Genomic DNA, 119,830 nt, shown 5'->3' with positions numbered 1-119,830 from the left:
TTATTTTCAATTGATCTAAGTTAAGATTATTTTTAATTAATTAAAATTATTTTTTGAACATTATAAATAAAAAATATTTATTAATTAATTTTAGTTAGAATTTTATTTATGACTAATTTTCCTTTAATGTTAATTTTATTTTTTTATTAATATTAATAAAAGGTACACTATAAAAAAAACTACCAAATGATTGAGGTTTTATATTCATTTATAAAATTGCAGAAATTTTAAAGATGTTCCGTAGTTAGATTTGTCGTGACGATTTTTTAATATCTCTGATGCTTGAATTATGTTGTGACAATTATATCGGAAGTCTTAAATCTTTATTATCTGTGTAGGTTATCAAAAGAGTTTTGGTAAAAAAATTTAAACCTACAAAGAAATGTAGACACTTTTCTAACAAAGGTTATAGATCTGAGATTATTATTATAATTAGTTAATTAAATTTAATTTTATAAAGATTGTTATCTCTCTAATTTTTTTTTCCTCTGGCTTGTTTTTAATATTATGACAAATGACATTGATGATTACAATCCTATTTGATTAGATTTTTAAATAGAGTAAGTTAATTCTTTTTTTTCTTTCTTTTTGATATTTTAGAAAATGTGTTTCATGTGAAGTGTTTGAGTTTGTGGCGTTAAAGGGTTTAAGATGAATCTATGTTTGATCAAGATTGTTAGGAGATATGTTTTGATAATTTATCAAAGTTTTTCTATTTACAAGTAGAGCTATTTATGTGAGATCGAGTCAATGAAAAATTTGATATTTGAACCTATGTGAATCACTTTTTGAGTTCAGGAGTGTCTATTTGGGTAAGAGAACCTAGTGCTATTTTATACATGTTTATGTTGGATTGGATTGATCTGTACATTGATTTCTATTGAAATAGTATGACTAAATTGTTTATGATTTTGACTGATCTAAAATTTAATGAGTTGTGGTAAACTATTATTGATTGTAATTTGTGTGGTTCCTGTAAATTATGATTAATAAGCTATTTTATATGCCTTTTATTGAGAAAATTGGTCCATTTAAGGTAATTTCAACTTATAGTTGTGATTTTATGAACTAAGAAATGTTAAGAAACTTAAAGGGACTAAATTTGACTAATTCATAATGTATTTTTATTTTTAATTTTATGCAAACTTGTTGGGTGATGCAAACCCTTGCTAATCAATAGTGAAATATTAAAATCACAGAGAGTTCCAAATTCTTTCACTCGACAGACGAGTCAGAGCTTGTTGGGCGAATTTGATTAAACCAGCTCTTAAGGTCTAAGTTGTTGAGCAAGATAAATGATTACTGGGCGGAAACCATTTTAGGAAAGGGTAGAGTGACATGGGAGGTTTGGTTGTTGAGGAAGCTTGCTCTCGTTATGCAAATTTCAATGAGTTTAGTCCTATGGCCCGAGTCGTTGAGTGAGCCACCTTCTTATTGAGCGAGTTTGCCTTCATAGGTAACACGTTGATCAAAAAGGGAACTCATTAAGCAATCATATGATAGCTAGACAAAAAGGTCATGATTGTAAATGAAAATTTTATTGGTGATTATGTTTTTGATTGAATGGAATATGATTTTAAATGTTTGAATGTAGTGAATACATGGAAGGATGATGATTTTTGAATGTAGTGAATACATGGAAGGATGATGATTTTTGTGGTGATGGTGAATGTTATGTTGCATAGAGATTGAGTTTTTGTCCCAAAGCTCAAAAAACACCATTTCTACTACTCCTTTCACTTATAATCACCCTTTTGCACCGATTGAAATCTCAAATGTTTGATTCTTCAAAGAGGCAAAGGATTAGGGGCTCATCTTCTTCAGGTGCAGGACGTCGCCGCCGTCAACCATCACCTTCACCATCACCGTCACCGATTCAACCACGACCAAATTTTCTATTTTCTACCCCTGCATAATCAGAGAGGTATTTCTCACTTTTCTGTGACCGTGAGGTTATTGAGCCTAAACACCTAGATGAAGAATATTTTAATGATGACAATTTGGGATTTTACCACATGTTGATAAATCTGAGTTTGGGTGATTTTGTCTATGATTACTCACACTTCTACCCTGATTTAGTATATGTTTTTTATAGCAACCTCAAAATATCTGACTATGAAACCATTAAGACTAAGGTGAAAAATGTTAAAATGATAACCAAACCTATCATATTAGCTTCCATAGCCAACCAGCCATCTGTTGGCTTGAATTTTGAGGGTAATTTACTTGAGAAATGAGCAGATCAATATAGTATTTACGAAGCCAGATAAATGGTCTCTTTGCCCAACAAACCACTTATTGATAGAATTCTAGCCAACTCTATGACAATTGAGGCTATAATATTACATTATGTTATATGTCGTGTTTTGATTCCTCGTGTTTCTAACGTTGCACAGGCTACCGAACAAGATCTACTTTTAATGTGGATTATAATGACAACAAAGCAGATAACTGGGGCCATCTCATCCGATATTAGATGAAGAAGGCTTTGAGGTCAGGAGCTCCTTTACCCTATGCACTTTTGGTCACCCAGATCATGCAACATTTTCAAATTCCATTAAATGATGAAATACCTGCCCTAAAGAATAGGAAGATCACAATAGCGGGAGAAGTGATAATGTCCTTTGGATTTCAAAAAAACCAAGACAATCAATGGGTTTACAAAAGTGCTCCTGCTCCTCTTGAACGCCATCGTGTTGGACGTCCTCAGCAATAACCACCTCTCATTCAACAAGACACTTCTTCACTTCATGACATGATGAGGGGGATCAATGGTCTGCGAACATTTGTTGGGGACAACTTCAACACTATGAATGTTAGTATGAATGCTAGATTTGAACAATTAGAGCTAAATATGGGTGACCGCTTTGATACAATTGATGCTCGAGTTGAACATCTCGAGCAAGACATGTAGTATCTGCGACGTCATTTTGGTCCACATGGCGAATCTTCTTCATAGATAGATTTCCATTTAATTGTATTGTCTTGTAATTTTATTTTTAGATTTTTCTTTTGTAATGCATTTCTAATTTAATAAAATAGTTGATATTTTATTTATGACTTTGTTTTATGCTTTTCATTCCTATTTACATTCAAAGAATGACTCATGATAAAAATAATAATACATGTAAATGTAATCAATAACCATGTGTTTACAATAATTAAAATATGTACACAACAATAACATACACATATGTTAAAAGAGCATGCCAATGTAATTAAGAAACATAACTTACATTGATGGTGAAGAACCAAAAAACTCTTTGTTTTAACACCAAAACCCTCTGGTAATCGATTACAACCCTACTCTAATCGATTACCAGAAAGTTTTTGCCCATTTACACTGCTTTTAATCGATTACAACTCTTCTATAATCGATTACTAGAGAGATTTTGTCTATATAAAGTGAAGTTGTGCCCCCTACACAACTTCAACATGCAGTAATTGATTACAAGGCCTGGTAATCGATTACCAGTCATTAAAATCGTTTTCGGGTGCACGACTTCACCTTTGACCACTGTGTCAGAGTGAAGTCGTGCAGTCGGGGGGGGGGGGACAACTTCTTCATTTGAAGTCATCTAGGCCCCCCACAACTTGTCTAGATGCGTAATTTCTAAATTTTTTGGTCCAATACGTAAAATGTCTTTCATTTTTGCCTATATACGTAAAAAACCCACATTTTCGCCATTAGAGTTTATGGTTGTGGTGACCATGTTCGTGGTGAGGAATTGAGTCGAAAACCACCCAAAATCATCCATACCCATTACAAAACGCAACGATTATCTCGCGAAAAAAAAACCCACACCACTCCAAAAACCACCCCACCAGTCCAACCGTCTCGCTCATGAAAACTACCCAAATCCACCCCATCCAAAAACAAAGGCACAAGAGAAAGAAGAACAAGAAAATGAGATGCAGACCAACTAAAGCAGATGATGCGTCTATGAAACATACCACAATGGCAAAAATGAAAATGCTCCATAAAATGAATGACAAAATGAAAGTACTGGGACAAAATGAAAGGAAAGAGAGCAAAAATCGATCGATCAAGGAGAAAATAAACAAAATAAAAACATTACCTTCTTTTAATTTCATGTGGTGGAACCCACTTATTTGAAATAACATTAAACACGTTATATTATTTCACTTTATTTGGTTATGCATGTCACTTTTTGATTGAACCATGTTGGTAAGGCATTTAAACCCCTTAAAATTAAGGGACACCAAAGTCGTGAGCCTTAATAATATTCATTTTGAAACAATACAATCTTAAATATGAAATAAATCTTTGCTAATGTTTATAAGAAAATTTTTGCCCAAAAACACCATATTTCTTTATAAATTTGACTAGTTGTAATAACACATAAATTTTCTAAACAACCAATTAGTAAGTATTTAACATCATAAAATAACTATTATATTAATTTTTATAAGTGAACTGATTCGCATTACAATTCTAATATGTATTTTAAAATATATTCAAAATATGCTCATAAGTACTTCATTGTATAAAGCTTAGTACAACTTTTTAAAAGCCCAAACCAAACATCTAAGAGACTCATATACTAGTCCTTCAATTCCCTGCTCAAGCTCTAGTATTACTATCACCATGAACTTCTATCTCTGGTCTCATATGTAACGTGTGATCATTGCAAAACAAAAGAAATATGGGATACATAAAAGTGCATGGTAAGTGATGAGTGCATATTTGTGCTCTCATTTAGCCTTTAATTTTGGTTTCTTAATTAATTTTTGTGGTTTAAAATAAACTTTTAACTAGGATTTGTTATAATTGGGTTTATTGAGAATGAGATACAAAAACATGTTAAAACTATATTTTTAGTTCATAAATGTTCTTTTTATATTTTGAGGTGTGTTGGCAACTACAACTAAGTTGAACTCCTAAAGCTGTGGAAATAATTTGATTAAGTGTTTCATGAAATCTTAGATAAATCCAATAATAACAATAATCAAAACTATAAGAAGTTAAGCCAAGTTCCATGAAGAAGACAGGAAAAACATGAAAAAATGGAAGAAATTTGGCTAAACTAGGAAGAATGAATGAGCAACAAAACTTGGACCTTGCGGTTTTTTCTATTTTTTCTACAATAAGACTTTGATAATTGATAAATGTTTATGATAAATTTTGTTTTGGGAAAATATATCTTTTATACATTTTATTTTATATTTTTAAATAATTACCTTATTTAACCATATTAGTAAATATCAAAAGAAAATATTTGTCAAATCTTTTTGAATCTCGCAAAATCTTCTTAAATCTTTTTAGATTTGGATAATAATCAAATATATCTCGAAGATGTTGAATTATTTAGAACATAACTTACCTTTGTTAAGGGAAATTACACATATAACTTACCTTTGTTCTTCCTCGCACTCATGAACGAAGTCCTTGGTTCAAGCAAAAGAGGAAGCACGAAGTGGTGGTGTTGTAACTAGGACAATGTCATACGTGAGTATATTTTCACCTTCGTATATGACGTCGAAAAACTCTAAATTATGATGTCTTATAACTCTTGGATGTATGAAACTAGGACAATGTCATACGTGAGTACATTTTCACCTTTGTACGAAACACTTTTATGAAATTTACCCAATATAACATTATAAATTGAGAATTCACATGTAATGAACATATGATATTGAAAAAGTATAAATTTATATTTTTAAATTAAACATTTATTTATAAAAATATTATAATCATTAGCTTTGCTAAATATGAAAAACTTATTTCACACTTATAATCATGAAATCACATAAATCACATTCAATCAATAAATTTTCTCTCATATGACTCTTAATCACTACTTTCATACCAATTTTGATAACTTAACAACATCAAACATGAATAAACATATACCAATTTCATAATGTAATATATGCAAATCGGTAGTTTCATCCCACTTTGGGAACTTCATACTAGAGACCCAAAAAATCTCTTCCTTTCACAAATTCTTAACTTTCTTTAGAAAAAGTAAAATATCACTCGTATATATATCATCATACATTAAACTTCTACTTCTCTTATGAAATTCTCATTTTGTAACGACATTCAAACACAACACTATGCTTCCAAAAATTAAACATTATATTTAAAAAATGAAATTAGCTTCCCATACTTTATATAATTTGTCTAAATCTGCTATGTTTCTAAACGACGTCACACTTAAAAAATCACTCTATTTACAAACTGAGACTTAATCAAGAAGGCAAAATTTTAAATCATAAATAAGGAGGGATTCACTAACAACAAAAAAAGACACTGACATGAACAAAAGATGAGTTTGTATGCAGGAGAAAACTCATCACTCTTAGTGTTAAAAGATTGGAAACTGAATCGAAATTTAGAAGAAAAAGCAACGTTTTTAGAGAAAATTAGATTTACATAAAAGAAAAAGATTTTCTTAAAAAAAAGAAAAGTTTTAAATTATTTAATTTTAAATAGTTGAATGAGTAAAGTAAAACTCCCTCTCCCCAAAACCTTTTTTTTTTAATTTTTGTTTATATTAAAACATTCTAAATTTTCTGTAATTTGTTCATTTCCGCTGCTGTGCATCCTCTTCCACCAGGCTACACTCTGCAGCCACCAACACAATACAGAAGCAGAGATAACAGCAGTTTCTCCATATTCCTCTCCTTTTCAACTCTCCCGATCCAAATGTCTTCAACTTCAATCGAGTAAAACCGAAACGATGGCGGAAACCGCAATTTTCTTCGCCGCCACCGGAGAGCCTCCTCTGCTACGATTCTTCAACAGTACCTTTCTCTACGTCAAACGGAACCTCATCGCTCACATTTTCCGCTCCCTAAACGACGCCGTCTCACACCACAGGCATCTATTTCCTCTCTCTCACTCCATTTATTTGCATCGCGTCTCTTTCTTTCTTTCAAACTTCTGACCTCAACAGCGTTGTTCCGTGGTTGGTTGCAGGATTTGCTGTGTCATGGACGCGGCGATCGAGAAAAAGTGTGATGTGTACGCGAGAGATTCTTCGTCGAACGACAGGAGTTTCGGCGCGGACGAGAATGGACGGCACGCCGTTTTCAATGTGCTGGATACTATGCTTAAGGATAGTTTAGAGCGGCTGAAGATGATGAGGTTAGTTTCGATTATTATCGAATTCGAAGAATGAAGTTTAAAGTAATTTGTAGGTTGAATTGAATCACAGTATCATGCAATGCATGTATGTAATGTTATGCGGTTGTGTTTTAGATCTTACCATCAATGAAAGATTATTTATGTGATTGGATGAACAACTAGCTGAATAAGTGTCTTGGAGTAAACGGTTCAGTCTTGAGAGAAGAGAAAAACGAAAAAGAAAATAATTAAATGAAAATCATTTTAAGAGTTCACACGACCTTTCTCGAAGGACCTATATTCTGTGATTTTAAAGAACTTCTAATCTTAACATCGATGTATGGTTGTTTGACCCAGATTTGTTCTCTTCATGTTAAAATGGCTTTCTTGTTAGCTACATCCCCATATATGTATATCTCTATGTTAGGAAAAAGATACAAGGGATTCCAATGTGATTGACTTTTTTGGTTATCACGTATAATGTTGCAGGGAAAATATATGTTTGGTAAAGATAGGTCTAACTATGGGATATGCTTGTGAATTCAAGTATGCTGAACATACAGCTACTATTAGGAGTTTGTGCTTGGACAGGAAGTTGGGAGCAGCTCTTTGGCTTCGGAGGAAAATGGTTATGAAAGGTGTTGTTCCTGATGTGTTTACCCACAACCATATTGTTAACGGGCTGTGCAAAATTGGTTTTCTGGAGAAAGCAGATTGGATTGTTGGAGAGATGTTAGAAATTGGTCCTGGTCCCAATTGTGCGACTTATAACACTTTGATTAAGGGCTATTGCACTGTAAATGACCTGGACAGGGCTTTGTCTCTGTTCTCCATCATGTCCAATGCTAGGGTTCTGCCAAACAGGGTTACTTGTAGTATACTGGTGCGTGCTCTGTGTGAGAAAGGTCTTCTAAAGGGAGCTAAAAGGATGCTCGAAGAAATATTGAAGGATGATGACGAGAAATATATAACTAATTTAGTAACCTCTACTATATTTATGGATAACTACTTTAAGAAAGGAGCAATTTTTCAGGCTCTTAGTCTTTGGAATCAGATGGTTCAAAATTGTACTAAAGTTGATGTTGTAGCTTATAATGTTCTTATCCATGGCTTTTGCAAGAGTTTACAAATGAACCTTGCATATGGATATACATGCGAGATGTATAAGAAAGGTTTACTTCCTGATGTTTTTACGTATAATATTCTTATTGGTGCTCTTTGCAAGGAAGGTAAAACTAGTGAGGCTTGCTATACCCTTGGAGTCATGTCTAGTATGGGAATTATGCCCGATCAAATTACATACCAGCTTGTGATTCGAGGCCTTTGTTTTGATGGAGAGATTGCTAGAGCAAAAAGCTTGCTTTGGTCTATGTTGAACAATTTAATAGTGCCGAAGCCTTTAATATGGAACCTACTAATTGACTTCTACGGACGATATGATGATCTTAGCAATGCACTTTTTACAAGAAATCAGATGCTAGCTTTTGGTGTTCACCCAAATGTATTTACTTACAATGCTTTAATTCTTGCACAAGTGAAGAGTGACAATTTCAATGGTGCTTGCACTCTGAAGGAAGAAATGCTCTCAAAGGATATTTTTCCTGATGTTGTTACCTATAATTTATTGATAGGTGCCGCCTGTAATTTAGGACGTCCTGATTTTGTTCTTCAATTACATGATGAGATGGTGCAGAGAGGGTATGAACCAGATTTAATAACTTACACTGAAATTGTTAGGGTGTTCTGTATTAGAGGTAAGATGAAAGAGGCAGAGGAGCTATATGCCAAAATACTAAAATCTGGTTTATTGAATGATCATGTTCCAGTGCAGATTCTATTTAACAAGTACTGCAAAATGAAGGAACCAGTTAGAGCATTTAATTTCTATCAAGACTGGTTAGAAAGTAAAAGGGGAAGTCATCCGTATTAAATTTGACATTCTGCCTGTCTTTGGACATCATGAAGTTTCAAGTTCGGGAAAAAGTGCCACTTGTGCTCAAAAGTCAAACAGCTGAAATTCAGATTTCAACTGAAATGTTGATGATGGCTCTTATCAGTTATGCTTCAGGTGAGTGTTGGCATTTTATTCCACACAATGTACTTCCAGTGAAATAATTGTCAGTGGCTGCATTCCAAACTCTTGCTAAATGTTGTACCTGAATGCTAAAGTAGATTTTGGGTTGATTAGTGGACCCATTTTATGTGCTGCTGCTGATTTGTGAATTATTATATATAATTATATACTATATTTTTTTTAAATGAAAGTGGGCAGTGACATTTAACATAATGCATGTGCTGTTTGGAACTTTTGCTTGCTAAATTTTAATCAAATGCTTAACTTGCATTGAAATTTAGTTGCTATAAACCATCCACTTAGGATTAGTGACCTTCCAAATCACCTGCAAACTCACCATTTCCGTGGTCATATTGTATATTTTCCATCTCACGAGGAGCTCAGCTCCATTGTATTGTGTTAGTTGTAGTATCTGCTTAAATCCTGTACAAGACTTCTTTCTTTGAGTATTAGGAGTATTTCCGTATACATTTTGGTCCAGTTTCCCTTTCTGTATCTGGTTTCTATTATCCCTAATTAGAGATGAGATGTATTTGATAGGGGGTTGCCTAGACATAGGGGGTTTGGTGGTTGTCAATGTCAACAGGTACTCAAGCAATGGGCATTTTGTCCCTCCAGAACCCATTTACTCTGCAGAAATAGCTGAGTTACTTGCTAAAGAAATTGTTAGACTTGCTGGGGTTTCCAAGTTCCATTTTAAGTGGTCAGGGTCCGGGATCCCACATTTGTTATCAAATTGTTGTAAAATACTATCCGCTTGCAGTGACAACTCTGACAAGGAGCTCTGCTTATCAACTTCTGATGGATGAATAAATGAAGGTCTTGACAAGGATTTGGAGTGCTTGAGTTGAGGTGTTCTGCAGTTGACTGGTTGAAACAGTGGTAAATCCTTCACTTCGGGCAGAGTATTGGTACGACATTGTTTACCAGAACACAATGTGCAACTAGAAGCACACTATTCATGTTGGTGACTGAGGTATTTGTAAGAGATGGTTTGGTTGAGGACACGTTTGCACAAGGAGAGTGGGGTTATTTGATGCTAAGGCTCTATAGCCAGCAATTTGTTGCAAGAAAATGATCCATTCCAAGTTGGCAGCTCATTGCTTACGGCCTTTTCAAATTGACGCCAGAATCAGTGGTGTAGCATTGTATGAAACTTCTTGACACAGCTTGTATTTCTTTCTGTTCAATCTTTCAGGTGTCTCTATTGAGCTGTACATTAAATATGCATGGCTGGGCATGTTGTAACATGCAAGACTCTGAATATTTATGCATAATCTTTGCACAGCTGTTTGTGCTTCAACATGAGCTTGTGCACAACTTTGGTCATGCAAATTGGAATGGTCTAATGTGTGGGTTCAGGCTCAAAAGCCTCAGCCTGCAGAAAACTGACCACTGAAGGGCAGAGCTTCTTGAATCCTTAATTGCAACTCTGTCCACTGTTGCAACTGCTATCATGTTGTGGTTGACATGTGTCTTGGATCCTCTTGTCATCTGTGACAAGTCTTCAGCCAACAATGTGTATTTTGAGTTTGATCCTAATCATCGTTTTGTCAAATGCCATGCATCTAATGAAGTTCTTCATGGACAAGTTGGACTCGATGGCCTGAATTAGTTTCCAAGCCTGCTTCATGCCTCTCATACACAACAACAACCTTCTAGTTTTCCTGTTCCAAGTCTAAACACTATTGCTTGCTTCTAATAATACTTTCAATTGTAATGCTCATATTGGCATTTACGATTAGGACATCCCAATTTCAATGTACTTTGTCTTATCTTTCAGTCTTTTAATGTATCTTTCAATAATAAAAGTAGTTTACCTTTTATTTTCAGCTTGTTGTATGGGAAAATCACATAGACTTCGTTCTCGTCATTCTGTCACTTCTTATAATTCTCATTTTGAATTAATTCTTAGTGATTTGTGGGGTCCTTCACCTGTGTCATCTACTAATAACTATTCTTACTATATTTTCTTTGTGGATGCTTATTTGATATTTACTTGGGTAATTCTTTTAAAATGCAAAGTGGATGCATTGTTCGTTATCCAACAATTGCAATCCATGTTATCCAACAATTGCAATCCATGGTTGAATTGCAATTTGACACAAATAAAGGCAGTGCAAACTGATTGCAGTGGTGAATTTTGCCCTTCTCATGATTATCCCACTTCTTATAATCTCAGAACTATATTCCTCATACATGTCATTAGAATGGCACAATTGAAAGGAAACGTCATCACAATGTTGAAATGGGCCTTACACTTCTCAATCAAGCTTCTCTTACTATGACCTATTGGGACCTTCCCTTTCTTACAATAATGTATCTCATCTACAAAATACTTTCTGCTTCTGTAAATTTTGGTGTACCATATACACTTCTTTTCAGGATAGCACTTGGCTATGGTTTTCTCAGACTTTTTGGATGTGCTCGCTTTCCCTTTTTTAAACCATACAGTTCATATAAACTTTATTTTCGTTATCAAAATGTATCTGTTAAGTTCCTCCTCAAACAATAGACTTAAGATTAAAAGGAGAGAACATGATAACAACCCACATCCACCCAAATATATCTAAAGATTTTACTTTCAATGAAAACAAGTTTCCTTATACTGAAAAATTTCTCTCTACCCAATTAACTACAATATCAGTCTTCCCTCTTGCTTCTTCTAATATACCCATAGTCTCACCATCCCAAATAGCTATACCTAACATCACACCTGTTTAGGTCTCATAAGCTCCATCCTCATCTCCTATACCTACCATTACACCTGTATAAATCTCATATGTTCCATCCTCATAACCTTCCTTGTACCGTCCGGTCCTTCCGATCCATAAACCGAGCGTCACTCCCAGAGGCCGACTGAACACTGAACGACTTCCCAAAGCGACTCTCCCAAGGTCGACCGAGCGGTTCCATAAGGCCAACTCTTCCAAGGTTGATCGGGTGGCTCCCCCAAGACCGGTCCCCCACGACAGACTCCTTTAAGGTCGTCCTAGAATCGACCATTCATAAACCGAACGATTGCCCCGATGCCGCCCACCCATGTCACCATCATGACCGAGCGTTCAAGCTAACGCTGTCCTTCGACCGACCATACATAGACCGAGCGGTCCTCCAAGGTCGCCCATCCAGGTCGACCATGAAAACTGAGCGTCCAATGTGACCGATCAACAGAACCGAGTGGCCGCCCACCCAGGTTGACATCCCTGGCCGACAACCCCTTCTGACCGACCGTCCCGATTGACCCTCACTAGGTCGACTACACGGTTAAACACTAATGACTCATTAAAGCCCTTAATGAAGATTAAGGTATGATTGAGCCGTTATCAGGCCCACCAAAGGTAAAAGCCCATTACAATCAGTATAAATAAAGGTTCCAGGTATGATTTCTAGACAGATTGCTTACGATGCAATATATACATGCATTATAGACCACTTGGTCATGTTACTGACTTAAGCGTCGGAGTGCCTTTGACAGGTACCCGACCGCCCGGCTTGGACAACGAGGAGAGAGAACGAATACTACAACCAGGACTTGAAGACGAGAGAGTCCGTTTGGCCCTTCCCAGCGCGTCCAGCCCTTAGCCAAGAGGTAACCGTCCGGTTTTCACCAGCTTCTAGTGCCCCCTAGAGACAGAGCCGCTCGGTCTGCTTTAGTTCATGGGATTCAGCAACGTCCGCCCGGTCTTCGGCAAACTCTTGTGTGTTTTAAAAGGGTCAGACCAGATCCGACCGGAGGAGAGAAAACGAATACTACAACCAGGACTTGAAGACGAGAGAGCCCGTTCGGCCCTTCCCAGCGCGTCGAGCCCTCAGCCAAGAGGTAACCGTCCGGTTTTCACCAGCTTCTAGTGCCCCCTAGAGACAGAGCCGCTCAGTCTGCTTCAGTTGTGGGATTCAGCAACGTCCGCCCGGTCTTAAGCAAACTCTTGTGTGTTTTAACAAGGTCAGACCAGATCCGACCGAAACATTCCTCAACCGCCTTTTCTCCCTCAATGATGTCCACATCACTCTACATCTAATACAAAACCTAGTCAATCATCGAACCTTTAAACATTCATCTTATGCAAACTAGATCCAAAGTTGGTACTTTACAAACTTGTGTTCATCCTATCCTTCTTCTTGCCTACTTAGAATCTACCACAACGAAACAAGCTTGTCAAGATTCGTAATCATTTTATGTTATGAAGGACAAAATCTTTGCTCTACATAATAGCAGTTGGTCTCTTGTTTCACTTCCACCTCACAAGAACACTTAGGATGTAAATTGGTGTTTCAGATTAAGGAAATCCTGATGTTACTATTTGTGTTGGAAGTCCCACATCGACTAGAGATAAGACCAATTCATAGTATATAAGTAAGTGCAAACCTCACCTTAAAAGTCGGTTTTGTGGGGTTGAGTTAGGCTTAAAGTCTACTCTTTAACATGGTATCAGAGCCAGCCTATCCTGGCAAGATTTATGTGGACATATTATTCCACCCGCTATTGGGCCACAATATAGCCATTGTCCTGCCCCAACTGTATAACAACAAAGTCCGTTTTTCCCTTTCTATTTGCCCTTTGTTCAGCACCACCTGTCCTCTCCAAATTATTTTTTTCTTCCTCTTTTCAACCGCTTTAACACCTTATCACCTATTTTTAGTTTTGAACTTGGTGGTATTTTTATTTGATTGTGTTGTTATTTGAATTTCTAGAGTTGCAATTTTCATTAATTATATGACTATGTTCCATTATTTTTGAATTACAATTATATTTCTACATTTTTAGTTATTTATGTGCATATACTGTATTTTATTTTTGTTTGCCTTGTTTCCGTCATAACCCATTGCGGCTTCTAATATATTTTCATGAAGGATTCTTGGGGTTGCTGATATTTTTTCTTATTTGATATTTTGATATTCCTGATAATTATTGTGAAAAAAATTATGAAAGAGGGAATTACCAGATCCAAATAACGTGACAAAGGACAATTTCACATCTTGCACCAAGATTCCAACAAAAGTGAAAGAAGACCTTTAGAAGTTATTTAGTGATAAAGAAGTCACCTGTATAAATCCTATAAATAATGCGGCTGATGGTGATAATGAGAGCGAAGATGAAGTTGAAATTTCTATATCTAGTAATGTTAAGGGGAGAAAGAGTGGTGGTAAAAAAGGGCGATTGATATGTTTAGTAGAAATCCAACTGTTGCAATACAAAAAAGAAACTAAGACAAGCTAATATGAATGAGGCACGTGACCTTCTTTCTGGTCCCAAACATGCTTGTCATTTAACCTTGTTAGATTGAAGAGCTTTCAGGCTATGATAAATGTAATTGTTAGATCTTTTTGCTCCATTCATTTGAAGTGGATTCTATACTGATGACTTTGCCAAAGAAAATAGAACAGCCATAACTCCTGGTGAAAAACTCAAACACTTTCATAGAAGTTATTGTGAGTGTTCTGAATTGCTTTACGTTATAGTGTTTAATTTTGAAGTTGTTTTTTATTTTATAGCTCAATGGTGGAAAAATTATGGTCAAGCAGTTTCAAACTTGCAAAAGCTAGCAATCAAGATTTTAATCTTGACATTTAGCTTATTGGGATGTGAGTGCAATTGGAATGTATTTGAGCAAGTAATAGTTATTCTTCATCACTCATTTCTTTATTAATAATTTTCTTTTTAGAAAGTAGGGATAAAATTGGTTCACATTTTACTTATTCAAAACACAGATTCATTCAAAAAGGAGAAATAGGAGTGACAGTAAACAATTGTATGATTGGTTTACATCAAGAATAAATAAAATAACTTGCTCAAAAATACAACATTTGAGATGAAATTGATCATATTGTATGACATTGTTGAGTGGTTAGTGGGACAAGTGGATGATGCTAATGATAATGAAGATCCTACTCTTAATTGGGCAATTGTTTATAAAGTTTCATGTGTTGGAGAGCCAATAATTTATACACGGAGAAAACAAGCAATAAAAGAAAGCAACTATCAAGTGGTGGTATTACTATTGGATCTTCCCACGCTTCCATGAAATATCCAGGTGCAACATCAGCTCCAACACGAATTTAATCTTGCTGGCTCTGATTCTGAGTTTAAAGAATTTGAAGAATTACAAACTTTCTCAAGACTTGATGTGAAGGGGGAAGAGGAGGGATATGCCCCATTTGATAACATTAAAGATAGTTTAGATTGGGAATGAAGAAAAGCCAGATGATTAGAATTTAGAAGTTTAGAACATTTGTTTTATGGTTTGTTGTTATCTTCAGTCTTGAACTTGAACTTGGGGTTTTTCTATTTGATTTTATTGTTATTTGAATTTCTGAATTTGCCAATATTATTAATTAGATAGTTTTCTTTCATTATTTTTCATTATTTTCATGAAGAATTATATTTCTGCATTTTTTTTTATATATTTTCATTAATTTATACATTGTTCATTATTTTATTATTTTCATTAATTAGATATAATTTGGCAATACAATTATATTTCTGCATTTTTTTTATTATTCGTATGTATGTATTGTATTTCTTTTTCTACTATGCTTCCACCATAACCTGTTCTGACTTCAGAAATATTTTCATGAAGAATTTTTGGAGTTGTCCATATTTTCTGTTATCTTGATAATAACACTGGTCGCTAGGGAGGACGAGTAAAGGGTATTGTGTTTCTGTAGGTACTTTTGAGGAGACTGAGGTTATCTCTCTTTGCAATGACCTAGTCCTTCGATGATATCCATTGCTGTTGATAAATTCTTTTCTAGTTCAATTTTGTCACTTATCTGTTTCTCTACTGCATAACTCAATAGATCTCTTGACATCGTTTTTAGTAATACTTGGTGGCTTTCTATCCGTTGTGCTTCTTTGCATCGGTGGTGGTGTTCTAACAACGTAGCTGTCTTGGCACTAATTATCTGTATAAACATGTGATAGGTTTTCAGACCTATAATGAGATGTTTTAGAAACTGCAGATCTTTATTCCAACAACATACCAAGTTTCCTCCAATGTGGAGAAACCCAACATATACAATTTCTGGTTATTCGAGAGAACCAGACTCTCCACTCTTCCTATTTTTTTCAGAATGTACAAAAAACAATGAAAAACTGCTAAAAACAACTGCCTACACAAACTTTATAAAAGTCTGAGACAATAAAATCTACCCACAGACAATTATAACTGTCTGTCCCTTTTATTTCTCCTAATATAAACATTTCCCTTGAACCTATCAACATTTAAACCAAATATAACTGAATCAAAAACTAATGGAATTTGTACATTCAATTTTCTAAGTGATTGATGACTTGTTTCTTTTTACTTTCTCAACTCAAGAAGCAGAAAGTTGTGAATTTTCCTGTTCTCCAAGCTTCATACCTGCCATAGAATTCTTGATTATTCATTCATATTTGTATTTATGCTAACCGTCATTTTATCTAAATTATATTCAGAAGGAGCAATTGGAAGAAGTGCTGCTTCTCCTGCAGTCGGAGGTTATCATAACAAATGTCTACAATTGTACCATTGAGAGGCTACCGGCACTAAATGGGCCGAGTGTGCCACACAGAAAACCTGGGGAATAATAGGTACTGTTACATTTGTTCGTAATGCTGAAGGATTCAAACGGCAACTGTAGGTTGGTGTGCTTGTAAATGTTAACAACGAGTGTGGTTTAGCCAACATATTTGGTAGTGATTTTTTTATTGGCGAATAAATGAATAATTTGAATGTACTAAAATGTAGCTTTATTTTACAATGTATTTGATAATTTACAATAGTTTAGTTGCAGCCACTAGGAAATTTTTCACGGAGGGAAATATGGCAGCCAGGGGTTATTTTCTGGTAATTATTGTTAAATGTTTACTTACTCTGAAAATATCGGAATGTTGAGACAAGATGTCTATGTTTTTTCTCCGTTTGATTGATGTTGGCAAGTGTTAAATTGAGAAATTGTACTTGGAGAACAGGCATTACAAGCTGATTGAGAAATTGTGCGTTTCAGCCTCCTAAAAGAGGTAAGCTATGGACTATGATTATTGACTTGTTGGTGTTGTTGATCTTAAGTTAGATTTAGAGCTTCATTTCACCATCTGCTTAGTAAATAATTTTGTTAGATGTATGGTGTTTTTTTATTTATTTATTTATTTATTTATCAAGATTAAGATCTAATTCTGAATGAGGAATAATGCTCTCAGAATTTATGGTATTATATGTAAGTTTTCGGGTATTGATAACTTTTTTTCACTCCATTAATTCTTCTGAAGTAAAAGTTTCCATTCTAAATTTTTGGGTATTGATAAGTTTTTCTGTGAATTCGAGATTGGAGGATTATGGCTGATATTTTGGTATTTTCGTGATAAGGGTTGAGTTATTACTATGACAAGCTTGAATGATTAAAGCGGCTTACGAAATAGTTCAAAGCTTTTGTAGAGGCAGCTAGGTCCAACTTTAAATATCTTTTTATTATTATTATTATCATTTCATAATATGAAATGAAAGGGAGTAGATTCAATAAGAAAAGCATTATATATTAAGAATGGTAACGGGTTTAATAAACAAAAGTTTTCATGAGAGTCGTATTAGCATGAACTTATTTGAAATTAATTTATTATTTTAGCAAATTTGTTTGAAGGATATTGATGCTCTAAACATATTTTTTATGTTCATAAAATTTGAATTGTATTACATTAAATAATATTTAAAATTTAAGGTAAATGATATATATGTATGTAACAAATAAGAAGGGGAACTAGGTTAACTCTAAGGGGGCCATGGTACCCAATTTTTTACTTTTGTTTTTCACTATCTTGTTTTTCTAAGTATTTAGAAAAAAAAAAATTCAATTATAAATCATCACAAACAAAATCCAACAAAATCAATCAGGTAACAGTCTTTATTTTGTCATTGTATTCCAATTAAATTTTATAAAATTACTCTACATCCAACCTTAACGCATAAAATCATTGCTAGTTCCGAATATTTTTAAAGTGATAATTGTATGATAAACATTTACAACGACGAAAGACAAAAGAAAAAAAGAAGTAAACAGCAGAGTTTTTTTTTTCCTTTTTAAATAATAGATAGACTGAGATTGAAATAAGGTTAAGAAAACAAAAAATGAAAACATTAAACTATCGTAACATCTTAAGAAAAACTTTAACAAACCAAACGTGTGTGTGTATATATATATATATATATATATATATATATATATATATATATATATATATAATATGTATTAAAAAATATTCTAAAATACACCTAAGACGTGACTTGCTAACTTATATTAACTTACTTTTTACAAGGTCCAAGTTAGCAAATTATAACTATAAATTTCATAAAATATACTCTAAATGAAACTTGTTAACTTTTTTTTCTTCAAAAATAAGAGGGTGCATGTTAATAAAATTTTACTTATATTAACTATCAAAATTCAGAGAAAACACACACTGATACCTTAAGTAGTTATGTGATTTATTACTAACTAATCTTTATATTTTGACTTTATATTACTAATTTGTAAATTTATTCCTCACATTAAAAAAAATTCTCACACAGGCCTTTTCATTCAAAACAAAGCGTTATTCCTTCTAAAAATAAAATAATTAACCTACAATCTAGATTACAGAAATCCTAATTAAAATGGAAGCACACTAGTTTGAAGATAAGATCGAATGTTTATTCTTTTTCTTTTTATCTGAAAACTTAATATGCCAAAAAACAGTAGCTATTAAAATTGAACCACGCTTTCTTTTTGTGATGATAAGATGGAATTTTCTTTAACATGAAAAGTGATGCATAGGAAGTAGGAAACAACCGTACTAAAACCATGTTTCATAGGTTTCTATGCATGCAGAAATTTTGAAAAGAAAGAGTATATAGGTCGTGGTCCATCTTCCTTTTACACACTCACTCAAACCTTTTCGATTTGTTTTCAGTTATACACTTTCTCTTCCTTTCATCGTGCACCTTCTTTTTTCTTTTTCAAACCATGTTTTACTAAAAACACATATAAATATGCTCACAAAAAATTGCAACTGTGACCAATTCAGATGTATAGTTAAAAGTCTAACATTACTTGGAGATGAATTTATTACATGAATAATATATATGAAAAATACTTTCATACTCATTGTTTTAATATTTGAATTGAAGGTATTCTCAAATCTTATATAGTTGATGGTTAAACTCCAAATACTTTAATAAAATTTTTTGTATATATGGTTTCTTTTCAAAGCAATTTTTTTTATATGATAGAAATTAAATAAATTTATTTAAAACACAAAAGAAATTGAACTACTCTATTCAAATAATTATTTTTATTATTGAAGTGATTAAATTTCCTTACACTATAAAAGTTCCTTATCAAAACCCTATGCAAAATTCATCTATATAATAGTCAATCTTAATTGTTCATAAGCACAGGTTATGAATAAAAGAAAAACGTGCAGCTGAGGTACAATTATCAGTGTTACTCTCACTGATATATCACATCTCCAAATCCTCCCAAAAACTTTCGAGAATCACATGAACTGTAGCTGTTGCCTCCACCACCTGATAAAGAACACACTTTTCTCTATCTGTCACTGTAATCTGTTACAAAAACACTAATGCTTTTTTGCAAACCATGTGAATTCCTCCAAATTCTCCTCTTTAGTTTCCATATACAATGTCTCTCAATTAAAAAAAAAAAATTACACCACCATCACCAAATCATATATATGTAACATGTTTCTAAGACAGTTATCATAAACTCACTATCTGACATACATAATACACCACGAGGGTCTGTGTTTGGACGTTTATTTCGTCACTGCATATCAGTGCTTATACTATTCACTTTTTTTTCGGTACATTCAACCGTTTCACATCGTTTAAAAATTATTGGTAAAGATTTATTTTTAGTACCACTTTAAGGGTTTGTTCACTTGAATGGATTTGGGAGAGAGTGATTGAGGGGATTTGAAGGTAAATTTTGTTGTTGTTTATTTGAGTAATTCTTACAAACTTTACTTCCAAATTCACTCTCACTTACCTCCAAATCCACTCAAATAAACAACAAAAGAATTTACCTTCAAATCCTCTCAAATCCCCTCAATCACTCTCCCCAAATTTATTCAAGTGAATAAGGTCTAAAAATTCTCTTACTAATGAAGGTATCTTATGTGTATATAAATTCATGTTCATTTTTTGTTTTATTTGATGTAGGACTTCGTTTGTACTCAACACTAAGTTTAAATATGCATTTTTACTCCAATCCTTTAAGATATTTTTAACTAACAAAATCGTAACAGAAATTTCCTATTCTAAAATAAACAATAGCTTGTATGGTATATTATTTCAAATTCTTGAAATTGAAATGAATATATAAAAAATATTAAAGGAAAGAAAAGGGTAGAAAAGGGTGAAAAAAAATGTGTCTCTGTTCAACTAAATAGTGTAGGCTGGAGTCATTGAATCTAGGGCACACATTTCCCACAAAGGCCTAGAAAGTCCCTTTCTTATTGGTCATGCTTTCACTCAGAGATTCCATTTTTGTCAAAGAGCACAAAAACACACACTCTTTCTCTCTCAATCACTAACCTTTGTATAATCATGTGTATGTGTGTGCATCAAAAAAACTGTTGCAGAAGTGAACTTGGACATCCCATTATGTGGAAAAATGGACCCTATACAGATTTGGCCTGCCCTTCAGCTGCTGACTTATTGCCACTCTTCAGTAGTGTTGTGCAACTGCTGCTGTCGGGAGATCAACTCTCTCCCTTCCACAACTAAAGCCTAACCCTAAACTCATTTCATTATTTTGGTGGTCATGGAACTCTGCATGTGTGTAGCTTTCACCACCAAGCAAATATATTTCTTATGGATTTTTCTTTCCAAAATATTCTTCACAATCCATAACACCAACTCTTACACAAACTCATTTCGGTTTTCTTACGTATATAAGCAAATTTAAAAAGCATTTTATGGATATAGATAATTTTTAAAAATTACGCATTTAAGCAAGTCGTAGAGTCCATACTACTTCAAATGAAAAAGTCGTGCCTCCTGACACATGAGTCAGAGGTGAAATCATACACTCCTAAAACGATTTCAGACCTTGATAATCGATTAGCAGACCTTGTAATCGATTAGAGAAGACTGAACTCATCGATTACAGGTCTCTGGTAATCGATTACTGGTCTTATCGTTTGTTAATTATTAGTAATTATTAGAGTTCCATTTAAATTGTTACCATTTAAATTAGTAATTATTAATATTTTCATGTAATAATAAAAATGTTAATTTGTATATAATTAGTAATTACTACAATTTCTATTTAAATGTAATAATAAAAATGTTAATTTGTATATAATTAGTAATTATTACAATTTTCATTTAAATGTAATAATAGAAATGTTAATTTATATATAATTAATAATTATTACAGTTTTCATTTAAATTTATATAAACGATTATTAACAAACATAACCCACAAAACTAAAAATACTCTTTGTTTTAACACTAAAACTCTTTGGTAATCAATTACGTTGTAATCGATTACCAGTTAATTTTTGTCTATTATAAGTGAAATCGTGCCTTCTCTGCACGAGTTTAGCCTTCTATAATCGATTACAAAGTTGAATAATCGATTACCAGAGTCTAAAATTGTTTTAAGTGCACGACTTCACCTCTGACTCATATGTCAAGTGAAGTCGTGCAGGAGAGACACAACTTCTTCATTTGAAGTCGTTTGGACTCTCTACAACTTACTTGCCTAAATATATAATTTTTAAAATTTTTGTCTCCATAAAAGGTTTTTCAAATTTGTCTACATACGTAAAAAAAAAAAAAACAAGTCATTTCATATAGATATCAAACAAAAAACTTACTTCCTGAAAAGATTAATTATGATTTTAGTTTTAATTTTTTATAAAAAGTTGAATTTTGATATTATTTTATTTTGAATCATTTTTATTGTTATACTTTATTAATAAATAAACATAGTTATTGTGATTAAACCCTCTTAAAAGATTTGTTGACATGATAAACAACGTTGGTACGTGTGTTTACGTGTTGACATGGATATTCACGTTACAACACTGTTTATCACATTAATAAATTTCATTCATCATTTAATAAAAAAATTTATATCAATTTACTTTTTAAATTTGGAAATCAAATTATATTAAAGAAATGAAAATAAAATTTAATTTTATGTGACAAACTGAAAATATATTTAACTGTTATAGTTACAATAATGAGTATTCTAATTTATAAACAACCAATTTTACAAAGATATTTCTTTTCAAAGATATACAACAAACTAAAATGACTAATGCTGCATTTTATATATCTAGATTATTTTGTAAATTTTGTCGACATTTTCATCACTATATTTTCACTAATTTTTTTTATAATTTCAGATGTGCATGAAAAAAGTTTAAAAAATAAAAATGATGTCACTTTGTCATGTTTATTTTTTTTCTGTCAAACATTTTAACATAATTAAATATGTTAAAAAGTTTAGAATACAGCAATAAAAAGGAAAGATGAGTAATAAAATTAATGTAATGAGTCAAGCGATAAAATCTGCATTTATTTATTTTTAAAAAACAAGATCAAATATTTAAACGCACGTCATACATGACACACCTGTAATATGATTAGGTCTAAAATTAAGGATGACAAGCCAATAAGAAACTATATGAATTATTTTGAAATTCTCTTGACAAAAAATTGAGAAATGGGATGAAATTATATTAGTTCGTGTAAATTAAAATCTAAATTAGATTATTTTATTTTTCTGTCCATATTAATTTTCTTTAATATTTTATTACCGTTTATATAGAATTGTAAAAATAATATGATTAAATAATTTGATTTAATTATTTCATTAATATAAATATTAATCTAGATTTTATTTCACGATTTCATTAATATATATATATATATATATATAAGAAGTGGTATTGGATATGGTTAGTATATATGCAGATTGTGACAGTCGGCCAAACCTTTGAAGATGAGATTATGTAGCTACCACCAAAGTTAGGTACACTCAGTCATTTCATTTTTGTGGTGCTTTTTTTCTTTCAATATATATTAATTTAATTTGACAGAAAAAATTGTAAAGAAAAAAAATAGCTTAATTAAGAAGATTATTATGGATAAAATATAGATATATATAGAAGTCGGCCAAACCTTAAAAGTAAAATGGAGAAAGTTACATTCATGAATTGGGCAAAGAAAATTAAAATAATAATTCTTTTTCGTTAAAAATCAATGAAAGCACTAAGTTTCTTTCACAGCAACAAATGGGAGAAAAGCTTTCATGCATTGACTGTGGTTGTCCCATTTTGAAAAAAGTAAAGATTTTCATAATTACTTGAAGACCATTGTGTCATCATGAAAGGACACAATTCAAAAGTTCGATTTCAAATAATTATTACCAGTAAAAGATCAAAGTAATAATTATTAATATTATTATTCTCACATATGATAATTACTCACACATCACATGTGATTTTAAGAACATTGATATAAATAGTCATTATATATTTAATGAATTGGTGAAATTTGTAAACTTTATTGTAGGTATAGTAGATAATGCCTAGTGTTTGCACAAATAGGACACTATTATTTTCATGATCCATGATTATGATTCTAGTGGTGGACCATTAATATCATAACATTTTTCTCTATATGTTTAATCTTCATCACTATAAGGTAAAAACGGATATGAAAAATATAAATATCTTATATACGAATATACTTTTAGTCTTTTCCTTCTCTCATTTTAAAATATAGATATTTGATTTTTATATACTTTAAAAATTATGTAATTTTTCTTTTATTTTGTATAGTGAGATCCGTTAGCGGACAGTTAACTATAAATTAAACATTTAAATAAACTATTATCAGTACCAAATTAATGTATTACTATTAAAATTGGACAGATATGAAATTTGATCACTAATGTCTTGTTCACTTGAGTGGATTTGAGGAAGAGTAATTGAGGGGATTTGAAAACAAATTTTTTTGGAAGTAAATTTTTTTAACTTAGTCACATCAATCAAATCTTACAGTAATTCTCACAAATTTTACTTTCAAATTCATTCTCACTTATCTCCAAATTGACTCAAATAAACAACAAAAAAATTTATTTTCAAATCCTCTCAAATCCCCTCAAATCTCCTCAAATCCACTCAAGTGAAGAAGGCCTAAGTCAACTGTCAGGATAATTAGTTGAACATTGAATTATCAAATCTTAAATTGATTTTGACATCAAAGTATCTTTTACATGTGTCTTTCGAATGATTTGAAAATTATTATAAAAAGACTTAGAGTAGAAGTCAACTATGAAACTCATCGGATTACTTTCTAAATGTTGGAATATTGACATCCACTCTACATTTCGAAATATTTTTCATATAATTTATTAATGATAAATTAGAACCCTAAATTTAACATATTTAATACTAGAAAAATAATTTAATTGATTAGAATATAAATATATATATATATATATATATATATATATATATATATATATATAACAAAATTGAAGTTTTTTTTAAAAAGAACAAAATGTCACCAAACACATCAAAGTTGTATATTGAATAAAACAGAAGGACTAAAATAATTTGAAACTCAAATATTACTCTCGTATGTGAAACTTTTAATTAGATACTCTCAGAATTACTTTCCGTATATTTTCTCAATTTATAATGTATTCGTAGGGATTACTTATCTGGTATTAACTAATTATGAAAATAGTTACAAAGAAAATGTTGAATTAAAAAGGCTTTGCTTCTTAATTTTTTTTTTCAAAATGTATATGTATAATTACGATAAAAAAAATTATAATTTGAGAGAAACTTGTTTTCACTAATTAGCCATTTCTGATTTCCAACCTTTAGAAAGAGGAAATATTTGAAAAAACACTTACCCATTGCTTTTAATAAGGTTTTTGTTTCTTTATTTAAAATATGGACAATTCACTTGTTTTCTTTCCTTTTTTTATTCTATATATATATTTTGAATAATTTGAATTTGATCTTCAAGTATTACTATAATTTAATAAATAACAATTAAAATTTCCAATTTTCATGAAAATAAATAAATTGATACCTAAATAAGACTAATTTGTCCAAAGTCCCATCAAATTTGTTTTAGGTTGATAGGATGATGATGAAGACGTTGATCCAACAAAGAGGAGAAATTGTGTTAAATACATACAAACCCATTTTAACTACGTGCACTAATAAAACTACAATTTCTTATAGAAAATCTTTCCAACTTAGTGGGGTCAAGATTACTACATCATATTTTATTTTTTTTAACTTTAATGTATTTTACAACTTGGAAAGTGAGTTTTAAAGTTAAATTAAAATAGAAGTTTTTTTTTTCCGATTAAATATATATAGTTTATATTTCTCTAAAAAATATTTTTCTTCTTATTTTCTTAGTTGAATGTGTTGAGCTAATAATTTGTTTTAAAGATCAGAAAAATAATAATTAAACATTACTTCATAAGAATTTATAAATATATTATTTGAGTATAATTATTAGTGCTAACTTTTTAACATTTAGTATTTAACGTTAGTTTAGAAAAAAATCAAAGTAAAAGATGGTCGATGATATTTTTTTAAATAAAATAAACAAATAAACATTGGATAAATAAAATAAACAATTAAACATTAAAATACCCGTGTGAAAGTCATTTTTTTAATCATTAGACGTCGTTTTTCCAACTTGTTTGATGACTAATGTGATATGAACACAAAATTAACCTCAATGAACACATAATTATTCTTAACAAATTAATTTTTATAAAAACTATACAAAAGGTTAGTAAAATAAAAATAATAAAAAAAGATAAAAATAAATAAAAGATTAAATAACAAAAAACAGAAATAAATAAATTTATAAAAAGATTTAAAAAGATAAAACCAATGATAAAGAAAATAGGTTAATTTCATTGTTTTTTTCAAAATAGAATTCATCCTTGGTTATCTAAAGATTATTGTTCAAGTAATTATTATCTTAAATTTTTAAATTAATCAATATAAATTCTCTCAATTAAATAATTTTCAATTAAGTGTTACTATGTCTAATCATGTTTATTATTTACCTCTTATATTAAGTAAAAAACTAATTAACCAAAGTAAATTATTGATTAATTCTTGTTAAAGTTTTAACCTTTAATCAAATTGCATCATTAATTATTGGCAAAAAGACATTCAATCACATTAAAGTTTATAACTTTAATCAAAGTAAATTCTCAATTAAAATTAAAAACCTTGAACTCGTATGATTGATATGTTATGTAGATTTAACACCATGCTAATAATTACTTTTACTTCATTAAGAAACAAAAGACATAAGTAAAAATAAATCACAAAAAAATCAAAAGAATAAACAAATTTATTCATTTAATCTCATAATCCAATTAAGAAATTATAGTAGAATCAATCCTAGAGGTTTAATGGATGTGAAGATGACATAAAAAAAATAGAAGAAGAGATGGTGGAGAACATGAGAGAAGAGAGAGGACCAAGTTAGGCCCCCAAAGGGTTCCTTAACTCTTCTAATGTGTTTCTCTAAGTCACTTTATGTAAAAATTGGACTGAGTTTTGTTTTGTTTTTTTTGTTGTAATATTATTTCTGATAATATAATCTTCTATCATTATCTTCTAAATAATCCAATATCTTCAATATATATTTGATTGTTGTGGAGATATAAATATTTAAAAAGATCTTTGCTAGATTAAAATAAATTTGACAAATATCATCTTTTGATATTTACTAATATGGTTAAATAAGGTAATTATTTAAAAATATCAAATAAAATATCTAAAAATATATTTTCCCCAAATTATCTTTTATCATAAACATATATCAATTATCAAAGTCCTTTTTGTAGAAAAAAATAGAAAAAATCTCAACGTCTAATTTTTGTTGCCTATTCCTTCTTCTTGGCTTAGCCAAATTTCTTCACTTTTTCATGTTTTTCTTGCCTTCTTCATGGAATGTTTGACTTGACTTCAAGTTGTTTTTCATTATTTTTTATTCTTGAATTTATCTTTAAGGTGTCATAAAACTTTAAAAAATTTATTTTCACACCTCAATGAGTTTAACTTAGTTGAAGCTACATTAATACACCTCAAATATCCATAGAACATTTATGCAACTAAAAAGCTATTTTTAACATGTTTTTCTATCTCATGCTCAATTAATAATTCAATATTAAACACTAAATGAGGGTATGAATATGCACTCATAAATTATAATGATACCAAACACTCAAGTGTGAGAATATTGTAAAAACAAATTAATTTTAAAAAAAACAAAAAGCAAAAGGGACGTCAGGAGGGGTCCAACGTCAAAATTGAAGTTCAGGAAAGAGGATCTCACGTCAAATTGACGTCTTTTAATAAGACGTCAGATCTAAATTGGATATTGAATGTCGAAAATAAAAGACATCAAAAACTTTTTTTTTTGTAGTAGTGTTGTGTTGAATATATACATAAAATTATTTATTTATAATAGAAGAAATATGTGTTAAATCCAAAATACAAATAAAAAAATAATAATAAATTAAATAAAGATAAAAAATAAATATAAAATAAAGATAATACATATAAAAATACTCTTACAAATATATGAAAATTATAAATCTTTGAGTCGTTATATTTTTAAAGTTTAAAATGCAAATTATCAACCTTATTAAAACATATGTTTGAACTTCATGTAATGCTATAACAAATATTGAGGTTTAAATTTTAATAATTACACCGATTAACTTTTTTTTAATAAAATTAATACATTTTTCTCAAATAGTAAATAAATCAACTAAAACACGCAAAAAAAAAGAGTCACACGTCAAATGAAGGTTAAATACACATTTTTTTTACCTTTTAATAATTAGTGTGATTATATCATTCAGTAAGATAACATATTCAGCGATAAGAAAAGGTTCTATAAAATATGATTTTCACACAAAACAAAATATCCCTTTGTAGTAGCTTATTATAACGACCTAAAAGGTATCACAAAACGGTATTATTTAATAATTCTGTCAAAATTTAGGTTAAATTATTATATTTATACCCTGTTATAGCTAATAATTTATTAGGGAAGTATTAAAATAAGGTTTAAAATTTTTTACCCTATTAATTGTTTCAAATCCCACGCGTCAATTTTAAATATAGTCTTATTTTTAAAATTTCAAAAACTAATATTTCCATTATTTTTTATGCAGTTTAATATGTGTGTGTCTATATATATATATATATATATATATATATATATATATATATATAAGTATTTATTTTTGTATAAGATAGTTACATTTTTTTTTACTAGAAAGAAAGATGAGTGAAGCATTTAGGTGTTTGAATTCGTATACAAAGACATAAAATATTTTAAAAAATATATAAAGTATTTCATAATTTTTTTCCCCAATCTAAAATATAATTTAAAAATAATAAATCTATTTTTTTCTAAAAAGGTTTAACCTCCTCTCAAAATTGCAATACAACTCTATAGACATATAGATGGGAAAGAGAATCTTTAAAATAAAATTATTATTCATCAGAAGAATAATAACGTTACTAGGTAAGTATTGCCAACGAAACTATAATTATAAAACATACCAATTATTTTCTTTGGTCATCATATAAATGATTTACACATAAGACATAAAATTTAAGCAAAATTAACCTTTTCATCTATAGTTTAAGTCTTGAATGTATATCAAATATTAAAATAATACTTATTTTAGATAGTTATTTTATTTGATTTGAATAAAATTATTTTCCGTGAAAATTGATGTAGTTTTTCTTGATCTTGGTAAATATATTACCTTATGAAAATTTAGAATAAATTTTTTTATCCAAAAAGCATATGACATGAGCTTAATAAAGGTAGAAAAACATCAAAGAAAATATTAAGATGAGAATAATGGAAAAACACTTCTCTTTCATCTAAGCTAAGAACAATATGCCTAACAGTGATTGGTCTAAGCTAACAACAAATATCGCTATAGACTCTAACCTAGTTCTGATACCATGATAAGAAGTGAACTTTAAGCCTAACTCAACCCTACAAAACCGACTTGTAAGGTGAAGTTTGCACCCACTTATATACTCTAAATTGACCTTATCTCTAATCTATGTGTGACTTCCAACAACTTAATTAATTAATTTGAATAAAAGTTATATAAAAAGCATCAATTCTCATTCTCATCATCTCTTGATGGACAAAAGCAACCACAATGATGGATGAAGAGAGTTGCTAGTTAGAGTTACCTCATTACTAGTTTAATCACCAATTAGTCTAGTTCATGCCTTTTTGCACTTCATCTTATTTTAGAGCAAACTAGATATTTTAAACATTCTTGAATAGTATATTCTAATCATAATTAAAAAAGAATCTTAATCGTTTTATAAAAGATGTAAGACTTCCTAAGTTTTTCTTTAATCTCGTATTTGTCCACAAATTTTCATATTCAACATCATAAAAGGGATAAATCACTTAGTGTTAACAATAATGTAATAAGAAAATAATATAGTAAAACTATATTTACAAGTAAGAGCATAAAACAAAATTTAAATAAAAACACACATTAAATTTAACTTTGATTTGACATCTCAATACATATATTTACAGTACTTTTCTATTGTTTCTTTAATTTCATATTATTCTGTGTGACTTTGATGAATACTCATAACCAATATATTCTTTCTTCACTTAAAGTCTTACATTTAAAGAGATCCAGAAACATAATTTCTTGTTCATGTTTTGAAACAAACATTTTGCAATTCAGTTTTCCAAGAACTTAATATTGAAAAATCTCAAGACAATGTTTTAATCCACTTCACATTATTCATAAGATCTAAGGATTTTGAATTTCCAAGTGATACAAGATTCCCTCGGTAGTTAGAGAGACTAAGGATTAAGGTATATTAGTCATTTGGTTTCCTCATTTAATAGTTCGATTGCTACTCCAACTTAACTTGTCTAAATATTCAAATCTAAAAGAAATGAAAAGACACTAGATGATGTTAGAATTTTCATATCGACTAGAGAAAATGTCAATTTATAATATGTTTCGGTTGTAGGGGCTGAGTCGTCTAACACCTCTATGTTTCACCCTTCTAGTCCCTCGGCCGTCCGGTCTCACTTCCTACTCTTCGTTCCACTCCTTTGCGTGCGGGTGGGGGGAGACCTGCGAAAGATTCTCCGATGCTAAAGTCAGTTTGAGAACAATGGCGTTTTCAATATAACAATAATAAATGCACAAAAATGCTCTCTCCTACCACTCACCTTTGACCTGTATTTATAGTTTTTGTTATGGGCTTGGGATTAGTGAAAAGTTAATCACGGCCCAACTTTGGCCCAATAGCTTTTAACAGCTACTTACCTTAATCTTAATCCTAATTTGGTCAACAGGCAGTAGGGCCGGCCGGCCTCCTGATATTTGGTCTTACAGCCGGCCGGCTCATATGAGTTGTTGTTCATTCGGACGACGAGCGGCAAGGCTGCGTGATTGGATAATCACAGCCATACGGACGTCCGGTCTATACGCTGTCCGACCCCTCCTGATGACGAGTGGCGAAGTCGCGTGATTGGATAATCATGGCCATATGGACGTTCGGTTTGTACGCTGTCCGGTCCCTACTGATACATAATATATAAGTGAGATGCAAATCACACCTTACAAGTTGATTTTTTAAGGTTGAGTTAGGCTTAAAAAACTCACTTCTTAATACTGGAAGAAAATTAAAAAAACATTTGATACACAAATAAAATAGAAGAAGGTGCTGCCATCTCCTTTCTTCAAAGGTTTCGGCTATGAGAACTCAAAAAATTAAATTTTATACTTCAACATAAACTAATTTTTATATACTAAATTTTAATTTATAAACTTTAATTGCATGTCACAATCCTTAAGAATCGGAATCTAATAATTTCTCCATAAGGTGAAACCAATATCCCCATCAACATTATCCATAGCCTCTATAAAGTATAAACCATCATGTCTCTTAAAAAAAAAAGCATAAACCATGATTCATGCTAGCTATAACCAACCACTCGATTCATAGACTCTGTACATTATGAACTCTATAAGGTTGTGTTGTACCCTTGAAGATAAGTAATGAATAAGAAGCCTTTAACCCCACTCATTGTACCTGTCTACATTGCCAAACACCACCCATCACACCCACAAACACTTCTTTCTTTGCCTTTATCTCTGCCATGAAATCCACTGTGCCACCACCACTCAATTCATGCCATTCTTCAAGTCAATGAATTCATTCAATGTGAGTTGTCGAATTAGTAGTAGAGCTTTGTGCTGGGAGGTGTAGTCTAGTACCCATGTTCAGGAAATTTTGGTACAACTTTTAAGGCATACTTAGTAATGTTGATTTGACGTAGTAAAACTGTGACCAATTTTATGTTTGATGGTGGGGTATTAAGAAAATTAATGAAGTAAGAGTGAGACAGAAGAAAAATGGAGGTTGAAATTTTGAGATGAAAATGGAGGGTTAGAGTTTTCAAGAAGGAGTGAAAAGAGGGATATGGATTCTGTAATGGATGAAAAGGTGGAGAAGAGTAGCAAAAATACTAAAATATTAAGATTTCAGACAGAAAATATAAGATAAACGAGATTGGTTTCTTTATAATTACTTTTAGTGACTAACCAAATAATCAAATTTTACTAAACATGGTCCTATTTTATCCAAGGTATTTGGAAGTGGAAAGTCTTCAAATGAATCAATTCGGTTCACACGAGTTGATTTATGATGTTTAGCTAAAGTGAATTAGATTAATTCAATTTACTTTTGATGAATGAAAAATTTGTAACTTGATTTAACCATTACAAATTGGTAAGACAGGTGGATGTCAGTTGCTTTTTTTTTTCTAATTTATTTTATACATTTATTATAGTATAAAAAAGTGGATTGATTTTATTCATAAAAGTACAACAAAAATGTTTATCTACTAAAAAGATAATAATTGAAAATTAAAGCGTCAAGTTCTATAATTAAACAAACAAATAAATTAAACACTCAAATTATTTAACTCTCTCAAATGACTAATGAAAAAACAAAATGCAAAGATGGGAAAATGTCCTATTAAAGGATTTTGAATGGCAAACCAAGGGCAGACAACAAGTAGTTAATGTCTTCTTTTACGAGATTCTCTTATACTTTTAATCTATTATGTTCTTCCTCTTTATTATTATGTTCTTGTCCTAGTTCTATTATTTGTTTATTTCTTTCTTCAATTTTGATTGTAATAAGCAATGTAATTGTTTTAATCTTTCCTTCCCGATTACATTGGTGCTTTCATCATCATTAATGGTTGAGAACACACATCTTAAAGAATCGCAAAATCAAACTACGCATCATAATGAGAAGATTTGTTGTCTCATCTTTGATTGATCAAAGTGATCAAGCTTCACAAGATAACAAACATTTGTTGTGTGAATTGGTGAATCAAAATCACTCTATTAATCGAGAACACTTGGATCAATTATAACGATCCTTGGATACTTTGATTTTTTACTAGTCTTAGCACGTTAATGTTCCAAACTCACATGTTAGCATTCATGGGTCTTCTAGCGTAGCTACATTACAACCGTGTGACATCACTTTGGGTTTTCCCCATTTTGAAGGTCTGGTGCTAGTGTTGGAATGGATATTAAAAGCATAAAAGTTCTTTCCATTTCATCACACAGTAGACTCCAAATGCACCAACATTTTTGCCATGCATTTCGAGAAAGATGTTATTCCTTGGTTCCAAATGATGCACATGATGCATGCCATCAATTCATGGTTTGACCTTACTTCAGCTTTAGAGGTCCAATTCAGTCTATCTCCTTTTGAATGCCCTATGGCTGCTCTGTTCAAATTACAACAAATAGGTTTTGTTTTTTATTATTACTTACAACCTAGCAAAATCCCTTTCTCATCATGATCTAGTTAGTTAAAAAGGAAGATGGATCTTGGAGAATTTGTATTGATTATAAGGTTTTAAATACTATCACCATTAATGAGACTTTTCCAATACCAACCGTAGATGAATTAATTGATGAATTGTTTAGGGCTATTTATTTTTTTAATCTTAATTTAAAGTCTAATTATCATCGTATAAGAGTAAAATATGAAGATGACATAAAACAACATTTAGGACATATCATGGACATTATGAATGGTTGGTGATGCCATTTGGTCTCTCTAATGCTCCAACCTCCTTTCATGTTTCATGAATGATATTCTTAAAGGAATATTATGTAAATTTGTGTTTTTCTTTATGATATACTAGTTTACAACTTACATTGACATGATCATTTGCATCATTTGGATAAATTTTTGAACATTTTAAAATAGAAAAAATTATATGTTAACCATATGAATGTTCTTTTGGAATTAAAGAAATATATTATTTAGGCTATAACATTTCTAGAATAGGGATTGTTATGGAAATATCTAAAGTAAAGCTATCAAAAATTAGCCTTAATTTGTCTCCATTTTAAGCACTTGTGTGAGGTTTTGGGGTTAAGAGGGTACTATAGACAGTTCATAAAAAGTTATACACAAATAGTCACTCCATTAACTGATTTGCTTAAGAAAGGCTCTTTTTAAATGGTCTCTTATTGCCAATAGCTCTTTCGTTGCCCTAAAAGAAGGTATGGTTTTTACACCCGTTTTGGCTCTTTTTGAAGAACTTATTTGTTGAACTTGTTTGTTATTTTTTTTTGTTAAACTTGTTTGTTGTTGTTGTTTGGTTGAACTTGTTTGTTGTTTGTTATTGTTATTTATTGTTGATTCTATATTACCGTTCATAGTTCTGCTTTTCAGGTCTCGTAGAGTTGTAAAAAAGGATTACAATTAATTAAAAAAAATTAAAAAAATTGATTAACGTCGTATATTCAAAAAATTCGACGTTAAATTAACGTCGAATTTTTTAAATTCGAGGTCAATTTAACATTTCCTAATATGATGTCGTTCTCGAATTCGACGTGAAAGGAAAAAAATATTCGACGTTGTGCACTGTTTATGTACTAGTGGGTATTGGTGTTGTCCTTAGTCAAAATAGTCATCTTATTACTTATTTTTTCAAGAAATTATCTTTTAGAATGCAACATCAATCCACTTAAATACATGAGCTTTATGCTATTACCAAAGTTCTAGCTAAGTATAGACATTACTTGTTATGTCATAGATTTGTGATTAAAACTGATCAAAAGAGTTTAAAAGAGTTGCTAGAACAAAAATTACATACTTCTAAACAACAAGAATGGTTGCCAAAAATTTTGGGATATGATTTTACAATTCAATATAAACCTGAGAAAGAAAATATTATTGTTTATTTTTTATCTAGGCTTTTTTCTATGGCTTGGTATGCTCCTAGAGGTTTATGGCTTCAAAAGGTTAAAAACTTATGTTTCGACAGTGTTGAGATCCCTAACCCAAAGCATTCAAAGTTGTCTACTTCATCAACCAAGTTGCACTATTCTTTCTCTTCTCTTTCTCCTAACCGCAGGGGAGGGTGCCTGCAAAAAATACTCCAAGCCTCAAGTTATTAATTTTATGTAATAATCTTGTAATAAAGATTAGTAATTAAAATTAATTTACTACAATTTTAAAAAGTATTTACTTTGTTTTTATTTTGTATAATTTGCATCATTTAAGTTTATTTGGTTAATTTTACAAAAGTTAACTGTAAAATTTTAAATAATACATATATTGTTAAAAAAAATTAAAAAAAACATAACAGATAACTCATAAGTAATTAAATACTATAACAGTTCATTAAAAATTATAAATATGCCTTATCATGCAGTTCATTTATTATTTATTTATACTGCTTTTATTGTTATAAATTACTATTTGGAAATGCATATGTAAAGTTTATAACTTTTTAAATGAAGTTAAAGAGTCTAAAGATAATAAATATTATTAAAAAATAAGTATATTTATTGTTAAGAAGAATAAAAAAGAAAAAGAAAAAGAGATAGGTAAAGGAACACAAAAGACAAAGAAGAAAATATAGATTTTTTTGTCATGTTAACTTTTGCAAAATTAATTAAATGAATTTGATTAATTTAAATTATATAAAGTAGGGACTGAAACTTTTTAAAAAGAAATAAAATTTAGACTTAATCATGAATTTAGAAATTAAATAAATAATTAAACTATTAAATGACGTCTCTGAAATTTCTTAAATTATATTTACATTCCATTTTCTTACTTATTGTTGTGAATTATTTCTAGAAGGGTTATTAAGATGAGTATTTTCAACCCTCGAAAATCGACCATCACTAATGGCTGAAAAGTATCAAAATGTAAGTAAATAGAATTTATTGGGTGCTCAGAAACTTTACTACAGTATGTGAAAAAAAGAGCAAAATACCAGACTGTATTTGACAACTGTGTATTTCAGTATCGATACACACGATGAAGACAAATTGTATACAGATTTTTGTGATAAATTAATCTCTTTCTGTGTATTTTTTATCAAGAAATTTTCTGCATTTAAGAAGATTATGACAAAGACAGGTTAAAAAAAAGTAGGGTTTGGTAACATGATCAGGTAATTATTAGAAAGTTACCTGGGACTGAGTGAATGGTTAAGTTTTATTGCTCGAACCTTCAAATGTTTATTATAAAAAAATTAAAAATACTATTTATGTAATATAATAAAGTTTGCGTAATATTTTTTCATTTTTTTTTCTGTTCACCATTTGTTTAAAGTTACAATGATAGAAAAGAAAAATAAATAAAATAATATTATGCAAAGATGTTAATTACTTTTTTATAAACTAAATATGATTTCTTTTAAAAATATTATAATTAATTTCTAAGAGTTTCTTTTATTAAAATCTAAATAATAACCGTAGAGACTAAAGCTATCGTAACTTTTTTAAGGTAAAAATAAACACTTGCACATGCCAACATTAATTGATGAAGTTAATGGTTTTCGCACTTCAAAGTATTGAAAGATATAACATGCCAATTAAAAAATATACAAACATAAAAAATAATTAAGAAGGTTAATTGCAAGAACTACAAAATAATTAAGAAAAAGATGATAATAAATTATTTTATTACTAAAAGTCATAATATAAATAAAATTTTATATTAAACAAGTTTTATTCATAAGAATCACTGTCTTTCTAAAAAAAATTTCAAACCATTCTTTAATTTTTTTCTTAAATTTTCAACTCCATTTTTTTATATGTTTGATGATCGTAAATTATCACGACAGATATATGACTAATTAGTATAGTGTTTTGAGACAAATATATGATTCATGCATGTGACTCAAAATAACTCAAAATGACTAGAGATAAAATCAATTTAGAGTATATAAATGGGTGCAAACCTTACCTTATAAGCTAGTTTTGTGGAGTTGAGTTAAGTTTAAAGTCCACTTCTTAACACTTAGATATGTAATATGTAGGTAGTTAAAGCATCATTGAGAAATACAATTTTAGGAATAATTTTGAGTCAAAAGTGTTTTCTACACCACGTGAGAAAATATAATATTATTTTTATACAATTTGATTTATATTGTCTAATTGCATGTCTGGCAATTTGTAACGGAATTGTTGATTTGGTGGATATGTGGACTATGGCTAGTGAATTATTATGATTGTATTTGTTCTTTTTGCTTAATGTGTGTGTTTTTTATTTGAATAAGTAATTTGAGTTGGAATGTTTAAATTGATATCTAGAAAGCCTAAACGAGCTTCAACATACAGAAACTTCTATTTGTCCCTGCAAATCACAAAAACACTGATTATGATATACCATTAAGACCACTGATCAACAGAGAGTCTTATAAATGACTTAGATGATACATGCAACCACAAATGATATGCATGCAAAGGTGACGAAATCAAACTAAGAAAAAAGAGCATAAATCAAACTTACTTGTAGAAACTAATCAAATTAACTTAAAAATCTAACTGCAAGGATCACTAAGACGATTTTTGATCTTTAAATAGATGAACGCAAAAGAAAAACTTTTAAAAAAAAGTTAGAAAACTCATACTTTAAATAGATAATATGTTTTAAATAATGAACTCTACTCATAAAATTATTTATATTAAAAATTTTAATATTAAAATAATCGAATATCATTATTTTTTTTACAAACGTAAAATGTGAAAAATATACTTTTTTTTTCAATAAAGTTTTTAATGTTTATTTATTTCGTATGGACTCTAAAAATATTTTTTATTTAACTTTTTCATTATTATTAAACGTCTAAATCGATGTTATCGTTTTGAGTTTAGTAAATTAAATGACATTTCTGAAATTTCTTAAATTATATTCACATTCCATTTATATACTTATTGTTGTGAATTATTTCTAGAAGGGTTATTAAGATGAGTATTGTAAGGTCTCGAAAATTTAAACCACTGCCACCTGTCAAATCACGTCATTAATGCTCTAAAATCCTGTCCAGAATTTGTATTAAGAAACGCACCCAAAACCCTACACTCTGATCATCATTAATTGCACCGTGCCACGTCAAAACGCACTCACACTCACTCTGCATGCATCTGCCAAGTGTCACGTCCGGAACATTTGAAAATAGATAGTGGAGAACAAGTGGCATCAGGAGAATGGACGTTCGTCCTGCATGGGAAGGGAAATCACCCTCTGCATGCGCTGACGCCATCTGTCACGTTAGAAGTTTCTAAAATCTGTAGTGGGAACCAGGTGGCAGTACGGGAGTGCATGTCCGTTTGACGTGGGGGAGAAGAATGGTTTCTCTGAAAACACTTCCCATCATTCCCTGCATTCACCTTCTTCCTCACGAAACTCTTGCTTTTATTCTTCTCCAACTTCTCTCTAAAACTCCTTCATCTTCTCTCTAAGATAACTCATCATCATCTCCTCCGATTCCATTTCAGAAACCGTAGGACCATTCGCGACGTCGTAAGCTTTCACTGGAACCGAACGCTTTAGAGTTCTGTGACCGGTAAGTTCTCAAACTCTAAACACCTTTTTCTGAGTTGCATGCGAACCCTGGTACAGCTGTATGTTAGAGTATAAGCTAAGTTCGTCTACGTTTCTTGTGGTTAGATTTAGTGAAACACTTGAGAAGCACGTTGAGGGTAGGAAACTGTAATTGGGCAAGTTAAAAAGCATTCGCTTAGGGCGTTCACTGCTGAACCAGGTAAGGGAAGCTTTAGTAATTTAATTGATACTTGTATGATGTGTGTGAAAGCATGAAGTGTACTGGATGTATGAAATGCACGATGTTTAACTGTGATTGAATGAACCCTGTTGTACTAGTTGTGTATGAGTGATATTGTATGAACTGTATGTTGAGAATGAAACGTATGAATTGGAAAATGGAAAATTTCTGTAAGGTATGTATGATAATATGAATTCTGTAATGTATGAGATCTATGGTGGAGATAAATTATAAGATATGAATCGTATGAAAAATGTGAAGTTATTGTAGATGAAAAATCTGGAAGATATAATAGTCCTTACTTTGATAACGCACGCTCGTCATCGAACGGTCGTCTACCGTTCGGTTTTCCCTGAAAATGATTTAGAATAAGAGTTTTTTTTCATTTGGAAAGGATTCTGCTTAAGAACGAGCGTCCTCTTGTGAAAGTCTAGGTTTGAGCGTTCGGGTCATCCTAGTGGTATCCAACGATTGTAAATAATTGAGGTCAGATTAGTAACGCTCGGTCTTATAATCCGGCGTTCGTTCTAGATAGTGCTTAGTCATCTACTGAGCGTTCGTCCTAAGTGGCGCTCGGTCTTAGACCGAACGCTCGTCCAAAAAGGGTAAATGATCAGTAGCGCTCGGTCCTATACCGAACGCTCGTTCTTTCCGTAAATTGCAACGAGCGATAATAGCGTTCGTCCTGAATTTTAAATAGCGTTCGTCCATAAAGTAATTAGCGTTCGTCCAAACAGTAAATTTATATCCGCTACCGCGCTCGGTCATTGACTGGCGGGTAGTAACTTTTATAAATTCGTATCCGTTTTAATATCTAAAAGTCTTATGATGTCTTTATTCATTTAGATTTAATCTAATGTCCTTGAAATTTAAGTTATTCTAAGTATCAGTTGAATCGTTCTAGAATCAGTCATTTAACTGATTCAAGTGGTCATGACGTCCGTCATTGGAAGGACGTTCGTTTTCCTTCTGTCAGAAACGAGTCTCTCTCTCTGTACCATATTAACGTTCGTCCTCATTATGAAGGGGGCTGAACGCTCGTCTTTTTATGAAAGTGGAACTAAGAATGAAAATGTGATTTAAAGGGAATTATGAAAGGTGTGAATCATGTATGAGATGAAACTGTGATTTTGGAATTTTAACGAGCGTTCCAAGGAGGAACGTCTCTCTGATTTGAATGTGATAAGTTGTATAGTATGACCATGGTAAAACTGCTGATGGCTGTTCATCCTGATATTCCGTGAGTGCTCGTCCTCACGTAGAGGGGAGTAGGTCATGTGTGGGAATGGCAGGAGGTCCTAGTCCTATTGAGTACTTTGGACTGATAGGGCTAACCTCGGGTGGCAGCTGATGAGTGTTTCCAGTTACCACACCACCCGAGTGCACGAACGCCTGTAGTTACATGGATTCATACAGTCCGGACGGTCGGTCTTATGAGAGTTGGGATGATTTATTTTATGCTTTGATGTATTGTTATATGTCTTGTATGTTAATTGCATATGTTAAATTTTTATATGGGTTGTATGAATTAAATTACTTAAGCTTACCCTGTGTTGTTTTCCTTGTGTTGTCGTTCGTCCATGAACGTTCGTCTTGTCTACGCGATGACCATCCGTGTGGATGTGAGCAGACGGAGAGGCGTTGCTTGAGGAAACACTGGAAGAAGAAAATTTGGAGGACGCCAATCTGGTTGAAGTAGAGGTTAAAGCCGAGCCCTAGAGCGCTCGATAGTTGTAGCTTTTATGTTCTGCTAGATTTTGGACGTTCGGTTAAAGTTTGTAAAACCGTTCGTCTTTAAACTTTGAAATACTGCTGTATGGTATTTTTACCTTTGTACGTAAGAACGTTCGGTTTTGGAGTTTTTGTGTTTAGTATAAAACTGCATGTTTTAACTGTTAATTGTAATTAATTCTAATTTATGATAATTACTATATTTTGGGATGTTACAAGCCCAGGAAAATCGACCATCAATAATGGTTGAAAAGTACCAAAATGTAAAAGATACTGTGAGTAAATAGAATTTATTGGGTGCTCAGAAACTTTACTACAGTATGTGAAAAAAAGAGTAAAATACCAGTCTGTATTTGACAAGTGTGTATTTCAGTATCGATACACACGATGAAGACAAATTGTATACAGTTTTTTGATCAAATCAATCTCTTTCTGTGCATTTTTTTATCAAGAAATTTTCTGCATTTAAGAAGATTATTGGTTTGACAAAGACAGGTTAAAAAAAAGTAGGGTTTGGTAACAGAGGTGCTTAGATTCCTGAGGATAGAACCATGATCAAGTCAATTTTGAGAAAGTTACCTGGGACTGAGTGAATGGTTAAGTTTTATTTGTCGAACCTTCAAATGTTTATTACAAAAAATTAAAAATACTATTTATGTAATATAATAAAGTTTGTATAATAATTTTTCATTTTTTTCTGTACAATATTTGTTTAAAGTTATAGTGATAGAGAAGATAAACAAATAAAATAATATTATGCAAACATGTTAATTTTTTTGTAAACTAAATATGATTTCTTTTAAAAATATTATAAATTAAATTGTAAGAGTTTCTTTTATTAAAATCTAAATAATAACCGTAGACTAAAATTATCTTAACTTTTTTAAGGTAAAAAAAACGCTTGCACATGCAAACATTAATTGATGAAGATAATGGTTTTCGCACTTCAAAGTATTGAAAGATATAACATACCTATTAAAAAATGTATAAACATAAATAATAATTAAGAATGTTAATTGTAAGGACTAAAAAATAATTAAGAGTGACTAATATATTAAAAGAGATAATTAATTATTTTATTACTATCATAATATAAATAAAATTTTCTATTAATTGAGTTTTATTTATAAGAATTATTATCTTTCTAAAAAATATTTCAAATCTTCCTTTCTCATATATTTCACTATCATAATTACTAGTGGATTTACAACGGAAAGATATAATCAATTAGAATTTCAAACAGAGGAAGTTTACTTTGACTCTATTTTTGAGTTAGTATAGTGTTTTGAGTCACACATGGTTCTAGGATCCATGCTTGTGACTCAAAATAACTCAAAGTGGATCTTTGTGCAATAGAGATCGTAATGATATGCTTAAATATGTGATATGATGTCTGTGTAGGTAATTAAAGCATCTTGTGAGAAATATAATTTTAGGAGCAATTTTGAGTCAGGAGTGTTTTCTACATCAAGTGAGAGAAGCTAATATTATTTTTATGCAATTTGATTTATATTGTCTAAATTAAATGTATGATAATCTAGGATTGAATTGTTGATTTGGTGGATGTGTGGGCTATTGTTGAATGATAATCTTTGATTTCATTAGTGAATTGTTATGATTGTATTTGTTATTTTTGCTTGATGTGTGTGTTTTTTATTTGGATAAGTAATCTGTGTTTGAATGTTTAAATTGATCTCTGAGTTGTGAAATTGGGATTGAATATGTTGGATGGTGTCCTTGACTTCTAATGAGTTATTTTAAAAGAATTGACATTGTTTTTTACTTGAATAAAGGATGAGAACACTCCCTAGATCCCTCTATTATGCATATTTGTGTGTACGGGTTATGTAGACTCGTTATGCAAACCAAATTTCCATTGAGCAAGTGTTAAATTCGAGTCTGGCAAAGAGGCAAAAGAGAATTGGTCATTGGGCGAGTTTGCTTGTTAGACGCATTTATCTGTGTTAAGAAATTGACTTGAAGCCTAACTCAACCCCACAAAAACTGCCTTTGTAAGGTGAGGTTTGCACCCTACTTATATACTATAAATTGGTCTTATCTCTAGTCAATGTGGAGCTTTCAACACATCTCCCTCATGCTGAGGTATATACATCTCGAGCGTGAGACTAAACATTAATGGGTGGTTGGGTAGTGGTCCAATAGCAGGTGAAACAATATGTCCACACAAATCTTGCTACGATAGGCTCTAACCTAACTCTGATACCATGTTAAGAAGTTGACTTTAAGCTTAACTCAACCCTACAAAATTGGCTTTGTAAGGTGAGGTTTGCACCCCACTTATATACTATAAATTGACTTCTCTTTAGTCGATGTGAAACTTCCAACAATCTATTTTTTTTTTCGAATGCTTAACTTATTGAATGAGACACATAATCATTGAGCAAGTGCTTTCCCAGGGTAGCTTGCTAGGCGAGGAAGTGAACTTGTTGAGTAAGTCTATTAATTTTGATAACTTATGTGTAAGTTGAATTTGGAGAAATCTTTGTGGAATTATTATACTATGGAATAATGATGATTAAGAGGATGAGAACAAGATAAAGCAATGAAATGATTTGATTATGAAGTTTGTGATTGTTGTATGATTATGGTGTTCCTATGGAGGAATGTTATAATACTTATCATGGTGTTATGCATTGAGTAGATAATCCATTATTTAAATAATCATAACTCTACTAAACTCACAAACTCATATAGAAAATGAAGTTTAGGTGGTCAAAGTCAAAGGAAGTTTTTACCCTTGGTTGGGTTTACAAGGGTAAATGATCATTTTATTTTGTGATGCTATAAGTGAATTAATACTATCAATTATGATTGAGATTTGATAAATTTGGGATGATTGTGATACTTTATTCATGATGTGCCATGAGTGTTCAATTCAATACAGAAATTCAAAATTGATTCTAAAATAGGTTATGTTAGAATTATTAAATATAACTGATTAATAATAATAATAATACATGTGGCATGTAAAATGTGTGAATTGATGTTTCTATTTAATCTTTGTGATATTATAATATATGATGGTATAAATTACTATAAGTTTACCCTATTTTTTTATGTTTGGTTGTAATTGATCTCTTTGTGATGTTGCATATTACAAGTGAGCACATGATAGTGCACGAAAAAGGATTGTGAAGCAGTGACTGCATGATGGTCAGATAGAGTATTATTGATGCATAAGTATATAGTTTTATGTTGTATAGATCCTCTATTTGTTGAAAAACCTTATATATTCTAAAAATTTAAGATTCATGGAGGATTGTAAATATATATTATATTTATGTGATGATCTATTGCTTATATACCTACCTTGTAATATTTCAGTTAGTAGTATAAATCTACTAAGTTAGGATGTTAAATTAATAATATTTCATCACATAATCTATTTCTCCTTCTAAACTTACATCATTAAGACAATTGAGTACAATCTTGTGAATCAATTGTTCAAAATTTTTTGTTGGCAAAAACATTTTAAATAGATTTATCAGATTTTTACATGAATACAACTTTTCAATCTCTATAGCACCCTTTCAATTGAACAATACATTATTATCTTTATATATGGTTATTGATTCCATTTTTCTTGAGGACAAACCATAAATTTGTCACACATGTTGAATTATAGACCTTAATCAAACATAAGGTAAAAATATCTACAAATTGACTAGAAAATAATCTTAGTATAATTTATAAGATAACTATTATAAAAATTAATAAATTTATTTACAGCGTTTTTTAATATATTTTTTAATATTAGTCATGCATGGATTATTCATTATTATATAAGAGAGATGTTCTTAATGTTCTTGAACTTTAATTTTTTTTTTCTGGCATTGCATGCCCTTGGTCCTCGGTTTTAAGAAATTAGGATGAATAAATATCTTGGAATTGAATGGAATGCTCCATCATTTGATTAGCTCATTCATATAATCTATTTTATTCTATTCTCATGTTATCTACATTTGATACACAAACATTTAAGAATAAACTTCTAATTAAATATAAAATGAAAACTAGCTAGCACACAAGAAAAGCTAAACAAGCACGGTAAGATTATTACTATTTATTTTTGCAAAAAAAAAAGTGACAAATTCTCACTTTTTAATTTTAAAGAAGAATATTCATGTTCATTTTTTCTGCTTGTCTTTGGGTAATCCAGGACCCAAATAAAATAGAATTGTCATTCAATGTTTTAAAAGAACAAAGCAAAGAATCATCACTGTTGTATAATGCAGACAAATATGACTATTTCACCGAATCAAATGTACCCTTATTTTTATTTAGATTTTCAAAGATTTTTATTCGTTAATTCAGTATCATATTCTTCAAATTTTACCACAATAAGAAAAACATGTAACTCCAAAAATAAATCACCTTTTAACTTACATCTCTTTTGTTCATCTTTAATTCTTCAATAAATTAACTTAAATTTCGCAATTCATGAAGATAAATTTTGAAGAATTAAGTTGATGTGATCAATCTCCTTAGATATTTAATACATTAATTTACTCACATATATAGTACAATGACTTGGGATCTCATCAAAAGTCATAAGATCTAGATTCTGATTATAAATTAAAAGTACCATAGATCTTCATCAAACAAAAAGTATCCAAACTTTGATTAAATTTCAAATTATTATAAATGTATAAATGATGCCCTAACATTAGTTAAGTAATTATATATATATATATATATATATATATATATATATATATATATATATATATATATATATATATATATATATATATATATATAACATATTGGAAAAATATTTTTCTTCATCGAATTTGATAAGATAATATTATTAAAGTGAGTGATCATATTTGAAATATTTCCATCTTATAATAGTCATGATATATTTATAATTATAAAGTAATTTACGGCAAATTTTACATTGAAATATTTTTACATTTAAAAGAGAAAAGCTATCAAATAAAAAATGAAAAGCATATTAGTGTCATCCCACGTGTTAGAATGATTTATTTATTTATTTAATTTAATGAATGATGATATTTTGATTCCGTTTAATAGCATGTTGTAAGAGAGAATATTAGTAAGTAGTAAAAGTGTAGTAATGTAACTATAATTATAAAACTATAGTCTTATAAGATAACGTGATTTAAAAGCAAGAATCTTAGGTTGTTGTCGTTAAATGTGACATTACATTTTGTTTGTTTGTGATGAAACGAGAAGAGTAAAATTAGAAGGAAGAAAAATGAGTGAACACGGTTCTCCTCTATCATTTCTTTTTCGATGAAATGGATAACAAAATTCTCTAATTTTATTGGTCACATATAAAAACTTAGCTTCCTTTTATATGCCTCTCCTAATAACCCTATATTTTATGAAAAAGTTTAAAGTTATATATATTTATTTATTTATAAAGATCATATGTGTAAAGACAATATAAAGTATAAGTTTAACAATAATTGATATTACCGATGATCGTAATTCATCGGTAATGTATCAAATCCGTCGGTAATTGTTGTTTATCGATGACTTACTGACGGTCAAAATACCGTCGGTAAAAACGTTGTCGGTAACCTTTACCGACAGATATTTCAGCCGTCGGTAATTACCGAAGGCTTTTGTTCTTCGGTAAAGTCGTCGGTAATTACCGAAGGCTTATGGCCTTCGGTAAATCTGTCGGTAATTACCGCGATCTGGTTCATCTTCTTCTTCTTCTTTCCTCCCTCTGTGTCATTTTTTTTTTTCGTTTTCATGAACTCCGCCACCAGAAAAGCATCACGCCAGTAACAAACTAATTTCCAAAGAATCAAACAACCAATTTATTTTCAATAGTTAAAATCATAGGGAATCATGAAGAGTTTCTCTGCAATTCTCAGATTTGTAAGAGAAATGTTCCTAATCGCAAAAATGTGGTGGAGAGCAGCGATGGTGGAGAGCAGCGGTGGTGGAGAGCAGTGGTGGTGGAGAGCGGTGGTGGAAAGCAGCGATGGTGGAGGGCAGCGATGGTGGAGGGCAGCGATGGTGGAGAGCAGCGATGGTGGAGGGCAGCAGCGGTGGAGGGCAGCGGCGGTGGAGGGCAGCGGCGGTGGAGGGCAGCGGCGGTGGAGAGCAGTGACGGTGGAGAGTAGTGGCGGTGGAGAACAACGATAGGAAGAAGTATTACACTGAGATGGAGAGAAATGAGAGAAGAAATGAGTGTTTGCCACATATATTGGCACTGGATGCGAAGCTGGTGCCGAAAAATTTTCGTTTTTTTACCGACAGTCAGAAGCCTTCGGTAAATCTGTCGGTAATGTCGTCAAGCGAAATAATGGACGGAAAAATTCCCGCTCTTTTTACTGACGGCCAAAAGCCTTCGATAAATCCGTCGGTAATGTGCATGTCACTTACCGACGGCCTTACCGAAGACTTTTGACCGTCGATAGAAAAGATTAAAAATACCGACGATAATTTCGTCGAAAATTAAAATATATCGACGTATATTTATCCGTCGGTAAAAATCCGTCGATAATATTAATATTTTTTGTAGTGTAAGGTTATATATAAAAATATCATAAGGGTAAGAAAATATAAAATAAAGAATGAAAATCCTAAAAACAATGACAATATAAAACAAGACATTTTGTGTATAAATAATTTGTTTGTAACTTGTCTATAATTACCAATATCATCAAAACCAAATACTTTCAGAAATCGTTAGCTCCCATCATTTTAGATTTTGTGTTCTTAGAACTTTTTCCCAAAATTAGAGAAGTATTTACTTTCTGCCAAAAAGCATGATTCAGAAAAGAAAACATGTCACTACAAACTTATGTTAACAATAATATCTTTATTCAACTCATGTCACATGCACCCACAAAAAGTAAGACACAACAAGAAATTAAATTCGAAAATTCGAGTAAATAAAAAGTCTGACCTATACTAGTATTATAATAGGTTAGCAATGGTCTAATATTTAATCATATCTTAAAAATATTATTCAAGAAAAAACTAAACTATCACTTCATAAGGTTAGAAAGAATAATAATAATAATAATAATAATAATAATAATAAAAACTTGGAAGAGGAAAGAGAAAGTTTGCATTTCTAAAGAAAAAAAAACATTATTCTTACATACAAGGGTTAACTTTAATTCAACTATATGTTTATTTTGTTTAACTAAAGCAATATGAATAACCAATATATTGCATGTTAAACATACAAGTAAGTTAATTATCTTAACAAGTTAAATCAATTATAGTGTGTATTAAGGTAATACTAATTTCTTATGAGGTGCATGTACTTAAAAATGAATATTATTGAATAAATTTCACTCCAACGAACAGATGTTTTTTAGATTTATTGAATATGTTACAATTATTTTGAGATAATTTAGCATAATGTGTATTTGAATTTTAATGGTAGATTTATAATGATTTTTTTTTAGTATACAACTTTTTCTTGAAGTAGTTTAACATAGTACATATGTATTTGTTACTATTGAACGTATTTTGCATTTACACACTATGATTGTTGGTGGGTGTGTTTTTCCATTATAATTCATGAAATTTTTTTCTGAATCCAGTGGGAGTAATCTTTTAGATTAAAATGATTTTCTTATTTATTTTTTATTTTCTATCTTTTTAATTTATATTTTTGTATAAATAAAACATAGAATGAATGAATATTGATCCTATCCTATGTACCAAACCAAACTCAACTCCGTTCACATATTTGTCTAACAAAAAGTCTGACCAAAACCAAAGTGTAGTCCCTTCAATATAATGACTCCCACGTGGGTGTTGTCATGAACCAGATCGGCACGTGCAGCTTCCTCCCCAAAAGAAACAATTAACTTTTAGGTCAAATAACAACCTTTTTGCGTTAATTATTTTTTTATTTACTTTGATTATCAATTAACAGAAGAACCAATATTTTTAATCATTTTAAAAAATTAAATATATTTTTATCTTTAAAGTAAATAAACAATTAGAATTAGATATGTTTTTAGTGACTAAACTTATATACAAAATTAAAATTAGTTTATGTTTCAATCTTGATATATTTTAATTTTAAATTTTAAAAATAAATAAATATAATTATATTAATTTAATGACATTAATTCTTTTTTATTTTATTGAATGACATTTTAAACTAATATTTGGGATCACGTCAAACAATATAAATAATGCAAATTTAAACCTAAAATATATTTAACATGTTAAAGAAATTTAATACAATTAAATTAAGATAATTATACACATTATTTTTAAAATTTTGAAAAAGAAATATATCAAAAGTTAAGACAGCAACTACTTTTAATTTATGTCTAGGTTTAGAACTAAACATTAAAAAATTGTATTTTATCTTAAACTGAATTATAAAATATTTAATATATAAATTTTATTAAAATAATAGTGTTATTTTTATATCAAACAAAATTTCTTAATAAACTGTAAAAAATTTATTTATTATTTGTTAAAAATAATATTTTAATATTGTAACAACATAATTTATAGCTCACTTTTTAAACAATCCTTTATAATAATTTAAAAATGGGAAATATATTTAATTCCTTTTAAAGTATATAGTGTTGGAAATTTAAATATGATTTTAAATCATTTAAAAATGGAAAATTCATTCAATTCCTTTTAAAGTATATATTAGTGTTAGAAATTTAAATATGATTTTAAGTCTTACGTTACAAAAAATAAAAAAGATAAAATATTATATTAAAATAAAATATTTATAAGCACATTATCTTACGAAATTGAGAGTAATATTAATCCATTATACAGTTAAATTTAAGTATTTATAAATTTACAATAATACAATTATATATTTTATAATATTATAACTCTTACTGTTCTTAAATTTCAATTAATATTTATTTATTAGTGACAATGTTGCGTTGCTAAAAATTAAAAACTTGATTCAACTTTTATCAATAAATGAATATATGAACTGGAAAAGAGTTAAAAATTACCATATTTATCTGAAAAAGAAAGCATGAAAGAGATTAAAATAGTTCCGTAAAGGAAAGATATCTATAAAGTAAAATACAGCTACTTTACAGCATAAAATAAAAATATATTAAGTGTATCTATTTAAATTTTTAACTTAAGATTTTAACATATATAAGTATTTTCTTTTTCAAAATGTTAAAGTATTTACTTTTTTAGGATACCCCTGGTTGATCCGATTTCAAAAATAGCCACAGAAGAGATTCAATTTTTTTACTAATTTAAAAAAGCAAAAAAATGTTCATTTTTGGAAAAATAGATCAGATAACCCAAAGAAAAAAAGATTAAATATGTTATTTCATTATTTATTTCTTAAAGAAAATGCAGAAGTTAAAATAGCGAGGAAAAATTAAAAAAAAAGGTGGTGAAAATATAATACCTTAAAATTGAATTGTGCTGCAAAGAGAAGCAATAAATAAGCAGAGTTTTTGAGTGGTGGTGTTCACTCACACCCACGATTCAGCCTATATAAGCACCAATCTCCTCATGGAGGCTCCCCAAACATCAACCCTTCACACCATTCTCCAAAGCCCTTTCAAAATTTTCTCATCACTTTCTTCTCTTCACCATTCAATCAGCCATGGCTGATGCCAGAACCAGCAGCAGCAGCAAGAGCAATTCCCTCATCCACCATCCCTCAAACCACAAGGGTGGTTGGAATGCTGCCATCTTCATCATATGTGAGTCTCTCATCCCCCATTTTCCCTTTCTCATTCCAGCTCTTCACACTCTCTCTCACACACACACATTAACACAAACACCTTGCACATACTTCACATCAAATCTCGATTTTCCAAAACTCAACCATCTTTGCTCAGTTCCAACTCCATCAAACTCTGAAAACAAGAGAAACGAATCCAAACACACATTAACATATTCACTCACTCACACACACACACACACACACACACACAAACACTCTTTCTCTTTTATCATCATCATCATCACGAGTTTGATCTTGATTTCGTTACTTGACCTATGTTTTGGGTATAGTTGTGGAGTTTGCTGAGAGATTTGCGTACCAAGGATTGGCGAGTAACCTTATCCAGTACCTGACGAATGTTCTGAACGAACCCATCACGCAAGCAGCGAAAGATGTGAACACATGGGTGGGAGCTTCCTCCCTCTTCCCTTTGCTTGGAGGTTTCATAGCTGATTCCTATCTGGGTCGCTTCAACACCATTCTCTTGTCGTCGCTCATCTATCTTGTGGTAAGTAAAAAAAAAATTCACCCCTTTTTCATCATTTGCTTGCTTTAATCTTTTCACTGTTGCAACAAGTTCAATTGCTTTGGGTAAAACATTGTCATGTCTCTCTTCTTCCCTGCTTGATTCTTGCCAAATGGGTGGAATCTAATTTATGTGCTCACGATGCAACAACTTTGTCTTTTTGCAACTTCACTCACTTACGTCTATGGTCCCACATCGTTCAGGAACCATAATAAATATCACCTCAATTTTTTACTATTTCTTTTTTTCGTTCAGCAGAATCTCGTAAACGCGTTATTTTATCCAGTGCTCTCAAATAAATTTCATGTTTTATTTGTGTATATATAATTGTAAATAATTATTTTCTTTTTATTTTTTATTTTTAAATTTACATATTAAAATTATGATTTTTTTTGTTTATTGCTTATATATGTCACTCGAATCTAGAAATGGATTTACAACACTGTCACAATAAAGATATTTTGGTCAAAGATTTGTTGTGTTACTAAAATTTGTCTATGATAGTAGTACTTTTTTTTTAAAAGGAAAAACGTATATTAATTTAAAGATTTATATTTTATACAAGTACATTCAATTCCTTTTATAAAGTCAATTTTATAAGGAATATTTTGGTATAGGAATTTCTGTAGTTAAATATTTTTTTAAAGAACCGTGCTTTGCTTCTAAAATTAATTAAATGAAACAAAATAATATTTATTGATTCCTTAACTATTACTTTAAGGACACTGAATTTTTTTTTTCCTTGTTCTCTGCATTGGATGTTGTTGCATATATTTGTTTCTTAATACAAAAATTAAAATGATAAAGATTCATTTTATTTTAATTAAAAAATGGTATAACACTATCTATAGTGTTGTTTTCTTTTGGTTTGGACTATGTTTTTTCTTATACAATTTTTGAATGTGACCTCAAAAAAATTAATTTGTTTATGCGAATAGAATACCCAAAATGTCTCTAACATTGCTTTAATTATGATTATTTAGTAATTTTAGAAAATAAATTAAACTATTTAATATATGGCCTAAATGTTTTTCTTTTCTTACAAATACGTGGCATCTTAAACATTTTAAGCATAAAAGGATATTTCTATTATAGATTATAAATTTATGACTCAGAATCTTATAGTATCTCTTAATTACATTATCTGATATGATCTACGTATTAAGTAAGATTTTAGTTGTAAAAATAAAAAATAACATATTTCTGCTTTAAAGTAGTGGCTTATCTAATACAATATTAATTAAAGTGATGTGTGATAATGGAATTTACGAAAAAGAAATTAATACTTTATTTATTCACTCTTGTAATGGAAATGATACAAAAATAATCTTTTTAATTGTTATCACTTTTAAGGGTTTTTTTTATCATATAAGATCTTAATTTAAATTTTATGACTTTTATTAATTAATGTTTTATTTGATTGGTGATAGAAATTTATATTTCTAAAAAATATTTTATTTTTTAATTTTAAGATTGAAGATCTTAAATATTAATTTATACTAGTGTATATTAATAAGAAAGTTTCATAAAATTGGAATTTAAACTTCTAGTTTTAGAGTTATAAATTCTTTGTGAAATCTTTTTGTAGCATTCCTAATATGTCATAAAACCACACTGATTTTAATATATTAAAAAAATGTAATATATTTTAAAATATCAAAATTAGCATAAATCAATATATTTTAACTTATAAACATAACAAAGAGACAACCACAACTCAGAGTTCACTAATTAAATATTTTAAGAATATCAAGTTTCGTAGTGCTTTGCATGACCATGCAATTTCTGCAAAGTAATTTAATTAATGCATTAATTAAACCTCAAATAAAATCATTAATTATGTATCGAAAACTTGAAAACATGAGTAACTCAACGTTTCTTTAATTAAAGTTGCAGGGAAAGAAGGAATAATAAATAACATCTGAGAGAAGAAAAGAGTCATTTAATAAATTTATAACCATGGTACAGTAATAATAAATATCACATGACAGCTACTTGTTTCTAAACACAAACATTGCACATTGAACACTGTGATCGAATTTAATATTTCTCTGAAAACCATTCATATAATTTAACAGCCATAAATATATATTTTTAAAATTCTTAGTATTCTAAGTAACAGAGATTCATTCATTTGTTAAATATGAAAACCCAGTTGAACTTAAAAGAAGAACAACACCATTTAGATGAATATAAAAACTAAAAATTGAAACTTAGGAGATACTTGATTCTTGATGTGAGTATGTTTTCTTGGTGAATATAAACACAACTGACTTATGTTAAATTCCAATTGGATTCAAAAATCACAAAGTTCCTTTCCAGTGAATTCTTTTTATTAAAGATTTCATATCAATACATATTTATAATATATAAATAAGTTACAAAAGTGGATTTTATAGAGTTGAATCATATTTAAATTACAATATATATTAAAAGATAATTTGAGTAATTAACAAACTAATAATATAATGGAAATCCATTAACCACATAAATTATTGAAAGGTGGTGAACATTACTTGCAAAACACACTGTTGATGATTAAAGTTTCAGCACTTAATTATTGAGATGTTAATTGCGAGTATTATGTGGGGTATTATTTGTTGTTATGGGAACACACTTTTCCACTTCCATGGAACACTCAAATGCTTGAGCACATCAATTGTGATTCCAATATTCCGTACAAGATTTGCATATTTCCTGTGATTGTCCACATTATACATGTCAGCCATGCATGCACTGTCAATTAGTTTAATGCATAGTTTTAGCCATTGTTGATGGAAGAAGAATATCATATGTTATCCTCACATCATCATCATGTATGTGCTACAGGGCATGATTTTCTTGACCCTTTCAGTGACTGCTCTCAAGCACAAACTTCTATTTTTCCTGGCGCTTTATGTCCTTGCCATCGGGGACGGAGGTCACAAACCCTGTGTTCAAACCTTCGCCGCCGATCAGTTCGACGAGGACACGCCTGAAGAGAGAGACACCAAAAGTTCCTTCTTCAACTGGTGGTATCTAGGAATTGTTGCTGGCTCAACTGCTTCTGTTTTTGTTGTCATATATCTTCAGGTAAATTACTCAAATTCATTTGTTTTTATTGTTTCTGATTGAGTAAAATATATAATATGCTTTTATAAATTTAGAGGGCAAAGTGGATGCTATTTGATCGGGTTATTTTAGAGATTAAAAGGACATTTTAATGATTAATTTGATGTATTAGATTTTTAGCTTGGTTTTTTCATCATTCATGAAAAGAAAAAAAAAAACTAGCATCAATTTGATTATCTAAAATATTGGTAACACCAAATTGTTTTTTTTTTAAGAATAATTCTTGCATTTCTAAATTAAGGGTAATTAGAAATAATGTTATATTATTACTATAATTATCTTAAGCTTTTGCTGATAAAAACATGTTCTATCTTTTATTATCTCGTGGCACTAATTTGATTCCAAAACACGGTAAGTTTCGAAATATTTATAACTGAAAAGAATCATTAGAGAATCAAATTGTTGCTAAAAAGTCTTTAAAAAATCTGTCGAATGACAAAAGTTGGATTTCCTCTATTGCTAATTTGTTGTTTTGTGATTAATTATTTAATTGCATTTGGTAATATAACCACGTTTAGCACATATCTTCTATGTTTCATTATTAGCCAAGTTTTGCATATGACTTTACCTTTTTACTCATTTAATCAATATTTAAGACGTAACACATTAACTTATGTCCATTCCATGGACCATTAGATTTTGACAACACAACTACAGTTAACTTACTTGGGATAAAGTTGTTTTCTTAGTTGTTTTCGAAGTCTAGGATTGAATGTTCCGCATTTGTTTCTTGGGAAAAAACCAAAACCCCTATTGAAGATTAAACTATTCTAAAACATTTGATTATTATTAGTAGTAGTCATTATCCACAAATAAGAAAGTGATTAACTAATCAAAAGATGGCCATGCAATGTACAATATAATATCCTTGTTGACAATGAATAACATTATTTTTCTCTTATAAAAGAATGGTTTGGAAGGTAGGTCATAGGTGGGACTAGTAAAATAAAAGAAGCAATATAAAATTGATTGATTTATTTATTTTATATGTGTGTGAGGCTAAATCAAATGGAATAGTACTATAGTGGATAAACACCCAAAAGAGAATTTATGGATCACACGCATTTCTTTATTAGAATATCAAGTTTCACTAACATGGGAACATATTCCTCACATAAGTCTTTTCCATTTATATGCACCACCCTTGGACAAGTTATAAGTGAAATGCATTGTTCATTGTAAAAAAGGTGGGAAGAGTGCTCCATGACTTTAATATTTTACCAAGAATGTTTGGTTTTATATAGACAAAAATCCTCTCCTTGTGAGTGGATTATGATGGTTTTTTTGGGTTGTATAAAAATACACTGATATTGGTATATTCAATTTTTTTTAATATATTTTAAAATATTAAAATCAGTGTTTATACTTTAAAGATACAACACATGGAAAACACAAAAAAACTTAACAGAGAATCCAAATTCGTGAGTGATGCTTATCTATAATCATAATACATAACCACTTAATCTTCAATTGTAAAATACATATTATGATGTCATGGTATGTTCCTTGATGATGTTTTGATGTATGATTGTGAATGATGATGTTGATGATGTGAATTGGGAATTGATGAAACAGGACAATGTTGGGTGGGGAGTGGGGATGGGAGTGCTGGCAGGGGTGTTGGCTTTGGCATTGGCACTCTTCTTGTTGGGAATCAAAAGGTACAGAAAGGAAGGCCCAGCAGGGAGCCCATTTACCAGGCTGGCCCAAGTCTTTGTGGCCGCTTCACGGAAGTGGCGCGTGCTCTCCACGCACGGTCTCCACAATTTTTGCTATGAGGAGAAGGAGCAAGATGAGCCCCATCATCTCCATGCTCAACCAAAAATCCACACTCTCCTTCATACTCCTCAATATAGGTGGGTGCCACTTCTTCTAACTTGTAGAACTCTCGACATTTTTCTTTCCCATTATTCTATAAAGAAAAAGATGACATTTTTGTTATATGATTAGAAATAACTTTTTTTATACATCCACCTTTAAATCAAAAGGGTTCTTAAATAAGATTTGTGATTTACTAAAGTTCATAGAAAGAATCATTTTTTTTCCTTGAAAACACATGCCCATTTGAAAACAATTAAGTAGCTTCTCCATGTGGACTATGATTAAGTAGAGGTGGAAGGAAAGATGATGAATTTGTGGTGGGAAGAGTGAACTAAGTTTAAAGAAAATGCATTTCATTATGATGATAATTATTGAGAAACTAAGTTGAACTTCTTTTTTGTTAGATGAAGAGAATAAGTTAATGAATCAAAGTAAACAATGTTGCTAAAAAGAATAAGGGGGTTGTCTAGAAATTTCAGCCCCTCTAAATCAAAGAAGCATTTAGGTGTTGATATTTTTTTACAGATCAAATGCTTGAAAATGGAATCCTTTGTCACACGCACATGGTGAATGCTATCATTTTACATGCATACCTCATTTTTCATATCTAAGCCTATTAAGACGGTGTCTCTGTTTCTCTCTTTTTTTTGCATCCTTAACACAAGTACTGCTGTGATGTGAGCACTGCATTTTATAATCACAAATCAAAAAGCATGGAACAATATTAAATTAACCATCACCCATGTTTCAACACAAGACTTTAACATAGACTTGGCCACTACCAAAAAGAAAGAAACATAGACTTTATCATTATTTAATGGATTCTACAAGTATCTTATTAGTTGTACCACTCATAAACGAATTATTCCCATCACTCACTGAAAATCTGATTGGAGTCAACTCTGAAACACGAAAACTCATGGGGGCCACATGGGTTTGGTCTACGGTTGGAGTTGATACCAACAATTGATTGTGGAACTAGGACAATCTTTTTCTTTTTCCCTGTGTTTTTGTTGACACTTTCGATTACCACATGATTGCTGAGACGAAATTGGATGAAACTGAAACAGATTTTTAGACAAGGCAGCGATGATCGATGAAGTTGACTCCAAAAGCAAGACAAGAGATCCTTGGAGATTGTGTTCAGTGACACAGGTTGAGGAAGTGAAGCTTGTTCTTCGTTTGATTCCAATATGGATAAGCTGTTTGATGTTCACAGTTGTGCAAGCTCAAGTGCACACATACTTCATCAAGCAAGGTGCCACAATGGAACGTTCCATAGGGCCACATTTTCAGATCCCTCCAGCATCACTCCAAGGCCTTGTTGGAGTCACAATCCTCTTTGCAGTGCCATTCTACGACCGTGTCTTTGTGCCACTGGCAAGAAAGTTCACAGGGAAAGCCACCGGGATAACAGTGCTGCAGAGAATTGGGGTTGGACTTTTTCTGTCAATTCTCAACATGGTTGTGTCAGCACTTGTGGAGGCCAAAAGGGTTGCTGTTGCAAAGGAGCATGGCCTAGTTGATGACCCCAAAGCAGTTTTACCAATCAGCATATGGTGGCTGCTTCCTCAGTACACGATCACTGGAATCTCTGATGCATTTACAATTGTCGGGCTGCAAGAGTTGTTCTATGACCAAATGCCGGAGGCTTTGAGGAGTTTGGGAGCTGCAGCATACATAAGCACTGTTGGGGTTGGTAGTTTTCTTGGAAACATTGTCATAGTTGTTGTTGAGGCTATCACATCAAGGCATGGTGAGAAGTGGCTTGGTAACAATCTCAATAGGGCACATCTTGATAACTTTTACTGGGTTTTGGCAGCGTTGAGTGCTGTTAACATGTGTCTTTATGTCTGGATTTCCATGGTTTATGTGTACAAAAAAGTTCATGAGGATCATTACACAAGTGATCATCAGGGTTCTGGCCACAAATATAGTAGACCCGGAGTCTGAGAGTTAGAACACAAATGTTTGGCTTTTGCCAAGCACACCAACTCCAAGATCAAAGATAACTCTAGATTACAATTCTAGTTCCAATAAATACTAGTTTATCTTGAATTTCAATGAGAGGATTTAGTTTATGATCATCTTCTATATATTTTTAGATAGAGGGGGTAATTTAGTTAAATCTAGTTATATTTATTTCAAGTTATAAATGTTTAAAGCATTGTATAAAATCATGAGTTAATGTATAATTTAATTCTGAAAATGGCCCTTTGTCACTGTCTAAGTGGACAACTTGGTAGGATTAATTTGTAACAAATAAATTTGTATGGACTTGTGTCTTCAACAACTCTTGAGAAAATATCTTAAAATGAAAACATATTGACATATACCACAGTAATGATTTTGAATGAAGTATGTTGCAGAATTTAATAAAAAAAAATGGTCATGTTATTGTAATATTATTTATTCTCATAAAACTTACTATGAAAAATAATAATCAAACAAATATATAAAGTGATGTAATTTAAATGAAACACATTATAATTAATGAATCTCAGCAACGTCTTATCTTTTCTTAAGAGTCAACTCATAAGGTGAAGAAAAACATATATCTACGTACCAAAACTTAACATCAAACCAAAGTATGCTGCTCATTATTCTTCAAAGGAATACATTCTGACACCACATATTTTATCAATCTCTAAAAGATCAAATAAAAACTATAATAAAATACAAATATATATATATATATATATTCTAATTTCTATTTATAAATTTTTAAGTATTTATCCATTCAAAGTTTATCCTAAACCAAACCAAATGTTTCCACAATCAATATTGACTTTTAATGAGTTTTTATTAGACAAATACAGTAAACACGTTTTTCATGTAATTTTCCTAAAACCTTATTATTCATAGTTCTCGTCACAACTTTTTATTTACCATGTCATATAAATTTTCTCAAATTAACCCATGCATGGCAATGGATAAAGGAAAAGACTAAAAGTTGGAGGACTTTTTTTTTTTCTTTTGATAAGATAAATATTCATTTATTGAAAAAACTAACACTACCAATTGTTTATGCGTATATACGTTATTCTTTTTATATGTTTTTTAACTGTAATATTAAAATAATGTTAAATATATTTTTAGTTCATAAACTTTAAAATGAAATTAGAATTTGTTCTTAAAATAAATAAATACAATTTTTTAATTTAATTACGTTAAATTTTTTTTGATGTATTTAAGATATTCTGAATTAATATTTAAATTATTTATACTAAATATTTGATATATTTTAATTCAAATGTGAGTTGAAACATTATTTAATATATAAAAGAATTTAATACTCTTGAGAAAAAAAGTACTATATATGTTTATTTTTAAAATTTGAAAATTAAAATATATTAAAGTTTAAAAATATAAATTCAAATTTTGTATTGAAGTTTAGAAACTAAAAAGCATCCCTTAAAATAAATATATTATATAATGCATGGTAAAATATAGTTATATGAAATGTTGGAAGTCTGACATCGATTAGAGATGAGGTCAATTGATAGTATATAAGTGAGTGCAAATCTTATCTTACAAGCTGGTTTTATGGAGTTAAGTTAGACTTAAATCCACCTTTTAATATGTAGTATATTTTAAAATAAATTGAGGTTAATTTACCCTATATTTTACCACAATCTAAACTACTAAGTTTTTTTATTCATAATTGTTAAAATAATCAGACTATAAAATATAAAGGAATCAAATCTCACATTGGCAAATTTAAAGCGACCCTAGCAGGAGCATCTTTAAGGGATACCTTTAAGTGACAAAGTAAGCGATAATTGAGCAAAGAGACACACCTTGTTCCCACATCTTTTTATCTATGTGCACCCAAAAGCATAAAAAAAAGTTTATACATATCACGTTACTTATTTTAATTATAAATATTATTTTAAAAAATTAAATTTCGAAAACCATAAAAGCTATTATTTCAATATCCGAAGTTACTAAACGACGAGTACTTAAAAAAATGTCATTATTTAATAACTTTTATAAATTAAAATGAATTGAAGTACAGGTGATAAATATTGTTTTTTAAATATTTTTATAAAATAATCGGTAATTTTTGTACTCAATAATATAATTAGACTATAAAGTTCACAAAAACATAATGAAAATTTTGTTTTTTTGTATTTTTAACAAACAAATGGTTACAATAAAAAATTTAACAAATTATTTACAATTGTCAATATTAAATTTCATCTACTTCAATTTATATAGTCACAAATATCTCAATTTCATATTCAAGTCAAAATCAAATCATCAACATACTCAAATTCTATTCCTTGAGTCTTTGAGCTTATGATCACTCATTATATTTTAATCTCTTGAATTCTCAACAAGTGAAATTATGTTTTAATTTCAAGAGTTTAAGATTGCTAATGAACCAAGTTCTATTTCTAGATACAAGCATCCATAAAAAATCCAATTTCAAGTATAGATTCTAAAGATATTTTACAACCCCTCAAGAATTACAAATTAAGTATGAGAACAATCCACATCAAGTATTAAACATAAAAATCAAATACTAACTTAAACTCCAAAAACATGTATATATCAATAACACAATTTTACACAAGAATTCAATGTTTTAGATCTAATCTCAACAAATAGAAATAGCTCTCCATGGTAGAAAACCTAGGGTTTACAAATTGAAGAGATAGAGAAGAAATTGAAACCATAAAGAAGATGAAGGCCTTTCACAAATAAAAAACAACAACATTCTTATTTTTAAAGCTTGTTCAAAATTTGCAATTTAATTACAAACCTAAAGTTAATATTATTAATATAGGTATTACATATGATTTCCCATTTGAAAGATATCATGTCACTAACTTTGAGTAAAATTATGTTTTTAATTCAAACAATTGATGTATAGACTATGAGCTAATGTTCATGTTGCATGCTAATAAAAATATATTTTGTTTATGCCAAAAATAAAAGAATTTTTTTTTTATTACTAAATGGTTGTTTAGTACAATATGGTTGTTATTTCTAGAAATGGTATTTTTGTTGTTAAAGGATATATTGTAATGATTTTTTTTGTTAAGTTAAGGCTTATGCCTTCATCTTCAAAAGAAATATCTAGTAATTCTTCTTTGATTATTACAATTCTGAAAGTTAAGATATTTGACATGTTGGGTTAGATCACATAAATTTAAATTATATTGGAAGAACGAGGTCTCTAAATTTTATTGCTAAGTCTTCCATTGATTTAAGGCAAAAATATGAAAAAAAAGGATCCAAAATGTATAATTATATAAATGGTTAAATATGGTTTTGGTCCCTTAAATTTGAGTGAAAATCGAAATTAGTTCATCTTCAAAACTTTAGCCCAATTTAGTTTTCAACTTTATAAATGTGTGCATTTAGTCCTTTTAGAAAAATTTTGTTAAGTTTATTTGACGTTTTAAATACAATTCATGATAACATTTGAGTTGTTTACACTATTTGACACATTTTTTTTTCAATGTTAGTTGAGAAATGAGTTTGAAACGTTAAATAAACTTAACAAAATTTGATTAAAATGACTAAATTCATGTAGTTCTAAAGATGGTGGACTAAATTAAGATAAACTAATTCTAATTTTCACTGAAAGTTAAGAGACCAAAAACATATTTAACCTTTATATAAATATATTTTTGAGAAATTGACATGTGAGTGTTGTATTAGATGATCCTTATGTGGTTTTAATATTTGGGTCTGCTGATTTATTTCATGTTGGCAGTGAAGGACATTTTTTTTTAGATTTGGTGATTTAACTAATGTGTATAAGCAAATATGAGTGTGCTTTACAATGCTTTGACATAGAAAGAAATTTTGTAGCAAAGGTTGACAATGACAACTTAAAATGGGTTGACATTTGAGTTGTATTATTTTTTTGGTAATGACATTAGAATTATATTATTTTTATATATAATAAAGTTAGCAATATATATGGTGAATGTTTATATTGTGCTTGTTATGTTCCCAAATATAATTTCTTGTAAAGGAGAAGAGTTGTAGGTACATGTGGAAGTGTATGAGTTAGAACATGTGAAGAATAAGAGTGTAGATTCTGCATAATTGATGTTCTACAAAATTAATGTTCTGTAAAATTCTGCAGTCTCATTGAGTGAGCCTAGGCTTGCTAAGCGAGCAAAGCTCTTGGTTTCTACATTCGTAGAGCGAGCCATAGGGTTGGGCGAGTTAATTTGGGAGGAAATTTGGTTGTTGTAGTGGATAAGCGAGAGTTCTTGTTAGGGGACGAGAATTCTTTGTTTCGTTATTTCTAGAACGAGTGATGGCTTGCTGAGCAAGGGGAGTGCTTTCGCTGGGTTGAGGCATGTGCTAAGCATCTTGTTTAGAGTTTGATTGTAAGCTTTCTTTCTTTTGATTTCTTATAACTATGAACTATTTTATGTTTGTTTAAAAGTAATTATTGAATTAAATGATGTTTTATACATGATGTTAAGTATGTAATTGAGGTGTGGTTGAATAAGAATTTCTAATGTGAAATTCTAAATGGTTGTTTCAAGTTTGGTATGTATGAATGTAAGAAGCTCAGTCTTGGGGGTTATCTTGACGCTCTAGTGGTTACTCATTCTCAATTAGAGATGGGTGATGCATGTGGTGAGAGTAGTAGGAGATCTTAGTCTAGGTGCTCCATTATGGCCTAAGACACGGAACAAACTGACCTTGTGTGTGTGGTAGGATGAAACCCATTGGCAAGGGCTCTGCATTGCAATAAAGGTAACCACAAGTGCATGACATGTCATAGCTTGACATTCATACTTTTATCATATTGTCAGGTCATGGTATGCTCAGGATGTTTGTTCATTTGTGTATGAAATGTGATGTATGATGAATTTTGGTATCCTGTGTTATTTTTTTTTACATTAGCTTACCCTTCATGTGTTTTTTTTTGTATGTTGATTTCTTTTGCAATGATCATCTGGTTGGTGTGAACAGAGGGTGGTAACGTTTCTAAGGAACAAGCTTTGGGAAGTGATCGACCATATGTTTAGTGAAGTAAAGTAGTTACTAATTTTTATTTTGAAATATCTTGAGTAAATAATATTTTTATTTACTTCAATGTTGTATATAATGTTAGATAGTTATTACTGGATAATTGTATGAATATCTATTATATATATTCCTTGAGTTAAAATGTTCTATTATTTAATCTTGGGATAATTCCTTAATAATATTTATACTATTTTAATAAGATGGTGTTATAGCAATATCAAATATAAAGAAAAGAAATATATATATATATATATATATATATATATATATATATATATATATATATCAAATAAAATTTAGATAAATGTCAAATTACTATAAAAAATTATAAAAATGATTACACATGTGTTACAAAAAGTAAGTTATGAAACCAAATATCAAATAAAAGTTAATATAAATTTGTTAAGCTACTTTAAAACGAATACAAATCAAGTTAGAACAATATTCATCTCTAATCATAAATTAATTAGTTAAATACTATTGATATTAATGAATTAATATATTTTTCTTTGTATTACATAATTTTGTCTTGGATAAACTTTTTTATAATTTTTGTAAAAGGAAAATAAAAAAAAATTATATACTTTTTTATAAACTAAAACTAACATGCAAAAAACAAAATTAAAAATAAAAATTTCGTAAATTAAATTTTCTATAAAATAATTTTATCTATGCAGAAATTAATTTGAATTTGTTTTATTTTTCTACATACTAAAGAAGTGTCAAAATATATTTTGAATTAATTAGGAGGAATGAGCTTGCTCACTTTTTTCCAAAACAGTCCCTGAAACTTTAAAGTCATTTTATAACAATTATTTGAGAAAAAAAAAGTAACCTTTATTTAATAACTTGAATAATTGTTTATTATTACTAGTCTCACACTAAAAGCGAAGAAATGACTTATGTTATTCCAATTATTAGGTTAATATTATTTATCTGTATTATTAATATGTAAACAAAAAATTTATCTAAAATTATATGAAAATTAATAGTCTTTAAAAGATTTCTTTCGTATTCTACAATGTTTTCTTCTCTTTTTTAATTTTCTCTTTAATCAAATTAAACTCATCATCTTATTTTTTTCTTTTCTTTTTTCGTTTTTTCCGAAATGAATCATACAATGAATATAGAGAGAAAATGAACTGCGTTGACCTATTTCTCTGCCAAAAGGTCTGTACAAAAGCAAAGTGCAGTCTCTTCATTATAATGACTTCCAGGTGAGTGTTTTTGCCACGTGTCACACCACTCGTCACATGTCACGTCACTCGCCACGTGCAGTTCTCCACAGAGGAAACAAACCCTCCATGCATGCCCATGCACCATACCCATGCACCATACCCATGCACCATACCTATGCACCATCCACATGCACTTTCATCATCTTTGTTTTTAGTTTTCTTAAAGTGAGAGAGACCTTTGAGAATCACATAGACAAAAGTGTCATGTCACCACACTAATTTATGCATGAGAATATTTTTTTAAAAATATCTATAAAATAATTTAAAAAAAAAATCTATTGTAAAGTCCTATGAAACTTTAGTATTATGTTATGGTTATCCTAAGATAACTATAGGAAAAACTAAAAAATTTGTGGAAAACCTCATTATTCAAATTGTTTAGAGAAAACTGAATTGAACTAAAGTAATATTTAACCGAGTTAAGTAATATAAAATTATTAAACTATATTTTAAAAATTGTACTGTAATATAATATTATTTCATTTTTGAAAACTAAAGTAAATTATATAATATTATTTAATTATACATATGCATATATATTTATATTTGGTCTACCTCTGTAATTATTTATAACAAAATCACTTAACTGCATTTAATTTCTTAATATTATTTGAAAACCGTTTTTTTTTTCTTAAAATAGAAACTACAAGGTCAACAACTAATTACAATTACGATATTTAAAGAAATGTTTAAAATTAATCACAATTTGAAAATAAAAATATTATGATTTTTTTTTCTCATAAATAACAAGACAAAGATAGTAATATCTAAGAGATGAAATTATTTTAATTTGGCACAAGAATATTGAAAACTCATATCTTAATTAGGGATTTTTTGGTGAATTATCCAAGTTCACATATATGTATATATTACTTCCTCCAATATCCAACCTAAGCAATCTGATGAAATCTGAAAAGGTGTAAAGTATTTTCATTGTGCTCTTTCTTTTGAGGAAGAACACAAATTGGTGGCAAGCATTTAGTGAATATATTTCAACTTAATGAGGGAAAAATGTCATAGATTCATAGTGACATGTTTATGAGGGACATGCACTAGGATGTCAAATTCAATTATTCACTTCCAATTCATGTAAAATTTATTGGTTTGATAAAAAAAAATTATATGATTAATTTGACTTAAATGAAAACTAATAAACTTTTACAAAAAAAAAAAAAAGTTACTATTGTTGAGAACTTTGGAGGTGATTGAATTCTTTGTTATTACAATCATCTTCATTTGTATAGTTTGAATGGATATGAATCTTTGATACATACATAACACTATTTTACCATATGATACAATATAATAAAACACTTCTATATAAAGTCGTTTATTCTTTTTTAAACTCTATGCTTTTTGGTTAGAATTTGGATTATTAAATTTAGATCATTCATTGGCAACCATCAAGATTTTTGCACTATCTTCTTCAAAACTTTAACAAGAAAAAAATATCATGCATTTTCATTTCTCTATATATTTATGTTATTCTTCTCTATTTTGGTGCCTAGAAAGTCAAAATATCAAATCCATTATTAGCTAATGAAGACCAAACATGGAATAACGTTTACAATGCAATGCAAATTGTCTTCCTCGTTTTGGTAAGGTTTGATTCAATCATGTAATACCATGATTCGTTAAGTTCAATCCTTATCTCTAATGTTCTTCTTACATTCTTTAGTCATATAAAATCAAATTTAACATAAATGTTAAAGAGAGAAATATCTCACCTTATCCTTATATATGTGTGTTCAAAGTTTCTCACACTATTAGTTATTATCTTTAGAATATATATTAAAAAAAAAAAACATGATGTGATCAGAATCTTTTCCTTAGAAAGGATTAAAGAAAAATGGTGTAATAAAAGAAGATATTTAATTTTAAAATACCCGCAAAAATTGTAAATATATGAAATGAAGAGTTCCACGATAAATAGAAATAATTGAAAAGTAAACAATATATAAAAATAAACAAAAGAAAAAGTCTACAATCTTTTTGTTTTGGTTTGGATGAATCTTTTTGTTCGTGGAATTTTCATTCATGCGAACTCAAGAAAGTTGACTACAAATAATATAGTAATTTTTTTTATATATTTATGAAAATAGTTTTTCATTTTATGATATGAAATCTCAATTGGATGTATTATTATATTATTACTTAAAATTTATTAAAAATCACCATATTAAGTTATCTCGTTTCTGTATCATGAATGGTTACTATTATATCCTACATCACAAGCCAGTACATTAATTTACCATTGGGCCCAAACCCAATAACATGTGATGATTCTCAAACCCAAATGATGAAGTGAATCACTAAATTTTTTTAAGCTAAATCACTAAATCATGACTAAGATTGAAGCCTTTTTGTTAAAAAAAAAAGAAAAAGAAAAGAAAAATCATCATTAGAAGCTTAAACTTGAAATTGTATTACAATTAGTATACCACTAACAACTCGAAGGAGTATTAGATATAATCTTTTCTCAAATCATGACTTAGGTTTAATTCAAGGTAAATTGGGTTATATATGTTTTTCTTTTTTTAGATAAAATTATCAAAATAGGTCACTTGACTCGATTCAACTTAGTTAATTATGGATTAATTATTTAATAAGTCAATTTAACTTGTTTTATTTATTAGTAGTTTTGACTTAATCGACTAAGGGTTTGTAGGTTAAACAAGTTAACTCAATGACTTATTTAATTATAATTTTATTTTTCAATAAAAAACATTTTTTTCTAATTGAAATGTAAATAAAGTTCAATTCAAATATAATATAAAATTATGTTAAATTTCAAATAAAAAAAATACAATACAATCTAAAATCATGTTAAACTCAAAATACAAAAATACAAAACAAATTAAGATATAAGATCAAATCATTATTGTGATTTATCCCTTTATCCATTTATAATATTAAAGTCTTGAAGGAATAAATTCACATCATAAGAAATTTTAGATTTAGGATTTTCATTCTTTTAATTTAATTTAAAATTTATGAGTATGTTGATAAACTAACTTGGCTCATCATGGATTCAACCAAAGTAACTCATATTTTTAGTAGGTTAGATTTAATTTTGATGTGTATCGAACTTCATAAATTTTTAAAATTTAATTATGCTCAAACTCGTAATGAGTTGGATTGATCTACAAGTTTTAATCCATTTTAAGATCATTATACATAATCTGTCAGTAGCTGAAATTAAAGATGACAAATTCTTTTTTCTTTTTACATGGTAATATGTGCAGAAAATATTGTGTTAGATTTTATATTAGTTGGTTCTTTATACTAAAGTGAAATTCTAATACGTAAAAAGCGTGTTAAGCTAACAATCAAATTTAATTAATCTTACTCGTATATCATTAAAAACTTGTATATAAAAATCAAATGCAATGCAAACTTGTGAAAATTCTCTTTAATAAAGTTACCAAGATAATTAGAAATGAGAGTTTCGAAATTGAAATAAAATTAGAAATAAAGAATAAATTTAAATTTTGGATCGACTAAATTATTTCTGTTTGTATTTATTAAAATTGAAAAGATGCATAAATATCGTGACTAAAAGTATTTGACTTTATTTCCTTTATCAGAAAAAAATAAAAAATAAAAAAAATTATATATTTGGTTTAAAGAAGGAAGATAAAAAATTAGTGGAATTTTTGCCACACTTATTTTCTTACCATTGAAGACAAGAAAATTGGGCCACAAGCCTCACAAAGTCACATTTACAAATTTAATTTCTATTTACACTTATCTATATTACTTTTACACTCTCTCTTCCTAATAATTCGTTTTAGGAGATTCTAAGAAATAATTAACAATTTCTAAGGGTTTTGCTGTAAATATTTATTCGTAAAATAGTTTTATAATTAACATAGATGTAATAAAATTGTTAAAAGCTCACAAATATTACCTGCAAATAACTTTTCAGAAGAAAATCCACATGCAAGCAGAAAATATTTTCATAGGAAAATCAGCACATGTTTCCTGCAGATTATTTTTAACAGGTGCTTTTCTAATTGTGTCAAAATAACTTTTTCACGGCATTGTTCTTCTCTGTTGAATACATATTTATCCGTAATTTTCTTTTATAAAGTAAGAAAAAATACACACCTTAAAATTAACAAGCTCATAGGAGAAGAAAATATCATTTTCAATAGAAAATTTTAAGACGTTGATTTTTTTTTCTATTAGGTTATATTATATGATCATCGGGTCACCCAAGAACCGGACAGTTGATCATCCAACAAATGACCGATCGATCCAAAACAACCATTAATTGATAATTAATCTGATCAATATAGCTGTAACATCCCAAAAATATAGTAAACACCATATAGTAGAATTAATTACATTTAATGATAAACCAAATCAGTCTTAAATTAAACAAGACACAGGATTCTGACCGAACGGCCTAACACGAAACGAGTTACAAAATAGCGAGATGTACAATAAGCTAACTTGACCGAACGGTTTACAAAATAGAAATACCGAACGGTTAAGTCAGGAAAAAGGGAAAGGGGGTCGTTCTAAGACTACTCGCTAAAATAACTAACTAAACAATTAACCGAACGGACTACTGTTCGGGCTTCACTTCTACATCAACGAGATTCTCTTCCTCTAATAATCCTTCTTCCAGTGTCTCCTCCAGTAACGCATCACCATCTGCTCACATCCACACGGATGATCATTGCAAAGACAAGACGGACGTATAGATGCAGGACAACACAAAGAAAAACACAGGGTAAGCTTATTTAATTTAATTCAAGTAATAACATGCATTTCTCAACATATCAAACATATCAAATATATTCCAATATACAATTCAATCAATTCCTAATATTAGACTGACTGTCCGGACTGTATGAATTCTGTGTAGCTACGACGTTCGTGCACCCGGTGATATAGTAACTGGAATTTTCATCAGCTACCTCCCGAGGTTAGTCCGTTCCGTCCAAATTACATTTATGGACTAAGACCTCCTGCCGTTCCCACACATGACCTACTCCCCTCTACTTGAGGACGAGCACTAACGGAACATCAGGATGAATCGCCAGCTAAGCTTTGTCCACATTCATACTTTACAAATCTCAACTTTCATCCAAGAGTCGTTCCTCCCCGGAATGCTCGTTCAACATCAACAACCGTTTATTCATCTCATATACTGTTCATCATTTATACTCTTTCAATTTAATATCATTTTCGTCATCCATTTCCAGTGCATAAAATAACGAACGTTCAGCCCTCTTCATAACGAGGACGAACGTTAGGAACGAGACCGAGAAATCCCCCGTTCCAGAACAGAATAAAATCGATTACAGTTTCTCAATTTCTCACATAGCACTCAGGCAACCTACGCTTGGCCGAACGCTCAAACATAGAACTATTATAAAAGGGCGTTCGTTCTCAACTAGAATTCTTTCTAAATGAAAGAATTCAATTTCAAAGAAATTTACTAGTAATCACCGAACGGTCAAGGACCGTTCAATGACGAACGTTCATTATCATAGGGAATTTATTTTCAAAGTTTCATTTACATTAAACTCATTTCTCAACATAAAATTTCATATCTTTAAATACTCTTATCATAGTACATTTCATAATTCTCATGCATCAGCTCATAATCACAACCATATACTAAAAATCAAATATCACAAATTCATGCTTCATAACACTCACAGAACGTCCATACAGTACAATACAAACATACAAATTAAATTGAATAAGCTTCCCTTACCTGGATACGTGATGGAAATGGTCTAAGAGTGGGTTTTTGGTTCGTCAAATTCTACAACTTCTACCCTCAACGATCAACACTTCTCCAAACTAAACCGAACAATCACAAAGAACCAAACATCACTTAAACTATACCCCTGCATGCAACCAGAACTTGGTTTGCATGTAATAAAAGAACGAATGACTAAGGGGAGAAAACTTACCGGCTCAAACTGGAAACTTGTTCGGTTCAAGATGAAGCTTGAGTTGCCGGAAGCACTTCTACGGTTTCTGAATGATGATCGGAGAAGAGGAAAGGTTAGTTTTCTTAGAGAGAAGGTAGGAATTCTAGTGAGAAGGAGGAGAAATGGAAAGTTAGAGTTTTGGAATGGAGAAGGTGCATGCGGAAGAGTGACGCGGATTTCAGAAAATTCAGTTTTGTTTAAAAACGAACGTCCGTTCTCCTGCTGACACCTGCATCCGACTAACTGATTTTCGGATCCTCGTTTATTGACACCTGGCGTCCGCTCAGAGGGGTTTATAGTGCGTTTTAATGAGATCCGACAGGGTTTTGGGGTAATAAATGAGATTAGACAGGTGTGTTTTGGGTGTTTAATTACGAGGTCTGACAATAGCTATTAATGAACAATTAATAAGAATAACAATCATTAATATGGAATTAATAGAAATAATGAAAACTATTTATTGATAATTAATGGATAAGACCTAATTGCAAGCCTATTATAAGATTTATAAATATATGTTTGACAAAGAGTCAGATAATTAATTCTTATTACACATCTTTGTTACAAAGTTATTAAGCAAAATCAATAACTTGAACGTCAGAATGTCTTTAACAGGTATCCACCCACACGGCTAGGACTAGGAGGGGAGAGAGCAAGCAGCGTAACTCAGATGATGGAGGATCATTAGAGAGCCCATTCGTTCTTTAGGATATCTTGGAGTGCTTTGAGAAAGGAACCTCAACCCTTAAACTGAAACATTTTGACACCCACCGTGGGACCGAACGACATCCTCTTATAGCCACAAGGAACCAGACGAGCGACACAGTGAAAAAAATCACCTAGTTGTATGTCCTTCCCGCTGCGACCAAGTTGTAGGTCCATCACTGAAAAAGATCATCAAGAACATTGTTTGGCACAACACCCAATCTCATGTTCCAAGCCTTTTCTCTTCAGATGTCGATAATGTCCTTCAACCTCTCTTTCTAGCACTTGACTTTGCCTACCCTAAGGTTGTTGAGCCTGCTTGTGAGTTCACCTTTAAATTGTTCTCTCTCAACCTTATCCGCGGGGAGATCAATCGCCCCGCCAATTAGAATGCCTCGCAATCCGACATGGTCTTCAATATGATTGATGTTATCTGTAAGTCGGGTGGCCTTGGGGAGGAGGCAGTTGAGCTATGGGTGCTGAGAGTATTTCTCTCGATTGTAAGGTCCCCCATTTGATCCAAGCAGACAATCTCATTCAAATTGCAAGAACATGTTATGATGTATACCTCGAGGGAGTCAACGACACTAATCAGATCTGTGCTAAATTGGTTTTTGCCCATATCATGATCATTGTTTTCACCAAAGTCGAGGAAGACTGCATGGATGTATTTCTTAGAAAGGTTTCTGTCAGGGAAATTTTGGAATTCACATAAAAGAATTTGAACGAAGGCAATTCTATACACTTTTGCCAAAATTTTATTAATGAGATAATGGAGGCTAGTGAGGGTCCTCCTATCAAACCAACTTCAATATCACTTCCTGTGGAAGTCCAGAAATTCCATATATTGTTGCCCAAAGCAGCGGATGAATCAGGTATTGACAAGTCGAGGATAATGAAGCTAGAGCTGATGGTAATAAAATAAGGGATGATGGTTTTCTTCTTTTTTAAAAACTTGTGCAAACTATCCATGAAATCCTCATCTCAACAACATTGTCGCTGTGTAATGTGCTCAACCTTGACTTGATGATCTTGCATAACTTTGTACGTAACAGCTTGCTGCATGACCGAGCATTGTGTCTTTGTTCAAACCTTGAAAGCGTGGCTAATTATCTTGGACGTTCAGCCTGATCACAACTTAATATGGCTATAATTTTAATCAGCCAGCTTGATACGATGTTTCATCGCCTCTACCCGGTCAAGAATCAACGACGAGATCCAACAGTCCCGTCTTCAACAACACGGCTTACCCTAAGCAAGGCTATCTCAGGCCTTGAGCGTTTCTCCCATTGGGCACCCACTAGACGATCTCAAGCTTATAGTTGTTCGGTTCCTACTAAACAGCTTATCAGTTGTTTCTACCTTGCATCTTGGCCTTATCCAAGTGTCAACTATTCACCATATGCGTCAACCGATCGACATCATGATCTTGGCCCTCACGGTTTTGGCCATTCATGTTAGACCATTTTTCTTTTTTGCAGGGTATAGCCCGAGCAGACCTTGGTCTCTCTCCCGCTCGATCAGTGGACTGTATATGTTAAGCCTTGTCAGGCTCTAATGGCTTGGCTCTCATTCGAGCCTTAACTAGGCACCTCAATCCTTGTTTACGATATCCCGAGTGATGCCTATCCATACAGTCATGGTCAACGTCCTCAGCTCTTCTACAAGTCACAAGGCATTAAACACTGATATCTCGGTCGTGACACATATTAGTCTACTTGTTATACTTAGTAAATCCTGATTCTATCTATGGATAAATGCTCCCTTTGACATTGGTTGTTGAAAAGGGGTGACTCTCTTTGGCATTGGTTGTTGAAAAGAGAGTTTTGTTCTCTTTGACAAATAGCTGTAGAAAAGAGAATGGTGTTTGAGTGCTGAATCTTCTTTGCCTTGTATGGAAAAGATTCAGCTTTTCTCCTTGTTACAAACTAGTCATTTGATTGTTTAATCAGAATCTAGCCCTGCATGAGTTATTGTTATATGAATGTGTGAACGTCTTTTATTCAAAGTGAGTGGTAGTGCCACGTGAGTTATTGTTATTTTCAAGTCATTAACAAATATCTTACTATGATTTTCTTCCGCTTGTAGAAACAACTATAAGCAAAACAATACAATTGTGAAATGCATTTCTTATACCATAGATTTAATATTCAAACGCCAATGTTACATTATATGAGTTTATGGTAGTATACAAACTCAAGTTAATGAATATTTTACATTCATGATTAACTTGTTGGCTACAATTTTTCTTACCTTTAGATTAGTTTTTTCTATTACAGGTATCTTCATTAACATCACAAGTCAATCAAATGAAGACAATGATAACCTTTATATTTCAAAATTATCAAGGTCAATTATCTTCACAGTTTGCTATATTTCAACCTTTATCCGCAATAATTGTTAAATTTATGTTTTATTTTTTTAAAATATATTATTGACTAACTATTATTTTATATTATCAAGAAAATTTACCAAACAATGAATATAATGAAGAAGAACAAAAATAATAATTGTTATTGAACATGTTTTTATGTAATGTTTACTATTGAGTAATGCTATTATTTGTTGTTCAACAATTAGTTGTATATACTAAAATATGTTTACAATTTGTTTTACATATAATATTCAATTTTAGTTTTAAATTAATGTGTGTTTTATTTATTAATGCATTTTTAAATAATTAAATAATACTAAAAAGAATTAATTTGATTTGTATTCTCGATGATTTTGGAACCCTGTTAGTATCAACGATTTTCCAAATATTTGTAAGTTGTGACAGTTTTCAAACCCTAATTAATTTCGACGGTTTCGAAAAACCTCTACAAATTGCGACAATTTCATTAAATATCTGAATAGCAATAGTTTCCATGAAACTTATGCAAAAATGACAATTTCCATGAAATCTTTACTAATAGCAACGATTTCCATAAAACCTCTAGAAATAATGACAATTTCCCAAAATTCCATCTATTGTAGAAAAAATAATCAGTAATTACTAACCGACACTGCTTTTTCGGTCGATTTTTGCAATCAAAATTTGCATTTTCAATGAATTAAAATCATCAATAATATTAAAAACAATCCCTGATAAAATTTTAGATTTTTCAAATGTATGAATCAATAAGTCCATACAAAAAATAATTAAAATATCATTTTTAATCTAAAATTTTAAAAAATATATTTCTAAATCATTTTACTTATATATTATTTATTTTTATTCGATAACCTCCAAAATAACACAGGAACTGTGACATAATATAATGCAACAGTTGGTTTTGACTTCATACTACTATTTTTTATAAGTCATAATCTTCTTTTAAGTTATGTAGTTTTTTATATGAATATTAATATATTAATATTGGGCCACCAAAAAGAATAAAACTTGGAAACCGATGGTTGAAAAGTCAATGACATTCGAGAAAAAGAACAACAACGTTGATTTTGACCCACGTAACGCAAATAAACATAATTTAAATTTCAAATAATTTAACAATTTATTATTTTAACAACTTCACTATAATTTCCGTTTCTAACTATAGTAACAGTATGGTTTTAGTTCTCAGTCATAGAAAAATGTCGGGATTATTGAAATAGTTAAACTTGGCCAAAAACAGGTTAAAGATCGTTTCATTAAACTGATATTAAGAACATAGTTTTAATATTTAAACATTTAATATAAATAATTGAAAAGAATAAAAGAAATCATATTCAATAAGATTTACAAATTGATATTATTTTATGAACTAGTATTGTTTTTATAAAACTTACCATAACAAAAAATAATAAAATTATAATTATTAAAATAAATATAAATATTTTTTATAATTTTATTGTAGATAGTTTTTATTTATTTTGTATGTAATATTTTCTTATAAATATTTATTTTAGTTTAAAAATAATTAATTTGAAAAAAAGATTGAATTTAAAAAAAACGTTAAATTTTAAAAAAAAACAGTCAATTAAAAAGTAAAATTGGTAAATGATTAGTTAATAAAAGATAATATAGAGGAATCATCTTTATATAATAATATAGATATTTTAATTTAAAAATGATTAAGTTTAAAAAAAGGTTGAATTTAAACAAGTGATTAAATTTAAAAAAGTCCACTTAAATGGTAAAATTAGTAAATAATTACTTAATAAAAGATAAATTTGGAAAAAAAAGGTTTACACCAAAATGAGAAATTATCTTTATATAATAGCATAGATAATACATCAATTTATATTTTTATATCTCTTATATCATATTAATTTTTCATTTTGTATGCAAATTTGTTATTATTAATTGAATATATTGTAATTTAATAATTTTACATAATTATTACGATATATTTAGAAATTATATTTATTTATATTATTTATTGAAATCGGTTTAATTGTGGGTCAACCACTTAAATCGTAAACCAATATCTTGAAATGGCCTTTTAATTTTAAAATTATAGTTTAGAACAAATTTTAAATGATCAATAGAATAAAATAGATCTCATTATAAACTTAGAATACGGAGGATCAAATTAGAATCTTGAGATATCTAAAGTTCCCAATTGAAATTTCAAAAAATAATATGCACATTTGTAATACCTGAAAAAAAATATCAAATAACACCATACATACTATTTCAATCAAAGTTCAAATTGCTATTTCAAATCACTTTTTATCACAATCCTTGATATTATAAGAAATCATAAATAAAATGCCACTAATGTAGCCATAATTACATTACATGAAATCACACTTGCAATTGAATTTGTGGTTGCAAATATTTTATAAAATATTGCTTATAATTGAATGTTAAAATCTTTGGATAAATTCTTATTCAAAATATTCAATTGCATGTACAAAAACCCTTCCAAAAAAAAAATTAACCCTTACTAAAATATTTCTGTTTTTATATAATAAAGATTATTTAAAGTATGAGGAGTGAACTACTTGCATAAATTACAGAAAGAATAAATGTATAATATTATTAAAAGTTTAAAAATATGAATTTAAGCCTTATATTAAGAAGAAATAAAAAAAAAACTTAAATATTTTATAAAATAAATTCATAAATTTATTATCTTAATATTGTAGGTTAAAAGTGACGTTATTATCATATATAAGTTTGGACTAAGATCTTATAATTTTATTGGTGTTGTATGTATTAAATAAATTATTTTTTAAGTGATCGGTAAGAAATATAAACAGAAAACAAAAGACATGTTTGGATGATTGTAAAAAATTCTAAATGATTTTAGTGTTATAGACGAATTTGTCCTTAAAAGTGGTGAAAGGACAAACAAGGCAGTAGAAAATGGTATAGTTTTGAGTAGCCCTAGCAAATAGATGAAGCACATGCATGGATATGGTATTGAGATTTTTGATGACTATGAACAATGTCTTTTAGGTACCATGAAAAGCCAAATGGAATGAGAATAGAAATATTATTAATACTATTAATTTATTTAAGAAACCAACTCACTCCAACAGGTGTTTATCATTGGCAAAAGGGTCCAATTTTTAAATTTGGTAAAATTTCATCACCTCCTTTGCTTCATGCTGAATTCAAAAATTTAAAAATTCAAAAATTCAAAAATTTAAAAATTCAAAAATAGACTCGGAAGATCCTTGAGATTCTGAATGAAATCTGTGGGATATCGCTTTCCAAACAGTCAGATTTTGTATGAGGATTGTGTATCTTCTTGATCATGATAGCTTCCCATTTAAAATGTCACACTCTTGTTCTTCATCACACACCACAGTTTAATCTTCATCTCTGTTCCTCTTTTCTTTTCTTTTCTTCATCTGTTTATATTCTCCTTTGAGTTATCGATTATGGCTATGGCTTTAGAGACTCGGTTCCATGTTTTGGCTGTTGATGACAGTCTCATTGACAGAATGTTGATTGAGAGACTCTTGAAAACCTCTTCCTTCAATGGTACTTTTTCTCTCTTTTAATCTGCATTTTTCTCAATATTATAAGAGAAACATTTCACATCAACATACCTGTTTCTGCAATCATTTATGTTATTTTAATTGTTCAAATCACAGTTACTACAGTTGATTCTGCTACCAAGGCCTTAAAGTTTCTTGGTTTGGTTGAAGATGAATTCAGGACTTTTGAATCTTCTGTTGCATCACAAATTCATCAGGTACAAATAATTCTCTAACCAACTAATTAATTATATATATATATATATATATATATATATATATATATACACATATACATACAACCTAAAATACTTTGTGAATAAGTCTGAATTAATCATTGATTGATTGCTGATGCAGGATGTGGATGTTAACCTGATTATAACAGATTACTGTATGCCAGGAATGACTGGTTATGATCTGCTGAGAAAAATAAAGGTATGATTCTATGGGTATTTTCTGAGAAATTCTTAACAAGTTTGTGTTCTGCCACAGTTTTCTGTTTATTTACATTGCATCAGTGAGATTGGTCAAACCATGCTCTAGGAATTTTAATTTTGGTTTTTCCTTTTAGGAAGCTGTTTAAAAGTATATGATCTCGTATCTTGAAATCAAATTATGTGAATTTTCAAAGAATTTTCCTTTTTTTTTAATGAAGAATCTCTTCTGACATCTGAGTTGGAATACTCGACAAATTTTGAAACAAATCTGAGATCAAATTTGGTCATGGCCATCACAACATTTCTTTGACAGTCTGTGTATTCTTCTGTTTGATCTGAAAAAATAACATTAATTTGATTGATTTGCAGGAATCTAAATCACTTAAAAACATACCAGTTGTGATTATGTCCTCTGAGAATGTGCCATCAAGGATCAACAGGTGAGGGTGTTGGAATTAATTTTACTAGAAAAACTGGAAAGATTGATCACTTTTTATATAAAAATTCTGATACCATTTTCAACATAAAATCTTAGAAGTTTATAGTTTTTGTTTTTTTCTTTAATATATTTTTCAATTTGACTGATATGATTTTGTATCAGATGTTTGGACGAAGGAGCAGAGGAATTCTTTCTGAAACCAGTTCAACAAGCAGATGTGAATAAGCTGAAGCCACATTTGATGAAATCAAGAACAAAAGAAGAGAATGAGCAACCATTGAATAACAAAAGAAAGGACATGGAAGAAATTTATTCTCCAAACAAAACCAGATTGAGATGTAGCAGTTAGAAGAATTGGTTACAGATTGATCAATAAAGCATAGGTAGTGCTTAGAAAATTTTCATTTCTATGTCAAAGTGCTGGTTGGAAATTTGAAAATTAGATTACAATCAATGAGTCAATTATGCAGAAAAAAAAAGGATATAGATAGTAAAAGTCATTGATGTAAATATTCTGAGAAAGAATTTTATTCAATTTTGGTGAAAAAAGTAATAATTTATTTTTTTTAATTTTATTTTGGAATTTTCTGGAGTTTCATTATATTGATTAAAATAATGAGATTATAAATTTATAATACAAGATCTGATGATAACTATTCAAGCTCTTCCCATTTAGTCAAATTATTTAAGTTTAGTTTATCAATGTTTTTAAAATTGTCCAAATTGTTGAACCAAGACATAAGTTTATAGAATAATAATTTATATATAGTGGAAGTATGGCTAAAATCATAATATTAAAGTAATACAGTATCAAAATCATATAATACTATTTTTTTTTTCATGAGAAATGATTGATGTATTTTAAAAATAAAACATTTGTTCTTAAAGTTTTTAATTTTCAAGTTTATATATAAAAGTCTAAACCAAATAAATTATAATTTTCAATAAAATATAATAATATCATTTACAATATAAAGATTATTATTAATACAATTTGCGAGATATCAACACATTTCACTATATAACATACTCACACATTATCAATATTTATATTTATAAAGGGAAAATTAAGCGGTAATAAATCTTTTTCATTTATGATTTTTATCTAAAATTAAGGTTAGATAAATACATATCGACCAAAACAACACGAGATATGAATAAAACTGATCAATTATAATTAAAATCAACTAAATATTTAATTAGTTTAAACATATCAATGATAATAAGATTTAAAGAAAATTAAACTGTAATTAGGTCGTTCTTACCGTGTGAACATAATACTCTGAAAAGAAAAAAATTGCATTACAGCACGTGGTAAATAAATTGTTCTAAGTAAACTTTCGACCTCCATTCAAAATAACAACATTACATTCAGAACTTAAAAAATTAACGAGTTAAATTTAAAATATAAAAACCCAAAACATAAAACTTATAAATTACATTAAAAAATTATATATTTATAAAAAAATAGTGATTGATAAAATAGTAGTTTTGTTTTATTTATATTAAATTGTATTCAATTTAAAAATTAAAAAGTATGTTTAACCCGATTTTCAACCGGTTACTATATTTTAAGCCCTCTAAAATAAAAATAAATTTTTTTTATACTTTCCCAAAACGTTATTGCAAATGTATTAAAAAATTTCCATATCATGGAAAAATATATAACGAGGATTATAGAGTATACAATTATTATTCTATACATTTTTCATAATATTTTTTAAATACATAGTATGAAAAAAAATTAATACATTTTATTTTGTGAATTCTGAAAAAAAAAATAAGGATTTAAAAAAATATTTTTATCATTTAACTAAAATGTACTAGAAGAAATTACGGAAATAAAGAAAACCATTGCTAAAAAGAATTTAACGATTTTTTTTGGGTTCAATAGACCGTATCACAATCAAATGGGTTTGGATGGTATAATTTTAAAATTATATTTTTATGGAATTTTGCGCGTACTTTTTAAAATTAAAATATAGTTTTATTACGATAAAATTATATTATATTATAATTTGAATTGAATTATTTTAATATTAAAAAGATATAATAGACTAGCTATTATAAATAATTGCATGAGATAAGTTATATGTTTGGAAAAAATTTTCTTTTGGTGTGAGTTTATGGGTAAGAAGGTAATTTTCTATATTCTGTATTTTTGAAACCATAGCTAGTTAATATAAAAACTATTTCCTCTTAAATTATTAGGTTTAGTACTTTTATTAGTTTCAGTATTAAAAAAAGTTAGGTTTGATAGAGCCAGTTGAGCAGAGTTACAAGCTAAAAAGTATAAAATGCCACTAAAAACATATTAATTTGTTTTTTAATAATTTTTATTATCCGAATAAAATATTTTTTAGTAATTATAGATTTAGTTTTCACAAATTTTCAATTCTTATAGCTTTTTTCTGAACATAAATTAATTTTTAAAATGTGAAATAAAGATCGTAATAGCTAAAATATTATTATAATATTGAAAATAAGTCCAAAATATTTGAAAACGGCATATTTATTAAAAAGAATATTTGTATTCCTTTACTTTTATTTATACTTTTGAACTGTAATTGTGAATATTTTGACTTTGTATTTCTTTTTCATTAATAAGTTGCACATTATTTGCCCTTTTTTTTAAGTATAAGTGTTCCTAGAATTGCGTCTTTCGTCAGGCGTATTTTATGAAACATAAATATTAAGGGATTGAAATTGAAATATGAAAACAATCTGAACTAAAAGAAAATCACGAATGATATTAAAAAATTAAATTAAATAACACAAATAAAAAAAAGTTGATATTTAAAAAAATACCATAATAATTAAAGTGTATTCTGTAATCCTAATTACATTTTATTTTATTATCCTAACTAATGGCTGAAAAGTGTGATGTTGAAGAGAATTTCTTATTTACCAAAATGTTTGATCAGAATCGAACGAAATTTTGATAGTTATACAACATAAAGTGTCATGGTTCAATTTGTTGAGAAAGAAAAAACAAATTTCTTAAATTTATCCTTCAATTATCATTATTTTATAAATTTTATCACTAATTTTTTAATGTTATATCATTAATTTGTTTCATTTTACCAATTAGTTAGACATAAGACAATGTTATTTTACAAAATTGGTAAGAAAATGACATTGAGTTTTTTAACTGTGTAACCCATTATCACTTTGTTAGAATCAGTAAAAAAAATTAATTACGGCTTAAATCTTATTATGAGTGTTTTCATTTTGTTTATATTCAATATTTTAATAAAAGAATTCATCCACTGTTCCTTAAATATTAATTACTTAAATAAAATTATATTATTTATGTTAATTTTATAAAATATTTTATATTTAAAAAAATAAAAAGAATTAAAAACTAAATAACAAAGATCTTACCAAAAAAATAAAATAAAACTATGATTATCGAAATAGTTTTCATCTATAAAAATAAAAAATCATAAAGTAATCAGAATGTCAGAACATAAATAATCAAATAATCGTTTAAAAATGTTAAAGAGAATGAATATGATGGTTTGATCCAACTAAAGTAGAGTTTAATTGAATGTTAGCATTAGCTTGAAAATGATTTTACTTTAGAGAAGTGCTTTAGGTTCTCTGTAATGTCTTTTTTGGGTGAATCCAAAATATTCCCTGTATCTAAGTCAAAAACTAATCTTTTAAAATCTTAAATCTAAAGTTGATATCTGTCAATAGATTTTTTCATATACACTTTAAGTTTCTGACTACATGCTAAAAGAACAAAATTACTTATCAATACAGATACACCTTTGATCTGAGGTGATTTCTAGCATTTCAAAAATAAATTTAAGAAATAATATTTGTTTGCTTTTGTCAGCAATGTTTCTTTTAAAATGCATATTATGATAGGCATCGATATTCAAAAGAAAGTTTTCAAAATAAATGTTGACAATTATATCATGATATGTTACATCACAATCAAGTAGATAATGCAACACCCTGAGATACATTGAACGAGGGAACAAGTGGCATACTGTTGATGCAAACTCTTTCAAATTGAAATTCTGAAAAGCGCAATGAGTTGATTTTGAACGTGTGTTTCTCTCACCTCTTTGATTTTGGACGATCAAGCACGTTCCACAGCATTGTAAGATCCAAAATTGTATGATACTCAAGCCTGTAACCTTCATAATTCGTTGAAACTCCTGTTGGTAAACCTGCGGAAATGTCTAATCTATAAATATTGTCCACATACGAAAACAATGTCTATGTTCATTGAATTGAAAACAAAGTGCTTGATGTTTGCCACAATTACATTCAAGCAAACATTTCATTAACTTCATTTGTCATAGTCAATGCAGCGTGTGATGTTGCAAGATCACAGACAAAGTGGGAGTGTGCTCTCTGTTGCTATCTGCTATCTACCATTGCCTTCATTAACTCTTAGTTTGCATGTAATTTTCAATTGTTTTTCCCCAACAGTAACATAAAGAAGCCAACTTACAGGAAATGAACATAAACCAAAACAACATCATGAAGTGAAAACATGAAGAGAGGTTGTTAGAAGTCTCACAGAGACTAGAGATAACACCAATTTACAATATATAAGTCGGTGCAAGCCTCAATTTTACAAGCAAGTTTTATAAGGTTGAATTAAACTTAGAGATCACTTCTTAATAGAGGTTCCTAGTAAGTCATTATTTCTGTTCATACTAATTTCCTAGTGTTATGCTATCAACTTTAGTCCAAAAACCTAAGGAGATTTGTTTTAATTTACTTATACAGAAATTGTGTAAGTGGGCCTAACTCCACATCTTAAGCCACACATTTTTTGTATAAACCTTTACTGAATATTCAACGCCTGCGTGCGCCAACCTCTCTACGTTTGTTGCCACATATCTACCAATGTGTTTACACTCTATGCTAGACACTAACCCATCTTGACCAATATGCTAGTGTTTTACCATTTGTCACTTGGATCGGACCATGTTTGTAGCTTATCTTTTTTCTTAAGAGCCAAGTCATATCTTATTGCTCACCAGTCACCACAAGGCTGGTGACCTGCTTGTCCCACTGCTCCTCAACCACCATTTCTCGAATGATTGTCCAATTCCAATCAATTCAACTCCAATACCACTTGTAAGGCCATTAATAGGAGTCCAATGTTCACCGATCCTTCCATTTTAAATGGTCCTGAGGTCCTCACCTTGTCCATTTCTATCAGATTGTTAGACTTCTTCACCCATGTTGCACTTCTGATTTCAACCACATCCAAAGGGAAAGATATTCCTTCTTGAAAGACTCTTGAATTGAAAATCAAAAGTTCCAGCCAAACTTTTCTTATATGATGAGACTTGATACTAGTGAACTATTGCAGGTTTATAGTGTCATAAAATATTCTATTGATATGGGTCCCGTGGCTCTCCAACTAAGAAATAACAGCACACTTATTTGTACGACACTATTAAGCCATTTAAAGATGAAGTAGGATTTCTAACATTTAGGTAAATCCTAGGATTGCCTTTAAAACGTGGATGAATTTCTTCCTTAAATTTATTTAGACGTGATCTAGGATGGCAGCATCATATCTGTGAAGATTTTGGTTTGTTTGTTTGGAGTGTAGCACTCAAGACTTTAAAGAGGAAATATCTAAACTTGGACCTTTCACTAGATATGTAGACAGAGTGCAAGCTATTCTAATTTTTTTTTTTCCTTTTGCTAAATTACACTATCTTTCTTGTACCTTTTCTCCTCCCTCCCCCCACCCCCACTTCAATGGTAAAAACAGAGAAGGAAACTATCAATATTGCAGTTCATAAGATAAGCTAACATTAAAAAGAAATATATACGACATGCATTATCATAGCAAGAAAAAACTTTAGTTCCACGATAATCCAAATCAAAACGAAAATACCTGCTCAAGTTCCAGCTTAATCATGATGGCCTAATCCCATATATATGAAGGTTATGTGCTTCCTCCTAATAAGCTGAAAATGCAGGGAGGAAGAACTTAATGATGTTCTTCTGTGATATAACCTTTTAGAAGAAAACAGAAGTGATTGTTCCCAGTCCATAGAGTTATATCTGTTATGAACATGATGCATAAATGGATTCTAAAACAAATAGTTTATGACGGTTAACATGCAAGGTTGCAAAGAGGTTGGCCTGCATCATATTTTCCCAAATCTCTGTTTTCCAAATTCCAATGAAAAGTGAAACAGAAGCAATGCATTGCCCCTCGCAAACAGGTCTATGAAGAATATTCTAGATGTGAGGGTTCCTTCATATCAGCATTTGCTGTATTTTATTCATTGAATTTCTCGACATCAAACCCCTATCCACCACATGATTCCAGAAGATCAGTGACACTTCATTTTCCCTAGCATCAGAAGTACTAAAGCATCTATACAGTTTGACTGTGATCATCAACCTTCTCCTTGTCATCTCTTCTAACACACCCAAGGAAGCACTTGCATTCCCTGCTTTCCAATAAGCATATGCAAGACTGGTATAGATAACACTGTCACCTGATATTCCCTTTCCTTCCATTTGATTGAATAACTTTTCAGCACATTCAACCCTTTCTAACTTGCATAACCTTCTTATCAATGCCCTGTATACTGAAACATCTAGACAAAGACCTCTACTCAGAAACTCATTTGGTAGTGCTAAAACTGCATCCATATTGTCTTTCTTACAGTAGCAATCTACAATCCAAGTGTATGTACAATAACTGAGTGTAAATCCAGCATCAAGCATGCTGAACATTACCTCCTTTGCAGTTTCCACCTCATTTGTCTTGCAGAATCCATGAATCAGTGCCTTATATGTAAATGGATCGGGTTTTAGTCCAGATTCTAACATCTTGTTCTTAAATTTCAAAGCAGATTTCATATCTCCAATCTTGCAGTATGCATTAATAAGTGTGTTGCAAGTGATATTGTCAGCTTGAACTTTCCTTTCACTCATCTCAGTCAAGAGTTTGTTGGCGTCCTTTATCCTGCCATCTTGACAAAGCTTGCGCAAAACTGAATTATAAGTTACAACTCCAGGGTACAATCCCTTACACTCCATCAGTCCCAGAATTTTCAGAGATTCCTCCAGTTCATTTGTTTTACAGTAACCATCAATCAATGTAGTATATGTCACATGATTGGGAGTTGCATTTTTTATTTCTCTAAACATCCTCATAGCTTCTCTCATCCTGCCTTCTTTGCAAAATCCATAAATGAGAGAGTTATAACTTACAATATCTAGGTTTATCCCCTCTCTTTCCATTCTGCTCTGGATAGATAAAGCCTCATAGTGCAGACCTTTCTTGCAGTATAATGATATCAAAGTATTATATGTGAAGATATCAGGAAGCATACCCTTTAAATCCAACTCATTTAATAACTGTTCTGCCCTTTCCACATCTCTTGCTTTTGAACAGGCATGGAATAAACAATTGTAAATGTACATATTGGGAACAACCCCAACTTGAACCATTCTCCTGTAAATTTTCCACACCATGTGAGTAACCCCGTCCTTTAACAAGGAATTCAAAAGAACAGTGCAAGCATGCAAATGAGGTTTGACTTTATGTAACCTCATCTGCTCAAAAACTTGTATTGCATCATGTGTCATCTTTGACTTAGCATAATGTATGACAAGCCAGCTCAACACTTGAGAATTGACTTCTGGGTTTTCATGAGTCCTCACCAAAGTGCTCAAAACTGAAGGTGATGGAAGAAAATCCCTGTTCGCAATTTTTTCAAGCATATGATGTGCAGTTTTGAAATGTTTATGTTCAGTGAGGATGTGAATCATGACCCATGAACATTGCAAGGAATGGCTATAATTTGGGATGGAGTCGAGCCATTTGAAGAATGGGAAGGAATGAGAGAGCCCATAATCATAGAGTGAGAGCTGCAACAGTACCTGGTGAATGGTAGAAGAAGTGAAAGCAGAGGTACTCTTCACCTTCAACAGATTGCCCCAGTTACCCTTGATCACAATTGTGCATACACTATCAATAAATTGCTTATGACTCCCAATGAAAACCATGTCTGGCAATATGATCAGTTAGGCAGCCCATCATTTTCATTTCACAACCATACTTTGGTGCTACGCTTAGTTTTTTTCAATTTGTTTTTCTTGCTATGAGTTGCTCTTCTCATTTCTTGAAAACCCTGAGACGTTGAATCTGTCATTAAAATATTATTCAATAAGAAAGAATTAAACTAGTGTGAGAACGTTTATACTAAATTGAATTTTTAAGTATGTTGGTAAAATGTTCTAATTCATTCTGACATTAGTAGAAGTTTTAAATGTGTCGAGACTAGTTGATGGTCAGTTTGGACTCGGCAAATTGAGATAAAGCTCGTAATTGTTTGTAAACAAAGCTTCACAATGTTAGCTTTCAAATGACACCTCATCTCCTTTATCTAAGTCGGGGCATTAATCAAACACAGGGTGTGCATCTTATTCAGAAAGGTAAATCTCCTAAGAATATTTGCATTACATTAATATCTCAAGAAAACAAGCCATGGACCAATTAGCCACCAACCAAGCGAAAAATTGAAACAGCGAAATTTCAATAATACTTATTTACTGAACAATCCAAGGCACAGAAATAATTTGAATTGAAAAATGGGTAAATAAATAACGAACACTAGAATTCAAAAAGACAAGAAAGAAACCTCAAAAAACAGGACTTTGCTATTGTAAGCTGTGGCAGGAGTATGGCAGTGTAGTAGTCGGAGAGTGGCGCTGCTACGGTGGGATGAACCGAGCAAGTAGGGGGTTGAGGAAAGCCTTCCTAGCTGGTGGCGGCGGCAGCGGCGGAGTGCGACGTAAGATAAGTTTGAAATATTTTGTTTGGGTTTGGGCCGGGTCATGTGATCCAACCCTTTATTTGATGGGTTGGGTCGGGTTTATAATCCGGAAATATGGAATTTTACTTGTCTTGGGTCGGGTCGGGTAATGATCACCCGATACTTCTTCCTACGAACAGAGTATGTCACCCATAAAAGTCAACAGAAGACTTAAGGATATCTAACAAATATTCTTTTATAATTGTATATTAGTTATAAGCATTATCAATTAATATTAAAAATATTAGTATAATTGTTATGATTGATATAATACTATAAGATACACTTTTAATAGTAATACAATAAGTAAAATAATGATAGCGACATATTATTACATAATTTTTATAGTTATAATTAGTGATAATAATAATAATCATTATTATAAAAAATAATATATAATACTATTAATGATAAATTAATTATAATAAAAATAAAAATATTTTTAATATTTATTTTATCATTATAATTTTTGTGGTTAATATATAATTATTCTTTTAAATATTACATTTGAAAAGAGATTTAATATTTTACTCGTTCTGTATAGTAATAGTAATAGATTGACAATAAACCAGGTATGTTTGTTATGCTGGTATGAAAAAATCAATGTAATAGAAATATTTAAGAACGTCTATAGTTTTAAACTTCTTGTTATCAAAATCAACATTGTTCAAAATCTAAAGTCTAAATAACCTATTAAATATATAAAAAAAAGTTAAACAACATTTAAGAAAAAAAGAAATACTCATTACTTTCAAAATTTTATGATAAAAGTGGTATTAATTTTTTATATAAAAGTTTCGTCTTTCTAATTTAATTAACTTAAGGTAAATATTAATTTTTCAACTAGGGATTATTTTTTATTTAACTACACTAAGGATTATCTTGATTTTATTTACAAGAAGTGGAATGAATATGTGAATTATTTTTAAGCATTTTTAAGAGTAAGACATATATGAGTTTTTGAAAATATTTTATGTTTTGAAACATGGATGATTTTCAAAAAAATTTGTTAAAAATTATTCTATTTGATTTGTTATGATTAATCAACAGATAATTTCTTGAAATTTTAAAAGATAATAATACCAATAATTACATTTTTGTAAACTTATATAATTTAAAGTTTTTCATTTTTCATAAGAAAAATTATGATAATAAGTTAACTAATTTAACTTTTATTTAAAAAAATATCATTTTTCCTTTCATATATTTAGTTTGATTTTTTTTATAATGGAAATAATTTGATTATGTTTCATAAATCTTAATTTCTATGGGTTTTATGTGATATTCTCATGTTCGAATTCTTTTATTTTTAGTATAATAAAATTTTATGGAATGAGAAATAATTGATAAACTTAAGATCTTATGAATATAAGAATAATTAATGTGAAATAACATAAGTTTATATAAATTAGATTTGTCTCATTATTGTCATATCACTCCTCTTAATCCTTTTTGAAAACCCTTCGTACGGGAATAAGCATAGTGTTTGAGTTCCCTTGATTGTTGAAAGAAAGAGCTGGATACCACATCATTGAAATATTATTCACCAACTTCTTTCATATTCTTAATCTTTTCATGGCATTACAGAAAATTTTCAGCCATTCATGGCAGACATAACTGCTCTTTCTTCAAACACAATCTTTACGGAAAAGGGAAGAACAACACTCAAAAATCTTAAGATGAGAACGAAAGTGTTGGTAGCTGACAGAGATAATGCTGATATTCTCTTCTAGTAAATCCTGCATCTCACTTTTCAATATATTTTCTCATTCTAAAACTGATAATTGTGTATAGAAGACTTCCAAAATGTCCTTTGCATTTGAGCATTTTCATGTTGGAATGAATGACAAGCAAACCATTGCCAGCAATGATCTTTCTCTAACGATACTAAATGAAAGAGCATCTTTAATCATTAAGAGGGTCATGTACAACAAAAGACATCATTAATCATTTGAGAGTCTTGTATGACAAAACACATATTGTGGAACATTGTACATAGATAACATTAGAGGCAAATCAATCGACCTATCCATTATCTTCCACAACAAATACTTGAGACATGTGAGGTTCCATGTATCCCGAATTGCATTCAAAATATCTTGTTTTTCTTCAATCTGTAACTTTTAAACAAAAGTTTCTTCAAATGTATTTTGCTAAATCATTGAGAAGTTCTATGACAAAAATGTAAAAAAGAAAACGCTGCACACAAAAAATGATATGATTCTGATAATTCCCTGTGTGTTACTTTTCATTGAATTTTGATGACTTTAAATAGCCGTCGATGAGGCCTTGGCCCGTTTACAAAATCATGGAAATAAAAAACTACATGCAGAATATTCCATCTTGTATTTCTTCCATTTGTAACTTCTAAACAAAAGTTTATTCACATGTATTCCAAATCACTGAGAAGCTCAAGTATGACAAAACATATATTCTTCCATTTGTAACTTTTAAACAAATGTTTCTTCATATGTATTTTGCCTTGAAGTATGACAAATCTACCACTCCCAAACTAATGGGTAGGCCGAGATTTCAAACAGGAAAACCAAGAAAATCTTAGAGAAGATTGTTCGGTCCAACAGAAAAGATTGAAGTAATAGATTGAATGATGCTCTTTAGGCGCATAGGACGGCCTACAAAGCACCCATAGGGATGTCTCCCTATCAGGTTGTCTTTGGAAAGGCATGTCATTTACCTGTAGAGATAAAGCATCGAGCCTACTGGGCTGTAAAAACTTGCAACTTCTCTATGGATCAGGCTGGAGAGGAAAGGAAATTGCAACTAAATGAACTTGATGAGAACTCTAAATTCTACAAGGAGAAAACCAAGGAGTTCCATGACAGCTTGATAGTTAGAAAAGACTTCGTGGTTGGGCAGAAAGTGTTGTTATACAATTCTAGGCTCAGAGTCATGGGTGGTAACTTACGTTCAAAGTGGATTGGACCTTTTGTTGTTACTAATGTTTATTCTTATGGTACAGTTGAAATCAAAAGTGAATCCACATACAAAAACTTCAAAGTCAATGGGCACCAGCTGAAGTCTTTTCTTAGCCATCCATCCTTGTTGGGTACAGTTGTGATAACTTTTAAACAAATGTTTCTTCACATGTATTTTGCCAAATCATTGAGAAGTTTAAGTATGACAAAACACATGTTCTTCCATTTGTAACTTTTAAACAAATGTTTCTTCTCATGTATTTTGCCAAATCATTGAGAAGTTCAAGTATGACAAAGCACATATTCTCCCTACTTGATGGTTGAAAAATCAATAGACATACCATATCATCAAAATATTGTTCATCAACTTCTTCCATAGTTTTACTCTTGCAACACAATAAATAAAACACCTCTTGAAATGAGAAGGAAGATAGTGATATCTCATTCTTAATGCAGGGATAATATCAATGTCCTCTTCTGAAAACTCTTATATCACTTTTCAATACATTTTTCCATTTCAAAATTGATGATGTTTGAAAAACTTTCAATTGTCTTAAGCTAAAGACAATCCAAAACCAACCATTTTATATATTCCAAGCATGTTCATTTTGGAATCCATGCTTCCTAAACAATTGTTAACAATTATCTCCTCCTAATTGATCTTTCTTATGTTCTTCTTCTAACCGCATGGTAGAAGTAAAAACACTAAAAGATCTAGTTTCACTGAAGCTCATACTTAACAAGAGTTTGCAAAGAGTCCCAACATCCATAATCTCATTCCAAACATCGTCCAAATCATGAAGAAATTCCTTCCCCAACAAACCTTGAAATCAAATTCACATTCCATTCTAGGCTCAGTGTATAAATGTTGGACAAACAAGGTCTCACAAATCTCACTCATACCCACGAAGTAAATCTCACATTCCAGTGAATTAAAGATGATTCCTTGGTCATGGTCTCCATCATATACAACAGTTTCACCCAGAAAGCATGTTGACAGCTTTTTTGACATTAACATTGACACCAGAAAAATAGCTTCATTGAAACCTGGTAAACCCCTTTTTCTTGTAACAAGATATCCTAAGTTTTGAAGGACTAGTTGATCCTCAATTCAACTTCAAATGAACTAAAGCAAGATAATAGGAGAAACGCCATACCTTGATTGAGATCTAACAGCTAGCATGTGGAGATTTTATTGTAAATCTCATACAAGGAAGCCATCAGAGCATCTTTGATAGCATCAGGCCATGCATGTTTTCACATGTTAAGCTTCTGATCTTCATCATCAGCATTGACTCAAGGAGTTAGGTTTCTTCCCTCAACTTCACCTTTAGATGGAAGAACGAAAGGTTAGAGAATTTTTAAAGATATCTTGCTTTCACCAAATCTTATATTACTTGTTGACAGCTGGAAAAACACCAAAAAAAGGTCAAAAAGATTCTCTGACATTATTTTCTAAAATAAATTATTTTGTCTCTGGCTATTATAAGAATGTTCATTTAAAAACTTAAATAAATTTCTGATTTTTAAATTTTATTAAAGTTTTTTATTCTGGTGATACATAATCTAAAATGATAAAAGTAATATGTTCAAAAATAAGTACAAAAATCACTTTTAGAAAATTAAATATATATAAAACTTGCCTATCTTTTCTATATAATTTGTAAGTTTAATAGGTATTTTGTTTTTAATATTTGTAAGATTAATTTAATATGATTCTTTATTTTATTTTTTTTTACTTTTTTAAGATTTTTTTTCCTTCTTCCTCTATTTTTCAACACCGCACACTCCATTCACAGTCTCTTTTTAAACAGAACCTAACATGTGATTACTTTCTAAACCTTAATTTACAAAAGGAAGAATGCTTTTGAATAAAATATAAATGAATTAAGAAAAAAAATACGAAATTATGTAAATCAATACAAATATTAAAACCAAAATATCTATTAAACATAATTTTTAAATGTACGTCTTTAATTTCTTTATAAAAGTACGTATTTAATCTTTGTAATGAAAATAGTGCTAAAGTTTGTTAAGCATGTTTTTAAGAAATAAATAGTTTATATTATCATTAACAAACATGTTTATGAAGATAATAAATAGTTTATATTATCATTAACAAACATATAATTAAAATTTTACAGGAACAAAATTAAATAGCCATCCACAAAGGTTTCAATTTTTAGTATTTGTTGCAAAGGAAATACCACTTATATATTTTATGAAATGATTTTAAACACATCTTTTATTAATAACTTGGCTTAATGGTACTGATGGTTCCAATTTTTGTCAAATTTGATCAAAATGGTCCTACTGTTTTTAAAATGTTCAATATAGTCATAAAGATTGTAATTTGTGTTCAATTTAGTCATTTTTTGTAAATGTCGTTTAAATCGTTAACGGCCAACTGTCCAGTTGTGCAATACCCAAATGAGATGACATTTAACTGTCCACATGGACACTTTAAGGCACAATGAGGTGGACCAAACAAATTCTGTCACGTGTCCTAATCCTCTACACACAGATCTGGCCATTGAGAAGCTGTCATGTCACCATCTTCTTCCACTTTCAGCCCACACAAAAATTGAAATCCTAATTTATCTCTAGCCACCTAACCCTAGCGACGCCACACCTAAACCCTCAGGCTGCCACCGCAATCACCACATACCTGCAAAAGCAACCCAGAAGACCATCATCAGGACGCCGCTACGACTACCTCCACGTGTCACCATCTTCATCGCACGCCTTTACCATCATCTTCTTCCCAGTTCGCGTTGCCACCATAGCGTCGCTGCCAGCACCATGTCGTCATGCCATCATCCTCTCCTTCCACCATCAACCTTGCATCAGCCGCCGCAAAGCACACTTTCACCATCATCAACTGCATCGGAAACCTACATCAAATCCAATCCAGAAAACCCAAAAAACCCAGAAACACCACCACTGCGATTCGCAATGTCTTCGCGAGTTCATCCTTCTCCATTGACGCAACTAGCAGTTCAAAACCCTCAACACAATCACACCTAAGAACCACCATATTTGCAAACATGCTTCTCCCTCATGCTTTTATCCACCTAGTCTAAGACCACCAACATTCATCACAAGAGCAAGGTTGCAACGTCTTCATCTTCTTCTTCATTGAGCCAACATCGCCACGAGAAATAACAAGAATCGTAACCACCATTAGCGCACTTCCATCATCTCAACAACGAATAACCCTCCTCAATTAGGACATGTGACAACTTCATCTTCAATACCCTTAATTTAATTTTCAAAACAAAAACCCTAATATAAAAATTAATCCACCTCATTGTGCCTTAAGATGTTCACGTGGGCAGTTAAATATCATCTCATACAAGTTTTGCACAGTGGGACAGTTGATCATTAACAATTTAAACAACGTTTGCAAAAAGAACTAAATTAAACACATTATAATCTTTAAGGCTACATTGAACATTTTAAAAACAATAAAACCATTACAAAAAATTGGAACAATCAATGTTATTAAGCCTAACAACTACATGTTTTAATAAGTAAACTTTATTTGCAAAGCTTGTTTCTTATTTAATTAATTTGGTTCATGTCCTTATCATAACTATTAAATTTAAATATAAATAACATGTCCTCTTTTGCTTAGTAGATTAAGAAATTATACCACTCTCAAGTGTAGACTTTATAAAATCTTTATTTGGTTAGATCACAAGTACCGTCGAATATATGACTAATTAAAGAGTGGAATTCATAAGAAATTTACATAACTAAAAGATTAGATGTCATTAATAATTTGAGAATGTAATCTACGTGTTCACAAATTAACTATAAACCTTGACTAAAATACGAAAGCATTCACATCAAAAGGGAAAAGTAAAAATAATTAACAGTAAGAAAAGAGAATACAAATTCCTCTACATGAAACTTCAGCAGGAAAACACAACATGAATTACACAGAAAGACCGAAATCACAATGGATAAATTACAGCAATAAAAGAAGGAAGAAATTTCCTATTCTAGGGTTGTGCGTTTGGAGGCATCCCAGTTTGATTACCAGACTGCAAGAAATAAAAAAGCAATTAATTAATCATCAAGAAAAACAGGAGTATTATCGTGTAACTGTTGACATCACATATCAAACAAATTCATCTAATTTATGTATTAGACAATAGATGTTACAGTTAGGATAAATACATATATTATATTAGGTGCAATGTAATGTCAGTTGAGAATATGTGAAAGTAAATCACAATCTCAAAACAAGTACACACCAAGAGAATGAGGAAACAAAAATGGAGAAATATCATTTAGAGGTAATTCCAAAAAGCTTAGTGTTCTCTTTCTTTATAAATGGACCTCTTTTCATGCTTCAATCCCTCTTCTTCAGAATTTTTCTGCAATTTGATTCGTATATTAGAATTTTCAGTTTTCTTCCTATTAGTGTGTATATCTCAAACATGTTGTGTTCCCGCTGAACTACTACTCCCTTCCCCAAGTCAGGAGAATATCATTGAAGAATGAATTGGGGTCCAGTTGTCTCATAATTCAGACGGCAGATGCCTTTATTTACGTTAATTATAACTTTAAGCACAAACAGCACTAAATGAAACATCAGCAATGTTAGAAGTTAAAATTCGAACTTTGAATTGTATCATTGCTGAAAAAGTCACTAAGAAGAAACAGCCTTGTGCGATGCCTCATCAGATGGAATTCAGGTGTCTTAATCTCTTTGCAGACACAAGCCATATATGTCTAGTTCCTTCAATATATTCAAACATTTTACATCCAATGTTCCAGTGAAACTAATTAGTTGACTATCAAAGATATTGCACAAATCAAACCTAACAGCTAGGTCGGCATGCCTTCCTAGGCACTCGACTATGTAAACTTATTTATGCCAAAGACCATAGTAATAAAGGGAAGATTTCTCATTCACAGATCTTGAATAAATTTTATGATCAAGTGGAGCAGAAAACAAATGCATATACCAATGCCCACTGCTCAGCTATGCATCAAGCAAAATCTCTTATTTGTGAAATAAACAGAGAAAGTAAGAAATGGAAAAGGGGAGTTTGGAGATGGAAGTTGTAAATGTTGAGAATAATGTAAACAGAGAAATATTTGTACTTTGACATGTGTGCTACTTAATAGCTCTATCAAAACGAATAGGATCATAAATAACAGAAGTTTCGACTTTTGGAAAACTTAATAGCATCAAGTAACAAGTAGTTCACAAAAGGAACATGCTAACTTACCTGGTAAGGATTATACCCTTGCATCAGAGGCATTTGACCACCTTGAGGTCTGTTAAATGAAGCACCTTGAGGATAATTGGCACTTGATGGGCCTTGCATATTAGGCATGTTGCCTGGAAAACCACCAAGTGGTGGCCCTCCACTTGTAGGCAAGGATCCTGAATGCATTTGATTCATGCCCACATAAGGACCTTGTGGCATTGGAGTACCCATCTGATTCATTGCCCCTTGCATCCCCTGAAGTGAAAAAGAAAAAAAGGAAATGGCTCTGTTAAATGTGCATCAAACTTAATTACAGAGATCTTGTCCACCCTGATATATTAAATTAGCATAATGGTTAGATTTCTTGATATAGTCTCCCACAAAGAAGGATGTCTGTACTGGCTAGCAAACATAAACATTATTTTCCACTGATTGAATCATCTTCGTATCACACAAAAGCCCTCCAAATAACTTGAACTCTTAATTTGTTATGGTCTGAATGTGGCAAAATATAAATATTATAGTTCGCACACAGAGCATCATGACACCATAATTACAGGAAGATGGTTTCTATTTCCTATTTGTGCAAAGACAATGTATCTCTTTTGTCTAACTAAGATAAAACAATTCTATTCTTTTCAAAGAAAAGCTTGTGGTAATATCAAAAGTTCAAATTAATGGCCTAAGGCAAACTGGAAAACATAAGAACCTAATTAGGATAAGATGTTTTCTGTTACAATTTTTTTATGTTTACAAATAAATACAATGCCTATCAGGATATAAGAAGTTTATTATGATAGTTAGAATATTAAAACGGGTTGCTTAGTTGATTAAAGGTTAGTTACATATAAATAGAAGAACAAGGATTGGAGAGAGGCAGAGCACTGGCTCTTTGAGAAAAGGTGAAACCTTTTGTGAAGGAGAAACCCTCAGGAAGATATATCTCTCATATTCACTGATATTTTCATCCTATTCAATAAAATTCTTCTTTTGCTCTTTGTTTTCAACAATTCTCACGGGGTTTTTGTTATGATTTCCATTTTCAAAAATCTGTACAAAAACAGTGAAAAAATACTCCTTTTTACACCTATGAAGCTCAGATACAACAATAGCAAAATTAATCATTTCCAAACGCATATCCAACACTGATATGTGACATCTGATGCACCTTGATACATACTCAATAGGTAACCATTATTCTTTATAATTTTCAGAATAAATTACAAAATACAGCTCCATTTTAGCTAAGTTACATCAAGTATACAACTTCATGATGTAGATTTTCATTGACATGTTTATTGTTAAAAAAGTTGTTTTATATTCTAACTTGGGCATGAAAATTGTTATTTTGTGACATATTTATAGTACAAAAAAATATATTCCAATATGGGTGAAGGAAAGATGTGTAACTGTCCTTGCTATAATCATAACTGTATTTTTAAAATTGCAATTCTATACTTAACTATTTTTATGTTTATGTACTGCTGTGTAATCAGTAATTTGAACGTTTCTTTACAAATATTGTGCATGTGTGTGGAAACAAATGTGGGGCGTGTTGTACTTTGAATTTTTTTAAATATCTTTATCCACATCTGTTGGGCTTGTTGTATCACACTATGTATATTAGCTGCTAGGTTAGTTCCAATACAAATCCTCAAAGAAAGTAAATATGAGATGGCTGGCACATTTGTAATCATTTCTGAAACAGAAATGAAAACAAAATTATTTCTCAAACCAAACAAGCCCTAAGAAACGCCAAAACATGGGGAAATCTTTTATCTTCTTAAAAGTGAACAAACATTTTCCATCTCCCTTCCACAGGATTAAGAAAAGATGCATTTTGTCATGCTAATCCTATGAAAGATCAACAAAAACATCGATATCTAGCCCAATACATACACCACTAATACAACACTCAACAATCTACCACTTCACAAAGAAGCTAAACCCACATATCTTTACAATATTTTATAGGAAAAATCAGAATACAAGAAAAGTTCCAAGAAACTCGTACCATAGGGCCAGGCATTGGCATCGGATGTGATGTAGGCACTGATGAAATCCCTGGTATAGATCCTGGCAGGCCAATAGGCATTTGGGGAGGAGGGCGAGGTAAATGCTGGTGAGGGACCATGGGTGAATGTGAAGGATGCTGTAATTGTGGCATGTTTGGAGGCATTGCCAAAGGACCCATCTGCTGCGGTAGACCTTGGTGTTGATGTTGTGGCGGCATCTGCTGAGGATTTTGTTGGTATGGTTGTTGTTGATTGGCATTAAGAAGAGAGGGATGTGGACCTGGGGGAAGAGGTGGAGCACCCATTGAAACAGGATGTGGCTGCTTCTGCTCCCCTTGAGGCATGTCAAGAGAAGGAATAGATAAAGGCATAGCAACTCCAACACCTGGAATGGTGCCCTCATTTCGAGTTAACCCAGGGGCAAATGGTCCTGGAGTTGTTGGTCCTTCAGCCATTGGAAAATTACCACCCACCCGACCAGCAATAGGATTTGGATCAGCATATCCTGACAGATGAATGTGTTCAAACTAACGTCACACTTCATAAATAATGTCACTTAAAACAGACATAGTTTCTAACTACAAAAATTACCATCCACAGTTCTCTCCATCCTACAAAAAAAGACTAGAAATATTGCAATCTCTACCTCAAATTTAAAGCAAAAGTTTAATACTAATCGAGTGCTTTTATAAGGGATTCGCATTACCATGAAATGTTGAAGAGTAATACAATCCAAAACCTTCAAACTATACAGTTCAATATTTAGATGAAAAATGATACTGAAAGGTTTAATGATTTGATTCTGAAGAAAATAGAAATATATGCTGTTCGTTTGCCTTTAAGGGATGGAACAAACCTTGCATGCCAGGGTTAAATCTATCACGAAGGGTGTCTCCTGGCCTATTTCTGCACCAAAACTTTGTTGTATGATCACTGCTGCCACTGTAGAAGAAAATATGGTCCAGTAACTTAGTTATCAGCAATCACATTATTTACATTTATCAACGGTCAATAAAAGGGTTACCAAAGGAGAAAAAACCATTTCAGGAAAATTTATATAACTGCAAAACGTTATTGTAATTGTAAGAACTGAGAACTAAGGTATCACAATTTTGGATATTATTACTGAAATTGTAATAACGCTAAAACCAAAAGCTTCAAAAGGATCCTCAAACAAATCATGATATCTGTCAGAGTTTCCTCCCAGATTCCTTTAGAATATAATACTTTTGAATTTGCAGAACATTTGAAAAACAGAAGGTTATTGCTATAGTATAAAAGACAGGTAGTGTAAATGGAACACAAGCTTTCATATATTGGTAATCCAAAAGTTAAGAGACAGCAAGAATTCCATTATGTATTAAAGATGCTTTTGCAGAAAGAAATATAAAGTTCACCTGCATAGAAGGTATCCAATAGGATGCCATGCAAGATCCCACACGTTATTATCATGGGCATTGGAAATTTCAATTTGGGGAGTTTCATGCCTGTATATACATTGTAAATGCAATAATCAGAAATTAAGAGAAGGCATAATATATAAAATACAAGTAATTAATTTTACAGATAATGTTGGAAAAAAATCTGAACTGTGAAACATCAGTTTTTCCAATTGAACCTATATAAGCATTCGCTTTCTATACATATAAACTGAAAGACAAAAGAAAACAAAAATAACCATTTATTTCAGAAGCTGTAATAAAAAATTTGATAAATCAACTCACTGGTGCTACAACTAAAAAAAAGCTGATATTTTCCACCTAAGTCCTGTCTGTGAAGAAATAACTCAAATTCGGCAAACATTTCTTATGGAGCAAAACACACAAACTTTAATTCTGACAGAAACAATAGTTTTCCCCAAATTTAATTTAAAAACTTGTAACAACTAATTTGAATACATAGTACACTTCATCAATGCATTTTAGGAATAAGAAGACCCGTTACTTTAGAATAGCTTATTAACAACTTATTTAGACATATCTTAAGACATAAACACTTGCGTAAGTGTTTGGAAGAGCTTATGAAAGCAGCCTTTGATACGTTCAAAAGCTGCTTTCAAATTAGTCCAACAGAATAACTTATGAAAACGGCTTACAAGTTATATAAAAATTGTTTAACATTATTTTCTCTAATTATAAAAACAAACATCCAATTGCTTACATGACAAGTACTTATTTATTAAGCACTTCAAAGAATCCAATCATCTTCCAAAATAACAGAAAAATCACAACCAAATAAAACTGATATAAACAGGGATGATAAAAAAAAAGAACGTTGTACAAAATAATGTAAGCACTGCACAGAGAGAAGACAACTGAGAAAACGAATTTACCCAACAAGCCAATGGAAGATGGAACCATCATAACTCCCACTCACAAAGTACTCCTCATGGAATGGATGCCAGGCCAAAGCTACAAGTGTCACAAGTCAGAAAAATTATATTCCATTTTATCACAGTTGCAGAAGTATTAGAGAAAGCACCAATTTAAGTAACTTTGTGCATGCATGCATGACGTGTGGAACTATGAGTTTCTTTCCTAGGAACCCAAAAGCTTTCAAAGTTGCATTAGTTGTGGACAGTCTCAGCCACCCTTAATTTGCAATCTCATGCATATTCAATGTGATAGGTGAGTGGGAGGATATAAACCCTCGTCTATTAGAGCTGAGGCTAATGTAACGCTTATAAGCTAGGGCAATCTTCCTCTTACATGTCAATTTTATGAGGTTAACTTAGGCCTTAAACTCAATTTCTAATAATAAAAGTGGCATATCAATACGCTCACTGCTAAATACAACAGCAAATACACAACTATATAAGGAAAACCAGTATAATTAATAAGACACGGAACTTGATTATAAAATTGGATGGGGTGCTCAAAGTGTTTGATAAAAATGTTATTTGGGGTTGAGACTAATTTGTTGCATCATTTAGTTTAACCATTTTTAGCTCAAGTTTTTGAAAAAATATTTTGTTGACTGCAATTTAACTATGCTAACTGTCATTATCAATGTTAGGCATAGTCAAGGCATATATGAAAAGGAAAGATGGTAGCTGATAGGATTATGAATGTATATTTTAGGAGGAAGGTTGTTAAAAAATAGGTTGTTGTCAGGAGGCTTTGGAGGGGGGAGAGACTTTCGGTGGAAGTCTATATATGGTGAGAGGGGTAGGGAGCGGGGTGTGTGCAGAGACTTTCAGTGAAAGTCTATATATAGTGAAGAGAGGTAGCCTTGTCTAGGGGGAGAATTCTGGTTTTGCAGAGGAGTGAACAGGATTATTGCTATCTCCCTTGAAACATTGTACATGTTGTTGACTACAATCCAATAATCAGAGTATTTTCAGTGTATTGGAGTGTGTGATATCCCTTTCTGTGTGTGAGTGCTGATAAACAGGTTTCTTTAATCAAGAAACCTAATAGTAGCCAACAAAGCAGTTATTAAGATTAGTAGAATGATGACATGATCTTAATAAAAGAACAGAACATATAATATTTGAACTAAATAACTCAGCTTAACTTGCTAGGATTATTAACTAAATTAAATCCAAGTCATACAATTAACCACATCTAGCAACGTAAAATACCCAAAAAGCACTAAGTATAACAATTCCTAGCACTTTGAGGACATTTCCACCAATTAAAATCAATCATTTCAATCAAACTTCAAATCAAAACTCAAAAAGCAGCTTGAAGTTAATTGGGTGCCACACATCATTCTGCCTCAACTCGACTTCAGTTTTACTATGACCTGACGCATTCCAAAGACAGGTAACTCAGCAAAATTACAAATATACTAATCTAATCTCAGCTGCGTGACAGATTTTCAAAAGATTTATGAAAGAGCCTATATGTAACAATGAACTTTCCTGAATGTTTCAGAGTCACTTTTAGGTTGTTTAGGAAGAAGAATTTATGGTGACAATTCTGTTTTTATCATCATACACCTTCTGAGCAATCATGATATTTATTGCAAGATATATTAATCTCAATGAACTATACTTCCATTCTTATTCCAAGACAAAGATACACCACTAACCAGTAACATCCTTGCGATGTCCACGGAATGATTCAAGCTCCTTCATGGCTCTAATGTCATAAAGCTGTAAATCAAGGTACATATGAATATTGGTACTCTGAGATAGGAAATGCAGACAATGGAATTATAAACAACCGCATTACTATCTCACTCTATTAGATTTAGTTCATTGTATTGAGGGAAATTAAGAGAACTTAACTGTTTATTTACTCTTCAGGCGAACTGTATTCTATATTAAATATCTGTTTAGATTTCATTTAATTGAATGTGAATTGTTTTAGATTTCATTTAATTGAATGTGAATTGTGCGCTAAAAAATATTGCCTCAAAATCACTCTTCTTATTTTATTTTAACTGTATAATAAGCCAAAAGCGAGAAAAAAAGTAACAGAGCAGGATTAAGTAAAAAAAAATGGGAAGCAAAGAGCAATAAAGATAAAGTTACGAAGAAATACATCAAAGTGCAGTGCTACAGAAAAAAATGACAGAAAGATTGATCGGTGGATAAAATAACTTGGAATCCCCAAAGGTTTACTTAACAATTCAAAATAAAAATGACAAGCAAATGCGTATTAAGGATCCAATAATTGGTAGCACCATGAAGATAAATTTACCAACCTTTATTATTTGATCCTTTGAAGCTGTTAACACCCAGTTGCCATTTTGATTCCATTTGACACATAGCACAGTATTTTTGTGCCCATGACTGCATGACAGAAGTATGAATCTATAAAAACAAGCAAACAAAAGAAACAATAGAAATCAGCACTAATGTTTACACTCACAATGAGCAAAGCTCTTTCCCTGTCTTAGCATCCCAAAGTTTCACAAGATTGTCTTTCCCACCTGCATTGTGAAAATCAGATGAGACATGTAATCACTTCATTGAAATTATAATCTTGAGAAATTTGTAAAAGAAATATTTAAAGCACCTGCCTGATACCAAAAGGGATTTTGTAGGATGCCAGTCAACACTCTTCACATCCCAACCATGGCCTGGCTGAGTTCAAATGCCACAAAGATAAATCTAAGGTTAGGCCTTCAAAACAGACAACAAAACAATATAATGTATGAACACAAGTAGGGATGGCAAGAAGGTTGGGCAAAAGCAAGTTTAAATATACCCATCCCTGTCCACAAAGTAAACTCATATTTATCCTTGTTTCTAATTCCCAAGGTGTATGAAAATTGCATCTAATCTTCATTCCTATCAAGTATTACTCATACTCGTATCCATATCAACATTGAGATAGGTTCAAACAATACCCGTGGTATAAGTTTATTTGTCATCCATAAACACAACATAGATTGTAAGACTTTTGAAATATAAACCCAGGAATTAATTGGGTCCTGTCAAATTGATTGGTTTTAAAGCAAAACTAATAAAAATATAACATTCTAGAAGGATAATTGAGTGTCTGGTAAAATTCAAAGATGTAAACCTTTGCACAAAAATCTAAGCATTTCTTAGAAGTTTCCCACCATTGAAACCAATTCAAGGCCTTCCCCTCCAAGGCCACCATAACCGCCTGCATGTGCTCCTCTTCGGAAACTTCCTTGAGTCGAAAATATCATTCCAACCTATTGGTCCACCCGTATGCTTCATCCCCTGCAAATACTGGAATGTCTAACTTCCTCCATTTGGTCAAACACTGAAAGGAACCCCCATCAACAAACCTATCATCCTCAAGACCAGCCCGAGCAACAAAATCTTGGTCCTCGTGTGGCCTATCCAAAGAGGTCAGGCGTTCAACCACTCCAGTTAACCCTTGAATCATCTCCTCCAACCACTAAAAATGGCGGTTATTCTCATGTTCCTATTCCTAGACAAAGTTCTCTAACCTCTCTCACCTTGCTTCCATTCTAGTGTTAACCATACCCTCCTGAGTGCAGAAACTTGACGAAAAGAGGCTCTGAATACCAATAATTGGTAGTACAGACCTATACGAATTAACTTTGTTAAACTGTAAAATGTATTATAACATTCAGTGAGTTTCCTCTCAAGCAAGGACCTAAACAACATACAACTTTCTGGTTATTAGAGAGAACCAGACTCTCCCTCCCTAACCTTCACAAGTTACAAAACAAAGATAGTAACGGCTAAAACTATCCATTCTGACTTTATAGAAGTCAAATGCAACTAACTACAAACAAGTAACTACCTTACAGACAGTTAAAATTGTCTGTCATACAATAAACTAAATCATACAGTTTTCCTTCTACTGTAAACCTTCCCTTTGAACCTATCACAATGAATGGAGCAGAGCTTCCAAAAATATCGAAAATAAGACACTAGAAATTATAGCACCCATTTTATGAGGCAGAACCAACTTCTCCACTCAAGCCTAACCAAACAATTCTAACTCATGTTGCCTCATGCCCATCTTTGGTTACTCGCCCCTCCAAATAATCATTCTCCTTCTCATCCTTCTGCATGATTCATATCTCCCTCTTTCCACCCGTCCATTCTGTTTTGTCCTCCTTATGTTTCTTAGGCCCATTTATTCCCTCTTCAATTCCCACGCCCCCTCTTCTCCTCCCCCCTTGTATTGTGGGCCTACCAAAATGGTTGACTCTCCAGTCATGATAATTCCAACCAAGTAATAAATCTTAGAGAAAGAAAAGAGAGAACAAACATCAACTCAAATGTGCAGAGCAAGTCCTACCCATAGGTCCTTCACAAGTAACAAGCCAGCACTCCAAATAAATAACTAAATAATTTATAGCAACCCTAAGAAAGCAAAATGGTAAATTAGAAGGCATTCAACCCACAACAGTAAACAAGCATCCCCATCAAAATATGAAAATAGTCATCCACAAGGACTTGTTCAAAGCACAACAACAAATAAGATGAGAAAGAGCTGTAATAATGAGAATAATTCAACTCACACCAGCACAAACAGAAGGAGGCAACCGGTGCTATGAACTACTTGAAAATTGAACAGATACTCCTCTATTTTAAAACTTACAATTCCTCTACCACTGACAACCCAACATCCAGAAACACAAATGGTTATTTAACATAAAGAGATTCAATTTTAAGTGCACAAGCAACACAATCTGTAATTAGGAAGCCTAAAAAAGTAAAGCAGATATAAACCAGACATTAAGAAAATATTACTGGTAGTAAGATCACAACAAATATATTAAACACAATACTATTTAAGATTCCATCTCAAGACAACAAGTAGATTAGAAACACGTATCTAATTTTCAGATATGGTCCATCAAAGCACATTACCGGTTAATGAGCACTCTTCCTGACAACGTGCAAAATCCCAAACCTTAACGGTGGTATCATCAGAGCATGAACAGAACTTCAAATCTGTCCTACAGAAACTGTTTATAAAAAAGTTACAGAAGCCATCATCCCCTTCAGCATGTTACAAATTTGTTTTCTCAAATAAAACATCCACCTTAAGTCACGGACTGATTCTTTATGAGCAGATTTGTTGGCTTTAACATTGTTCATGTTGTTCTGCCAATACCTAAAAATACGCCACACACATAAATACATATAATTAGATATACAATAAAAAAAATATCCCATTACATATGTGCCTTATACAACCAAAATCTTCATAAATAAATATATAAAGCTTATAAGAAAACATAATATAATAAACTATGGATATACTTTATTGCGCCTCCATCATCACCAGAGACCATCCAGTTGTCATTGTGACTCCAGACCATGGACCTGATTGCTTGATCATGAGCCTGCATGTGTTTCAAAATCCAAATTTGACTCTTATTTTTAACGACTGATGACTACAATAATAATATTGAGACAATAATTCAAGTTATGTACCTGAAGAATCATTTCAAAATTAAAAGATTGTCCATTCCAAAGAGTGAATTCCCCAGTCTGTGAGCCAGTAATAAGTCGCCGGCCTGTTGGAGTCCACTATTTTTGAAAATCAAACAGTGATTGCATAACAAAGTCAAATGCAATTTAGCGGCACATTCAGAAAATAAATATGCATAAGTTTCATCTTCATAAACCAATTGAAAGGCCTGATAGAAACAAATGTGTCCAGCTGTAACTTAATATAATACAGCATTGCGTACAAAAGTCTCACAATAAAAATCCAATAAAATAACACAATGATATGGCACACAGATTATATAGTGTATACAGCAGTCAAACAAATTGCCAAAAGGAGCAGGCAGACTGCAATTTGTAATATCAGCTAAATCATGCAATTGTAAAGGTGTAAACCATTTCTATGTAGCAAGACTATCAAGGAATCAAAAAGACACATGTGAGTAACAACTATAAAATAGAACAGGAACCACATTTATCATGTCATTAACTTATTATTTTACTAAATAAGTGACATTAAGTAAGCAATATTATTTGTTATTCAATCCAAATTTTGAGAATAAATTAACAGGATGCCTATTTCGTTTAATACATGGTAAACATTTGAACAAAATTAGCACCAAATTTTACCATTGATATACACAAGTGAAAAAGCATATCATACTACTCCAGAACCCTAAAATAGCAAAATCAATCCAAATGAGAAGCAGCTTCAGTCCAGAAATGTTTGAAAGAATAAAAACATACAGTTGGTGTATCAGTAACTGACAATCTGCATAACATATTATATCATGCCATTTAAACATTTCCATCTAACTTACAAGAACACGATTAATGGGGCAACGATTTTTATTTAGAGATGTATGAACAAATTTAGCAGCAAAGCTTGTGGATGGGTTGTCTGGATAGCCAACTGCTGGCAACATCTGCACAAAAAATAGCATAAGGTGTCTAGTGAAAAGAATTGATCATTAAAATTAAAAATAACTTTTAAAACCTATCAAGCTATGTTAATTGAATAAAGGAAAGAATATACAGATTTAAAACAAATTAAATAAGTAGAAAACCAAAAAGAAGGCTCACTGACATCAATTGCTGCTGCTGGGGTAGGCTGCAATACTGTCCTATCCCTTGAATCCCGCTGCCACATACGAACCTGAAGGCAGGTACAAATTACCCATAAATTTCAAATTGTAATGACACAGATGAAGATGAAAAAGTAAAAAATTCGAACAATACAGCTATGGGTGCGCATTGATGAATAATGGGCAATTCCATTAGTTATTAACCAGTAATCATTACCTGCATATAACGCACGACTGTGCTTGTATAATCAACTGCTTTCCTTTGAGTAAGCTTTCGTATTCTTTTTGCACCATGGCCATCACTGTGAACTGAAAAGTTCATTCAATGTTAAATTAGAAAAGTCACCCTAAAATTTTCACGAATTTAAATCTTAGAGGAAATGAAGAAGATCCAAAAATTCAATGCCTTGGACTAAAATAATGAGAATAGACATTTTTCAAAAACCTCAAGCATCACCTTCTCTTCTACATGCAATAGAGAATGCAATTTTCACTCGGAAGTAAAAAGTAGAAGAAAAATTGTACATGGGAAGAAACAATATATCGACACAAGTACTAAACTGAAGTATAATAATATATGGAGAGATTCACAGAGAAATAAATTATTCATTCCATCAAAAGAAAATAAGGTCAAAAAGAATGTTCGTAATTCCATATCAAACCCACTAAATCAAATTATGGCAAATATTTCACATGCATCTTTAGAAGAATCTAATGTGCTTTAGAAGTTAAAATTCAAGTCTTAGTTGTTCATCTCCTCGCATGACCACCCAGTCCATGCATTAATTAACCAATCAAACTCTTCTTTGACTAAACTTAAAAAAATATCTCTACTTAAAAACCCTCTTTTTCTCAATTTTTTTTTTCTAAAAACACCTCGCTAAAGATTATCTCTCTAAACCATCTTTCTCTCTAAAAAGCCCGTCTCTCTCTCAGATACATACCTAATAGCACCACATTTACATGGAACCACAACAACAGCGAGTAAGTTTTCATGTTCGATCAACCATGATTATAAGTAGCAATTGGAGGAAGAACAAGCAAAATCGAACCATCGTAATGAGGAGGGGGTCCTCCGGGGCCGGGGTGGTGAAACTCGGGGGCCAGGTTCGTCGACGAAGCGGAGCCTTGCCGCATCACCGGCGGCGCCTGTGATGACGGCGGCGGTCCACGGTGGAACTCCTGACCCGGCTGCTGGTGGTGGAAATGCGGCGGCGGCGGCTGCTGCTGCTGGTACTGGTGCTGCTGGTGCTGCGGATCATTATACATCATTGTCACTAGGTTGTCGATAAAGAGAAACAGAGACTGAGCAATGCAATAAATTGGATTGCAGAGAACAGAGGAAAACCCTAAACCCCAAATTTTGGTTGGGATTAGGAAATTAATAACCGATAGCGCGGCGCGGGAAAGAGAAAGGGAGATGAAGGGAACGAAACAAGAAACGACGGCGTTTCACGCAAATCTAAAGATTTTTCAAGAACTTCTAAATCCTTAAGAAATTGATAGGTGTCAACATATATAATTTTCATACATAAGATCTTATTTTAATTTTATAGAAGGTTTCAAAACTATATTTAATTGAAAGACGATTATATTACACTAAAGAAAACACATCTATTTAAATGAGTTATTATTTAATATTTTTTATTTTAACATTATCTTTTAATAAAGTGTTGAAATAAGGTATTTCTTTGGTAAAAGAAAAAATGAGTTACTAAATAAAAGTTCAAGAATATGACAGTTAGTAATTTTGTGTAGTTATCTGAATAATATTCTTTGATGTAGAAAAAAAATATCACTTTGGATAGTTTTAGAAGAAAACAGTTCGAAATAATTTTAAAAAAATAAAAGTGTCACAAATATTATTGCGCATGTTAAACTTTTTATTATGTTATTTTGTTTTAATGAGTTAAAATGTAATATTTTTATTAATTTTATAAAGCTACCTAAATAAAAGTTCAAAAGAGTAGTTGAAAATAATTATGTATAGTTACTAATACTCTTTGATATGAAAAAGTATCAGCTAGAGATAATTTTCCAAGAAAGCAGAACCTGGAGTAAAATTATTACAGGGCAAAATTTAATATTATATTATTTTTAATTGTATTTATTCAAATAAAAATATGTATTAAATTTTTTATATTTAACTTATAATTTATAATTTGAATGAAGGAGAAGAATATAAATTACATATTTATATGAAAGAGAAAAAATAATGTAATTGTATTATGAAGTAGTCATTCAAGTGAATAAATAGTTTATCTTTGTAGTAAAACACTTACTAAGTAAAATTTTATTAATTCCAAAAAGCTAAAGATGGATTGGTCGTTGGGAAAGAAAAGTATATTCAGGCAAGCCTCTCCTAGGGTCTTTGGTTGTTGAGTTAGTTTAAAGAAAACTCTCAATATTTACCCATTGGACGAAGAACTTGTTCACCACGCGAGACTTTTACCAATAGCTCAGTTTAAATTTAAGTTGTTAGGCGAGCTTGTTTCACTAGGTAAAATTGTTTGATAACTGCTCTTAGTGCTTAGTGGTTGGGTAAGTTGTTTGAGCTTGTTGGATAAGTACATCTCTAAGTCAACTATTTTTAATAATTAATTTTTACTTCAATCATACCGTTGATCTTTATTATGATTTTATTCAAATAAATCTCTCACTTATTTTTTGTGTCAATTAGGTCCCTAATCGTGAATAAATTGAACAATTAGGTCTTTGTCGTTAGTTTCATACTAACATTGTTAAAGAGGGTGACATGTGTCAGTTCGTGTTTTTTTTTTTTAATATTTTTTAATTATTTTTATTTTTATTTTTCATTTTAAAAAATAAAAATTTGCTACGTGTCAAACTGACTTGTGCCATGTGAAAATGACAGTATGATGTGACATTGTGCTATATGTCGTTGTTATGCCACATGTTATTGTATTAGAAGTGGCGGTAGAAGGGAGTGAGGATTTGAGTGCTATCCTTTCTTCTTTCGAGGGGGGAGAAAGGGATGAATGTCTCACTCATAGGGTTTTGACTCATGTTGAGTTCATGTTGAGGTGAATAACTTACAGCAAGGGAGATATATCTGAAGTTATGCTGGAGGACTACTCGAATCGTCTTGTTTTGTTAAACAAGTATAGTGTGGTGAAGTATATTTAAAGACATGCGTTAATAGAAAATGACTGGTTTAGGCACGAGTTGCCTTTTCTCGAAAGGTGGTTTAAAGTGAATGGGTTGATCATGATTCCGATTAAGAGGATGTATGAAGTGTTATTGTATTGGTTGTTTTAGTCTTATTATGCATTGATGTTGTTTGATGTGGTGGAATTATGATAAAGACTGAACCATGGTGATATGATTGTTATTTCAGTGATTTGATGTTTATTCTGTTAACTCACTCATGCATTTTGTGGTTATGGTTTTCACTTGTGATGCTTGTATGACTTGTGTTGTTGTACGAGAACATATGATGTTACAGACAATTCAGTGGATGCTTAAAGCAACAAGGATACTAAGAGATTGGGGATTTTATTTCTTTGGGTTATCTTGAATATAATTGACTTTTTATTTAAATGTTGAACGATTTAATGTTTTCTTTTGGTGGTAAACGTTTCTTCAAGCTTTCATTTAAAAGACGTTTAATGTAATGTCCCAAATTTTGAGATGTCACGAATTTACAAAAACCGATAAATTTCAAACTTTCTTATAACGCGGAAACGTATTTTTCAAAAACCTTATACTTTGAACATGCATAACTTATTTCAAACATAATAGTTCCAAAAGCCTTGTCCAACTACATTATTCTAAAAGTAATTAAAATGACTAAAGAACATCATCGATTGTAGTCTCTCCTACAACCATCTTGTATTCTCCCCTACAGGACATTTGTAGCCTTCCTTACAGATCATTTGTAGCCTCTCCTACAAATCTTCTCGAGTAGTCTCGCAATCCAGCTAAGGAACATGTAGTCCTGCTACACAAGGACAAGGAACACACCTTCATCCCCACACAAGGAATGTTCAATACCCGAACAACCCTTCCAATGCACACAAGGCAAAAGGAAGTACTTATCCGCAAATAGAACAAGGACTTACGAGGTACAAGTAGACTTATCATTCACTCTCATGCTCATCAATCACATACTCAGGTACATCCCAACATGGAATCATGCTCCATTCTCAACCCCAAGTCAAACTTGACTCTAAACATAATCACTAACCTCGATCTCTGATTATCATCATGTTCCATAACTCCTCAAGCTTGGTCCACGTCCATTTTTCATCAAATTCGCCATTTTTCACAAAAATGCACTGTGATAATCGATTCGATTATCTTAGTGAAATTTACCTAGAAACATCATGCAGAGAGGGATAATAGATTATCAATCCAGATAATCAATTATTTCCCAAACTCAACAATTGTGCAAATAATCGATTATCACTAATGATAATCGATTATTGCTAAATCGAAACATATCCTGAACATTATTCAAGTGTTCAAACATACATGCAACAACCCTAAATCACGAGGGAACATACTTAACACATCATACATGTCTTCAAGCATCACATACTCATGTAAACATACTCAAACACATATAATACATCACTTGAATTATCCAAACCCAATCATTGACATGTTATACTCCCAATAAACCCAATTATATTGCATATGATTATTATCACACCCTTATAACATATATTTACATGGAAACTCCCAAGCATATCATAACTTTGTTCTCCCTTAGCATAAAACCCTTTATTGGGATAACCTAACAAAACATATATAATATATTTATAGAAAAAACTCATCACAAATATTACATAAACCCTATGCACATGCATACAGTAACCCTTACTCAATAATAACTACATCAAACAAAGATTACTAGTCAAGATAATTAAAAATATATAACATAAAACAAGCAAACAAACAAAGGCAAGCTTCTCCATATTCCTCAACAAAATCAAAAATAAACCCATATATAATTGACATATGACATATCTTTCAGGTCGTAAGTACAAATCTAATGAAAATGTCTTAATTTTAAATCATTTTTAAAAATAATAATTAATTGAGATAAAAAAAAACAAATTTACTTGAATTATTTCAACAAAAATTGGACAAAAAAGAGTAATTTAACGTTATTTTTATTTATATATTTATATTAAATAAGATATGAAAAGAGTAATTATTTCATTCATATTTATTTATATTTACTTGAAATTTTTCATTTATCCTATTTGTTTATTTATATTTATCTCTAATTATACATATGATATTGTTTATTTAGTTATATTTGTCTCTAATTAGCCACCGATCCTATTTTTTTTTTTCTATTAGATTTCAAATATTTATTTATAGCAAAATTATATAATGATAATGATTATTGTGAAAATATAAAATTTATGATAAATAATGATTTAATAATTGTAGTTTGAAGTTTGATCTTGGAAATTTAAATAAATAAGAGTTTCACTCAGAGATGTTCTTAAATTATTTTGTTAAATTATTTTGTTGGTAATATGTTATAATTTTACTTAATATCTATCTCACTTTCCTATTTTATTTATATATGACTCTCCAAAAGTGTCAAGTCCTTTCGTTGTAATACTGTAGCGTTTTTTTGAAAATCACATAGCAAACCAATGTTATTGTAACAAGGGACAAATTTCTCTTGTGTCACCACCAACACACTTGTAGTTTTAGAAGGCTAATTTAGAACTATCTTTTATATGTCCTGGTGCAAGTGAATCCTTCCATTAATTTCTTTCCACCAACTTCATGAAGACTAGTGATAATATTAGATAAAAAATGAATAATTAATATATAACACTTTTGATGCAATCCCTTTAGGAACTTCTCATCCAAAGAAGTATCAACTATAACTAAGAATAAAGAAAGGGAAGTAAAATAAAGATTGGTAAAGCTCTTTCCTTATCTAAGTCTTAGATAGATTCTCTTTAACTAAATCCATTTACATTGTTTTGTAGGACATTAATAAGGTGGGGAAGTATGCTTACACATCCTAAAAAGCTTGCCAAGTAAGGAGTACAATGGAGACAAGTTCAACTGAGAAGCCTCTTCTCTTTGGAGCACGTTTTCAACTCTTTCCATGTGAAACACATCCAGCCGTGCATCTTCTTTCTTTGGAGCACATTTTACACATTTCTCATGTGGAACAGAAGCCAACCGTGAAGCACATTTACCATATGGCACACATCCAGCGTAGCTTCTTCTCTTTGAAGCATGATTCCAATTTGTTCCACGTGAAACATGCAACCAACGAGTAGCTTCTCCTGCACATTTTTCTTTGCTTCATGCACGTTGTAAATAGGCAACTTTCCTTGCATGTTTCCAAGCTTATCTTCATCTATAGAAGAGAGCTTGATTCATTGTAAATCTTAACTTGAATTGATATAGTGTTATGCTGTTGAAGTACTACTTCTTCAAGTTCACAAACTTATAGCTGCTTTAGCTTGTCTTCCTCTAGCTTCATTCCTTGCTGGAAGGCCATTTGAGCTAGAAACTCACTTCACACACATCCAAACCCAGCAACGCATTTTCACAAACACCTTGCAAGCACCGCCAACTTCATCCGTGATTTTCATTCCGCTACCACTTCTGGTCTGAGAAGCTGCTCCAATCTTGAACGTGGAGGTTGCTTCCATCAACTTTTCTTCTCCTTTTAGGATTAGAAGTGTATTGGATGTAATATATATGATGTAAAAAATCCAATGTGTAAAATATGATGTAAAAATTTCCACTTGTTGATTTTTGTAAAAATATGAAGGTAGAAATCAAATTAAAAATGAAGAATTTTTGTAAAGAAACATAAAAGAAATAAAAAGAAAACAAATGTTGATTTCCTAGGTAGTAAATTTCAACTTGCTGATGTAAAAAAAAAAACATATCATTTTTATGACAATACACACAAAATCCATTTTAATGATACACTTCAGTATAAAGATATTAGCATTAATTACTTCCTTTTAACTAAACAAAGAATTATATCATATAACTTTAGTTCAAAACTCCAACTAGAGAATGAAGTTTTGCAAAAGATAAACCCTTATAGAATTCAACATATATAGAGACATGAAACAATAAAACCTTTATTTCACACAATATCCATTGAAATGAGCATGGATGTTAACAATAAAGGTAACCATTTTCTTCTACAACTTATGAAAACCTCAACTTTATTTAGCAAAAGGAAAAACTGCAATTAATAAGATTTGTAATAGACATTGAAACTACAATTAATAGTTTTACCTTTGTGTAGGAGGTAACCCTAAACCAATCAACAATTTTAAGAAAACTTCTTAAATGATAAACCTGAATCACTTAGTTTTTCTTCGACAATTTTGGATAGTTTTTCTACCATTGGTGGGGAAAAATAGTTCACCCAATCTCCTTTTTCTCCTTTTCTAAAGAAGTTATTTTTCTCAATGCTACCTCTACCTATTAATAAAAGATTTAAAGAATAATTCTGATGTATTATTTCAAAGAGTAGAGTACCATATATATACATTTAAGGATCCTATAATCCTTCATCTATTAAAGGAATGACAGGTGCACAAATCTGCACAAATTATAATAATATCTAAATTATAACTAACACAATATTTGATTGCCTAATATCCTTTAATAGAATATTTGGCATATCTTAACACCCCCACTCAAGTTGGTGCATGGATATCACACATTCCCAACTTGAATAGAGACTCATTAAACAATCTTCTTGATACTCCTTTGGTGAGAACATCAGCCAACTGCAATTCTGATCTTACAAAAGGAAATGAAATTATTCCAGCTTCAAGCTTCTCTTTGATGAAATGTCTATCAATCTCCACATGCTTTGTTCTATCATGTTGCACAGGATTGTGAGCAATTGCTATAGTCGAAGTATTGTCACAATACAAACTCATAGCTTCATTTTGTGTAAAGCCCAAATCTGATAGCACATTTTTAATCCACAAAAGTTCACATACACCTAGTGTCATGCCTCTGAATTCTGCTTCAGCACTAGATCTTGCTACTACAGGTTGTTTTTTACTCCTCCAAGTTACAAGATTCCCTCCTACAAAGGTAAAGTATCTAGAGGTAGATCTTCTATCATCTTTTGAACCTGCCCAATCTGCATCAGTGTACCCTTCTACCTTTAAGTTTTCATGATTTGAGAACAAAATTCCTTTTCCAGGAGCGGACTTCAAATATCTCAAAATCCTTTCAACAGCATCCATATGAAGCTTTCGTGGGTCATGCATAAATTGACTAACAACATTCACTGCATAGGTGATATCTGGACGTGTATGGCACAAATAAATTAATTTTCCTACCAGCCTTTGGTATCTTCCTCTGTCTATGCTTGCTGAATCTGAGCATTGAAAGAGTTTATGATTTTGTTCAATTGGTGTATCAGCTGGTTTACTCCCAAGCAGCCCAGTTTCCGACAGTAAATCAATAGTATATTTTCTTTGGCATAGAAAAATACCATGTTTTGATCTAGCTACTTCAATACCCAAAAAATATTTGAGGTTTCCAAGCTGTTTCATCTCAAATTCAGATGCAAGGTATTGTTGTAAACTAGAAATCTCATCTTGGTCATTTCCTGTAACAATCATGTCATCTACATATATAATCAAAGCTGTAATTTTTCCTTTTCCTCTCTTAAAAAATAAGGTGTGATCAGAGTTACTTGCTCTATAGCCAAAAGCCTTCATAAACTTGGTAAACCTTCCAAACCATGCTCTTGGGGATTGTTTTAATCCATATAAAGCCTTCTTTAATTTGCAAACCTTCATTCCAATTGAATCAGTCATGCCTGGTGGAGAATCCATATAAATTTCTTCTGAAATTTCTCCGTGTAGGAAAGCATTTTTCACATCAAATTGTAGAAGAGGCCAATCTTGGTTTGCAGCTAGCGACAAAAGTATTCTCACAGTATTGAGTTTGGCTACTGGTGCGAACGTCTCTTGGTAATCTACACCATAAGATTGAGTGTAACCTTTAGCCACAAGTCGTGCTTTATACCTCTCAATAGTTCCATCAGCTTTATGCTTAATTGTAAAGACCCATTTACAGCCCACAGTTTTCTTCCCTTTTGGTAAGGACACAAGATCCCAAGTGTTGTTTTTTTCTAAAGCTGCCATCTCCTCAACCATTGCTTTGGCCCATCTAGGATCTACCAAAGCTTCATGTACATTACTAGGAATAGAAATTAAAGATAATTGAGATACAAATGATGCATATGACTGAGATAACCTGTGAGATGACACATATTTACTAATGGGATATTTAACTTTGGCTTGGAGGTCTGGTTCATATTTAACTGGAGGTTGACCACGGTTAGAACGAGGTGGAAGAATATATTGAACAGTAGTAGACTCAGTGTTTGGTGTGCTGGTGGTCTCACGCAGACAAGAATCAATTCCATCTAAATTAGTATTATCAGAGATAGGATCAGAAGGTACCTCTGAAGAGTCAAGTTGAACCTGTGGAGAAGATTGAGCCAATTGGTTATGATCAGAAGACACTGTATTATCCAGAAAAGAAGGGTCCATATTTAGGATTGGCTCACTTCCTTTAGAATGATCCTCACACAATAATTTATCTTCACAATCAAACATACCAACATCATGATTATGCACTTCACTTTCATTGCCTCCCTGAAGTGGAGAATCAACATAAAAAAATTCATGCTCATTAAATGTCACATCCATAGAAATATAAAATTTCCTTGATGGTGGATGGTAAGCACGATAACCTTTTTGAGTTGATCCATACCCAACAAAAACACATTTGATCGCTCGTTCTTCAAGCTTTGTACGTTGATGTGGGTGTAAGTGAACATATATAACACATCCAAAAATATGAGGTGGTAAATAAACTATGGGAGGAAGGATACAATGATCAGAAAACACATCAAAAGGCCTTCGAAAGTTAAGCACACTAGAAGGAGTTCGATTAATTAAATAAACGGCAGAGCTCACAGCCTCACCCCATAAATGAGATGGGACATTACCATCTATCAAAAGTGATCTTGTCACCCCTAATATATGTCTATTTTTCCTCTCAGCCACTCCATTTTGTTGTGGTGAATAAGGACATGTAGTTTGATGCAAGATGCCTTTAGAGTTCATGAACTCTATTAATTCAGTCTTAAAATATTCTCCTCCATTGTCTGATCGAATGACCTTAATAGATGTGTTAAATTGTGTAACAATAAAATGATAGAAGGAACGAACCACATCACACACATCACTTTTATATTTAAGCAAATATACCCAGGTTACCCGAGTACAATCATCAACAAAACTGATAAACCATTTTTTTTCATTATGTGTAGATTGCGGGGCAGGGCCCCAAACATCTGTGTGAATTAATGAAAAAGGAAAATTAGTTTTGTTATTGCTTAAAGGAAACACAACACGATGAGTTTTTGCCAAAACACAAGTTTCACAAAAAAAATCAGAAATATTGCATTTATGAAATAGTGATGGAAATAATTTTTTTAAATAACCAAAAGAGGGATGTCCCAACCGTCTATGCCACAACCAAATTTCTTTTTTGTTTTTATCTTGTATGTGATCGTTCGCAAGACAAGTCAATCCTTTTTTATGGTTTGATTGTGAGACATTTTCAAGATAATACAGTCCTTCACTCTCTCTACCACTAGCAATCTTCTCCTTGGAATGGATGTTCTGAAAAAGACAGTGGGTTGGGTAAAATAAGGCAACACAAGAATGTGATTTGGTTAACTTGCTGACGGAGATAAGATTACAGTTTAATGTAGGAACAAATAAAACATCCGGAATCGATAAGGAGGGTGAGAGGGATATAGTACCTATACCTTCAATAGGAGATGAGACCCCATTGGCATTAATAATAACAGTTTTAGAACAATTAGAGGAAAAATTAGTAAATATATGAGGATCACAAGTCATATGATCAGTAGCACCCGAATCAATTATCCAATCACTATCCTTAGTAACAACAGAAAGATTAAGGGCAGAGTTAGATATACCTGACTTGGTCACAAATCCGCCAGCCGTAGAAATATAACTCTTGGAAGCAGCGGAAGTTCCAGAATCATGTTTCTCCGATTGATTGTCATCAGAAGAAGTCATCATAAATATTTAATGAAAAAAGGCACTGATTCCTATATCTTAGAGGATATCAGTGTTGGCTCTGATACCATGTTAGTAGTGGGTTTTAAGCCTAACTCAACCCCACAAAACCGGCTTGTAGGGTGAGGTTTGCATCCACTTATAAACTAAGAATTGACCTTATCTCTAGTCGATGTGGGACTTCCAACACACCCCCTTCACGCCGAGGTATAGACATCTCGTGCGTGATAGTAGAAATTGGGTGGTCCGATAACGACCCGATAGCGGGTGGAATAGAAGAATAGAATGCCCACTTAGAACTCGCTAGGATAGGTTTTAACCATGGCTCTGATACCATAATAAAAGATTTAAAGAATAATTCTGATGTATTATTTCAAAGAGTAGAGTATCATATATATACATTTAAGGATCCTATAATCCTTCATCTATTAAAGGAATGACAGGTGCACAAATCTGCACAAATTATAATAATATCTAAATTATAACTAACACAATATTTGATTGCCTAATATCCTTTAATAGAATATTTGGCATATCTTAACACCTATCACTCCAGATTTATGCACTTCCAAATCCTTCATCTTCTCAAAACTGCAGAACTTGATTATGCTTTCAATCACTCCATTGCTCTCCTCTTCCTCGGTGAAAGGACAACCTAAAAACTCTCCAATTCTCCTGACATGAAAACCTGGGTTGTCCTTAAGATCCTCGTACTTCAAGAACATAACTTTGTCTGGTCTGGCTACACTCTCATTCCAAAAACCTAGCATGTGACTCCACCATGGACCATAATCCATTACCCATTGCAGTACATCTCAAAAGCTTCCTCCTTTGTTACTGCAGGTAAAGAAAGTGGCCTAACTTTGTTGAAGTAAGTCCATGCAGAAACAAAATTGTCAAAAGGGTGTCTGCAGATGTAGATTATCTTGCAAGAAGAGTCCTTGATTGAGTTGGGAGAGAGGGAATGGAGTGTGAGTGCCAAAGATTTTTAAGTAATTTTATATTGTTTTTAGTTTATAATTAAAAAAAAGTTATAGTTTTTAAATAAATGTATTTTAGTAATAAATTTATTTGAACTCAATTACCGAATAAGATTTTTAATTATTTCAATTTTTACTAAGATTATAATTTTTTATTATTATCTTAAAAATTAATTATTTCAACATTTATTGTATTGAACCAATTATTTATCCAATATTTAAATATTTATATTTTTAATTGTGTTTTTTACGTTGGTGCTCTTGCTATTAAATATGTATTCTACATTTTCCCACGTACTTTAATTACCATGTTATTCATATATAGTTTATGGCTTGAATGTTTTATTATGTATTTATACATTTAAGGTAAAACATTATTCTTTGTCCATATAAATCATGAATTTTTCGTCATGTATTATATTTATATTAATATTTAGGATCAAATATATTCTTTGTACATACAAATACGGCAACACTCGGTTTTACTCTTTAAAATTGTAAATTTTTCCTTCTTTTGTCAATCATGTTTTGAATTGTGTAATATATGATATTTATTTTCATTTACCACACCAAAAGAATATTGTTTTATTATAAAGATAAAGGTTAACATCTTATATATTTTCATAAATGAGGGAGAAAAGGAAATATTAATTTAGGATCATAATATTTATTATAGATATATGTTTATTCATCACATACCAAAGGCTGACTTTTTTAGTTCTTGTTTCGACGGTGTCCGGGCGGACCCTGCAAAAACACACGAGCTTACTGTTGAAGGCGGACGGGCGGACGACGAATGCTGAAGCCGGGCGGATGAGTGGTCACGAACCGACGCAAGCTTCACTGGCGGGCGGCACCGAGATGAACGATCGCTCTATGCTCCAAACTGGGCGGACGTCCTCCAATCCGGACGGATGGTCCTTCCCTCTCTGTTCCAAGCTGGACGGGCGTCCTCCCTCTCCTTAGCGCTGCTCCACCCTCCCAGTGGGGAGGGGCCGAGTACCTGCTAAAGGCACTCCGACGCTCAAGTCAGTAATATGACAGGGCGTTCAATAATGCATGCATGTGTTGCGTTCTAAGCCATGTCTCTAGAAAACATACCTGAGACCTTTATTTATACTGATCGTAATGGGCTTTTACCTTTTGGGGGCCTCGAAACGGCCCAATAATACCTTAATCTTTATTAAGGACTTAATGTGTCATTAGCATTTAACCGTGTAATCAGCGAAGTGCGTCGGTTGGGAATGATGGTCGGTCGGGGATGTTACCCTAGGTGGGCGTCCAGCTCTTGGGCGGACGTTGATTCCTTGGGCGGACGTCCAACCCTTGGGCGAACGTCCAGCTCTTGGGCGAACGTCCTCCTCTGGGCGGACGTCCTACTCTGGGCGGATGTCCTCTCTTTGGGCGGCGGACGTGCTACTTCTTGGGCGGACGTCCAGCTCTTGGGCGAACGTCCACTCCTTGGGCGGACGTTCCATACTGGCGGACGTTCCACACTGGGCGGACGTCCAGCTCTTGGGCGGACGTCCATTCCTCGGGCGGACGTTCCACATTGGGCGGACGTCCAGCTCTTGGGCGGACGTCCACTCCTCGGGCGGACGTCCACCTCTGAGATGGTTGGCCGCTCGTTCGGTCCTGATTCCTGGGCGGACGTCCTTCGACGGTCGTCCGGTTTCTAAGGACGGACGGTCCTAGACTATTTGGCGGACGTCCGGATTACTGGGCGGGCGTGTCTTATGCCGGGAGGACCTATCAGTACAGTTCTTATTGCAAATTAGTGTGATTTATTCTTCCTCTTTTTAGGGGATGACCACATAAATGATTTGGTTGTGCTGAAGGTTTACTGGACAAAATTCTACATGTATGTGATTTGTTTTTATACACCTTAGAGCATTTTATTGGGTTTTTTAAGTAATAAAAATTCTGTGTTTGATATAAAAGGGTTCTATTAATTTTATTAATTTTATTTTTACTGATAAAATAAAATATTATTATAGATAAATATTGGTTATAGTGTAACTTTGCTAACATTGAAGTTCCTTTATTATGGTGAAGATAACATATATTCTTTTTAATGTTTAAGATTTTGCTTTAAAAATATTCCTTTCATCTTCTTTGGTACTTTTAAAATGATTTTTTTTCATAATATTTTAATTAAGTTGAACCAACTTTGATACGAATTATCTTCAACAGGTTACTCATATCATAATTCAGTTTATCGTTATTTGTGAGTCTCACGTGATTACTTAGTAAGTTTAAAGTTTGGTAGAAGTCCTACATCGACTAGAAAAAAGGTCAATTTATAATATATAAGTGAAGTGCAAACCTCACCTTACAAGCCAGTTGTGTGAAGTTGAGTTAGACTTAAAAACTCACTTTCTAATATGGTATCAAAGTCAAGTTAGAACTTATCCTAACGATATTTCTTGTTTGACATTTCTATTCCACCCACGTCGACCAGAGAAAATATCAATTTCTTTAATTTTTTACTTTTAATGTAATTTTTAGTGAGTTGGTAATTATACACTTTTTAGTTTTTTATTTTAATTTACATTTATGTGTCATTACATTCTCTTTATTATAACTTTATAGATGACAAATAAAAAGTAACCACAAGTGCAACAATTTATGTTTACGACCGTAATAAACTACAATTTAGAGGTGATCGTGGTAAGAAAAGGAAAAATAAAAATATTGTAACTAAACGTGTTGAATAGTGTAATCCAACAAATCTAGGGTTCTATTTATAATTAGAATAACAAAACTATTTTACTCGCGTGTATACATGTACTTTGTGTAAATACTGGAAATGAGAAATACTTTTTTTCT

General features: G+C 31.0%; 5 protein-coding genes, 2 long non-coding RNA genes and 1 pseudogene across 12 annotated transcripts; 4 read left to right on the top strand and 4 right to left on the bottom strand.

Moving 5' to 3' along the window:
- The first annotated feature begins 6,544 nt into the window (after positions 1 to 6,544).
- On the top strand, positions 6,545 to 17,272 carry LOC108340559 (pentatricopeptide repeat-containing protein At5g24830). Of its 2 annotated transcripts, none has more exons than XM_017578022.2 (4): positions 6,545 to 6,850; positions 6,950 to 7,117; positions 7,586 to 9,164; positions 16,609 to 17,272. In XM_017578022.2, the coding sequence occupies exons 1-3, from the start codon at positions 6,711 to 6,713 to the stop codon at positions 9,024 to 9,026; spliced, it is 1,749 nt and encodes a 582-aa protein (XP_017433511.1). In that variant the 5' UTR covers positions 6,545 to 6,710; the 3' UTR covers positions 9,027 to 9,164; positions 16,609 to 17,272. The 2 variants fall into 2 exon arrangements, with proteins under 2 accessions (XP_017433511.1, XP_052733313.1); XM_052877353.1 differs by lacking the exon at positions 16,609 to 17,272 and adding an exon at positions 9,934 to 15,467.
- Positions 17,273 to 38,077: 20,805 nt separating this feature from the next.
- LOC128196455 (uncharacterized) lies at positions 38,078 to 40,126 on the top strand. The gene is made up of 3 exons (XR_008248759.1): positions 38,078 to 38,146; positions 38,251 to 38,344; positions 39,996 to 40,126. It is a non-coding gene; the product is annotated as an uncharacterized LOC128196455 (long non-coding RNA).
- Positions 40,127 to 49,522: 9,396 nt separating this feature from the next.
- Positions 49,523 to 57,344, top strand: LOC108340603 (protein NRT1/ PTR FAMILY 5.4). Its single transcript, XM_017578093.2, has 5 exons — positions 49,523 to 49,776; positions 50,090 to 50,307; positions 53,155 to 53,397; positions 55,012 to 55,292; positions 56,328 to 57,344. The coding sequence occupies exons 1-5, from the start codon at positions 49,677 to 49,679 to the stop codon at positions 57,208 to 57,210; spliced, it is 1,725 nt and encodes a 574-aa protein (XP_017433582.1). The 5' UTR covers positions 49,523 to 49,676; the 3' UTR covers positions 57,211 to 57,344.
- An 18,375-nt stretch (positions 57,345 to 75,719) lies between these two features.
- On the top strand, positions 75,720 to 77,497 carry LOC108339951 (two-component response regulator ARR8). Of its 2 annotated transcripts, none has more exons than XM_052877352.1 (5): positions 75,720 to 76,082; positions 76,205 to 76,296; positions 76,436 to 76,513; positions 76,885 to 76,955; positions 77,117 to 77,497. In XM_052877352.1, exons 1-5 carry the CDS (start codon positions 75,980 to 75,982, stop codon positions 77,301 to 77,303), a joined length of 531 nt encoding a protein of 176 aa, XP_052733312.1. In that variant the 5' UTR covers positions 75,720 to 75,979; the 3' UTR covers positions 77,304 to 77,497. The 2 variants fall into 2 exon arrangements, with proteins under 2 accessions (XP_052733312.1, XP_017432669.1); XM_017577180.2 differs by having other exon boundaries at positions 75,725 to 76,082; positions 76,196 to 76,296.
- Positions 77,498 to 80,807: 3,310 nt separating this feature from the next.
- Positions 80,808 to 85,830, bottom strand: LOC108338885 (pentatricopeptide repeat-containing protein At5g38730). Of its 2 annotated transcripts, none has more exons than XM_017575948.2 (3): positions 85,603 to 85,830; positions 82,836 to 85,106; positions 80,808 to 81,138 (listed from the first exon to the last, which is right to left on the bottom strand). In XM_017575948.2, exon 2 carries the CDS (start codon positions 84,965 to 84,967, stop codon positions 83,204 to 83,206), a length of 1,764 nt encoding a protein of 587 aa, XP_017431437.1. In that variant the 5' UTR covers positions 84,968 to 85,106; positions 85,603 to 85,830; the 3' UTR covers positions 80,808 to 81,138; positions 82,836 to 83,203. The 2 variants fall into 2 exon arrangements, with proteins under 2 accessions (XP_017431437.1, XP_017431438.1); XM_017575949.2 differs by having other exon boundaries at positions 82,836 to 85,092.
- Positions 85,831 to 87,664: 1,834 nt separating this feature from the next.
- Positions 87,665 to 90,112, bottom strand: LOC108338995 (uncharacterized). 2 transcript variants are annotated; one of them, XR_001833089.2, is made up of 2 exons: positions 89,870 to 90,112; positions 87,665 to 87,896 (listed from the first exon to the last, which is right to left on the bottom strand). It is a non-coding gene; the product is annotated as an uncharacterized LOC108338995 (long non-coding RNA). The 2 variants fall into 2 exon arrangements; XR_001833088.2 differs by having other exon boundaries at positions 87,665 to 87,890.
- A 2,404-nt stretch (positions 90,113 to 92,516) lies between these two features.
- Positions 92,517 to 106,373, bottom strand: LOC108340564 (flowering time control protein FY). Of its 2 annotated transcripts, XM_052877351.1 has the most exons (19): positions 106,250 to 106,373; positions 105,954 to 106,152; positions 105,119 to 105,210; positions 104,904 to 104,972; positions 104,638 to 104,742; positions 103,802 to 103,897; positions 103,628 to 103,710; positions 103,407 to 103,478; positions 103,232 to 103,329; positions 100,927 to 100,986; positions 100,776 to 100,836; positions 100,609 to 100,696; positions 99,991 to 100,054; positions 98,288 to 98,366; positions 97,353 to 97,442; positions 96,812 to 96,897; positions 95,955 to 96,460; positions 93,959 to 94,195; positions 92,517 to 92,761 (listed from the first exon to the last, which is right to left on the bottom strand). In XM_052877351.1, exons 2-19 carry the CDS (start codon positions 106,036 to 106,038, stop codon positions 92,720 to 92,722), a joined length of 2,013 nt encoding a protein of 670 aa, XP_052733311.1. In that variant the 5' UTR covers positions 106,039 to 106,152; positions 106,250 to 106,373; the 3' UTR covers positions 92,517 to 92,719. The 2 variants fall into 2 exon arrangements, with proteins under 2 accessions (XP_052733311.1, XP_017433523.1); XM_017578034.2 differs by having other exon boundaries at positions 105,954 to 106,362.
- Positions 106,374 to 112,201: 5,828 nt separating this feature from the next.
- Positions 112,202 to 117,004, bottom strand: LOC108339073 (cytosolic sulfotransferase 14-like; annotated as a pseudogene).
- Between the last annotated feature and the right edge of the window lie 2,826 nt (positions 117,005 to 119,830).

The sequence above is a fragment of the Vigna angularis genome, chromosome 5, assembly GCF_016808095.1.
Source record: "Vigna angularis cultivar LongXiaoDou No.4 chromosome 5, ASM1680809v1, whole genome shotgun sequence".
NCBI lineage: Eukaryota > Viridiplantae > Streptophyta > Magnoliopsida > Fabales > Fabaceae > Vigna > Vigna angularis.
The sequence above is the reverse complement of the archived record's forward strand: the minus strand, read 5'-3'. Positions and strand labels throughout refer to the sequence as shown.

Excerpts from the sequence above, each read along its gene's own strand:
- LOC108340559 (XM_017578022.2), top strand. The coding sequence starts at position 6,711 with ATGGCGGAAACCGCAATTTTCTTCGCCGCCACCGGAGAGCCTCCTCTG. Across the intron at positions 6,851-6,949 it reads GACGCCGTCTCACACCACAG|GATTTGCTGTGTCATGGACG; the intron begins GCATCTATTTCC and ends GGTTGGTTGCAG. Across the intron at positions 7,118-7,585 it reads GAGCGGCTGAAGATGATGAG|GGAAAATATATGTTTGGTAA; the intron begins GTTAGTTTCGAT and ends ATAATGTTGCAG.
- LOC108340603 (XM_017578093.2), top strand. The coding sequence starts at position 49,677 with ATGGCTGATGCCAGAACCAGCAGCAGCAGCAAGAGCAATTCCCTCATC. Across the intron at positions 49,777-50,089 it reads TGCTGCCATCTTCATCATAT|TTGTGGAGTTTGCTGAGAGA; the intron begins GTGAGTCTCTCA and ends TTTTGGGTATAG. Across the intron at positions 53,398-55,011 it reads TTGTTGTCATATATCTTCAG|GACAATGTTGGGTGGGGAGT; the intron begins GTAAATTACTCA and ends TTGATGAAACAG.
- LOC108339951 (XM_017577180.2), top strand. The coding sequence starts at position 75,980 with ATGGCTATGGCTTTAGAGACTCGGTTCCATGTTTTGGCTGTTGATGAC. Across the intron at positions 76,514-76,884 it reads ATCTGCTGAGAAAAATAAAG|GAATCTAAATCACTTAAAAA; the intron begins GTATGATTCTAT and ends ATTGATTTGCAG. Across the intron at positions 76,956-77,116 it reads GTGCCATCAAGGATCAACAG|ATGTTTGGACGAAGGAGCAG; the intron begins GTGAGGGTGTTG and ends ATTTTGTATCAG.
- LOC108338885 (XM_017575948.2), bottom strand. The coding sequence starts at position 84,967 with ATGGTTTTCATTGGGAGTCATAAGCAATTTATTGATAGTGTATGCACA.
- LOC108340564 (XM_017578034.2), bottom strand. The coding sequence starts at position 106,173 with ATGATGTATAATGATCCGCAGCACCAGCAGCACCAGTACCAGCAGCAG. Across the intron at positions 103,711-103,801 it reads ATTTTGAAATGATTCTTCAG|GCTCATGATCAAGCAATCAG; the intron begins GTACATAACTTG and ends AAACACATGCAG. Across the intron at positions 98,367-99,990 it reads ACATCGCAAGGATGTTACTG|CTTTGGCCTGGCATCCATTC; the intron begins GTTAGTGGTGTA and ends TGACACTTGTAG.